General features: G+C 37.7%; 7 protein-coding genes across 46 annotated transcripts; 5 read left to right on the forward strand and 2 right to left on the reverse strand.

Annotated features, from left to right (window-relative positions):
• Positions 1 to 7,470: 7,470 nt before the first annotated feature.
• On the forward strand, positions 7,471 to 11,761 carry LOC122042460 (filament-like plant protein 3). Of its 7 annotated transcripts, none has more exons than XM_042602600.1 (6): positions 7,471 to 7,605; positions 7,697 to 7,852; positions 7,935 to 8,222; positions 8,796 to 8,994; positions 9,332 to 11,220; positions 11,372 to 11,761. In XM_042602600.1, exons 3-6 carry the CDS (start codon positions 8,115 to 8,117, stop codon positions 11,615 to 11,617), a joined length of 2,442 nt encoding a protein of 813 aa, XP_042458534.1. In that variant the 5' UTR covers positions 7,471 to 7,605; positions 7,697 to 7,852; positions 7,935 to 8,114; the 3' UTR covers positions 11,618 to 11,761. The 7 variants fall into 7 exon arrangements, with proteins under 7 accessions (XP_042458534.1, XP_042458532.1, XP_042458531.1 ...); XM_042602598.1 differs by having other exon boundaries at positions 7,940 to 8,222; XM_042602597.1 differs by having other exon boundaries at positions 7,697 to 8,222.
• Positions 11,762 to 18,134: 6,373 nt separating this feature from the next.
• LOC122042461 (magnesium transporter MRS2-F-like) lies at positions 18,135 to 23,429 on the forward strand. 2 transcript variants are annotated; one of them, XM_042602604.1, is made up of 7 exons: positions 18,135 to 18,281; positions 18,360 to 18,833; positions 19,187 to 19,447; positions 20,907 to 21,035; positions 21,286 to 21,428; positions 22,090 to 22,225; positions 22,894 to 23,429. In XM_042602604.1, the coding sequence occupies exons 2-7, from the start codon at positions 18,444 to 18,446 to the stop codon at positions 23,170 to 23,172; spliced, it is 1,338 nt and encodes a 445-aa protein (XP_042458538.1). In that variant the 5' UTR covers positions 18,135 to 18,281; positions 18,360 to 18,443; the 3' UTR covers positions 23,173 to 23,429. The 2 variants fall into 2 exon arrangements, with proteins under 2 accessions (XP_042458538.1, XP_042458539.1); XM_042602605.1 differs by lacking the exon at positions 18,135 to 18,281 and having other exon boundaries at positions 18,304 to 18,833; positions 22,857 to 22,941.
• A 2,227-nt stretch (positions 23,430 to 25,656) lies between these two features.
• Positions 25,657 to 58,082, reverse strand: LOC122042463 (exocyst complex component EXO70A1-like). 2 transcript variants are annotated; one of them, XM_042602606.1, is made up of 12 exons: positions 57,787 to 58,082; positions 57,551 to 57,646; positions 57,010 to 57,215; positions 43,887 to 44,129; positions 39,789 to 39,927; positions 39,495 to 39,707; positions 34,923 to 35,128; positions 28,075 to 28,275; positions 27,900 to 27,999; positions 27,349 to 27,461; positions 27,131 to 27,277; positions 25,657 to 26,039 (listed from the first exon to the last, which is right to left on the reverse strand). In XM_042602606.1, exons 1-12 carry the CDS (start codon positions 57,934 to 57,936, stop codon positions 25,907 to 25,909), a joined length of 1,947 nt encoding a protein of 648 aa, XP_042458540.1. In that variant the 5' UTR covers positions 57,937 to 58,082; the 3' UTR covers positions 25,657 to 25,906. The 2 variants fall into 2 exon arrangements, with proteins under 2 accessions (XP_042458540.1, XP_042458541.1); XM_042602607.1 differs by lacking the exons at positions 57,551 to 57,646; positions 57,787 to 58,082 and adding an exon at positions 44,483 to 44,618 and having other exon boundaries at positions 57,010 to 57,147.
• Positions 58,083 to 71,487: 13,405 nt separating this feature from the next.
• On the reverse strand, positions 71,488 to 88,981 carry LOC122042467. 2 transcript variants are annotated; one of them, XM_042602613.1, is made up of 2 exons: positions 88,074 to 88,981; positions 71,488 to 71,800 (listed from the first exon to the last, which is right to left on the reverse strand). In XM_042602613.1, the coding sequence occupies exon 1, from the start codon at positions 88,795 to 88,797 to the stop codon at positions 88,078 to 88,080; it is 720 nt and encodes a 239-aa protein (XP_042458547.1). In that variant the 5' UTR covers positions 88,798 to 88,981; the 3' UTR covers positions 71,488 to 71,800; positions 88,074 to 88,077. The 2 variants fall into 2 exon arrangements, with proteins under 2 accessions (XP_042458547.1, XP_042458548.1); XM_042602614.1 differs by lacking the exon at positions 71,488 to 71,800 and adding an exon at positions 71,863 to 71,880.
• On the forward strand, positions 77,411 to 99,555 carry LOC122042465. 31 transcript variants are annotated; one of them, XR_006129236.1, is made up of 13 exons: positions 77,411 to 77,952; positions 78,020 to 78,131; positions 78,877 to 79,180; positions 89,959 to 90,423; positions 90,539 to 90,672; positions 90,751 to 90,815; positions 90,938 to 91,162; positions 91,266 to 91,325; positions 91,537 to 91,666; positions 92,618 to 92,740; positions 92,831 to 92,888; positions 96,803 to 98,533; positions 98,622 to 99,555. XR_006129236.1 is itself a non-coding variant. In XM_042602611.1 (4 exons), the coding sequence occupies exons 3-4, from the start codon at positions 78,938 to 78,940 to the stop codon at positions 87,471 to 87,473; spliced, it is 879 nt and encodes a 292-aa protein (XP_042458545.1). In that variant the 5' UTR covers positions 77,411 to 77,943; positions 78,020 to 78,131; positions 78,877 to 78,937; the 3' UTR covers positions 87,474 to 88,080. The 31 variants fall into 31 exon arrangements, 2 of the variants coding, with proteins under 2 accessions (XP_042458545.1, XP_042458544.1); XR_006129230.1 differs by lacking the exon at positions 92,618 to 92,740 and having other exon boundaries at positions 77,412 to 77,952; positions 98,622 to 98,732; positions 98,838 to 99,555; XR_006129240.1 differs by lacking the exon at positions 92,618 to 92,740 and having other exon boundaries at positions 77,412 to 77,952; positions 96,803 to 97,486; positions 97,554 to 98,533.
• On the forward strand, positions 82,851 to 84,424 carry LOC122042464. The gene is made up of 3 exons (XM_042602609.1): positions 82,851 to 82,955; positions 83,034 to 83,240; positions 83,321 to 84,424. The coding sequence occupies exons 1-3, from the start codon at positions 82,931 to 82,933 to the stop codon at positions 84,274 to 84,276; spliced, it is 1,188 nt and encodes a 395-aa protein (XP_042458543.1). The 5' UTR covers positions 82,851 to 82,930; the 3' UTR covers positions 84,277 to 84,424.
• A 6,737-nt stretch (positions 99,556 to 106,292) lies between the features above and the next one.
• LOC122044047 (B3 domain-containing protein Os02g0683500-like) lies at positions 106,293 to 107,165 on the forward strand. Its single transcript, XM_042604593.1, has one exon. The coding sequence runs from the start codon at positions 106,293 to 106,295 to the stop codon at positions 107,163 to 107,165; it is 873 nt and encodes a 290-aa protein (XP_042460527.1).
• The last annotated feature ends 37,014 nt before the right edge of the window (positions 107,166 to 144,179 follow it).

Consider the following 144,179-nt stretch of genomic DNA (forward strand, 5'->3'; position numbering starts at 1 on the left):
ATTATCTTTGCTTTGAAGATTTGGCGACATCATCTTTATGGTATTACTTTTGAGATTCTTACTGATCATAAGAGTCTCAAATATATTTTCACACAGAAGGAACTCAATCTCCGACAGAGGAGATGGATGGAGTTCCTGAAGGATTATGATTGTACTATTGCTACCATCCGGGTAAAGCTAATGTGGTTGCGGATGCACTTAGCAGGAAGTCCAGAGGGACTTTAGCTTGTCACCGAGTTTTAGTCACGGACTTGATTAAGGGATTCTCCGAGTTGGGCCTTGAGGAGCAGGGACGGACAGAGCAGGGTATTCTTGTTACCATGGTTGCTCAGTCGTCGATCAGGATGAGGATTCGAGAGGCCCAGGCCGGAGATCAACATTTACAGTTCATTAGCAGCCAAATAGCTTCCGGACAGCAGACCGAGTTTACACGAGAAGACGAGGGTATTGTTTATTTTCGAGGCAGATTGTGTGTACCTTAATCTCACCCGGTCATGGAGGAGTTACTTCAGGAGGCTCATCGTTCTAGATTTGCTATCCACCCAGGTGGGATCCGTATGTATCGTGATTTGAGGCGTTCCTATTGGTGGAACGGTATGAAGAAAGACATCGCGGAGTTTGTAGCTAGATGTCTTGTCTGTCAGCAGGTGAAGGCTGAGCATCAGAGACCTGCTGGTTTACTTCAGAGGATCCCTATTCCAGAGTGGAAGTGGGAGCATATTACTATGGATTTTGTGGTAGGATTACCTAGGACTCGACGAGGTCATGATGCGATTTGGGTAATCGTTGACCGATTAATCAAATCCGCACACTTTTTAGCGATCCGGAAGACTGATTCTCTGGATCGATTAGCTGAGTTATACTGTCGAGAGATTATCAGATTGCATGGAGTTTCGCTGAGCATTATATCTGATAGAGACCCACGGTTCACTTCTCGATTCTGGCAGAGTCTGCAGCAGGCCTTGGGCACATAGCTTCGTTTCAGTACGACATTCCATCCGCAGACAGATGGGCAGTCAGAGCGGACTATTCAGACTTTGGAGGATTTGCTGAGGTCTTGTGTTATGGACTTCGGGGGCAGCTGGGAAGACCACCTGCCATTAGTGGAGTTCGCCTACAACAACAGCTATCATTCGGCTATCCAGATGGCACCGTTTGAGGCGTTGTATGGTAGACCTTGTCGGACACCCACCCTCTGGGAGGAGGTTGGGGAGGTCCAGCTACTAGGACCTCAGAGAGCTAAGCAGGATGCAGAGTTAGTTCGTACTATTAGGCGGAGGATGTCTGAGGCTCAGGATCGTCAGAAGAGCTATGCTGATCAGAGACGGAGACCCCTGGAGTTCTCTATTGGTGATCATGTATTTCTGAGAGTTTCACCCACGAAAGGGGTGAAGAGATTTGGTCTTCGAGGTAAGTTAGCTCCACGATATATTGGGTCATTCCAGATCTTGGAAAGGATTGGAGCAGTAGCTTACCGTCTGGCGCTACCACCATCTCTAGTTGGCATTCACGATGTATTCCATGTATCTATGCTGAGAAGATACGTATCCGATCTAGCACATGTTCTGTCAGATATATCTATTCCTATTCAGCCTAATGTTACTTACGAGGAGGTTCTAGTGCAGATTCTGGAACACAGAGTGCGTCAGCTGCGGAACAAGACTGTCCGGCTGGTTAAAGTCGGATGACAGCATCATTCTGACGAGGAGGCTACTTGGGAGTTGGAGGATACGATCTGAGCTCGATACCCTCATCTTTTTACTTGAGGTATGTGGGTTAGAGTTTCTTTCAGCATTTATACTGTTTGGTTATATCCTAGTGTTTGCTGTTAGTTATAGCGAAATTTGGGGACCAAATTTTTATTAGTAGGGGAGAATGTGAGATATCGGAAAATTTAATTATTAGGGTTATTTGAGAAATAGCCTTATAGAAATTTTTCCGAAGTTTTTAGAAATTTTCTGAGAATTTTTCGGAGTTCATATAGAGAGTTTTGAGGGGATCAATTACGGGTCCGGATAAAGCCTATTTGGGATACCCGTTTAAGTGAGGAAAAATTTTAAATATAAATACTTTTCTTTTTCTTATTCTTTCCCTAAACCTATCGCCGAACCCGAACTGGTCTCTTCCCCGACTCTTCTCTTCTTCCTCTGTTCTCTCTCTCTCTCGCGGACGACTCAGCGCCGAGATCAGGGGAGCTTATCGCCGGAGCTTGCCGGAGACCGAACCAGGAGGCTCGAATCATCCTGATCTACTCTTCTCAAGTCTTCGGCTGAGGAGTCTGCTCCGGTGGTGCCTGCGGTCGAACGGTGATTCCTTGGTGTCTAGGGCACGGTGAGAAGCCAGATTCACGTCGTCTCTCAATTAATTGACCTCTCTTTTACTCTCCTTGCGCCGCTCACAGTGCAATCCACCTCTTCAAGGCCGGATTTGGATCGAGAGACGCCACCGAGGAGCAATCTTGGAGGTAAGGTGTTGCTAGATTTGTGTTTTAGCTAAGTTAGGGCTCTTCTCTACATTTCTCCTCGCTCTCTCTGATCTGTGCCCTAAACCATCGTCGGAGAGGGATCTTGGCCGCCGGCTACAGATTTTTTGGCCGAGATCACCAACTGCTCACTGAGAGCAGAGCCAAGCATCCGATTCTATTCTGTGGTGTTGATTTCTTGATCGCCTGAGATGTTATTTTCATCCGATCAGTAGGAAGGATTGAATCCAGTGAGGATCTGAAGGTGATCTTGGTTTCCTGTAGTCTTCCTTCCGGTAGCAACCATCTATGGTTGAGGATCAATAGAGAGTGGATTGTCGATCTCTTCTCTTGATCCGATCAGTGAGGATCTGTGTATTGTGGGTGTACTTGGTCTAGCAATACTCCAACCAACAGCTCCCCTAGTTCCAGCAGATTACCTTGTATTCCAGTGGTTGAATTGAGGTACGTGTAGAGGTAGTTGATACTTGTTGTATTCGATTTGATTTAGTTGTTATGTGTAGGTATTTGATCTTGGTTGTAGATCATAGTATGATTTTGATTTCATGATCATATGTAGGTTTGACTAGAGGTTGTAATTAGTGGTCGATTGTGATTAGATTTGTTTGCTTAGATTAAACTAATGGAAGGATTAGGGTTAAGACAACTAACCCTAGCCAACTATTGGATTTAACCTAAGTTTGGATTTCTAATCTAATTGGTGATTAGGGATTAGGTAACTAATCCTAATTAACCATTAGATTTAATTATGTAGATTGAGGTTGTGTGATTAGGGTTTTGCCCTAATTTAGTTTTAGGGATTTTATTTAGCTATTCATTTGGATTTAGCTAAATAATATATATATATTGTTTGTTGACACAGGACTCTGATTCGAGACGGGCGTCTCGACCTTGGATTGCTTGATTGTACCTTCTATTTGAAGCGGGTACCCTTTGACTTATCTCTTGATATGTCTTATGATATGTGCAGTTTATATATACTTACTAGTGTTGGTAGTTAGTATTTCCTTAGTTTAATTTAGTTTAGTTGATACCTATCATGTTTCTACTGTTAGTTGTTTTACATTAGAACTGGATGTTTTATCTTTTGTCATGTGTATATGTGTTAATAGAGATAGAGGTATTTATTGTGTTTCCTTCTATACTGGATTAGTTGATAGATATGTTGGATATGTGATATTGGGTTCATGTTGTTTATTATCCTTGTTATATATGTGTTTATCTTTTTGGCACCTACACATATGGAGGATATGCTCAGGTATGACATACTGTAGCCGCATGCACCATATCGTATGATTGCATGCTAGGGGATTGACGACTCCATTATTGTTGAGCTCGTCGGCCGACTACATGGACCTCTACACACGTGATCACTACATGGGTAGTGGCACAGCACTCAGGGTGTGTATGGTAGGTTGCTCTGTCGAGGGCTCCGCTGGTACACTCATAGGTTAGTGTAACGTAGTATAGTAGCAGGACAGGGGTTCCTTCCCGTCATTGCGTACCGGGAGATGAGAGCGTTACGCTCCCTCACTATGGTTGAGGTTGGAGGATAGGTGTACTCCGATGCATCTCGTCCACTCGGTCACTCATCAGGGGTAGTGACGGCAGAGTGCACGGTGTCACAGCCCTACCCACTCGGTCTCACCATTGCGTGTAAGATGGTTGATTGGCGTCAGGGGTGACCATGTCATATTGCATCATATGCACAGATTGCATTTATTGTGATTGTTGCATATTGGATGGTGCACTTGGGTGACTGCATATAATTGACATGCATACAGGATACATGTGTATTTGCTCTGACTATCTTTATCTGTGTATGTCCACAGTCATTTGCCCAAGCCTCGCAGGTGAGTACAGTTTATTTCAGTATTACATTTCTTATTATTCTTGCAGTAGATTGTATTACATGCCTATTGTTGGTTACCGCAGTTTATTCAGTTATGCATACTTGTTTACTGTTAGGAGATTGTACTATATGTTGTACTGTTAGGATACTGTACCATAGGATTGTTGCTGGTAGCTATATGTGGCTGTACATATCTATTGGATTACCTGCTGAGTTCTTGGAACTCATCCTGCTGTTATTATTTTTCAGGTTGAGGCCATCGGGAGATATTCCAGTCGCTAGCCCCATTATCGCGAGGATTTTCGTTGTCGGATTATATTTTACTTTTGTATTTTATATACTTGTATTGTGGGTTTGTATTGTGGACATTGAACATTCGGGTTTGCTATTTTTGTTTTTCGCTGCGGATTTTCTCATTACTTCGTGGATTTGTTTTCTTCGTTGTAGTGGAGTAGGATATTTACATATATCTTCGAGGATTCTATATCTTTTCTTCCTTATTAAACTGCGTGAGTTGATTATATGTTGAACTGTGTGGATGTTGATATAAACTGCGTGGTTTGTTTCTTATTTGTATTGTATTGTTCCAGCCGTGTGTGGCCGAGGTATAAATATATGTATTCTGGATTCATATTGTCACCCGTATAGGGGAGATGTTGCTGAAATTTCTTCGGATAGGGACTACTTGGGGCGTGACAAGAGGGACCAAGTCATACAAGATAATAGTCACAGACAGGTTATGTCGGATCTTGACTTTCTAGTCACTTGGGTAGCAATGATGCCTTACTAGATGTCACTCATTGCTTATGTATCTAAATGTTGATTTGGATACATTGCCAACGTTACGAGAACGTATTGGGTCACACACAAAGAACAAGTAGATTTGGAGATATATTCATATGATGAATAATTGGATTAAGTCTAATCCGAATTGGACTTATTGAGTTAGACTCAATTGAATCTAATTATTGGATTAAGTCCAATTCAAACTAGACCAGAGAAAGTCAAATTCAAATTAATGAAATAGTGATTCATTGAATTTGAATTGTATGAGGATTAATTGAGTAAGACTCAATTGAATTAGACTTGAGTTAGACTCAAGTGAGACTTAATGGAGGCATTCATTTAATTTTGAATTCAATGAATTATTTCATTCAATTCAATTTTCGAAATTGATTTGAAAATGATGAGTTTTTAAATGTGGTCCTTAATGGAGAGTGAATGAGCATTAAGACTCATTAATGGAATTAATGATCATTAAGTATTTTCATTGGATGAAAATACTTAAGCCATTTTTCTTCTCATTTTTCATAACTTGTTCATCATCTCCTCACTCTCTTCTCCTCTTGGCCGAATCCTCTTTCTAAGGTTGCTAGCACAACCTTAGGTGGTAGGCATCTCCACTTAGTGAGTTTGTGAGACAAACGAACCCTTGTTCGTGTGGATACCATAGAGGCGCGAGTGTATGTTCGTGTTGAGATTCGAGCTATCGGGAGTCCGTGAGCATGCAACAAAGGTATACTCCATCATGTTTTAGATTTAACTTAGTATAAGTTTTTTGTTTCCCTTCACATGGATCTTCTGGATGAACTAGTATTTTCCGCTGCGCGTTTGCGTGTTTAGCGCATTTAGTTCCTTACAGTAGTCAGGTGGTACCCATTCGAACTTGGGGCATGGTAGTTATGGTGACCCACTCGGGCTCGGTACACAACAGTCGGTCATGGCCCACTCGAGGTCAGGACATGGCAGTTGGCTTGACCTACTTAGGCTTGGACATCGATAGTTGACCACAACCCAATCAAGCTTGGGCTTCGACGTTCTGCCATGACCTCAACCTACTCAGGATTGGGGCACGACAGTTAGTGGTGACCCACTTGGGCTCGGGTTGGATTGCACATGTGATTCTTTCAATCAATTATTGGGTGATAACAATCGATTGTTAAATTAATTTGAATGAACAAAACGCTCCCAAATCGATTGACCAATTCAACTGGTGGCTGGCAATCGAGTGATGTGTCTCAATAATCAATTGATGGTGGTCAAACAACATGAAAAGAGCCGTTGTAGGTGTGAACGATCGAATTACAGTAAAATAATTGATTAGTGAAGACTAGCAATCAATTGTTAGAGGGAAATCAGCCCGAACAATAACTTATAAGAGAGGTTTCTGAGATAAATCAAAGGTGTCAATTTTTGAATGTTTGAGTATAAAGTACTACTATATTTTTAGACCAACAAAAGTCAATTTCAAACAATAAGAAAGCACTCAAAGTAAAATTCATGTAAAGTAAGTAATTTACTTTCATTATATTTGTTTTTATCTCTTGTATTTGCTTGTATTATTTGTAAGAACAATTTGTAAGAGGTTTCTTCGTTTTCAAAAGGTAATTGAGAAGAAGGATAATAGTGGTAGTCATCATGACTAGGCAAGGGCAGAGCCACGTGTTAGTCTACCCAGGCTTTACCCCGGGGGCTCGACGTGCTTCCACAATTGCATATTGATGGACGACATGTTTCCACCCGTCATATCCAACATCCTTTCTTCCTTCAGCATGAGGCTCTGTACAAATATGCTCCTGATCGGTTAGCCCTGAGCCCAAGGAGAATATATTTGTTGATTCTATCATTAGGATTAGACCTTCGATATAGTCATCTTGGAAGGCGATGAGTCAAGTAAAACTAATAGTATTGTGCATATAACATCAAGTTTGATTAAATTTTTCATTGCGCATTCAAATGATGATCACGCAATATTATCAAAATAAATCCAAACTATTCGACCCCTAGCTCGCAAGGCCCTAACCATTTTAATTAAATTAATGTAATAATTTTTTATATAGCAGTAATTATGGGATTAAATATTATAAATATCATAATAGTACTGAAATAAAAATATTTTCAAGATAAAATATAAAAATAAGATGTCCTTTTAAATGATTAATAAAAAAAATATGTTTTAATGATTCTAATAAAAAGTGTTGTCCTTTTAATTTTTATTCTGTACTTTTTTAAAAGATTAATTAAGAGTAATTAATCTATGGTACTTTTGTTTATTCGTGTAAAAAGACACATGGCCGTAGTTCCTAGAGGCGAGCATGGCAGGACTTCGTAGATTCTAATTATTCAGGTAATTAGAGTCTTCTATACGACGACGACGACGACGGAGCGGAGGAGAAGAGGAGTGTGAATTACATTTTGTGGCCCATGAGAAAATGGACAAAAGCATCGATTTGATCCCATGTTTCTGGCTCTCCCATCTCCATCAGATCAGGTAGGAAAAAGACGCTCCTTTTCTCTCTTCTCTTTGCCTTTGCCCACCATGCTATTAATATATAGATCGAGATCGAAATCGAATCCTTCAGGAGTTGGAAATGTTGTCTTCAGAAATGGCTTCCACCTAGCACCCAAAAAGAAAAAAGAATGGCGGCCACCCATCTGCATGTTCATGGTTGACAACTCACAGAACTCTCACCCTGTCTTACTCTTTCAACGCCACTCCTTTTCCTTTTTTCTACATGGTATTCCTTCCATTTCTGTCTTTTGCTTCAATCTTATAAGCTAGGTTTTGCCAAGTTTTGATTTTGGATCCGTTTTGATAAGAGAAGAAGAAAAAAAGTTTTGATTTTGGGCATTCGAGTATCCTGTTTCGTCTTTGGGTGATACTTTGGGGGCTTCGATGCGGAGTTCTCCCAGAGGATTTTACGGTTCGGAAGGTGTTTAATCGATTGGAATCTCGGTGGCGTTGACATGCGATTCGAAGCGGAGGATTGAGATCACGAGATGGAGCGGCGGAGTTGGCTGTGGAGGCGGAAGTCGATCGACAAGTCGTCCCCCGGTGAGACCGAGAGCTCGTTGTCTGCATCTTCAGATAGGCACTCGGATGAACAGGTCTGGTTCTTTCGTTACCATATGCACTTTAGGAGTATTGTATAGGCATCAATGCCGCTCGGCAGCAGTACTTCCTTGACAATACATTACCTGCGGCAAAACCATGCGCGTTGGTTGTTCGTATTGTTGTTGCCTCACCTGCTATGTCATCTACTTCCATTTCTTCATGGTATGATCTGTTAGTAGTAGCATCCACCAGAAACCCAATTAGTTAAACAATGTCTTTTGGGTGTTCACTTCGTCCTGAAGACAAATATGTTCTTGCAAAATCGTTATAGTTTCATCGAAGTATATCTTTCTGGTTGAATGAAAGTTATATCAGAAGAATCAAAACATGTTTTTAAATTTAAAGGAGCAGGTCTAGGTTTGTTAAATGTGATTTGGATGACTGATAAAACTTTCTTTGATAAATGCATTTTTTTTTCACTGCTCTCTACATGACCTTCAAACATTAAAGTCGAAAGATATGTTTGTTCATCTTTTATATGCCAATATCAGATGTGTAATATGGCTCCTGCCTCTTGGTTATCTTCATTATGGCCTTGTCTAGATGACTTGCTCTGTATTGTTTAGCAGGAGGGGCTAAGAATTTCTTCAGTTAATTCTCCAAATAATGCTCATTCACCAGAGGTTTCATTGAAGGATGTTAATCATGAGGTCGATGAAACTATTCAGACTTTGAATGAGAAGCTATCAGCTGCTTTGCTGAACATCAATGCTAAAGAAGAGTTGGTGAAACAGCATGGAAGAATTGCAGAAGAAGCTGTTTTAGGTAAAACCCTACCTCATTGATACTCCTATTTACACAAAGGGAAATAGTTGGTGTTTTGACATAAGTAACAAATTCATATGTAATAGAAATTTCGAAGAAACAAGCACACTTATTATCTACACTTTTGTCCTATCTATGTACTATTGATCAAAAGTTGATTTCCAGCTTTGATATAGCTCATAAAGTTCTCAATTACGATCGAGCTGATGCTCAAAAATCTTTAGTTTACCTTGTGTTAACGATATGCATTTCAAACATGAATATAGTTTATATATCAAAGTATCGCTCTTATTCTTCCCTTGTAGCTTACATAATTCACTTTGACTTATGCTTTCAGGCTGGGAAAATGCAGAAAAGGAAGTGACATCCCTAAAACGGCAGCTCGAAGCTGCTTCAAAGAAGAGCTCGTCCCTTGAAGATAGAGTTGTTCATCTTGATGCTGCCCTTAAGGAATGCCTAAGTCAGCTCCGGCTTACAAGGGACGAGCAAGAGCAGAAAGTTCATGATGCTGTCATTCAGAAAACACATGAATGGGAGTCTGTAAAAATGGATCTTGAAATCAAACTAATTGAGCTTCAAGCTAAAGCTGAAATTTCTACTTCTTTAGACCGTGAACTTCACTTGAAAATTGAAAGCCTTGAGAGGGAAAAAATTCTCCTTGAAGAGGAGGTCACGACGCTTCAGAAGGATCTCCAAATGCAAACATTAGATTTGGAGCTTAGCGCTAGAACTGCAGAAACAGCTAGCAAACAACATTTAGACAGCATAAAGAAAGTAGCCAAGCTCGAAGTTGAATGCCGTAGATTACTAGCTGCTGCACGTAAATCCTCTTTGACTGATGAGCAAAAGCTCATTACTAACTCACACTATGCTGAGTCTGTCACCGATAGCCAATCAAATGCAGGTGAGTTATTGTTGAGCTTGGACAATGAGCAAAGTTGTTCAGATTCATGGACGTCAACCTTAATGGCAGAACTCAATATGTCGAAAAATGAAAAGGTTAGCATGAGAAATCTCACCACGTCTAATGAAATAGAACTAATGGATGATTTCCTTGAGATGGAAAAACTTGCTGGGTTGCCAGATTCTGACCGTAGAAATTCTTATATTGCTCATGCTGATTCTTTGGATACTACTGTTAATGCTGATGGCTCTTCAAGAAAAGAATATGTGACTATCTGTGCACATAAGCCTGAGTTGAAAGTGATGGTTGAGACAATGCCATGCGAGAAAGTTGCAACGCAAATGTCCTTAGATGAAATGAACTGGCTGAAGAATTCACGCGATCAGCTGGTCGCAGCTGAAGATAAATTGGCAGAGTTGCAAAGGTATGTCAATTTGGTTAATGGGGAAAAGTATGCCTTTGAGATGGAACTAGAAGCAGCAGAGGAAAAGAAAAATGAAATAGAAATGCAGCTTGCATCAGCACACAGCAAAAATGCTAATCTACACGAGAGAATAAGCATACTGGAAAGCAAATTTCAGGAAGAGCAACAATTGTCTGCTGCAATCAAAGCAAGGTGTGAACATACGGAGGCAATGGAAGCAAAATTGAAAAAGATGGAACTTGAGCTTGAGTCAGCATATTGTGAAATTGCAGAGTTGAAGGCGAAAGTTGGTTTGTTAGAAGGAAAAGTTGCAGAAGAGAAATCATTGTCCTCTGAGTTGGCATCTAGGTGTCAGAAAATGGAAGTATTGAAGGAAAAGAAAGAGGGAGTAGAAGGTCAGCTTGAGTCGGCAAATCTGGAACTTCACATTCTAAGGGAGAAAGTTGACTCATTGGAAATGAAACTCCAAGAAGAGAAGGTATTTTCAACAGAGATTTTAACTAAGTGCCAAGCTATGGTGGACATGGATGCCAAGAGAAAGGAACTGGAGTGTCAAGTTAGAGCAAAAGATTTGGAAGTTAGTGCATTACAAGTGAAAGCCAACACTCTGGAAGAGAAATTCAAGGAGGAAAGAGCACGGTCCTCAGAACTTGCAGCTAATATAGAGATGAAAGAATCAAAGAGAATAGAATCTGTCGTGCAACTTGAGTTGGCACAAGTGGAAGTTGGGTGCCTCCAGGAGAAGTTGCTGGCACTGGAGAAACAAATTGAAGAGAAGACAACATCTACAAAACTTGCGACAGAATACCACAACTTGGAGCATGAGATATCCAACAAGCTTAATGAAACTAAATTCCATTCGTTTGCAAGCTCAGAAAGGGTCCTGAATATTAGACAGGTGAGTTTGCATTATGCCACCAAAAGTCTCCTTGATATAACTTCTTTTGAAGTATGTTAGATCAAACGCATCCACCTACACTCTTCAGCAGTTTATGGGGTAAACCATTCCATCTATGGTTCTTTGTTAAGAATTTCTTGTTTGTGCACAGGTGGAAGAGAACACTGTGGCTGCCAGGAAGCTTGCAGAGTGCCAGAGGACAATAGCCTCTCTTGACCAGCAGTTGAAAACCTTGGCAAACTTTGATGTTTTCATGCTTCAATCAGTGAAGGCAGGGTCATATGGAGATCTACTAGATTTAGGAATGGAACCTGAATTTTATTATTCTCGCATTTCTCCTGAGAGCTTGGCGCTTTCTTCAGGTATGTCCAACAACAAAAAGATCATCACCCCATAGTCATCTTGATAATTTTTTTTTATATTCATTAGAAAAATAGAAAATAATCATACAGAAACCAGTGGAAATGTATATTATTGAGGGGGAAAGGGAAGTGTGTATGTGGAAAAGATGTAAGTCAATAATACAATTTGGTTGAAATTATTATCTGTCTTCACCATTTGAAAAATACATTCATTCGTTGATTTCAATCAACGTCCACAATATTTATTTTGTGCTTCATCACATGTGGCCCTATCATTTGTGGGGAGGACAACAAACCTTAAATACAAACATCCCTATATAATGAGGCCAACATTAGAATGCTAGCAACCTTAACTTGTTGTAGTTGTATTGAGCTTGTTTGAAACAACTCCCATCAACGTTTGAGTTGAATCTCATCAATGGAGATGGAAGAAGTTGATTTCCATTTATCTCTAATGCTCCCATTAAAGTCTAAGTTAGACCATTTTCAACTTGTGGGGCTCTCCTTAGTAAAATCCAAGGGTAAAAATGCCAATATATTTCCTCTTCCTTCGACTTACTTTCCAAGTAAATGAGAAAGAATAAAAAAAAAATCTTCCTTCTATGTATGATAGATTGCGAGATTACTCACAATAGTAAATTATGGAGCACTTTGTATAACTCTTAAATATGTATCCTCTATTTGAGCAAACCCTTGATCAATACTCGTCTTTTAATCAAGAAATACTTGGAATAGATATCCTCTAACCAAGTGAACCATTGAGATCTTCCTCACCTTATATGGTCTACTAAGGTCATCTCGAGTAAGAGCCTACAATTGCTAGATACTAACACACTTTTATCTAGAAGCAAACTTGGTTAACGTAACCTAAATTTGGTTGACAGAACTGTCAGGTTATCCTAGGAACTTCCTTTTGTTGACCAAACATCGTCTAATGTTGTTTTATAGTATTTCTCAATTTGTTCGACCCTCCAACCACTAAGAATTCAATCTTAGAAGCCTAGGATGAAGTCCTCTAGAGGCGGTGCGGTAGTTGAGATGTTGCTATATTAGGTCATAGGATTAAAACTTGATGCATCCGAGCATGCTTTCTCCCATGCCTTGGCCATTGCACTAATGGTTAGTAGTCATCTGTGATTTATCTCCTCTATATTAACCTAGGGACGGATTGGTGGGAGCACTGAGTACGAGCGAATTATCTTCTGTCACATTTGAAGCCTAGGATGAAGTTGTCTAGATAACAAAATCTACCTAGAAGCTAAATCCTATCAATATAATCAATCTATGCCAAAATTAACCTAAGATCAGTATCAATTAATAACACATGGGCATATAGTCTTCAAGTCAATTTTCAAGCTTAATCCATGGAGTCCATCATCCAAGCTTAATCATTCCCCAATATCTATTTGCATAATATTTTTTCCTACATACTTCGTGCATCTCATTAAATCCACATGTCTAACTTAAAATTGCATTGCATCAAAGTACTATGATTATACCTTAACAACAAGGGAGGAGCCAATGTTTAAAATAAAATTTTATTTTATTTTATGCTTGACAATTGGTTCAAGTTTGGAATAACAAAAGCTACTATTTATGCATAATAGGAATCAAGAAACTCAACCTAAGCTCCCCCCTTATCTCTACATCTTGTGAAATTTTATGTCATTTAGTTGAGCTACCTTTGAGATGATGACTTTGTTTTTTGATAGGGGAGATTTTAACTTAAATCACAGTAATGTCTCTCCTTTCATCATACTTTATTAAAAAAAAATCTAGACAAGAAATTAATGAATAAACATATAAGCATAATCAAAATTATAAGAAGGTAAGCATGGTCATTAAACAAGTAGGGATTGTTAAAGAAATGATTCTGTCCGATTGGACCAGGTTGTTTTGATATATTTGAAAAAGTTTAATTTAGGTTTTACTTACAGTTTTGATTCTTACATAGAGTTTGCAAAGATTTAGCATAGTGCATATGGAGCTCACAGTGCTTGTTAATTTGACAAGTTGAGTTGATTTGTGCTCAATATGGCTCAATGGTTTGGTATGAAGTGAACTTAACAACAAGAAAGATTAAACAACATGGAACAAGCATATGAAGCTTGGTGCATTTAATGGACTAGAGGGCCTGCGAGGGAAACTCTAGGATAAAAAATATTGAACTATTGCAAATTCAATGACTTAAATACCTAGTATGAGGTGAACTCGAAAGGCAGGGAGGATAGGATGATAGAACAAAACTCAAGGGGTTTGATTCATTTGATGAACTTAAGGCCTAACGAGGTAGACACTAGTGTGAGGAGGATCGACTAAGTTGAAATAAGAGCGTGAAAGATTATAAAAATGAAATATAATCTTGAAGATAGTGTTTTGTGGCAATAGTATCATCAAGGATGATGTGTTTAGTTAGAACATCCACGGTAGGGGATATTTAGAGGGGATATTTCTTCAAATATCCCTAATCTTAAATATCTCCCATTTGAAAGGGATATTGTGGAGGAGATTTGAAATCATCGGACATAAAGTTATGCTCGGTGATTTCTCTATTTGTTTTTTTTAAATAAAATAAAATATATTTAATGGTGGAATTTGGAATATTTGATAGTGAAATATTTAACAGATGAGTCTTATAAATATTTGATTGTGGAATTTTAGATATTTAAGGAATGAGATATTTAATTGATGATGTAGGTATGGAGATCATAAATATTTGGGAGAAATATTCAATCTTAAATGGAACTAAATTACAAAGTGACTTGATCTGAAGCCTTCGAATATAAACATAGGTCCCAAATCATAATTTATTGGGGGGTGTTTGGTTGATGGGTTTGAGAATGAGGAAATGAAATGATAGTAAAAGATAGTGCTTGGATTGTGAGTTTAGGAATGATAATTTGGGAATGATTTCTAGATTTATGGGAATCAACTAAACTCATATAAATAGGTGAGTTTCATTTTTATTCTCATTTTCATTTTACTTTACTATTAAACTCATACTCATAGTCATTCTCATCATTTAACCAAACACCACCTTAATTCAATCTTGAAACTTTACATGAAGGTGAGCTGAGTGGAAAAGGGACTAATGGCAAACTCTAATAGATTGAAAGTATGATCTAGTCAATTCGAGCAATTTAATTGACTTAGGAGTCAATTAAATGTTAGGATTGAATCAATAAAATATTTATATTTGAATACCAATTTGTTAGTAGGACTTTTCTATATGGGCAAATAAGTAATATTTCTCTCAAATATTTATGCTTCCCATCTTTGCATCATCAATCAAATATCTTATTTTTCAAATATTCCAAATCCTACAATTAAATATCCCACAAATCAAATATTTATATGACCCACCTATTAAATATCTTAGAGCATCCACAATAACACTAAATATTTCTTCCAAATATTTGTGGTCCCCACGTCCACATCATCAATCAAATATCCCAAATCTCACAATCAAATATCTCCTCAACCAAATATTTATGGGTCTCACCTACCAAATATCTTACTCTCAAATATCTCAAATTATATAATAAAATATCTCAACAAAGTAATCATTGCCCCTTGTGGGGTCCACTTGCATGCCACCTAAAATGAAATCATCAGCATAAAGTTATGCCCGGTGATTTCTATTCACCTCTCAAATACAAATGGGGGATATTTGGAGAAATATCTCCTCCAAATATCCCCATTGGAGATGCCCTTACTCTCAAATATCTCAAATCCCACCATTAAATATATATTTTTTTTATTTTTTTGTTAAAAACAAACAAAGAGAGAGAGAGAAATCATGGGCATAACTTTATGTCTGATGATTTCAAATTGCTCCATAATAACCTCTTTGAATAGGAGATATTTGAGATTGAGGATATTCGAAGAAATATCTCTGGTAAATATCTAGGGGAATGAAAATTTTGAGGTAAATTTAATCGACAAAAAATTGTTAATAAACTAAAAGGGTATCCTTTTATTTATTTATTTTCTAATAACTCGGGTATCTAAGTTTCACTCGACTAATGTTAAAGGTAGGTGATTTCTCTCGGTTCACCTCTCTAGGTTCACCTACCAAGTAAATTTGAATAAGGCTGTAAACTAGCCCCCACGGGCGGGATCAGCCGGTTATGACATGGATTCTTGCAACATGGGTCGAGAGGTCGAGGGTCTGCGGCAGCAAATGCGATAACATCAATATCTGTCCGTGCTAAACACCTGAGACCACCATGTCATAGCCGGGCCCGTATTCACCGTGATTTACTCCCTCTCATACTTGTGGGGCCGGGGTGAGGGGGCCGCTGGGTTGGCGGTTCCAACCTTTTGCAACATTGAATAAGGCTGTAAACTAGTTAAGCTTAGTCAAACTTTGTGGTATTCAAGATTATTTGATAAAGTAACCAAGTCAAGCCAAAAATCAACCAAGCCGTTGAAATAATTGTTCATGCCTGACTTAATTTTTTTATGAGCTTGAGTTTGATTCAAGTTTGACTTAAGTTTGATTCCTTTAAATGTTACTAAGCTCTCATTTCAAACTTATTTGATTGATTAAAACTTTTATATTTTAATCTTGTTTGATTGATTATTAAGTTTGATTGTTTAAAATTTTTACATTTTAATCTTATTTGATTGATTATTAAGTTTGATAATACAAACTCATTTGTTTATTTTGAAAGTTTTTTTTTTTATTGATGATACGGTTGGTAATGGAGGGGCCCAAGAGGAAAGGGTGAGAAGGGTCAAGGCCATATGGCGGTCAAAAGTCAAGAAAACGTGGCAGTCAATAGTCAAGCTGACTAGGCAGTCAAAAGGCTAGCATATGGAATAAGCAGAGGTCAGGCAAACTTGTTGTTCAAGCAGGCGAAACCGTTGGAAAACAAAGGAAGATGGCAGGCAGAACCGGGCAGAGGCAGGTCGGGATCGGCCAAGCTGGGCAGAGGCAGCTTGATCTACAGGCCTATGGTCGAGGGACAGGTCACAACTCAGAGGTCGGAAGTGTCAGAGCTGCGTAGAGACGGCTCGGTCTGCAGGCCTGCGATTCGAAGGCCCGTAAGCGCAAGTCACAAATCATAGATCGGAAGCGTCAGAGCTGTGCAAAGACAGCCCGATCTACAGGCTTACGGTCGAGGGCCAGCAAGTACTCATGGGTCAGGCGAGGCAGAGCTGGGTAGTGGCAGCCCGACTTACAGGCCTGCGATTCGAAGGTCCGAGAGTGCAAGTCACAACTCACAGGTCGGAAGCAGCAGAGCTGGTCGGAGTCAGCCCAACTGGCAGGTAACGCTTAGAGGCGGGATCTGGTCGAGGGTGCGAGGTAGATGCAGACCGCGATAAATAGGATGAGCCAAGCTGTGCAGGAGTTGAAGCATCACAATTGTCCGTCAAGGGTAATCATTACATACCAGGGAGATGTGCGAAGGCGGAGGTTTCTAAAGGAGAAGATGCTCTCATGACCAATAGCGGCCTGACAGGTGTCCTTCACTACAAGACAAAACCCATGTGTAAAGGCGGAGGTTCCTAAACAAGAAGATGCTTTCACAACCAATAGCAGTACGACAGGTGTCCATGACTACACGACAACGACAAAGCCCAGCGTCTAACGTTTTCTGACAAGGTTGCAGGTTCTAGAAGCGAGGCGGGTGCATAAAAGAGGAGGATTTCCTCGTACGCGGGTAAGCGCACTCTCGTCATTTTTTTTCCTTTGACAACTTTTCATTTTGGAGGTTCTCTCTGTTTTCTTCTGGGGAAAAAGAACCTGACTTGAGCGTCGGAGGGCCTGATCCGGGGACTTTTTCCCTGGGTTCTGGTCTCTAACGTGAGAGGGGGGATTGTCCTGCAGCAGCGTCAGCCACCCGTGGGAGTCGAATCACCTACGGCTTCTTCCGTCAACAACCAGGCCACCGCGACCAGCCTCCGTCCGACTCAGCTTTCGGACGGGATCAATTGACTATGTTGATAAGAGTTTTATTGATGAATATGATTCATAAATATTGTTTGTATAAGTTATTCACAGAATCACAGTCATCCCTTCGTGGTGGTGCGGTGATTGAAACATGGGGTGTTCCCACCGTTTGAGCATGTCCTCCCCTATGTCTTATCCACTTGTACCAATGGCTAGTAGCCCTAGTGATTTACCTCCTTCGGCTAAGATGACGATTTTACTTTTTGCTCCAACGAATATTGTTTATAAATGTTATGTACAAATATTAACGAATTGAATGTATGCGGATTCAAATTTGTTATTTAAATTTTATTTAGTTAATTAATTTTTATATTGAATGAATATAAATAAAATTTTAATTAATTAAATATCAAATTTATTTATGAACCTTAAGGTTATTTATAATTTTAAATTCAGTGCGTAACCTATAGAAATTGATCAATAGAATATTCATTCAATTATAAAAAAGTATCTTTTATAATTCAATAAAAAATTGCCATATTTTTCCTAAATATGAATTATAAAAGAGTGGAACCGAGCCTCCGTTAATCATCCACCTTCTCTCTTTGAGTTACTTCTTTGGTACGCAACTATGTGCCGGTCGTAGCAGCAAACCACTGCTACCCCACGCTTCGACCGTGCTATGGTCAGGAGGCTTTCTTGTGGGCCCCACTCAAATGAAAACCACTAGTTTTCGGGTATCTCTCGGTGAGACTTGTTTTGTTTCAGAACAATCTCCGATTTATTTTTCCCGCAAAAAGGTAAACGTGTCGTTCGATTTCCTTTTTGTTTTGTTTGTTTTTTTTTTTTAATTCTTTGGCTAAGAACGAAGCCCTCAGAGATCGGAGCCGCTCCACCACCTCGATAAATTCTAACCCTAGCACTCGACGGAAGCGGCAGCGGCAGCGGCGGCGGCGGCGGCGATGATGAGATCGCCGAAGCCTGCGCCGGATGAGGACATCCACCACCGCATAGCTGTTGGCACGGCGGGGCGTCGGAAGGGCACCGTTAACCGGGCGTGGTTGGTGGTGTCGGACTCCGGAAGGTCGTACCATGAGGAGGTCGGGAAATATTCCATTATGCGGCGGACGGGCCTACCTGGCCGCGATCTGCGCGTCCTCGATCCCCTCCTCTCTTACCCGTCCACCATCCTTGGCCGAGAACGCGCCATCGTCATCAATCTGGAGCACATTAAGGCCATCATAACCGCCACCGAGGTGCTCGTGCCCAACTCGAAGGATCCCATGGTTGCCCCTTTTGTCCAGGACCTGCAGTCCCGAGTCTTCAGTTCTTATGGCGCTCCTCAGCAGGAGGTGTTTGACTCTTCTTTTATATGTCAATCTGTTGATCCTACTCTTGACGTTTCTTGGAAGCAAAAATATAAATCTGTCTAGGATTTATACCTATGCTTGAATGATTCGATTCGGTTTTGTTGTAATTACTTTTCCGGTTACCTATTTGATTTTATTCTTCAATAATCGTTGGATTACCATATCGCTTAACTATGATTATTGATTTCTTTAGGTTCGTCTAGTGCATAAACTTCTCAAAGGTGGATTTTTAAACTTGCTAATTCTGAATTGTTAAGTACTTTTATTCTTGAGCTATATGTGGTTGGTCTTGGATTTATAAATCTGACCGTGATCATTGTTATCTTTATATATAGGCTGGTGAGGGTAGTGACATAGATGGGGACGCTATGGGTAAGGCATCACCATACTCTCCTTCGCTCCCTGCTAACGGTGTTGCATCCAGACATGGAGTTGATGCATCTAAACAAAATGGTTCTCCTGTTAGTGGTTTACCAGAAGGCAGCCCTGAGCTTGGGTTAGATGTACCAGTTGATGGGAGGATCAACGTGGTACCTTTTGAGTTCAGAGCTCTTGAAGTCTGTCTTGAGTCTGCTTGCAGGTGCCTTGAATCAGAGGTTTGATTCTTGCAATGCAATCTTATGATAATTTTTTCTGTCATATTTTTTTGTCTAGAGTTTTTTTTCTAAACGCACAAAATAACATTGTAGAAATGAAGTTCTTGGAGGTCTTCATGTGGTATTAAAACAATGGCAACTGTATTTATTTTTTTGGCAGTTTTTTCTTTTCAAGATTCTCCAAGAACTTCACTTTTTGGGATAAATTTTGTGATTTTTTATTGTTCACTTTTTATGCTTCAGAAAAAATCGATTCAATATTTGTTATTTTTCTTTAAGGTTTGTGGAACTCGCCAATATTAATAAGACATGAAAATGATAAGATACAAGCCAAAAACAACAGCAACATGGCATACCTTCTCTTATGCATTTCCGCTCCAAACATCTGAAGGGTGAATTTTTGGTTGTCACCATGGATTCAATTGAATTTAAAAGGAAGATGCTGGAGATAGTAGTTGCAATATGATTATGATAACTGCTAAATAGTATGCAAAAAGGAAGTAGATTCAGTTTTATTACCTATATTGGTATGTGCTTCATACTTGAGAAACTGTTTTGCATCGTACGTCACATGAGCCATGTACCATGTCAATTTCATTCATTATGCCTTTTTTCTTTTACTTTTCTCTTAATTTTTCCTATATTCTTTTCTTTGCTGATCCATGTTTTTTCTTGAGTAAATGGCTGCTTCCTGATGCATTTTATGTTTTCGTATATCTCATGTTGTTTAGCTAATATTTTCTCTCATGATGTAAACATGACTACTTCCCTACTCATATTATCCAGACTAGTGTCTAATTCATTTACATTTTTGTTATTTGCCTACTAGGCTACTACTTAAGCAGATTACTGGGTTAATTTTTCTCAGAATACCTTTTTTCTTTTTCTTTCCTCTTGATTTTTCCTATTATCTCCTGGTTGGCTGATACATGTCTTTCCTTGCAGTAAATGCCTGCATTCTGATTCTTTATGTTGTCTGTATCTCCTGTTAGTTTAGCTGATGTTCTTTCTCGTGGAATAAAGATGCCAGCTTCCTGACTTACATTTGCTGAATTATTTGCCTATTACTAAGATTGATTGTCTTTACTAACATGTTTGTGTTCTTATTTCTAGTTATCATTTTAGACATTCACCTTTCCCTTGTTTGGTCTGCTAAGGCTTGCCAAATTTTATTTCATAAGAAGCTATTCTTACTTTGTCTCTTCATGGAAAACATCTTGTTCAATTTCTTTTAATTATATCTTCAGTACAAGTGCATCATCTTAGATGATATAATTCATTGAAGTGTGTTGTCAATGTTCTGACTAGTCAGGCACTGGTTCTTGCAAGAATTTTCCCATAGGAAGTATATTTATACCTTTAATAGTGAGTTCAATTTAGATGTTATACTATTTTACTGTCATATTGATAGAATGTTTCAATTGTTCATCATACGGATGCTCTTTTGGCTTTTATTCAGACACTAACCTTGGAAAAAGAAGCTTATCCAGCCTTAGATGAACTGACTTCAAAAATTAGTACTCTTAATCTTGAGCGTGTCAGACAAATCAAGAGTCGCTTGGTGGCATTATCAGGGCGTGTGCAGAAGGTAATGTATAACTATATTACTTGAAGTTAATAAAGATACATGTTACATTCTTACTGCCAATATGCAGCAAATTTTGTTTTTTGAGATGTATAGTTCAATACTACTTTCTTGATGCTATCAATTTTACCACCTTTCCTATGGTTTTAGATGTTAAGCATGGATTCTTAGTTCTTTTGTTTTCTTCTGAAGCATTGAACATTTTTCATTCCTTTTGGATTTTAATTATGTTTACTATGTACTTTACATGCAGGTCAGAGACGAACTGGAACATTTACTTGACGATGACATGGACATGGCTGAGATGTATCTTACAGACAAACTTACTCATCAGCGAGCTGGTGAATCTTCCTCGAGGATTAACTTGGAGAATGATGCATCTGAGCAGGAAGATGGGTGAGTGATCGTTAGGTTTTTAGAAGACAGCAAATAGAATGGAAATTATAGAATAAACTATTTCAACATATCAAGACACTTTTCATAATTGATGAGTTCCTCAAAATACTAATTTCATTGCCCTTTTTTTTCTTCTGACATATATTGAATCCTTAGAAATTGCTGATATTATGCCGCACACTTTACACCGCACATCCTGTCAGCACCGCACAGCATTCTTCATATGTGTGTGTGTGTGTGTGTGACCATTTAAAATCAAATAATGGTGTTTTGAAACCAGTGTACAAAAGTATTGAGTTGTATTTTTTTTTGTATATTAAATTTTCTTCATTTCTGCATGAATTAAGTAATTGTGTCTGATGGATATATTCCATTTTATGGGTTCTAAACCTATTATCTTGTAGTAATTCATCTTTTGAACGTAGTTTGGTTTCTATTTAGCACTATCAGTTTTTATTTATATTGGATTACTAAGCAGTGCAGCTCAACAAATAACCAACTGCAAACTGCCTAAAATAGATGACTATGTTCAAATGTGTAGATTTGACTGGTCTTATAAGACTGCGGTACTATTGAATTTTAATTTATTTTATTTTTTAAAATTTCTTATGAAAACCATTTAAGATAATTAAGCGCTTTACATGAAATTTTGCATGTTAAGGGATGATGAATTGGGAGTTGAAACAGAAAGCAGTCAAGAAAGCTTAGGAGTCTTAAAGCCCAATATTGAGGAGCTGGAGATGCTTTTGGAGGCTTACTTTGTGCAGATTGATGGCACTCTTAACAAGCTCTCTCATGTATGTTTATGCATTTTCACTGCCAACTGTCAAGCTTTGCTATCTTTTATTTATTATCTATCACCAATATTAAAGCCGGAAACCTCTGAGCACATTTTTTTAAGAAATTGTTTATTACTTGAGAAAATTCATGATGCGCATGTAATCATGAACACAGACAGAATCGTTACTACTATCAAGGAAAATATCTGTAATCATAACTAAATGAGTCTAGTAATTTGGAATAGTTGGTCACTTTGGTGGAGTTTCTCTTTCCATCATTAGTCAAGGAAGCCAGTCAGCTTGTGGTTCTCTTTGCCTAAAACCTGAAGAATCCCACTAGCTACAACCCATACTAAGCTCAGTAGTTGTAATCTGACTCATCACCTTTTGGCTTACACTAAGCATAACCTTCATGGCCTAACTCAGCTGACCTTGCTTCATCCCCCAATTATGTGCCTCTATCCCCTACATTATTCCTCTTTTATCAATGTGGAACTAGATGAAGCTAATCATCTTGTGAGATGTTGCTTGCTATAAGACATGTTTAGAATTGGTTGTCTTTTTGCATAATCTCTATCTAAAGGTAGTTCTTTGTTTATTAGGCATGTTGATGGCAATTTTCTCATTTCTTTTCTTTTTCCTCCACAAGACTGACGTGCCTATTTATTCTCTTGGGATGCATGAAGTTGAGGGAGTATGTTGACGACACAGAGGACTACATCAACATTATGCTGGATGAGAAGCAAAATCAACTGCTGCAAATGGGAGTCATGCTGAGCACTGCCACTGTGGTGACCACTGCTGGTGTGGTTGTTGTAGGTCTATTTGGTATGAACATTGGCATTGACTTATACAGCGCTCCCTACCACAAATTCTGGGAAACAACCTGGGGCACTGTTGTCGGCTGTGTGATTCTCTATATTTTAGCGATTGCATTCGGTAAGAGGAGCGGGTTGCTTCAGTGACAGGCATTTCCCTGTAGATTCCTGTAAAATGAATGGAAGGAACCTATCAGTTTCATATTCGATCCGAACTCAACTCAGCTAACTGAGAGGGAGCTCTGTGAAAGTGCTTCCGAGTTCATTCCAATTTTACGGTACCTTATAACATCTATTCTTTTGGGTTGCCCTTGTAGCTTCTCTGGAGAATTTTAATAAATGTGTTGATAGTCTGCTTTAACTACTTATTTGTTATCAAATAAAAGACGGACTTGGGAATTCTATGGCATTGCTAAACTTTTTATCAATAAGAAAGGGTTATTTTTATCGTCGAGTTCTTTTATTTTTAAAGATACGATATTTAACTCTGTCGTATCACAGTATGTTTTTAGGACGTTGGTAAAAGACGATTGTGTTTGACCTTAGTGTTTTTATTAATTTATTTTAGGATCAATACAGAAGAGATGAGGTAAATTATATATGGTTATTAGTTTTTGGAATAGTGATTAGTGTATGAGAGATATTTATTTTGGTTATGTCGAAATTTGAATTCTAGATCTCAAGTTGACAGGATTTCATATATTAGTCATTAGACTGTCTTGAGGGGATTAGCATGTTTAATACATGGTAAAGGATGATTATGCTCATCCTTAGTTTTTTTATTAATTCGTTTCAAGATCAACATAGAGATAAATCATGAATAAGAATGATTATTAGTCGATGGAGTGATGTAAAGTGAGATATTTATTTCGGGACTAGTATGTTTAATACATGTTATTTGGATATAGCGGTGTGAAGTGTTCACGACACGGATTGATGGGATGGCGTGGGTTTTGAACTCTTTTCCCCATTTTCCATTTTATTTGCAAATAAAAGAAAGCATGTTTATGATACGTTCGAGAACAAAATTTCAAGAATTTAGGTGGCTTTTTTTAATAAGAAGTGAATGCTTTCTAATTGTTTGTATGTGTCCATGCGTGCTTTGTTTTTAAAAACATGAACTCTCATCTTTTTAGTACATGATAAAAATTATTTTTTTTTTTTAAAAAAAGGTATTTTCAAAGTTTAAAACTATATCATTTTGTTGGATTCATAAAAGTAAAAAACTGATCTGTTTAGAAAAATAAATAAATATCAATATGCTACTACTGTCTCAAAAACTTATCTACATCCTCACTTGAGTCTATGTTACCTTTCCAGATCTAAATATATCGTTTCTCAAGGAATTTGACCCTTCAATCTTATATTTTAACACAATCAATCGTGAACTTCCTACGAACACATCTATTGGTAATTGATAATGTTTCAAATATAAGTCCGAAGAGGGAACTTGATCATCGACATTATTAGCTTTAAATTACTAAACTTACTATATATAATACAAGGTAAATTGTTGACAAAATATTATGATTATCAGTAATCACAAGAGAGGATCCAACACATGGGTCCCTAGTCGAGGAGTATAAGTGTGCGCGATAGGAAGCTTATTCATGGCCTTCTATTACGATCTCTGTCAAGCTTGTGAAGCTCAAGTGGTACTTTGCCATGTTTGATGATTTCGTCTACTTAGTTTAGCAAAAATTTGACGGGGCATTCTGCCCTCCCAAGTGTGATGTTTAGCTTCTTAATTTGTTGATTATTTCCTAGACAACCTTTGTTTGTGGTCCTCATCCTTATGAACTCTCAACCCTCACTGACCTCCAAACAGATGAAAGAGGAGCTAATTGCTATCATCGAATCTAGGCTTCTTAAGGATTTTCACGGCCCAAATGGCCTTAGGCTGCCGTCTTCTGGTACCTGGCGTTGCCGCCCCTCCTCAAGTTGAGGCTGACGGTGATCATTCATGGCCGGAAGTCAAAGCTCTCCATGATCGGCACCAGTATCCCCTCCCTATCCCCAATTAGATATTAGAGATATAATAGATCGGATTTGAATCGGATTTTATATCGTCTGTCTTGGTATCCATCGGGAATCCGATTATGTAAAAACTCGGATTTTATAGGTATATATATAATTTAATTAGAGTATAAAAGTAATCCATCCCTATCCTCTTCCCTTCATATCGAATCCATCCCTATCCACAATCTTTCCCCTCCTGTACATTAATCTGGATCTCCTGAAACTTGTCCACCTCTAAAATGACACCACTTTGGATGTTATTTCATTTACACTCACAACACCAAAAATGATAAATTTATATTATTTTGAGCTTAGGCGTGTTCAAGGCAGCGTTCGTTTATAAAATATAAACATTCTATAAACATATGCGTAGGAGAGATTATTTTTAACTTTTTTTTGCCAAAACTTATAAGCTTTAATTGAATTTATATTTTTTTTTTCATAAATTGATGCTGTTAAAGTTTAAATATGTTCAATGCAACATTCTTGGCCTGAATTTAGGCGGTAAACGTCAGAAGTGTGTTGTTTTGGAGGGATGGTGTCCTTGCCGGATGATGAAAAAATAAATTTATATTTTTTTTCAAGTTAATAAATAAATTTATTAAACAGACATACACCAATAAACTTAATTCACAGCCGTCCAGTTCATTTACAGCTCTGCCCGTATAAAATGTACGTCTATAGAAACGAAAAAAGAGCCGACGCTGGTTTTAAGATCCGGGCCGCCGAATCTGTCAAATGAGACAGGCGGAGGCAACGTACAGGAGCTAAAAAAACTGAGCGTCACTTTTATGAAAGCAACATGTGCATCTACTCAGGAATTAATATGATCTGTTCAAAGAACTCGTAGTTTGTACAGAATTTATCGCCTGGTCTCTGTCGTTGCCTTTGCTGCTGCTGACTGCCCCTCGAACAATTCGCCCAACTTTGTCTCAAGATTTTCTGGACTATATTTGATGTATCTTGACGGATTCTTTCCATTCTCGAGCAGCGGCCTGACACAAGACATTGCTATTGTCAATGGAAATAATTGGAGAATAAATACAGAACATGGATATCAATTTATTGCAGTGCATAATCATCAATCATTTCAGCATGCATGCATGCAAGTGGAATTTCATCAGGCCATCTCCTGACCTAGATTTCTGAAGATGGATGCCCATCAATTGACACAGGTGACTATGGCCGAAGGACACCCAAGTCATGCCAACTAGCAATACTACAAGAATAGATAAAGGCCTCCAACAGGAAATTGGGAATAAAAATTGAATCATGAACGACCCGCAGACCGGAGAATCCATATCATGAATAATCGTTTCTTCTGACATAAAAGAGCAATAAATTTGCATAATGTCAGCCCCAAATTACAATTGTGCCTGGAAACTAGATACTGAAGCAACAAGGATATATCTAGAAGAGACTTCTTAGGGCTGTAAAAGGAACCCAGATATGGGGGCAGAGATCAGTGCTCGGTGCTCAGCTAGGGGTGTCCCATGCTCACAGCGCTCAGCTAGATAAGGGTGCCCATGTTCATACATAGGCAGGAATCTTGATTAATCTTGGTTTAAAGAAAAATGGAACAAGAAGATTGCTGGAGGTGGCTCAGTGAATAAAATTCATGTGCCAACATTATCTTGTGAAAGTGTTCAATAAAGAGAATATATATGAATGTAACATAAGTATTCAATTAAGAGCATATATATGAATGAAGCATGCCTACATACATGGGGTTCAATTTTAATCCAAGTATTTATTTGTAACTACAAATTGTCTTTGATAAGGATGTAGAAGTAATTAACCTATATTATATTAATACCATTAGGTTTACAAAACTTCATATGCAGTGCTAACCTAGTATATTTTCGGTTTTGGAAATCATCTCCTAATAAATACAAATACAGAAGTTTGTAATACCTCGAAAGGAAAAATATATATAAAAAAGAGATGATTACATTCTATACGTAGTCATGCCCATGTGAAGCTGAAAATTATGGGATTCAGAGGAATAAATGACAAGAAATCTGTTATTTCAAATGGATAAAGTGGAAGCATTATTATATATTGTTCTTTGTTGCTGAGAACATACCCAAACCGTTTTAAGAAAGATCGATATGCTGGTAAGAGAACCTCAGCGACTGCAAGCCTCAATGATTCACGCAACTCTTGATCAGGTACTGTCCACTCACATTGTCTCATGCATAGCTCCTCAAACTGCATGTTGAACGATTTGAACCTGGCAACAAGAAAGGCAATTGGCGTGTAACATCATTGATTTGTCACTTAAAAAGAAAATATAGAACCAACCTATCCTTCAGTATAGCTTTTGGAACCAAACCACTGCTACCACCACCTTCAATCCCTGGCACACCACTACCTCCCGACGAAGACAGACCTTGGGCTGAGAGGGTCTGCAATATCTGTGAAATTGCCCAAATTGGAAAAATCATACAGCAAGAAATGGATGAAAAACTATCTGATTATTAGTGTCAGTTTCTTTTTTCAAAAAATAAAGTAAATAAAAAAGATGCATATTATCAATTTAGAAGCATCAAGCCATGCATGGTTCCGCCTGTAATTGTAATGCAAACAATAGAATAGCAATTATCCAAAAGAATTGTTAGTCGAACTAATGCCAACCACCAAGATGCTGCTACGACACTATGATATTGTGATGCAAGGTAATACCGTCCAGTGTCAGGTATCGGAGCCTGATCGGAATGGTGTGGGATGCATAACACCAATCCAATGCTAACACCAAGAAGTGTGTGTGCGTGTTCCGGAAGGACTGAACAACCTCAGGACACCAAGCCTACCCCTCTTCAATGTTCAATATTATACAACTTATAAGAACAAACCTTTGACCAAGCAACCCTTCGATATTGATTTGCATTCTGTTGTACAATCCTACGATGTCTCTGGATCCAATCATCACCCAATAAGTCTTTTGCTTCTGACCTAATTAAAAAATAATAAAAAAAATCAGACAACCTGAATTATCATGCATCTCATAAAATCATAAAAAAAACATACCTCCGTGCAGATTTAACAATGTAATGGATGTTATTCATAAGAAATAAATACTGCAAAGCAGTATCTTTGTACATCTTGGATTTCACATCCAAATTCCTCTGAAGAGCTTGCATAATTCGCATAGTTATAGACGCCAGCTGAGAGCTTGCCCCATCTCCTGGTCCAAACTCCTGAAAAAGTTGCTTGAGTGTTGCCTGATAGCTGTACAAATGCAGTTAGAAGTTCAGACAGACAGAAGAAAGTGAGGAGGGAAAAACATAATGTCATGTATCCATGAATCAGGGATGCATACTAAAATGCATTTTAGAAAACAAATCCACCAATTTCAGAATTTGTTGTTGATCTATCCTCGTGAGTTGTATTTTTACCAATTCTGTGCATGAATTAGTTTAGTGCCTATGATGCAAGCCAGTCGGCAAGCAAGCAGGCCAACTATCTAACTTTTGCCTACATATATACCACATAAAAACTATATGGTTTCTATTTTTTGGTGACACAAGCAACAAAATTAAACCCATCCTAATAATGGTGTTATATGGATTTGAATACTTGACATCAAACAGAAAGCCCTTCACATCTAGCTTGCTTAACACTAGACCAAGAAAATATTGGTCTTAGATGCTTTCTTGTGTTAACATGAAATAACACTTCACTGTCTTGATCAAAATCTCTAATAACCACCTGAATAGTGCACTTGTTGTAGTTTCTGTTGGTGCAGGTTGCACTGATACTCAGATTTTGATATATGACAAATAGGTTAAAATTAGATGTATTGTTTGTCTAACATTTTACCAAGTGTGCAAGACTTGATAGGTCTAGGGGACCAAAACACTAGGCAGGAAGTCCAACTAGGTTGATAACCGGCAAGAAGTCCAGATTGGTTGAGATCTGGCAAGAGGAAGTCCAGTTGGGTTGACAACTGGCTAAAGTCCAGATTGGTTGGTCCTAGTAGGTCAAGGGACCTGACATCAAGGAAGTTTGTAAATGGTAAGTGAGGTAAATCACTGGAGGAGAGAGATACAATGAGGGCGAGTCCCGGTGGGACTATAGGCGCAACCCAACTTAGAGCTATTTGGGAAGTCTAAGCTGAGACCATGACTAGATCCTGGTCTTAGTAAGACAGGATCAAAGTCATAAATTGATCATATTCTTAATGTACTAACTTTATCTTATAGGATAAACATCTTACGGTTGCCAAGATTAACTCTTTTTTTATAGGAAAAAGAAAGACGAGAAAGAGTTGTCCAAGCGTCCGGATCCGGGCACTAGGACTCTGGGTGCTCGGACTTGATCCGAACGCTCGAACCAGTTTTGACGAGGAGCGCCCAGGCGGGTGCCTGGTCGGGCACTCGGGCGGTCCGGGCGCCCAGAGTTGCTCTAGGCGCTTGGACAAGAGAAAGTTTATCTTCGCGGTGTGGTGGAGCATAGTGATTGCCCGGTCCACGTCAACGGTCCAGGCGCTCGGAGGGGGTCCAGGCGCTCGAAGGGGGTCCAGGCGCCCGGAGGTGGATAAACTTCGAGAATGAAGTTTCGACGAGGGCTTGCCACATCAGCACAATCCAGGCGCCCAGGAGGGGCTCCAGACGCCCGAACGAGGCTATAAAAGGAGGCTTCGACCAGCAGCTTCAGAACATCAATTGCTACAACTTTTGTACACACCCGCTGCTCCGAAAAGGTCTCCGGGATACCTAAAAGCTGCACCAACAACATGCGCTAAAGTTTTCAAAGTTGTATTATTGGTATAATTTAATTCCTATAATTATACTTAAATTCTGTAATTGCTTCGTGATTATAGTGATAGTCCAATGAAAGTACTCAGCGAGTGCGAACCTTGGAGTAGGAGTCGTCGACGGCTCCAAACCAAGTAAAAACTACTGTGTTAGCATATTGAGTTTGTTTGTTTTCCGTTGCATATTCTCATAATCTTCTAAAAAGCGACGAACTGTAAGCTCCTCTTCAAACAAAGAAAAGACGGAATGCCATTATATGGAGTGTTTTCCCAAAATGCTTAGCCTCACAGCAGTTAATCCTAGAGGTTTCAAATAGGTTGGGACGGTAAACTACTACTTGGCGCAAGTCTAGATCACCCAAGACCTAGCTAGGCTGGCATACTCCTTAGCCCATTGTCTTTTCTATCTATGTTCCCCAAAATACCCATATTTTTTATTTAAAAAACAAACTAGAAGGGGCTTTTTAATCCTTTATTAAAATAATTAAAAAATACTTTCTTTTTTTTTTTAACTATCCTACCCAAAAATAATCTCCATCTCAAATATCCAAATCTCTAACTCCATTTCCTCATTTCCTGATTCATCATCTCTATACTCTTTCTCCTTATCCTATCTCATATTGTACTCTACATTACTCATCTCTTCCTTATCAATAATATTTTATTTTTCAGTCAGCGCTAAGTCAACTCCATTGATCAGGACATGGTTACATCACTTAGAATGTTATGATGAAGGATCATGGTGGGTGGAGCACTAAGGTTGCACCACAATTAATTGTCATGATCCTCATATCTCAAGTCTGTCATGGGCAATATACCCAAATCGTCAATCAGGAACAATTTCTTCTCACCTAATGAGAGTTAAACTGACAAGACGACAATGTCCTATCTAATGTGGCAAAAAAAGTTGATTCGCTTGCCCCCGATGCCCTCGCCAATCCGTCCCTAGGCCAACATGAAGGAGGTAAATCACGGGTGACTTCTAACCATTAGTGCAGTGACCAAGGCATGGGGGAAGGCATACTCGGACACGCCAAGTTTTGACCCATGACCTAATGTCACTACACCCCATGCCTTAACTACCGCACCGCCCCGAGGGGACACTGACAATGTCCTATCTAGAGAATATCCTATCTAGAGGGACTAGAAGGTGGCTCCATAAAGATAATATATCTCCTCAACTGATGATAGAGGACATGTTCTTTTAGGGCTGTCAATTATAGTTGAAGGTTACTACATCAAAAAAATAATAATAACAATTAGCCTCATTGACTATCCTTGGGGTGATCGGTCCGGTCCGGTCCGGTCCGGCCCCACGAAAGTTTCCCACCAGCCATCAGGGTAAATTGGGAAGTGCATGCGGCGGCCAGCTCAGAAGCCCAGCATCCTTTGGTTACGCCCCCCATTTGGAGGAAAAATTCCTGCAAATACGTCGTAGCTGAGATTCGAACCGCGGGTACCTGGGTGGCAACCTGGATGTCTTACCGCGACACCATGACCCCGGGGACAGAAGGTTACTACATCAGCTACTATACATCATGGTTTCAATATCAAATTCCATAAATCAATGAGATTTACAGTAGCAACAGCATTTTACCAGCACTCACCAGGTCGAGTATCAGCATATTCAGTATTTTGTTATTTTCAAGTTCTAAATCATGTAAAAATAAATTTTAAAATGGCAAATATGCAATCATATTTGCAAGGGATACTGATGCAATTTTCCAAACCTATTAATTAAAATAGCTTATAAAGATACAAAATATTGGTATTATATTCAAGGGAATATTAACCGATTCAAGGCTAATTAAAAGAAAATAATTATAACTTAGTAAAACAACAATAAATCATATAATTAAAAGCATAGTTTGAAATCTCATATCATATCGGGCGAAACAAACAAAAATTCAAAATGTATCATTCCAATAAATTACCAAACCTTAATACTATTCTGCATAGGCAATGTTAGTTATGTCATTGTGTCCATCATATTAAATGAGCATCATTTAAAGTCAACATCCAACCCTTGGCATGCTAAAAGCTAAATTTAAATGAATTTAAATAAAAATATTATTTTATAGCTTATGTGAAGACTCTAGATGAATTAACTGAAATGTTTCCCATAAAGATAGAATTAAATTAATGATCATCTCTAAGTCCTATCTTTTTACATTAATCATGAATGAACTCACTCGATACATCCAAGAGTTCCCTCGGATGGGTCTAGTGGCTAGCGCATGAGGTGTTGCTATCATGAGGTCTGGGGTTCGAATCTCGGCAAAGCCGAGATAAATGCCTCCCATATGTGCTAGTCACTATTCCAAAAGCTAGTAGCCGCCCGTGATTTACCTCCTCCGTGTTGGCCCTGGGACGAGTTGGCGGGGGCGTTGGAGGCGAGCGTATTCGCCTTTGCCATCATGTTGTTTGCATATAATATTATTTTGGTAGATGAGACATGTTAAGGAATCCTAGAAATAAGCTCTTGTAAAAAGCAGGGTAAGGCTATGTACAATGGATCCTTCCCCAGGTTCCCGCATGGCGGGAGCTTCGTGCGCCGAACTGCCCTTTTATAAGAAGGGGAGCCTTGGTGCAATGATATAGTTGTTGCTTTGTGATCAAAAGATCACGAGTTCGAATCCTGGAAGCAACCTCTTATAAAAAGAAGGTAAGGCTCGTACAAGGAATCCTTCCCCGAAACCCTGTATAACTGGAGCTTCGTGCACCGGGCTATTTTTTTTAGACACATTAAGGAATAAATGCTAAATTCAAATCTTGGCGGAAAACATTAGAAGTGAATTTTTTTACGAATTGTCCGTAATTGAGAGCTTTAAATATTTAAGGTCATTTTTGTAAAAGGATAGAGGAGTGGAGAGATATCTTACATAAAACACTACATAAAATAAGTAGGATGATTGAAATGGAGGAGAGGGCTAGGTATTCTTTGTGATCGTAAAAAATCTCTAAAACTTAAAAGAAAATTTTACAAAATGATAATTAGACCTGCTACATTATATAGAGTTGAATATTCAGACTCGAGTATATGAGTAAAAGATGAGAGTCGCATAGATGAGAATGTTTAGGTGGATGTGCAGACAAATGAGGATGGACAAGATAAAAAATGAGAACATTAAATAAAAAATAGTTGTACTTATTGTGAGATAATTTTAGGAGACACGTTTAAGATGATATGGATATGTACTCATCAATAAATACTCATGATGTGAAACTATGACAAATACCACATTAAACGAGGAAGAGAAAGACTAAAGAAAGCTTAGTTAGGAATGATAAAACAAGATAAAATTTATTTAAATTAGCTTATCTTCATACAAGAAAATGTCCAAATGTACCATTTCAAATAAAAACAAAGTTAGAACTAAGAACTTTTTATTTATCTCCTTTCTCTTTCCACCTCTAATTTTCCACTAGTACCATAGATCCAAATGTCGACACGATATGAAAAAAAGTACCCTTCCAACACTGCTTGAAATTTTGAATCTTGGTTATAAGTACGCTAATAAGTTATGATCTTTGATAAATATATTATTTTATCCACATCACTAGAAAGTATCTATTAATTTTCTCTCAAATTGATATTTCACCATGCTGATTAATAATAAAACAATAATATGTCAATTAAATCCAAGCAACCATAATTATTAGTAACCTCTATGGAAAGTTAATAGGTATTAGTATAAAGTTATAACATAATCAAGATTATATTTTTTTATTTAAAATAAAAATAATATAACTTATAATAACTAGTAGAAATAGAATTCTATTATCCTAGTCACGCCTATATTATCAGTATAAAATAAAATCATAAAATTAATTGATATTTAATCTTATCATTACTAATAATTTACCTTTATTTATATTTATCACTTAATTCCGTGATAACTATACTCAACCCTACAACACATAACATTTATTAATTGGACTGAGCCATATAAATTTGATTAACATTATATTAATTAATTCCAACCATTCAACTATAACTTCACCCGCTTCACTTTTGTGATGCTCCAAGTGAGCCCTCGCACTAGGACTCCTCTTATGCCTACAAAATGATGAATTACATTATCACCATCTTTTGTCGTTTTTCCTCGCAACTTAACACACATATCACGAATGCTTCTCTTCTTCCACTACGTAAACTTGTACCACATGGATCAACATCCTCCCTCCTCACAAACCGACACCACAATGTTTTGGCATTAAGTGATATCGGTCAACATGAGCAATACAACTATGAAATGCCTATGAAAACATCATGCCATGTTTTATCTGTAGGTGGAATGATAAATTCTGCCTCGACTGAAAATATACAAGATTTCAATCCTTAGGTGAAGAGGAGTGACTTACATATTAAAGACAAATTTAATTGGATACTCATAGGTCATCAATCTTAATGACCTTTAACACCAGTTAACCACTATGTAAGAATTTGTAAATAATAATCAACTAAGGATCACTGCAAAGCCATAAATCTACGTACTAGTAGACATCCATTTATTGTTCTCCAGTGGCATTTTATCACGTGATGTATCATGTATTCCTGCCTTTAACTTCCCAACTAATTATTTAGATTGTCACACAAGTGGTAATAAAACCTTGAATAGAATCAGAATGTCTGACAGTTTTAAACATGTACAATGTTAGTCATACAAAGATGATGATCTATAAGATTTATTTGGTTGATAGAAAATAAAGAATTCCAAAAAACAAGATAAAATGCTGACAAACAAAGAAAAACTGGTTACACGTGCAAACACATCCATACAAAATCAGATATCCAAATTAGAAAAGATGAGTTGTATAAGGATAGGTAAGATGTCTAAACTCTCTTTGGAATATATATAGAATTTGGATGCTCTTGATTAATAAACTTGCCACAAGCAGCACTTAAAGGTAAAATAACTAATCTGAAGAAATTGAAACATTCCTAATAGAAATATGCAGTAAGAACAATGAAAACTAAAAAAACACTTTAAAATGAAAAAAAATGACAGAAACGGACTGGCAATTATTAAATAGTGCCTAATTTTCAAAGAATCATATCTGCAAAAGCATAGTTAAGGAAACTTTTGATAGCTAAAGTAAAAAAGAAGAAACATACTCAAACAGAAACTTCACATAGTTGATGACATAGCTGGTCAATGGGTGGACAGTTCCATCAGCAATAAATGTTTTTGAAGCATCCTTTTCAACAGCTTCCTGAAAATCACCAAACGTCTCTTGTGCAGTTTGTGCTAAGTGCCTTGTCAAAGTAAATGCAGAATTCCGCATCCCAGAGCAAGCCTTCCCCTCAAATATTGATTCAATCTGATAAAAAAATGCACAAATATATTAGGTTCATAGTTGTATATTGTGTGAAGAATGACACAACAAAAATCCAGCCACTACATTACAGAAAAGAAAATGTGAGATTGATGTATAAGTAATGCAACTAATGTTAAGTCTCATTTGCCTAGGAGTTCAACTAATAATATGTTGGATCAGAGATCTTGACAAGGAATAAGAAAAATATTCTTGTAGGATAAGTATTGCAAAGAAAACTAAGTATTGCAACTAATGTTAAGTCTCATTTGACTAGGACTTCAACTAATTATATGTTGGAATCACAGATGTTGACAAGGAATAAGAAATATATTCTTGTAGGATAAGTATTGCAAAAAAAAAACTTAGTGCAGCTGATGTTAAGTCTCATTTGCCTAGGAGTTCAACCAATAGTGTTGAGTTTTGCAGAATGGAATTTGCGAAAGAAAAAGAAAGCAATTTTTTAAAGAATAAAGGAGTATTATTAAGACTGATAAATGAATAAATTAAGCAGGACTGTGAAGGAATAACAATTTTGTAAGAACTGATTTTCTGGGTTCCTTTTGTATTCAAATGCAGATGCAGGAACAGATATTCTGTGAGAATTTATCAGAAATAAAGTGTTTTAAGTGTTGCCCAATAATGTAAGACAAACTAACAACAATTTAAATATTAGAAAGCCTGTTGCAATGGTAAAATACAGACATGACTGTGTCCGCTTAATTAGCAATCAATTTGAAATTTAAACACCATTGTACATGTATTTTGCAACATACAAGAGGGTTGAGGTGAAAAGAATATCACAATATTTATTTCAATAAATGATCCGTCTATCAAGATTGGTGTTCTACTACAGCCACTAGTCAAGGCAAAAAATTAAGCCAATGCTTGCATCAACTTCCCTTACATTAGAATCTAATAAATATTAATTGAAGAAGGATAACTCAAATGACAAAAAAAAAGGATTCAATTAAATAGAAAATCCTGCTTAGTACGAGAATATGAAATATTTTGTAAGTAACAGGAAAGAAAACATTATGGTCATGTTGACTAAGGAACATATAATTGAAGAACAGTGGAACAAAGTCAAAGTAATAAAAATAAATAAATGAAGATCATAATTCAGGCTCAAGCCAACAACAAGGATGCTTATAAATTGTGAACAGAAATATATGAATATTCATGTAGCAATATAGTACAAGATTCAAAATCTTGAGCTGTGTCGAAATTCAATCTTTGACCGAACGATATGGCCAATATTGTGTCGATGTTTTAATGCATGGTGCCAGTAATGGATTGGAGTTGAAGAAGAAAACAGATTAGACATAGGAGTGAGACATTGTCTCTGTTGAACATGGTTTTACTGTTAGAGTGTATACTAAAAGCCTAGCTTTTGGTATAAACATTTATCTAGAAATAAGAATCACATTGGTCAAATGTCTACATTTATGATAAATGTAGTTGTTCAATTAATTTATATTGTAGATAACATGGTGTGTGGTGTCACACACAGAGGATCATGTTATCAGTATCTTATAAATTATAAACAGTAGCTCACGACCATAATGGAAAGGAACAAATCATTGGAAGGTCGTAGTGTAATTAGGTATCAGTTTATCTTGACTGTATAATTACACTAGTACACTCAGAGTGTATTGAGTAGGACCATTTGAGGTCATTTCTTTTATACTGACTTTATAAAGAAACAAAGACCTCGGTTATTATGGAAGTGTGTGCTCTTAATCCTAATATAATAACAAGCACATATATTTGATATTTATTTCTTTAATTTATCAATGGGTGAGATTTAGTTCGATAAATCAATAAGCCCGATAAGTTGGAAAATGGTATCACTTATAGTGTGTTGTTGATTATAAAAGGAAACTGTGTCCTAGAGATACTAGGTTGATAATGTCCTCAAGAGGAGCTCATAAGGATTGTCATGTTAAACCCTGCAAGTGGACTTAGTCCGACATGATAATAAGGTTGAGTGGTACTACTCTTGGACTAAGATATTAATTAAATGAGTTGTCAGTAACTCACTTAATTAGTGGACATTCGATATCTTAAACACAGGGAGACTAACACACTCATAATAAGAAGGAGCCCAAAAATGTAATTTGGTATTGGTGCGGTAGTTCAATAATAGTTCTCTAGTGGAATGAATTATTATTGATAAAATTAAGTTGTGTTCGAGGCACGGGATGCTTAATTTTATCGGAGACCAAAACCAATTCCTCCTCTCGGTCCCTATCGTAGCCTCTTATTTATAGAGTACTATACCCACCTTCATACCCATGAGAAAGGGGCCGGCCAAGCTAGCTTGTGGTTCAAGCCTTGGTTCATGGGTGGCCGGCCCTAGCTTGAACTCAAGCTTAGGTGGCCGGCCCCCATTAAATTAAAAATAATTTTAATTTTAATTTTTATTATGTGGAAGAAATAATTTATTAAAGAGAATTTAAATTAAATTATCTCTCTTGTAAAATTTACAAAAGATTAAAGAAAGAGATTAGATCTCTTTCCTTATTTGTAGATTGGTGAGATATTTTATTTTCTCTTTAAAAATTATTCACATGTTGTAAAATTAAAATTATAGAAATTTCTTTTATTAACCATGTAGAGATTTTTAAAGAGAAATTTTAATTTTAAAATTTCCGGAAACAAATTAGGAAGTTTTAATTGTTGATTGAAACTTGTCCAATTTGTTCTCCAATGATGTGGCCGGCCAATGTAGATTTAATTGGGAAATTTTATTTTATTTTTCTCAATTAAATCATGTCAAGGAAATTGAGGAAATTTTATTATAATTAAATTTCCTAATTTGCCTAGGCCAAGGAATATAAAAGAAGGGGTGAGGGTGCCTTCATGAAAGACAACCTCTACTATTTCTCTCCCTCTTTTGTTCCTTGGTGTGGCCGGCCATCCTCTCCCTCTCTTCCTCTTGTGGTGGCCGAACCTCTCTCTCTCCCTTGGAGTTCTTGTGGTGGCCGGATACTACTTGGAGAAGAAGAAGAAGAAGGAGAGAAAGCTAGCATCTCTTGGAGCTTGATTAGTATTTTGGTTTTTCTCCTTGGTGAAGTTTTCCTTTGTGGCCGAACCTTGCTTGGAGGAGAAGAAGGTGGTTGGTGTTTTCTCATCTTGGTAGATCGTCGCCCACACAACGTCCGAGGTTAGAAGAGGAATACGGTAGAAGATCAAGAGGTTTTTCTACAAGGTATAACTAGTAATTTTTATTTCCGCATCATGCTAGTTATTTATGGAAATAATACCAAATACAAGAGGCTTACGTTCTAGAATTTCGAATATGTTTTTCGATGTTGTGTTCTTTTGTTTTTTCTTTTCCTTGTGATTTGATTGTTCTTTTCGGTTAACCTAAAGTTATTTTAGGAAATTAAATATTAACTTTCTATAAAAGGTTTTGTCTAGTCGGTGGTGGTTGCTCTCATATCCAAGAAGGCCATGTGCCTCGCCACGTCAGTACTGGGAACCGATTATGGAAATTAATATTTAATGGAATTAATAACTTAAGGTGATTTGGGTCGAATGTGTTAAGTTCCGCAGGAGACCCAAGTCAAAACCTAAAAGAACGAATAGATTAAGTTTTGGATCAAACGTGTTAAGTTCCGCAGGCGATCCAAAATTTAATTTAAAAGAACACATGGTAGCTAGGAAAAGGTTCAGACCTTTGTACAGTGGAACCTCTAGGTTTTCCGAGTAGCAACCAACATTTACACCTTGTATCATACTGTGCGAAATGGACAAAATATATCATTCTGATAAATTATCAAAAATCAATACCACTTAGCACAGATAATATCTTCTTCCTTTATTTTATCTTCTTCCTCCTTCAACCTTCAATCTGTCACCGACATCATACATGGAGTGTCGACATGATACTAAAATAATATCTTTTCGGTCAAAGACCGAAACTACATCACAACTCGAGATTTCAAACCTTGGTGTTGAGTGGTATCGAGTTTTGATGATTTACCATAACAATACGTTTCTATCATTTCACCCGGTACAGTACCATATTTCAAACCATGTTGAATGTGTCATTTAGTTATGTAGAATATACATATGAATCACTAACTTGAGAACTATCAAGTAGTTTACTAGGAATCTTATCTTGTCTATGATAAAACTAAAAGACTAAAGAAAATAACTGAAATAAAAGAGTATAAGAAATACACAAGAAATTAAGAAGTATAAGGAACTAATGAAGAACTACTTACTCACCAATTAGCCATTGTTTATGAAAGAGCCATCAATATGGAAAAGCTAATTAAAGATTTCCAAAAATTTCCATACAAAATTTATCAAAGGATTGATATGAACTTCAATGTGAAAACAAAATTATACTTTATTATACCTCTGGTTGAAGTTCATGCATTACTTCATACATGTCTAGCAGCACAAAAAGTTTTTCTGGTGACCGTTTGCTTTTAGCAATTGCCTCTCCAAAGCTAACTAACACCATCATGCTGCTTGCAGTAATTTCTGAAAAACACTGGTTCTTAACAGAACCAACACCTTCAAAGATCTGATTGCATAATTCTTGTTCCCAAGCAAAAAGAAGTTTCACCTATTTTAAGCAGTTGTCAAACATTGGACAATTAAAAAAGGAAATCAAATCATTTAGATTACTTTCTTTAGAGATACTTACAGCAATTCTCATGTGGTGAATCCAATTCCCGATTTTTGTTTCAAGAGACTCCCATGGAAGTTTTTGCACCTCATCTCTACTGAGTTTATCAACTCCCAAGCTAGAAAGACTTTTCTCTAAAGTTGAAGAGCGGACTTCCCTATATGAAAAGAATATACTAAAATGAAGCATCAAGAACCATAAAGAGCAAAGAATATGAAAATGTTCATAGTGTAATGTTTATGCAACAAGTATCATATTCCAAGGTTAGTTTAGGGTTTATTAGAGAAATCAAAGAGATAATTGTGGGTCACCTGTAGGAATTAAGATTGAAGGGGAGTCTTGGCACAATGGTAAAGTTATTGTCATGTGACCTTGTGGTCACGAGTTCAAGTCGCGAAAATAACCTCTTGCAATGTAAGATAAGACTGCATATAATAGACCCAATGTGGTCCGATCCTTCCTCGGGACCCGTATTGGCAAGAGATTCGTGCACTAGGCTGCCCTTTTTTACTTGTAGGAATTAAGATTATCTAGGTGTGAACCAAAATGTTTCAATGCTAATAATCCAATTTAATGGGCGTTAAATTACAATTGGAGTAGCTACTTGAGAGTTGTATCAGTGGAGATTGGTTTGGGGTTAGAAATGGCCTCAATTCGAACTCATCAATTCAAACTCAAATTGATGAGTTCTTCTTAAAGCAAGCTAAACCACTTTGGTTTGTAGAGTTTATTAAGACCCTCCCCTCTCCCTCTCCCTCTCCCTCTTTTCTTCCACAAGAGCACCACACCACCACCGCCTTCTTCATTCACTCATAAGCCCCCCCACACAGTTTCCTCTCACAAATTTAGCTTGCGTGCCTCCTATCTCCTCTCCTTTTTGCATGGGCAACAACAACCTAGCCCCTATTCCTATTATTCTCTTAATTCACAGACAACATGAGTATTGTTACTTTTATGGCATGATCTCTGTTACACTAGCAGTAGCCTTCACATGTTGGTTATGTTGCTACTCTTCTCCAGCAGCCCTTGTGAGCAAGGATCTCCGTGCAAAATCAAGGAAGCCATTTTTTTTCCTTGTGCAACAACTTATTTGGTATATTATGTTGGTGAATCATTGCACATGTTAGTAGATTCGTCTTTATCTTTTCTTTGAATATTATGAAATCGTAAGAAGAGGCAATCAAAAGGTGAGGAAGGTGGGTTTTATAGGTTGTACTCAGGAGTGGAGAGCGAGATTTGAAATCCTGTTCCAAGTCAAGGTTTTAGTCCCTAGTAAGAACAAGATGTATCAGTCGTACTAAGTGTCAGTGGTGTGCCAAGTACCAACCCTAGGCAAAGGAGGAGCATGAAGCTTGGTGCCAACACCAATGGTTCTGCCAAGCATCAAATTTAGGAGGCAGAGGAGTGATTTTGTGCGGTATACTTCTTGGAATCCAAGACTGGAAGATGCTTTCTATCCTCACAGAAGAGACTCAGGGCACACAAAAGAGGATCATCACAAAGAATGAGAAATTAGAGACCTTCTCGCAATGAATGATGAACAATTAAGAGCTTATCGCGGAGAAGGATGAGCAATTTGGAGCTTCCCATTCTGAAGGACAAGAGATTCATAATCTTTCACAACAAAGGCACTAAATTCCACTAATAGCATGGATTTGTAGCTTTTTGTGTGTCGGTCAATGGTGGAACGAAATTTTTTACCATGTTGACTAGCATGAAACAAAATTTAAAGTTGATCAAATTAATTTGACAACAGAAGATCTGAAGATGTTTAGTGGGTATGTTTAAGTGATTGTTGTTGGCACCCTTGTGTTTCTTATGGTTGTCAAGTTGAGGACTACCTGATGGGAGAGATTGCTCAATACTCTTATAGTTGCATCTTGGAAGTTGAGTTGCGAGGTTGGAATAAGTTGAAGATAACTTGAGTGAGGATAGGATTGAGTTTGTAGTAATTCTTACAGAGAAAGCCAAGCTACCTTGTTCACTTGTTGCTTGTCTTACATGTGTTAGTTTTTTATTTAATGTTTTTCATTGGTTCATGCATTATATTAGTTGTTATACATGTGAGTTATTTATGCAGAACATATATGTTGTTTTACATGAAAATCTTGTGTTATATGTAAAAAAGGTGGATCCACCACCTCAGTAGCCCCTTTAGAGCCGACCCCATGGGTATAGAAGGAGGTAAATTCAGGTACATAGGCGGGAGATGCAAGGTGGGGTGAATTCCAAATCGTGAGTTCCTGCGAGATTTGACCCTGGCTGTTACACTAGAAATGTCACGCGCTCTACGCCCTGAGGGCATCTTGTGTTATATGTAGATATCATTGGATGTGGCTTTTATATGTAACAATGTAGGATAATCATTTTTGAAGTATAACATGATTTAGTTTTATCCTTATTAGTATTGATGCATATTGAGGATGACAAATTGTTAGAATGCTTACTTACATTACAACATGGTGAACATAAGACTGTAATATAGCATATACTAGTTAAATTACTTGTGAATAATGGATCACATGCTGAAATTTTGTGAATAAGATCTTCACTTTTAAGTGATGTGGTTTATAGTAGTTATATCAGTTTTCTCTCCTCAATCATATGTTGGCTACGTTGATGAGGATGAGCTTGAGCTCCCTTTGGTAGTCCCACACATGTAGCGCATGCAAATGGTGTCACTCTCTAACATGGTATGGTTGGAGTGCAAATCTATAGTTCAACCAATCTTGCTGGATTACAGTTCTAGCAGTTAACAGTAGTTAATACAGTACTTATTCATAATGTAAATGACAATCCATATATCTAATTTATTATTTTTCTTTTGTACCTTACCACTGTTCACTCACCCATATTGCTTTCCCTACTCAACTTCCTTGATGATTCCTCTTCTCTTGCCACATTAAGACGACAAGAAGAGGATGTTTTGAATCTCTTGTGGGTCGAGATCCATTTTTATTGTGAGGATTTCTTGGGTTCTTCTTATCATATTTTGCATAGGCAATCGAAGCTATATATTTGTTTTGATACTCATGTTTCACTTCTGTTTTTGATCATGTAAGAATTTGATATAAATATTTCTGTACAGATGAGTTTTTACTTAATAGATGTGATTTAGTGAATATGGTAGTTAATGTTAAATATGAATCACTTGTGAGGATGGGATCCTTGTGAACGATGACTCTTTCGTAGATAAAACATTTGACTTATTAGATGATATGGCCATGGCAATTATACCAATTTTTCTCACGATCATACATTGGCCATGTTGGCAAGATGAACTTAAGCTCCCTTTAGTAGTCACACCTACATGAGGCACACATGTGGTCCCACTCTCTAATGTTAAGCAAGGGAGTGCAAGGGGAATGCTCATGAGTGGGTGCCATCACTCTTTTTTAATTGCAAGTTTAGCAGTGTAATGACAAATTGCAAAGCATTACTTATTCATGACATAGTTTCCAGCACACATAGCTTATTGTTTTACAATTTCATTTTAATCTTTCTCCATTTCACTCATGTAGCTTGCCCTACTCAATTTGCCTACTTACTCCTTTCCTCTTTTCACTTTAAGGTAACAAGAAGAGATGGTTTAGATCTTTGGTGGGTTGAGGAATTTTTTTGGTCGGAGGATCACTCTAAGGACACTTGACATGGATTTGCGAGTTTTGGTATTCCTTCAGTTTTTTTTAATCTTATTTTGCTTATGTAATTGAAATAGTTTTGATATTAATGTTTCTCTTTATTTATGTTATTAATCTATAAGAACTTATTTGTATAAATTTGACTTTCATGGTGTGATTTAGTAATTATGGTTGTGAATATTAAAGTAGTGTTTTTGATTTATAGTCTTGTTATATGGTTATTTCGAGCTTAGCAGGCGTCGAAGAGATTCTTGTGTAGCCATCGTGACTTCCATGTCATGGCTACAACCTTTGAAACCCACTTGAGGCGTGACAAGAAATGTGTTATCTAGTGGATAAAAGATAGATATACGTTTATGCTGCATATAACAAAGGCCAAACAACTTTGGTAGTTACCCTCATTCTCATCGGAAAATGCTGTTGAATAAAAAAGCAAAGATGATGAAGAAATTAAAACTAAATACTTCAACTATACCTGTATATTTTAAGGCACTGTTGTTGATGCCCAGCTTGAACTAACTGTTGAGCTAACTTATGCAGAAGAGGTAAAATCTTTGGAGGAATAAGTTTAGGAGGTGTCAACACAGAAGCCTCAGAGCTTTTGACTTGGTTTTCAGAATGATTGCTACCACTTTCACTCTGCAGATCAAATGATCCTGACAATGGCTGTGATAGCTCCGGAAGAGATCCAAAAAGACTGTCAGGAGGGACTGGCTTACTGAAATTAAAGAGAAAAAGAGCATTACAAAGGGAGTCAAAAAGCATGAAGCACCTTTTAGATACCATGAAGCATATTTAATAACATACAAAGTTACAAACATGCTGACCACTTAGTCTCCACATAAGCAAGCCATATCAAAAGACTAAAATATGCTATCGAAACAACAACAAAAGATAGACAATGAAAGATGGCACCTCAGCATTTTTTGCAATATAAAAACTATTCCTATAGTTCGGAGGAGAAAAATAGCACTCTTGTTCTGACTAAATGTAACTAATAACTTGAAATAGACATAATTACAAGACCATGTAGAGCTAACCAAAGAAATTATAAAAAGTGGCATGTCGCACTTTGACTTACACGGGGAAGATGTAGCTGATAGCTTTAGTGTTGCAGGGGGTGGAGTGTTTCTGGTCATCTGGAGTCGTTGATAAACTCTACTCAGTGTCATGCTTTTATTTGGACATCCAAGCATCCTCCCATGTCCTGATGCAAACCAAAAGAGGAAGGAGGCTACGGGCTCAAAGACCTCAAGACATAGAACAAAACACTTTTATCTTAAGTATTATAGCACAGTCAAGATAACCAAGACTCCTTATGGATCAAGTGGATTCATCACACATACTTGGGTTGTGAAGACTTGTGGATGTGGCAAGAAAAGCAAGAGGAATCTCCTCTGATCAAGAAATTACTACACATCAGAGATGAGATATTGAGGGCTGAGAGTTCAGCAGAGTCGACATCAACCCAATTTTTAGGTTGCTATGTAGAGGAAGGGAAAGGGGTGACCAGGGCATATGATTACTTCAGGACGACAAGTAGCAGGAAGCCTTGGGCTAGTACGATATGGAAACCATAAGCATAACCATGTCATGCTTTCTGTGTGGCTATTGTTCCATGGGTGACTGCCTATGTGGGATCGGTTACCATTTGTTTTGGACAAAACCAACACATTTTGTGAGGGAGCAGAGGAGACATAGGAGCATCTATCCTTCCAATGTCCTATTACGAGATTGTTATGGAGAAGGATCAAAGACTAGCCGGATATGAGGCAGAAGATAAGCACAAGTAGACGGATGTTCAGGGTCTACAAGAGGTGATATCATGGTGCACAAATTTAGACAAAGGCAAGGCATCTAGCCACAACATGTATGGTGCATCATACATGGCTATCCAAGAATCAGAACCTTTTTGAGAGGGTGTGATTTGATGTAGAGGGTACCTATAGACAGATACACAGACGTGTATATCTTGATACTTCATCAGATGTGACTGGAGTCCAAGGACAGTTGTATACATTTTTTGGGAAGCTAATATACACATTTACATATCAAAAAAGAAGAAATTATGAAAATAATGGAAAAGGGGTAGTTTTTTCACATATCTGTTAAATAGATATTAGAGGTTTATGTGAAGTGGTTGATAACCCTTGACAAGCATGGATGAGTTTGGTTTTGATTACTTGGTACAGGTGCATGTGTGTGTCCGTTGGAGAAGTTTAGGTGAAGTGGTAGATACCCATAAAAGGTATGAGAAACATTTGAATTTGAAAACTTGGGTTTGGGTGTGATACCTTATGGTGCTCACCTCGTCAGCACCCTTGTAATTTTTTTTTTTTTTAATTTCTTTAACTTTAATACTATAATCCAAATCCTAAACCCTAAATTATAAACCCTAAGCTCTAAAAAAATAAAGAAAAAAAATCCTTGGTGCTCACAAGGTAAGTGTGTGTGTGTGTGTGTAAATATATATATCCCTGCACACCCTTAGGTGAGCGACTGTGGACGACATCCAACGAGGGCGATCTGACGCAACTAAAATTCATTTTTTAAATACATGCAACAATCTAGTGCTAGCTTAATTACACCAGCCACCGCTGTGGACGTGGTGTTAGTCTTTAAGACCAACACTAAGGTTGGTGTTGACTTTAAAGACTAGCACCACCTGGTGCTGGTACTAGTTTTTAAAGACCAGCACCAAGGTGATGCTGGTACTAGTTTTTAAAGACCAGCGCCAAGGTGGTGCTGGTACTAGTTTTTAAAGAACAACACCATCTTGTTGCTGGTTTTTAAAAAACAACACCACCTTGAGGTCAGTCGACCCCACCTAGTGGGATAATAAGACTTGGTTGTTATTGTTGTAGCACCACCTTGGTGTTGTTTTTACAAAACATCTTGGTGCTGAATTTTAAAAACCAGCAATGATGCATAGAGAGAGAAAGCACCAAAGTGTTTCTTAAAAACCAACACCAGGTTAAAAACCCAACACCAAGGTAGTGCACCCTTGGTGCCCGTCTTTAAAAACCAGCACCACAACTGTGGCAGATATATTTAGGTTGTGGTGTAAAAACCAGCACCACATTGATTGTTGCATGAGGAGAGAAGAGAGAATTTTATTTTAATTTATGAGGAAAGAGAGAAAAGTCGTTACATGCAAATGAGAGAGGGATTAAAAAAATTGGGTTTTGGCTGTGTCAGGTGCCCACGTCGGATGTCACCCACACTCGCTCACATAAGGGTGTGCAAAATTGAACTAGCATCATGGTTCAATTGTGCCTTGCTCACAGCGAGTTCCACTGTCTGGTCGTGCCTCCCAGCACGACTGTGCCTCTTCCTAGAGCAGAATTCCAAATCTTCAACGATTCACGACACAGCCATGCCTCCTAGGCAGGGCCGCTGTATGGAGATCTTATAAAAGGAGAACAAGATCCCCTTTTTAAGGGGGAGAGGGTTTTCCCTTAAAGGAACCCACAAGGTCCATATTCGAGGCAGATTTTAACAATCCATCCACCATCCGAGGTAGATTTCATCAATCCATCCATCATCAAAGCAAGGATTTCATCCGTAGATATCGACAACATCTCGCTAAGCTTTCTCTTCTCCTTTCTTCCAGATTTGAGTTATAGATTGCTTCCTTCTATGTCTTGTGGTTGTATTTCCTTTGCTATAGAGTAGATTTTCCGGATTCTAGGATATAGTGAATAATTATGACGTGATGTTGATGTATGAACTATGAATTTGTTCATTTCCTTGTTCTATGATATGCTTATGTCTGTTCTTGTTTGATTGAATGTGTGTGGTGTGAATGATTACATGTATGTAATGTTTAATTAAATGGATGTGAATGATTGGTTACCATGTAAGGGAGACGCTTTAGATTATATGACCGGAGGCCTTAGTGACGGAGGGCATCCTTTTAACTAAATTTTCTAGAGTATCGCCTTGAAATGGGAGCCAATTCTCTATAAAGGATTAGATAATTAGAATTTAATGGATTTTTCCTAATTTAATATTAGAAAGTGACTTGTGTAATCTAGACTATATGACGGGGGTCCCTCATGTGACAGGGGTATCCCTTTAATCGGACTTTCTATATTACCTCTTTACTTAATAGCATTGAAATTCAATGGGGCAAACACTTCGATGTAACCTTCACGGGTCCGTACCGGTAATTTGGTTAGAATCCCTATAAGAGCGTAAACATAGAGGTAAGGAGATGAACAATACATAGAACATCAACTAGCATCATAATAAAATCGAAATCCTAGAATCGTTTTCCCAAACCAATTCCTCCCTCTTCAATCATTTGCTCTCACCGGTCTCTCTCTTGTTCATGTGATTTTAAACAACTTCGATCGTCTAGATAACTTGCTTTGCAAACTTGACTAGTGCTCAATCAACAATCCCTATGGATTCAATATTTTATTACTTGACGGCATAACCGTGCACTTGCGGTAGCACAACAATGAAGTCACAGTTCAAGTGAATTCATTTTTAAAAAATGACATGTTTATCAAAATTAATCCCACTTGAATAAACTTAAATTACCCGACCCCATAAGCATCCATCCTTCATTGTGTTAAATATTTATCTCATATGGTTTTTTGTTATAGGATGAGATGTGCTTATTTTTTATGTGTTTACTGATCAATTGTCACTTATTTAATTAATTTATTTTGACTATATATAAACTTTACACACGAAAATGATAATACATGCAACATTAACATATTTGATGATGTCTCGTACAACTAATTGATCATTATTGTAGATATATTGGAATTTCTCATGTATATTATAGGCAATGATGCATGTTAAATTCATGCCTTCATGGTGTTTAAAATTCTAAACCGACAAATAATATACGAAAAGCATTGAGATAATGTATCTAAAAATCCATAAAAAGAAAATTTACACTCAATAAAGTATTTATTGATATATATAAAGGCTTTCTTATTCTTCTCTATTTAGTTCTAATATTATTTATGCCCATTAAAGGGGAGCCTTGGCGCAATGGTAAAGTTGTTGTTTTGTGACCAAAAGGTCACGAGTTCGAATTCTAGAAACAGCCTCTTGCAAAAAGCAGGGTAAGACTGCGTACAATGGATCCTTTCTCGGACTCCGCATAGCAGGAGCTTCGTGCACCGGGTTGTCCTTTTTTTTTATTATTATTATTTATGGCCATTGTCTACCGCTTCAATCTACCTTTTAAAACCTTCACTAGGAGCCAATCAATTTTATCAAGGGGTACTCATCCTTGAGAAGTTAAAATCCTGTATAAAGTGGCCATAAAACATATATAGTATATGATGTTATTGCATATATAATTATAACATTATTAGAGTTTGACTTTCATAACTTTAGATACATTTTACTTAACCTGCATATGTAATTTAGCAATTCTAGATATCTAATTTATCATTGTTTTACATATTAGATATTGAAATCATGATCTGCTAAAGTGGGGTTAAGTTCCCCTAGATAATAATAATAAGAGAGTTGTTGGTAAAATAATAAGTATAGCACCAAGCGAATATAGCTGTGGATAGTGAAAATTTTGTAGATGACCCCACCCGGGTAGGTTTAAAATTTCGAATAATGTCAGAGTTTCAATTTTTGATCGAAACAATATGATTATAATACCTATCATGTCGTGTCGATATTTCTTCAATATTTTTTAAAATATAAAATATCTTTGTAATATTTTAAAAACTAAATTTACGCTAACGTTTCGATCTTGGAACGGAACGATACGATTTTGATATTGTATCATGTCGATATGGTTTCAGTATTTTTAAAATATAAAATATATTAACTAAAAATAAAAAATTAAATCAAATATTTAAAAATAAAAAAAATTATAGATTTTTTAAAAAGAAATATATATTAAATTAATGGGATAGATCCACGGTTTAATTAAGCCTATTTAAAGTATCCCTATTATAGGTAAGAATTGATTAAAATTATTAATATAAGTTATTTAATTAAAGCACTAAGTTTAGCCTTCTCGCTGGCAGCCCTTACACCGTGATCCTTCTTGTTATGCGTTGCCAGCGATTGCGGGGCTCGCGCGACACATTGCGGCAGCCGTGGCGGTCATGGGGCCTACGCGACGTGTTCGCTATGGCCGCAGTGATAGCGGGGCCTACGCAACGCCTTCGCAGGGTTCATAGGGTTCACACAACACCTCGCGGCATCCACAGGGTTTGTGCAGCATTCCGCGACGTCCGCGGGGTTCGCATGATGCTCCGTGGGGTTCGCGCGACGTTCCGCGACATTTATGGAGTTTTGTTGATGCCTCCGCGACCGCCCAAGGCCTTGCGGCATGCCCAACACAAGAGGCGTGTCGATGCCAATATTGGTCGACAAGTGGAATGAAATGTTTTACCCGTACTGACCGGCATAGCACGAGATTTTAAACCGTGATCTTTATTAACATTTGATTGAAATAGGTGATTACTATTAATTATAATTGAAATGTTGAATTTTTTATATTATCTCATGAAATGCTTAGTGCTTATTGAATCTTTTGCATCAACTATTTAATTAAAAAAAAGGTAGTCGATGCATGAAGGTCCCAGGGAAAGATTGAACCACATTGGATCTATTATACACAGTCTCACCTTATATTTTGCAAAAAGCTATTTCTATGACTCAAACTTGTGACCTCAAGGTCACATAGCAACAACTTTACACTTGGACCCAGACTCCCCCCTTCTTGTATCAATTATTCAATGATGTATAAATTTGAAATTTATATTTTTATTATTATTACACAAACAGAGACAACAAGTCTAAGAACTTGTATTCATAATAGTGATGAAGATTGATCTCCAAATTTTATTGCAGAGGCATCAAGTATGAAAGATTACATTTATAATGGTCATGAAGATTAATCTTTGGTCTTGACATCTTCTGATATATTTTGATAATTGTAAGCATTGATTATGTTATATTTATTTGAAAACTTTAAATTATTCATGGATTAATATACTTTTTGTATTTTGAGAATATGTAAAAGTGTTACCTGAATTTTCTATTGTATAATAAAAGGATAAAGGGATGATGATTTTGATTTCTTAATATAATGTATATATGTAGAGTAATGATACGTAGAGGGAAAAACTCAGGGATAGATATATAAATTCATGTCCCATCATTTTCACTTTTGTGGGCCCATCATTTTGTGTCTATCCTTGTGTGTATATATATGTGTGTGTGTGTGATAATTTTTGGACGAATGAGTCCCTATAATTTTCTAAAGGTTTGAACAATTTAGATAAAAGAAAATAAACACATTTCACTCTTTTATAAAAATGATATAATCCTAGCTTGAATTAAAATTTATACAAATAATTAAGGTAAATTTAGTAAAATATATATAACATGGGGCATTACTAATATAAAGAGTAATGTATTTAAAATGATATTTTAATAAAAGAAATTAAAATAATAAGAAATAAATAGTTTAATTGTTGACTTAATTAAATAAATTGTTGTGTCAAACCTGGATTGTTTATTCAAACAAAAGCTAAGAGGGCACACAAAGGAGGAGGAGAAGCTCGACATGATATCTTCAAGCTTTAGTTTTTGTATAGCATGTTATCATTATCTCTCAATCTTTATTTACATCACAAGAGTTAGAACATACCCAAAAAAAAAAAATTAGAAACCAAATTTTATCTTATTTTAAAAAAACTACATTTTAGATTAATTATAATGTTTTATAAAATAATTAATTAAGTTAAACTAAATTAATATTTTAAAAAATAGGATTGAGTAAAAGTCAATTTAGAGTTAGGTGGAGTCCACCAAGTGGATATGACAATTACGATCAAGTATAAACTATATTTAATTTTGGATTCATTTTAGTCCACTTAAAATTAAACCAAATTTGTATATAAAATAATTTGATTTAATCATATTTAATAAGAATAGAGTATATTTAAAAAAGTTAGAAATTATATTATATTTAATTCTCTTTTTTGATATCTCCTGACAATTTGTCTCCTCTACTACACCCACTTTATTCTCTTTTTCAACAATGTATTTTTTTACTCTCTTATTCTATGTGTTTACCCTCATGGATTCATTTTAGTCAATTTAAAATTTAAAATTGAACCACATTTATATATAAAATAATTTTATTTAATTGTATGTAATTAGAATATAGTATATTTTATAAGGTTAGAAATTATATTATATTTAATTCTCTTTTTTTTTTATCTCCCAATAATTTTTCTCCTCCGTCACGTCCCCTCCATTCTCTATTGCAACAAGGTTTTTTTTTTCCTCCCTTATTCTCTGGGTTTATCCTCATAGATGGATATAGGAGGGAAATAAATCACAGATGGAAAAAAAAATCTAAATGGAAAAAAAAAAAGATGGAAATAAGAGGAAAGAAAAGAAATAAAAAGAGGGGAAATACTAGGGAGGCGCAGCCAGTTACAACGTTATGGCTAGGCTAGGAAATTGCATGGTTATGACTTGGCCCAGCCATCGGGAGCTTACGGCCAGACTTGATAGTCGTAGTGTGGTAGAAAGCTCTGCGTCAACGCCCACATAAAGGCAACCTCGCTGCTGTTAGGTTGTCACAACATCATACAATGACCACATCTTGTTGCAAACTCTCTATAAGGCAACAGCCGCCTCACAACTAGGTGAGGCCGTCGTGGGCCCATCGCGACCTCGCAGAGGCCTCACAGCCAAGCAAGATTGCTACATCCTCACGACTAGATGAGGCCGCCATGAGTGGCTTCGCAGCCATGCCTAACTACTATAAAAGTCCTCGCGGCCAAGCAAGACCATTGCAAAGTGTGGAATCATTGGAGTTTTAACAAGAGGAAGGAATATGGTTCTTAGCCTGGTGTAGGTGCTAAAGTGCTTGGTTTTGATCAGTAAATTTTGTCTATGCCAATCAGCATAGCTCGGTACCTTAATCCCTGACCCTATCCACTCGGGTATCCTTAATTAGAAATGAATGGAAATTTGTACCAATTTTTCCCATAAAAGCTTTCAAGGCTTAATTCATCACCTGTGTGAAAATGTTTAGAGTGTTTGAAGGGCATTGTTAGTCACTCATACAATCCGTATTGTCTTAAAAAAAATCTTCAAGTCATCACTAATCTTGATCTAAATCTAAGATACACACTGCAAGTTTTAGAGACTCATCAAGCACTTACCATCAAATCAAGGATGTCGTTAAATCTAAGTATGTGAAATCTATAATTAAAAAGTGATAGTAGATGGCACAACTATCAACACATTTTTTAAAAGGGTTATTCTAAAACAGGGGTATATAAGGATTTATACTAACCCCAATAAATCTTTTTGTAAAAGTCTTCAAGTTACCTATTTATTTCAATATGTCCCAAGATGCTCTAAGAGTTCATGGGATAATGTGAGAGATTAGGCAACTTTGACTACGGATCAAATCTATAGCATGTTAGATCGTATACACAAGTGGAAGTTCATACTATAACTCCTTTAAGAAGATCATAATCTTAAGAGGATAGCCTTTTAATGAGGCACTGATGTCAACCATGAGGTCCTAGGGCAGTAAGGTTACTATGACTTGTGAATCCTTCCCTTCTTTCCCAAATTGGTTATATATGAGAAAGGGAAAATGTTAACTCAAAGATTGGGTTAGCTTGGATGCAAGCTTGGGATTTAGTTCAATTTTTAATTGGGAGCTAGGTACTACTGAACATTTTATTCGTTATGCATGACAAAATAAGTGTTTCCTCTCTGGAAATGAGTAACAGAGAAATCGTGAAGGTAAGGTTGGTCGAGTATGGCATAAGCAACACTAATGGGAAAACTATCGCACAATATAATCTATGGCTCATCTCTCAAAAAGAGCCAAACACGTATGTTACCCTTACATTTAGTTTTATCCATGCCACCTTGTACGAATTTGGTGTGATTTGAGTGTGACCTAAATCCTTGAGAAAGCCTATGTGGAAGGTATATTCATGTGGCTCGTACTATTAATAGCAATTTTGTAGGACTTATTTCCACACTTCACATAGGTATAGAAGGTGCTTATGTATTTCTACATATCATTCCTATAGTCTTTCCCTCACCTCCCTGATGCTCTTGATGCACCTCTTCACCATTCCCTGAGATTCCAAAGTATGTCACTTTAAGTTAAAGAGAATTTATAAAGACATTTTGATGCTACATGATCTTTAATTTATAAATTTATATACCAAAATTAGAGTTCTTAGGTCTCTTAGTGCTTGTGTCTTAGCTTTTGTTCGTCGGATGTCAGTTCCATGGCAACTCAAGTTAGTTAATTTTTCTGATTGTGGTAACACCCATTAAAAAGGTGTGCTATCGGTAGAGGGGCTTCATAGTCAAGAAGTTAAAGATTAGGAATTATTCAATTGTCTACAATTTTAAGGTCGACTCCTTAGTTAAGGTTGAGGAAAGCAATTTGTCATTCTATTTTTTTGTATACTGAATGGATTATAAAGTTATTCAATTTGATATTAAAAATAAAGAAAATGTCTTATGTACTTTAGTCCCCCCCCCCCTAATAAAAACAAAGGGAGTGTACAATATTGTGTGAATTATAGAGGCATTAAGCTAATAAGTTATATTATAAACTTTTAGAAAAGAGTGATAAAAAAAGATTAAGAAAGGAGTTCAAGGTTATCGAAAATCAATTTGGATTAAAGGTCGACGATAGAAGTTATGCATCTCCATATACAACTTATTCAAAAATATTGGAAAAAAAAATATTTACATATGGTATTCATTGACTAAGAAAAAACTAAGGTGTTAGCATAGCGTATATCAAAATAATTAAAAAATCTATATATATATATGAGGATGCAATAGCGAGAGTGAAAATTCCTTAATGGATAATTGAAGCGTTTCCTATAAAGGTTACATCAAAGATCAACATATCTTTTTACACTAGTCATGAATGAATTCACTAGACACATCCAAGACATATTACCACAATGCATGTTGTTTACGAATGATATTGTTTTAATAAACAAAACAATGAAAGATTTAGTACAAAGTTAGAATCTTAACAAGAAACACTAGAATTAAAAGGTTTTAGCTTTAGTAGATTAAACACATAATATGTTGAATTTAAGCTTAGTAGTATTAGATATAGAAAGACGGTTCTTAAGATAGGAGATGACGAGTTACTTATAATTGAAAGCTTTAAGTATTTAGAATAGTTTTAGCAAAAGGATGGAGAAGTTGATAGAGATGTTTTACATAAGACACAAGCAGTATGGTTGAAATGGAGGAGGGTGTGTGTTCTTTGTGATTGTAAGGTCTATAGCTTAAAGGAAAATTTTACAAAATGACTATTAGCCTTACTATATTATACGGAGTTGAATTTTGGGTTATGAAGTAAGCACACGAGCAAAATATGAAAGTAGCAAAGATGAAGATGTTAAAGTAGATGTGTGATTATATAAGTGGGCAAATAAGAAATAAGAACATTAGAGAGAAATTAAAGTTATTCCTATGGAAGAAAAATTCCGAAAAATGCATTTAAAATGGTGAGGACATGTACTTAGGCATCTAATAAATATCTCAGATAGACGATGTGAGACCATAATAAAAATGCACATTAATAAAGGAAGAAGGAGACTAAAGAAGACTTTATTCAGAATGATAAAATAAAATAAAATTTATTTAAATATAGATGAGGATATAATAGAGGATTGAACCCAATAGAATAGGAGGATCCATATATAGTGCAACCCCCATTTAGTACAATAAAGGTTTGATTATTGTTGTTGTTAATAAAGTGGATAAGGATTTATATAGTCTAGTTTGGGATTGCGATACGTGCAATTCCTTAAACTTACTTTGGTAAATTGATCCAATACATCAAACTTACTTTGGTAATTTAATTACGCATAGAGATAATTGTTTTAAATTGATCAATTGGAACATAATTATCCATTAATTTTTGTTTTATACCTAACTTGTGATGAGCTAAGCCACTATTATGGCATAATAGTCTTTAATATTTTGACAATACTTTTTTTTTTTTTGGCAAAACCTATGACTTTGATTTTTGCAAATCACACTTACAGACTTACTCAATTTAGGTTATAGTGTACCACTTGAACTACCCTTCTAGCTTAGCAATCTAATTGAGGAATATGTTTAGATCTAGCCAACCATCGAAGCTAGGGGCTTCAAGCTTGACCAATCGAATAATGTTAGATTCATGTCTAGGCATAAATCAAGTATAAGTGATAGAAAAGAGGAATTCTTCCCCACTACAATAATGATCATGATATGGGTAGAATAATGAACATGATACATATTATATTTTGAAGAAGTTGTATGATCTATTAGCTCAGGATCCTTTAACTTTGTCAAATTACATTTGCAATTTATTTCTTAATCCATTTTCTATCATCCATGATCAAAGGGTCCTAAGTTCATCTTCTAGTAACTCACCTAATATCTACGTATCTAATAGTGGGATTTTTCGTCAATACCAATGTGGAGGTTTGACAAGTAATGGAGATTATAAAATTAAATAGTTTACTAAATTAAAGAAATTAGTAAAAAAGTGAGCAAACAAGAATAATGGTCCTTTATAAATGAACAAGAATTGATGATATGTGAGAAAATGATAAACATTGTGATTAACTAAATCAATTAAATTAAAATAAAAAGTATTTCCAATAAGAGAATGAGGTAGCTAGAAGATGCAAGTCTCCACTGCAAAGTTTGCACCACATAATCCTCGAACAATCCAATCTTTCCAATTGCAGCATCTGCTGAGTAGACGATGTAGATTAGGAATAAGATTCAAAGTTTTGAATTCCAATTAAGTTTCTTGATAATAATTTTAGTTGTTTGCTCTTAATTTGCCACTTAGGACAATGCTAACTTTTATTGTCAACAAAACTTACATCTGATATTAGATTTTTAATGCCAAAGTTTGCTCTCTTGGGATGCAGAAACATTATGCTTCATGCCAAGGTTATCTCAGAAATGGGGCATGAAAGTTGTCTTGTGAAGAAGCATGGCCCATATGCAATAGATAGTAAAAATCCAAGGCATTACATTGCAAGTTTGCAACACCTCATTGCACAAACAATGGCATAAGCAAACTGTGAATCTCATCTGTGTTGCTGAGGGACCATAAAAGGATTACAACAAACAGTGGAAGTTGTTGGCAAATCAAGGTGGAGAAAGGAAACAAAACCCTCATCATATCACTCCCTGATGCTACGATAAATTAGGTTGCTCTATTGTTACTAAATGATTTTCAAGCCATCAAACTAGTTTCTTTTCTTGTGCAAGGGGTATAGTTATCTACACTGGCATGCTTTGTTAAAGATGCATACAGACTCTCTTTTGAGTTTTTATAGATCAACTAATTCAATCATTTTAAATCATAAATAGGCAATAGAAAGAGCAATTGTCAAACAACATATCAAAAAAGTGCGCTGACAAAAAAAACACATGGGAAATGTGAAATGAGATAGATTTGTAGGTGGATCAAGTGTAATTAACTCAATATCCATCCAAACAAACTAAAACAAAATGAAAGTATGATGTGTGTAAACAAGCCTATGTTTAGTTATGATGTGGAAACAAACCTATGAGTAGTTAGGAGAGAACGAAACTCATCCTCGAGTCTTGTTATAGCCTTCAAAAGAGTATTGTTTGCTTGGCTAACCACACCATCATTGCTCCTTAAGCTTTTATTTGAGCTAAAAAACTGTGAGATGCCTCTAAGCTGTTCGATTGCTGTGAGATAACTTTTAAGATCATCGTGTGGTCCCCTTGACAATTTGAGCTCTGCCTACTCATTGAGAAGAGCACCACATTTAACATGAATGATCAGAATGTGTACAAGGGCAAACTAATCTAGTCAGATTTGCACAAAAAATTTCAACTTTCTTTTAGATGGCAAAATCTTTATTCAGTTTGCCAGGGAATAATCAAAGAAGCGAATAAGCACTTCCCAAATCGAAAACAATGGACTTAAGCAATGAACGTATTACCAACCAGTCCCCCCAGCCCCACACCACATTCATAACGAGAAAGAAGACGATTTTAAAAGTGGAAACTCGAAGTTGGTAGAGAAAACAGGAAATGCATTTCTAAAACAAAAAAGGTGAAGAAAACATGGGCAACCTCTCGCGTGCGTTCGAAGTATTCCAGTATAACGTCAGCTGACTTGAGGGTCTTGTCGATGTTCCCGTGCGCCATACGAATAGCAAAGGTGCGCACCTGCACCACAGCCAACAGCAGACAAAGTGAGCTTTCAATAAACCCCAGCCGGAATCAGCGATGACACAAAGATCCACATCCACGACTCTACCAACACCTGTGAGATCCAATCCACGGATAAGGAGGACAAGGACGAGTACCTGGGCGGGGCGCATGGCAGCTTCGAGTGCGGAGAGGCGGTGGTCGAAGGAGCCGAGGATGGAAACCATGCGGTCGGTGTTGGCGCGGCTCTCGTGGAGAGAGTCGCGGAGAAAGGACACCCGCTCCCTTAGGGTGTCGCTCGCCCCCATGGGCGATGGTTGGTAGGGCGGAGGAATCAATCGCCGGCCTGCGGCCTCCTCCTTCCTTATTCCGGTAGATCTCTCGTCCTTGCCGCCCCCTCCTCCTCCTAGTTGCCGACTCGATCCGAGGACGAAGAGTGAAAGCGACTAGCAGTCTTAGGCTATGTTTACTCAAGAGTGTGGATGAGGAAAGGAAAGGAATTAACTATGAAAAGTTATCTTTGGAGGAAGAGAAAAGAAATGGTGAAGAAATCTTTTCCTTTGCACACTTGTTTATCTTGATAGAGGAAGGTGAATACTTATGATGTAATTTTGTAAATAAAAAAGGGTGCATGCATCATTTTTTTGGGTACATAGTGTAATTTTATGAGTTAAAAAGGCTACATGCGTCATTTTTTTTTTGTATATGGTGTAATTTTGTGAATGCAAAAGGGGTACATGCGTCATTTTTTTTTCCATCCGCTGCTTTCCGTCCGATTTTGAGGTGATCGATTTTGGCTCAAAAATTATCCGCGGATGGATTACGTTACTTTTCCTTTGGAAAATTTTAATGAAGTAAACGACGGAAACTTTTTCACTGTGAAAACTTTTTCTTAATTTTACTTTCCACTCTCCCAAGTAAACATAGCCTTAGTCGAGGACTCGGGAGGGATCGAGAGATTCATGGGCAAGGAACGGGGGTCGGGGGTTCGTTACGGCTCCAGGTTGGAAGGGCGGAGGAGAAGCAATAACGCCAGTTGGCGTGGGTCCCACCCGAACAGGGAGGATGCGGGGTGCTCGAACTGCGTAACGGGCGCTCGTGTCGCACTCGTCGCGGTGAGGAAGGAATAGTCAAAGAGCCGAATTGGTCGAGCCGTCAACGCGATGGTTCACCAACAAATTCTTGTTTCAGCTTGCGTACTAGATAAAAATTTAGTTTCGGTTTAAAATTATATATATACACACATAAACGGTTTAGTGTGGCAAAGATGCGCGGGAGGTTGAACGCATGAAGGAGGAAATATTAACTCGTAGAAAATGAAAACGCGTCAAAAACGTCACACCTCCTTCCTCTCTCGAAAAATCTAGTCGCGAGAGAAGCTCTCCACGATCCACCCGCTACACCTCCCACTCTCACCTACGAACATCTTCTCTTCGCTGCACCTCCCTCTCTCGCCTAGGAACGCTTTCGCCACGAGAGATCTATGTCGCACCGAGCTTTCTCAAGCCGCGACCTCCCTCTCTCGCCTCAGTTCCTCACCGCGCCTTAGTTACTCGTTGTGCCTCCCTCTCTCACCTACAAATGCCTTCGCTGCGAGAGATCTGTGTCGCGCCAAGCTTTCTTAAGCCGTGACTTCCCTCTCTCTCTCGCCTCGGTTCCTCGCCGCCGCCTCAGTTCCGTGTTGTGCCTCCCTCTCTCACCTACGAACGCCTTCACCGCGAGAGATCAGATCTATGTTGCGCCGAGCTTTCTCAAGCCGCAACCTCGCTCTCTCGCCTACATTGTGCCTCCTTACACGCCTGTGTGCACTGAAGCACCTGGATCGAAGCTAGAGGCCTAAATTAAATTCAAGCACTTGAATTCGATCCGTAGTTTTTTATTATTATTATTTTTTAACTCCAGGTTAAGCCAACTAAATTTTATGTTTAGTATTTAGAAATTGAGTTATAATATTTAGAACCGTCAATTTGGATTGAGTTTGTTGGGATTAGTCCACCCCGCCAAGCCAATGAAGTGGGTTAGGTTGAAATTTTATCAACTCAAGCTCGTAACGAGTCGACCCACCTAGGCTCGCGACCCGCGCGGGTCAGCCAATGTTGGGCTTGGGTTGACGCGTAAGTTGAGAAACACATGTTGGTAGAGGTGGATAAGACACAATATGATTTAAGATATGAAAATTTTTCTAGTTGACTATTGACTTTATTGATCAGGTCATAGAATCTTTTTCAACTTGAAGCATTGAAATTTGCTCCTACTAGTTAACAGCTATCAACTCTTCCATTGCCCACAATCCATCTATTTCACCCTTTGACGCTTTGATCTTTCTAATTGTCTCTCGCAAACTATCAATCTCTTCTTCAAGCAATATTTCCTGTGAATTTATCTTAAGCTGTAATTTTTCATTCTCCTTTTAAAAAATATAGATTCGTTACATTAACGGCACCCTAGTGCCGGTTCCACGAATATAGATGGAAGTACATGCAGGTACACAGGCGTCAGGCGCATGGTGAGGTAAACCCTAGGTTGTCAGTTCTTGAGAATCGACCCCTGACTATTACATCAATAATGTCATGCGCCCACCATCTATGCTACACCCTGAGAGCTTCATTCCTCTTTTAAAGGTTGCATAACAAACTGTAGAAGCTTGCCGAAAATATAAAAGTTTTTTTTAAAAAAATTATAGGTCCGCGGATTGGCCCACCACACCTGCAACTCGCCTTCGATTGAGTTGGGTTGGAGATTTCCCAACCTGCCAAGTTGACGGGTCGACCCACCCCGCCCTATCCCGTCAAAAGATTGGCCCGCCACGGGTCGACCTTTTGACCGCTCTAATAATATTCAAATTAAAAAAAAAAACTAACATTAAAAAATTTAGATATTCACGAAATATATATTTAGGTGTCTAATAATATTTTTTTTATTTTTCTTAGTTCTGTATTTACCTCAGGATTTAACGGTTATAATATTAAAGCTAAAAAAAATTAACACAAAATTTGTTAGATATTCACATAGTATATTATATATATTTTGAATTTAATATTTAAGAAAATATTATTTTAAAAAAACAAATAATGTGCTCATGGGTTAAATAAAAAAAATTAAAACAGTGAAAGATAACACTCGAGGCGTTTGGATTAAATTTGATCACGATTCAAAATTGATGATTCGACAGTTTGAAATTGTCGGTTTGACGATTCATGGGGTGTCAACTCTTAATTTTAACCATCCAAGATGATTACTATTCACGATTCGAAACTGCCGATTCATAGTTGGTGCACGGTTCACCACTGTCTCAGATTATTATATTAAAATTTAAAATCATAAGTTTATATAAAAAAAACTTGTACACCTATTTGAGTTACTTACATACCTCGGAATCAAAATCTACATAATTTTCTTATTTTTTTTATTCTTTTATGGTATTGTTATTCACTTTCATTTTTAGTTTTCATAGTATTTATTTGTTTGGTATCAAATTTATAAAGAAAACTATTAGTTAGATATTAATAAACTAACTGACATATTATAACAATAATAATTATAGCTCAGATGGTTAAGTTGTTAGACTTCATATAGGAGATATGAGTTTGGACTAGCGGTTGCCCGTTAAAAATGGGTTTGAACCATAATCGGGTCGGATCTATCTAGTCTGGATCAATTCTAAACACTTCGAGCACTTGCCACACATAGTAGTAGATCATAAGTCGTGCACGATATCACCACTATATATATATATATATATATATATAGGGTTAATAACTTTAAACCCCCTTGTATTTTATAGCATATTGCATTTTGCCCCCCTTTATTTGAAAAATTACACTTAACCCCCCTTTGACATAAGTAAAAAAGAGAAAAAAAATAAATGATCAAAATAAACTTAACCTAAACCAGACTTTTAGAAGAAAATGGAAATAAAAATAATCCCGTAAAATCGTTGAAAGCTTAACTTTAACTCAACCTGATTTTTATATAGGCCCAAAATTTCACTTATTCCTAGAAAAAATATCCTCACAAAATTCATACATGCACCAGCATAAATAGCAGAAAAATAGCAACTCTGAAAGGGATAATCAGTTAAAAACTCATTACACCAAATAAAAAAGAGTAAGAATTCTAAATTGATGAATCAAAATTAAATAAAGATAGAATAAAGTTTATCATTAAAAATCAAAATAAAGACCCTTTGATGATTTATAAAAAAAAATTACCCTTTTAATTTTTGGCCAAAAGTAAATTTTTATTTCAAAACAGCACCTTTTTGAAACGAAAAATATTTTTAGCTGCTTTGAAATGAAAATTTACTTTTGGAAAAAAATTAAAAGGGTGATTTTTTTATAAATCATCAAAGGTCCTTTATTTTTATTTTTAATGATAAACTTTATTCTATCTTTATTTAATTTTGATTCATCAATTTAGAATTCTGGCTCTTTTTGTTTGATGGAATGAGTTTTTGATTGATTATTTTTTTCAGAGTTGCTATTTTTCTGTTATTTATACTAGTACATGTGTGAAATTTGTGAGAATATTTTTTCTAGGAACAAGTGAGATTTTATACCTATATATAAATCAGGTTGAGTTAATGTTAAGTTTTCAACGATTTTAAGATATTATTTTTATTTTTCATTTTCTTTTAAAAGTTTGATTTAGGTTAGGGGTATTTTGGTCCCTTATCTTTTTTTTTTTCTCTTTTTTACTTATGTCAAAGGGGGATTAAATGTAATTTTTTAAATAAAGGGGGGTAAATTACAAGCTGCTGTAAAATAAAGGAGATTTAAAATTATTAATCCATATATTATATATATCGAGAAAGATTTTTCCGGAAAGAGTTAAAATTTTTTTTTTAAAAAAAACAACCTTTCATTGATGGTCCGTGCTGCCCATAAAATTCGTGTATATACAAGGACGTATCCAGAGGGGGGGCGGCATCGACGGTCGCCCTCCTTGCCGATAATAGAACCCCTAGTAATATGGGGTTCCACCAGTGGAGATAAAAAATACTGTCCCTTGTTCCATGTAAAATTCGTCCCTCCATATTTTAATTCCTGGATCCGTCACTGTGTATCTTACTATTTTATTAAAAATCTCCCCCCTTTACTAACTAACTTTGGTGAAGCCTAAAATGTATTTACGTTAGTGCCCTTTTTTCTATTTACACTAAAAATAATTCCAAGGTTTATTAGTAATTCCACAAGCGAAACAATCAGTGCTCTAGAGTTCGAGATTCAGTTACAGCGTATTATTATGAATTTTTCTCATCATTAATTTTCTCTGGTTGTTTTATATTAAAAAATATAATTCTCTTTAGTCCCATATCTTAAAATTGACAACACTATTATCAAAGAAGGTTCTATAAATATTTTAGGCAGACGATATTAAAAAATATACTTTTCTTAGTTTTTTTTACTAAGACAAGTATAATTAATTATTGGTTTATAAGGGTGACACTAGAAAATCCAAATAATTTGGATTGTCAAAAACCCAAATATTTTATATATTATTATATTACACATGCAACGCGTGTGCACGATCACACTAGTATATATAAATAATTGGGTGTGTTAGTCGAAGTGACTTATTGTTATTATTTAATTTTATAGTTCCTAATTTATTTTAATATTAAGCTATGGTAGTTTTTATCATCAATCCCCAATTTAAAAATAATAATAACTGCTTTTTTTTAAATGATTTAAATTTATCTTTTAATTAACAATTTAAAATTGGTCAAACCTAATAATTTCGGTTTGAATTTTTAAACTGAACTTTTCTTTGATAAATTGAACCATATCCCCCACCACTCTCATACCTAATGTTATTTTATTTGGACGAAAAAAAAAATTTATTTAACAAATCATTAGAAAATTTAAAATAGAATATAAAATTCTTTCTCTCTCTACCCATGCTACTACGAAATTAGAGGAAGGAAAACTTAATAGAATCGAGTTTTAGTCATAATTAGTCGTCTCAAACTCAAGCAAAAAACTACAAAAATCCATAAAATATGTTGAGAAGGCTCTGACAATGCGGTGCATTAGGCAACAACTTAAAGATCCTTTTGACGTCTGAGTTTTCTTTTTAAAAAGCTAAAAATTAAATTTTACATACTTATCACTAATCAGACATTTAAAATATAACTAATTGAGTTAATTGTAGCAAAGAGGAAAGGTGAGATTAATGAAGGATAAAAGGGTGCAACATACTTGCACTGCTGTTCATTAACCACCTACTTTTCTCCAATCATGGGGAAGGCACATTCAGCTCAAACTCACACGATGCACGTGCTCGAATTGAGATAATCCGCAGCCTAGCAATTGAAAGCTTTTCCCCGTCCATCATTATGCACTCTCTCTAGTACGCCGGTCAAGATGACTTGGTCGGCAATGTAAGGTTTGAATTCTAGTTTCAAATTCTAGATGTGCAATTGCACTATCAGACATCCATAACAAACCTCTCGCATTCGGTTATTTTTGGGGGTTTCCCAAAAACTAAAAAATATATCAAAAAGAAAAAACTCCCGAAACCTGGACACTACACCCACCAAACTTCAAACGCACGCACGTTGACGTGGTAGGACTCACCGCCTATCGACGTCGACTCTTCCAACCCGATGTGGAGCCCAGCGCCAGCTGAGAGCCAGGTCTTCTTCGATGGAACCTCGACCCGAGGATTATACCGCCCACAAGGCCACAACGCCTCTATTTCTATTTTCTGTTCTTTTTTCTTTCTTTCTTTTTTTGGTTGAAGAAACAATGTGAATGAATGGGAAGGGAGGAATAAGGAGGAAGACGGAGGTGGCCTTGCCGCTTATCCTTCCACCTGTGCGGAAGCTTCGAGCTCCTTCTTTAAAGGCCGCTGGATGGGCCCCACCATCGACCGGAATCCGACGGTGACCGCGTCGTGCACGCACCAGTGGAACCCCGGCAGCCTCCCCTCCGCCTTCGCCACCTCGCAATCCTCGCACGTCGACGCAATACACGGAGACCGAGGAACCGCGAAAGGGGCTAGCGGCCCGTCGGCCACGGCCGACAGAAAGAACTTATCCCTCTGCCGCTGGAGGTTCCGCAGCTGCACCTCGTACTCCCACCGCCCAATCCCAGCGACCGCTTCCGGTACGAGCAGACCCGAAGCTGGATCGATGAAGCCCGATCTCGCAGGGTTGCGCCTCAGGATCTTTAGCTCCGGCAACGCCACCTCCTCCCCCGCGCCGGGGCCCTTCCTTCTGGACCGTCCCCGACGTTCCCGTCGCGACCGGCGCAGAGAGGCGAGGATGAAGCAGTCCCTCTCGCAGACGATGGAGGCGAAGTCGGAAGTCTCGTCGATCGGCACCTTGCGGCGGACATCCGGCGAGACCCGGGCCTTCTTCCGACGGACCAGGGACAACGAGATCTGCTGGGCGGAGACGCCGATCCTCTGGCTAACGATGGCCTGGAACTTCTTGAACCCTAGCGAGGAGTACAGCGGGACGGATCCTACGTCAATCTCGCGATCTCCGTCGAAGAATACGACGGGGAAATAGACGGCGGAAGCCAGCAGATCCACCGCCATATCACCGGCGAGGAGGTCGGCGATTGGCGAGGTACGCAGGAGGGGGAGCAGGGTAGGGAAGACGCATCGGAATGGAGGAGAGCAGATAGGGTTTTGGGGCAACGAATAGGAATTTATAAGGCGGTTGTGACGCGGTAGGGACGTAGGGCAGAATGGTAATTCCATTGACGTGGTGGGGGCTAATTCCTGAAGGAGAGAGAATAATTTAGGATCGGGTTTGCTTGGGCGATAAGTCACGTAACTCTTGACACTTTTTATAGATAATAAATAAAGGAGTTTAAACACAGACGATATTAATTTGCATTTATGTACATTGATCAACATAAAATTAATTATCTCTTAACTAGGGGTATAATCCAATCGGGTAAATGTTTAAATTTGATTCATTTTTAATCGAATCGAGTTCAAATTTTGTTTATTAAATATATTCATAATTTATAAATTTATTTGGATTTTTATCCCGCCTAAACAAATTTAATAAATATAAATTATAAATTTAATATTTATTAAAAATTAAATTATATATTTAAAAATTATAATATTCTTATTAAAATTTATAATTTTATTATAATAAATAAATTTAATATATTTATCTGTATAAATCTATAAATTCAATATCAAAATTATTATTTTTTATTTAAAAGTTGATTCATAAGTTTAACGAACATTATTCACGAACTAACGAGTTGAATATTATGAAACTTGAGTTTGATTTGTTTATCTTAATGAACCTCATTAAATGAACTCAAACAAATTTTTATCAAATCAAATTTTGAATAATTTATAAGTAACTTGATTTATTTACACCCCTACTTTTAACCGTGCATTTGATTTGTAGAATAATATTTCATTTCATTAAATCTATAATAAAATTTTAAAATTAACTATTGAATCGTGCTATTTAGAAATTCATAATAAGCTTATCATGCCATTTGAATTAAGTCAAATTGTTATTAATTATAAATTTGCCAATCATCTGTTGTCCTCTTATTTAATTATGGCATTAACTTTTATGTACACCAAATCTTCTAAAATCCTCTTTGCATTTAATGTACTTGATAAACAGTAAATCTAGGGGGCTTTTAGTATGAACATGAGAATGAGAATCGGAATGACAATCATTATATTGTAGAATGAGAATGGGTATGAACATGGATATCACTCTTAAAAGCAATATTTGGTTAGTTGCATACTTTCTATCGGAATAAATTAATATTTCCTTTTTTACCTTTAAAGGAAAATAAGAGAAAAAAATTAGATGTGAGAGAAAGATGAATGTGAGAGAAAAATATGATGAAAAAGAATGATGAGAGGGAAAGTATGATGAGAGAGAAAATGTGATGAGAAAGAATGAAGAAAGAGAAAGTGTGATGAAAGAAAAATGAGAAAAGAGAGTGTGATAAAAGAGAGCATGATGAGAGATAAAATATGATGTGAGAGAAATTATGATGGGAGAGGATAAAAAGATAGAAAATGTAATGAGAAAAAATGAGGGGAGAGAGAGTGTGTGATGAGAGAGATTGAGGAGAGAGAAAGTGTGATGAGAAAAAAGATATCAGTGAGTGTGATGGGAGAGATGATGAGAGAGAAAGTATGATGAGAGAGAAAGTGTGTTGAGGAAAAAAAAAGAGAGAGTGTAACAAGAGAGATTGAGGAGAGAGAAAGTGTGATGAGAGCGAAAGTGTGATGAGAAAAAAAAAGAGAAAAAAAAGTGTGATGGGAGAGATTGAGGAGAGATAAAGTATGATGAGAGAGAAAGTATGATGAAAAAAAGAAGGAAGAGAGTGTGATGGAAGAGATTAAGGAGAGAGAAAGTGTAATGAGAAAAAAGAGGAAAGGGAGTGTGATAGGAGAGAGAAAGTGTATGATAAAATGATGAGAGAGAAGATATGATGAGAGAGAACAATGAGAGAGAAGTGATATGAAGAAAAAATAAATAAATAAATTTTGATATTTGATATTAAGGGAGAAAATTTTAGTTTTAGATCAAGGGTATTTTTAGAATAAGAGAATATTTTGATTGATGAAAATAAGGTAATGACTCATTAAAGGGGAGGTACATGGGAATGAGTTATTACCCAATTTCAAGGATTCATTCCCTTATTCCTATTCTCATTCCTATAATCCAAACATTAACAATGGTAATCAATGATTCTCATTCTCATTCCCCACTCCTATTCCCCTAAACCAAACACCCCTAGAAGCCAGCGAGAAAATGAATTTTAAAGGTTTAATTAATACATGTCATTTTAAAATATAATTAATTATATAATTTTTAAAAATTAAATATAAAATATATGAAAAATGATATAATTGAATCATAAAATATAATATAATATTATTTAGACATCTTTAATAATGATCCTAAAATTTAAAAAAAAAATCTATTTTAACTAGCTAGCTATCTAGCACCGTCCTTAATATATTAGTTAATGTTGAAAGTTTATGAAAAAATTTATTAACATAAGTAAACTATAAGCTATATTCGGCAATAAACCTTTTTATATGTCTTGTCGGTTACATTGGAATAAGTATTTTCATATGGTTTAATGAATAAATTTATCTAAATGGTGGTTCAAAGTTATCTTTTAAAAAATTCGTTTATCCTTTTAAAAGTGTATTAAAAAAACTTATGTTACAAGTAAATTTATATATTATTTAAAATAGAATATAACATTTTGTCAAACTAGTAAAGTTCATATATAAATATTAATCATAACCCCGGATGATGAGTACTGATCATCTTCAATATTAATCAATCCGAAAATCATCATTCCAGATTAATCAATCAGAAGAACGACGTATCATATATATATATATATATATACCCAGAGTCCTAATTTTCATAAGGCCAGAGAAGCAATCGCCTCATGGCCCAGCCCAATGAAGGGCTCATTTTTTTTAATTATACCAAAAACAAAATGAGAGGCATGGACCCTAAATGACTACTAAACCTATTCTCATGGCTTTGAGACGCGCACCGATGCACGACTCTTCTTTGAATGCAATTTCTTCTCTAGTGTTGCTCTTCTTTGCACGTGATTTCTTCTCCAGCTTTCTTTTCTACCGATGCATGGATTCACTAAACAAGAGATAATCCTAATCTTTTTCTTCGTCTTGCAACACGCGACACCAATTGTATCCTAATCGTGCAACAACGATCGTTTGTGCGACCTAATCACGTCGATTCTCGCAGTGGCTATCTCACGCAACACGGGCTGGTGATTGTTGGCCTTTGCTCGTGTGACCTAATTGCACGACGCAGTGGCTGTCGCACGCTACCCCGGTCGTTTGTGCGAACGACAACCTAATTGCATGGTGGTTATTGTTTGTCGCCTTGATACTACCTACAGTCACCGTATTGGTCTCAGTGTTACAGGATACAACAAATGTATAGATTGAGAAAGAAATAGTCTGACAATTGGATTATTCAGATTTTATAAATATTTTTACCTCTAAAATAGCTAGACAACTAGTGTTTATAACAATATATTATTTTTGATTTATTTATATATTTAGTATATATATTATTTGTAAATTGAACTTTATCATTATTTATCGTAGTAAAAGGGTCACTTTTTAGTATGCGCTTCAGGCCCGTCGAATACAAGTACGACTCTGATATAACCTCATCTCTCCTTTCTCCATATTTAACCACCATGCCTTTCTCATCCTTTTAATTCATCTCCATAGTCCTCATCCCCTTTCTCCTCCTTAAAACCTATCAACATCTCATCCTTTTAACTCATCTCCATAGTTCTCATCACCTTTCTCCTCCTTAAAACCTATCAACATCTCATGTATATCTCAATTATGACAGAAAGCGAATATATTCATCCTCAGCGCTCCTTATATGTCTTAATGATCGATGTGAAGGAGGCCCTCCATGACTTGATGCGATGGTAAAAGATATAATATATTTCCCACTCAAGACGCACTTACAATAATTTAACTACTGGTGAAACTGACGCGCTATATCAGAAAACGTCTTCTTGAAAATTTACTTAGTAGAAGGAATATGAGATCAAATAGTCTACCCAAGATTAATCGTGGTTGAACAAATGTGGCCAAATGAAAGTGCCCAATAAGTTATTTCCCATTTATAGATCCATCTTAGTTTAAAATTTGACTGATGACAAAACAAATTAAATATAGGATTAAAAGACCATAAAAGTTACTTATTCAAGCAAAACTCAGAAGCAAGTCACTACATTCAATGACTCAGACATGCTCAATATTATTTTGCATCTATTTAGGATATTTGTTGATGACAATTTTTTTAAAAAAATAAAAGTAAAAATATTGGTGCAATATTTTCTAGGTCAAGGTTGACTGAGCTTAAATTGGTTCAAGTTCGAGTCTTGATGTTTGAGTTTCGATGTTTAACAATATATGGAGATTGCAGGTGTAATTGTTTATGTGGGGAGATTGTTGGTACAATTCCCTTTTGGTCAAGGTTGACCAGTTTAGATGTGAAGGAGAGTCAAGTAGGTCAAGATTGACTGGATACTTGACTGGAAAATCCTGGTAAGTGAAGCCAGATGAAAGTCTTAACTGGGAGGTTAGACAGAGTATGGAAAGTCCTGGTGAGTGAAGCCAGGTGAAAGACCTAGTGAGTGAAGCTAGGCAGTATGGAAAGTCCCGGTGAGTGAAGTCGGACAATTGGAAAGTCCTAGTGAGTGAAACTAGACAGAAAGAAAATCCTGGTGAGTGAAACCAGGTAAAAATCCTGGTGAGTGAAGCCAGGCAGATGAGAAGTCCTAGTGAGTGAAGCTAGGCAGAAGAGAAGTCCTAGTGAGTGAAGCCAAGCATGGGAAATCCAGGTGGATCAAGGTTGATCGGACACCTGGTGGAGATAAGTCCAAGTGGTTCAAGGATGACCAGATACTTGGCACGAGGAGAAAAGTCTAAGTGAGTCAAAAAGGATTGACCGGACACTTGGTGAGGGCATCCTAGCAGGTCGAGGGTAACCGGATGCTAGGCATGATGAACCAATAGATCATGGTTAATCGGATGTTGGTTTAGGGGAATTTGGACTTGGTTTTGGGCAAAAACCATGAGCTGGATCGATCAACCAATCAATTGGCTCATGCCCAATCGATCGGCTGATCAATTGGGTGAGTCCCCACGACAAGCCTCCTCCCAATCGATCAGCTGATCGATTGGGAGAAGCTCGCAATTACACAGAACAACTCTGGATCGATCGGCTGATCGATTCAGAGCCTCCAATCGATCGGGTGATCGATTGGGAGTTGCGATTTCGCGCGATAAGCCTTGGATCGATCAGTCGATCGATCCAGGCGATTTCCAAGAGCACAGAGACGCTCTGGATCGATCGATCGATTCAAAGCCTCCCCAATCGATTGGGAGCAATCCAATCGATTGAGTTTCGACCGGCGCTGGATAAAGACGTTGGCGTGCGATTTCGTCGGAAGAACTCTCGGCTTTCTTCTCTAGCGACACCAGCGATTCCACAGCTTCTCCACAGAGTTCTCACCGCCAGTTCTTGAAGATTTTTGGAGGCTTGTGCTGGTGCACGTCCAAGTCAAGAGGTGAGGAAGAAGTTAGGGTTAGGGTTTCTTGTGCAAACTTGTAAGATCTTATTGTATTTTGTTCCCCTTTCCTTTCTTCTTATACTGAGAGCTTGTAAGGCTTCTCCGCCTTCGGTAGTTACAGAAAAGGAGTATTTACATAATGGAGGGTGTGTGAGCGTGTGGATCCTTGGACTAGTCACCTCTTCTTGAGGTGGATACCAAGTAAATCCCTAGAGTTAGCGTTGTTGTGTTGTGTCTTGTATTTTCCGCTGCTATCATCTTGAAGAAACAAACAACGACGAGCACAAGATCGTGTCGAGCTATTCACCTCCCCCCTCTAGCTACATTTTCGGTCCCAACAAAAAACACGAAGGGTAAGCCAACGTGCAGTAAGCCAATAGCTGACATAAATCTAACTTATAATGAATAATCCAACAAAGTAAATAATAATAAAGAATTTTTTGATCATATTAAAAACCAACGCAAAATCAGTAGTTGCTAAGTGCAGAGCTAATAATAACTGAACAAGCAAAATTAAAAGACTATCAAACGTTTAATACCACTATCAAAATGTGTAACCTTATCATTTTGTCCACATCTAAGGCTTTGTGATTAAAAGCTACAAATCAAGACAACAGTAAGTTCAGTTAGCTTTTGCCCACCCTCCCTAGAGGAGAAAGCAGGTGTTCATAGAGAATATAATGGGTACTAAGAATCTCATACTAGGAATCACGTGCATCAACAAATCAGCTATTTATTGAGTTTGATCCAAACTTGGAAGCATATATATCTAAGCAATGTACAATTTAGTGGCATGATGATTTTATGCAGTCATTTGACGCAGGGCATTGTAGAGAAATTAGTAAATACCAACCCCTAGCGTACGTTTAAATATAACATCCAATCAGGGGTGTTAGGCAGTAGAACTACAGAAGCTCCAAAATGAAGGCAACAAGTATGAAGTTTACATGAGAAAAAAATGTATTGAAGGAATTTCTTACACTCAAATCGATCATGAATCAAGTTTAAACCGCCAAGGAAGCTTGCACAACTTACCAAGGTTGATTAAATAAGGTTCTTCTTGAATCTGCGTCTGTTCAGGGGGGAAAAAAAAGAATGATTCTCCCAACGTCAGGAATTTAGAAGATTCCAACATCAATCAAATTCTAGGCACTACAGGGAATTGAAGAAATAGCAAGTGCTAAAGATTTGAGTTACCAAGTTTAATAGTGTCATATTGTAACAAATGATACAAAATTAATTGTATTTACTTTGGAAAAACTCAATACCGTAAAATTAGTCAAACATTACAAACTAGTCAGACTTCATGAAAAGTCCATCTATTGGATAAATGTGTTTATATTTATGTTAATTTCATGCTATCACACAATTAGTCATGTCAAATTCATACACTGTCTGTCCACTACTGTTTCGAGTAACATGATATTTGAGTTGAATCGTGCCAGCAGCTTGTTGAAGAATTTACTTCCTAGTGATTCTTCTCGAAATGAAATATTTACCATATCACACCACTAAGGAATGAACTTCCATTCAAGAACATAATGTTCTATTAGTATTTTATGTGAATCACTATTTATATTAGAGCTAAGCTGAAATAAGAAACTGAGAAGTTAAATGACGGTCTGGCAAATGTCAATTAAAAGAGAAGAAAAGGTATCTTATGAGGGCCACCAATATAAGGCATCAGACATTACATACTAATTGGGGACTAGCAATTTCAAGCTGAGGTAGAAATGAAGGTAATTAATTGGCAATGATCCTGATGGGATGCTCTACTTGTGTTTGCATCCCTTCATTTTCTTGTTTAACTTGGATTTCAGCTCAATATTCCATTTTTTTTTTTAAAAAAAACTACCAACAGAAACTGCTGAACAAAATGACAAATCTATTTAAAATCCAATCAAATATCTGCCTTATCAAGTGATGAATGAAGAACTGTCAACAATGGGTATAAACATCAACAATTCTTATACCTACTTGGGTCCTGAAACAAATAAACGGAACAAGATGCAAGCTCAGATGGAGATACACGGCAACAAATGATTCCCAGGCAAATTTTGGTTTATAGGTCTTCAGATTGCTTACCTCTTGATGTTGACGTTATCAATACCGTTAACTTGAGGACGTTCAGGATTATCAAAATTTCTTTAATATTGGGATTATGTCTTTTGTAGAGCAAAACAAGGAACATTTTCATTAAGAAAATGGAGGTAACTGTCGTTACAAAATCGTGACAAAGTTGTTGGTTAAAAAAATGAGGCCTCACATGATGAATATGATATTATAAATAAACTATGGACTTTCTTACGTGGTAAGAATCTTCAGAACAATAGTGCAGCATTGAGTGAGATTGTGCGCTCATTCTATAACTCAGTGCTCAAGTCCTTAAGTTAATGTGAAAATTGATTTGGAGAATACCTTTCACAGGGTTTCCTAAACCCTAAACCTCATTAATGTCTGTGTTGTATTTGTATTGCAATCTTGTTAGCCAAAAGATTAGCATTGGTAAGTATCTGATGTGTTTTCTATACAAATATGGTGATATAGTACAGTTTAAGGATTACTAGTGCTTTGAGGTGCAAGGACGAAGCTTATCCTTTTTGAGTACCAAGGCTTATATTTCTCCTTTGAAGATTTTTGCTGCAATTCAGAACTTACTTGTTAATAGGGTTTCTATAAAGAAAATAGTTACAACAACAACAACAACAACAACAACAATCAAGCTTTATCCACTAGATGGGGTCGGCTATACGGATCCTTTTATGCTATTAAGCTCTATCTCCTACTATATCATCATTTATACTTAAATAAATTTTATTTTGTTTTATTGTTACTAACCAAGTCTTTTTTGGTCTTCCTCTTTCTCATTTGATATGTGTGTTTGTTATAGTTTTACATCGTTTAACTGGAGCATTTATTGATCGTCTAAGTACATGCTCGTACCATCTTAAATGTGTCTCTCGGAGTTTTCCCTCAATAGATGCAATTCTGACTTGCTTTCTGTAATGCTCTCATTTCTTATTATGTTCATTCTCGTATGTCCACACATCACCTTAACATCCTCATCTATGCAACTTCCATCTTCTGCTCAGTGCTCGAGTCATAACCCAACATTTAGCTCCATATAACATAGCATGTCTAACTATGGTTTTGTAGAATTTTCTTTTAAGTTTTAGAGGTAATTTACGGTCATATAAAACACTTGACGCTCTCCTCCATTTTAACCATCCTACTTGCATTCTATATAAGACATCTCTCTTAATTCCTCCATCATCTTGCAAAAATGATCCTAAATATCTAAAGCTCTCGGTTTCAGGCAATTCGTCATCTCCTATCTTAACAATTGTCTCATTATATCTAATATTGCTAAACTTAAATTTCATATATTCTGTCTTTATTCTACTAACCCTAAAACCTTTCCCAAACAACATGCACCACGGCACTATGTCTTGAATGTGTGCAGTGAGTTCATCCATAATTAGTATAAAAAGATAAGAACTTAGAACCGATCCTTAATGTAACCCTATCTTTATTGGAAATGATTCAGTTACTCCGCCTAAAGTATTTACTCTAGTCGTTATATCCTCGTACATATATTTAATTAGTTCAATATATGTTACGCTAACACCTCTCTTTTCTAGAATTCTCCATATAATTTCTCTTGGAACTTTATTATAAGTTTTTTCTAAATCAATGAATACCATGTGTAGATCTTATTTTTGTTCCCGATATTTTTCAATTAACTTCTATAAAGAAAACAGTTGGAGAAAATTTATCCCAAGCTTAATGCCTATGCATGCACTAACATCAGGGTGGTTAATGATGTTGCACTAATAAGTGAAAAAAAAATCGCATTAATGTTCTCCTCATTTGGGAAGAATAACATGGTTAGGATTTTTAATCCTATTTAAAATTATTGAAAATTGCAAAGTTGATTAAAAAAAAATCTTTACAGTTTGTTATATTTTTAGAACAAAGGTTGGAGAATTTTTAAAAATTTAGTATTTTAGAAAAGTCAATAGCTTTTTATTAAGATAACTGAATCGTTTTCTTATTAGGATAACTGAATCATTGTTTATAAAGAAGAAAGATTTTTATTGAGATTTTTGTGAATCTAATAAAAGGGATTAGGATTCCATAGATTAGGACAACTATTAATTAATAAAAAAAAAACCAATTCAATTCTCTGCGAGATCAAAAAAAAAATTATGGATCAATTTGGTGTTGCATAAGACCCCTTAAGTACTTGTTGGATATTATCATAGCATAGTTCAAGACATAGATCTTTATATCTTAGTAAAAGCACACCATTAAACTATTGAAGGATATGGGAATTGGCATGCAAGCAAGCTAACATGTTTAGAAAAATGTATATGAAAGTAGTTAGTCGAGTGATCTACCTATCTCACACACATCCAAACATTACTTATGTTATACATGGTGTGAGCTAGTTCATGCATAATTTGAAGAAACTGCATTTGCTTGTAGCCTACAAGATATTGCATTACCAAAAAGGAATTATGGAAAAAGGAATCTTGTTCAAGAAACGTAACAAGATTACACTTGAAGAGTATACTGATGTTGACTATGTGGGTTCAGGAACAAAGAGGAGAACTACCTCTGGGTATTGCACCTTTCTTGAAGGGAACTTAGTTGCATGCAAGAGCAAAAAGAAATTTGGTGGCAGAGTAAAGTGCAGAATCTGAATTCTATGCCATTGAACATGGGGTATGTGAATAACTATGGTTAAAAATTATCTTGGAAGATTTAAAAATTAAATAGAACGGTCCTATTTGCCTCTACTATGGTAATAAGTCAAGAATGAAGATAGCATATAATCTAATGCAACATGACAAAACAAGACATCTTAAAGTTAATAGAAACTTCATTAAGGAAAAACAAGATAATGTTCCCATGGCCTCATTTGCACTCCTTATGTACTTGCAAGGTCCCAAAAGTGAATAACCATTCACCATTTTAGACACTAATTACCAAGCTAGGAATTAAAATGACTATTCACAAGCTTGAGAGGGAGTATCAAAAATTATAATCCATTAGAGGATTAATTTGTGACTATCTTAGAAATTATTAGGGTTGTAAACAAGTTAAGCCGAGCCAAGCTTTGTGTTGTTCAACCTTGTTAGATAAGGTAAACGAGCCAAGCTGAGTTGAGCCTAAAATAATCCAAGCCATTAAAATAGGTGTTTAAGCTTGGCTTGGTTTCTTTTTTATAAACTTGAGCTTGGTTCATTTAGATATTATTGAACTTTCAATTTGAGTTTGTTTGATCGTTTGAAACTTTTACATCTTTAAGCTTTGTTTGGTTGGTTAGTGAGCGTGATATTACAAGATTGTTTGTTTGTTTCAAAAGCTTGTTTATTTACAAGTTTGATAAGAGCATTATTAATAAATATGGTTCACAAACTTTGTTTGTAAACATTGTTCATAAACTTTAATCACGAACATTTCACAATCTTTTATTTGATCATGAATATTAACGATCTAGGAAAAAACTCCTCCCATCCCCTAGTCACTTGACAGTCGGCTATAAGCTGGCCCCGTGATTTATCTCCCTTCACATAACATGGGGATGGGGACGTCTGGGGTAAGCGTAATCACCTTTTGCTACAATGAATATTAACGATCTAAACACATATAAGTTAAAGCTTATTCATTTAGTTTAATAAATTATTCAAATTTATTCATTTAATTGACCTTCTATATATCGAACGAAGATAAACAAGCTCTTACCAAGCCAACCACTTAGTTTGCTCATTAACATTTGATTCATTTACATACCTAGAAATTATTGATATTTGGTTCATCATTCATAAGAATCTCCGATTCTCCTTCATTATAAAATTTCCTTAATTGGTTTTCTTTTTCCTCTTCCCTTTTTCTCCTTTTCCTAAAAGTTGTATACTAATTATACATACAGTCTTGTGATGTATTAGAGAAATACTAAAATTTCTTCTCTCAACTCTGTAAGTTTTTTTTAAAGAGATGAATTTAAAGGTCAAGAGTTAATGTATGTGGAAATGAATAAAATATAAATTCATACCAAAATTACTTCCATTTACTTAGATTCATATTGACTCCTATTATGGAGCACTTCTACCCAGCAATTATCAGGCATCGTTTTGAGTTGGGAGTAAGACAAGTAAAAGTATCTTAAATTCATAAGATAGCAAAAGTAAGATTTTATAATAATCTCATGTTAAAATGATATAATTTTTTCATAACCTAAAGAGTAGGAAGATAATTGAAAAATAAAAATGTTCTAAGCATTCTCTATTTTAAGATTTCAAGTGCTAACCAACACATTAGTGAGCCTGTGAAACATTTAATTCCAAATGCCAACCAACATGTTAAATCGATTGAGATGACAAAAGCTACAAGATGACTGCAAAGACAAATTCTGTGAGGTGTCTAGAAACTCGCACAACAATTAAACTCTTATTGTAAGATGCCGTAACAAAATAATAATAGTATAATAAGGTTTAATTGATGAATAATCTTAACGAAATTTTTAGGACTTTTCTAGGAATTTTTCGGAGCTCGTATGACATGTTTTAAGGGGATGGATCTATTTAGCTTGGAGAAAGCCTGTTTGGAATATCCCTTAAGTAGGAGTTGATTGAATTAAATAAGTTAAATGTTATAATTATTTAACCATAGGTATATAATAAAACCAAGGTTTTATTTCCCTCATCCTCACCCAATTCCCCGAATCCTCCCGATCTCCTTGCCAACATCGCCGCCCACACTGCATTGCCCTGGTCTTCTCGATGTCGAGCCCCCTTCTTCCCGATTCCTCTCCTCCAGCGTGTCTCCGCTGACCTCCATGGCCGATCGCTGGACGTGGCCTTCTTCCCCGCTGTAGATCCGGCCTGAACTCGATGTCAAGCCCTTGCTCGTGTCCTACTTCTCTTCTTCCCTGATCCGATCTGAGCACCACTTACCCTTTTTTGGTCAGCGCCACTCAGATTCGTCCGGTCGTCGTCTGGTCCGCCACAGTCCTCTCTGATTCGTTGCTCGCCTTTATGTGCCGCCTTGCCGACTCCCCCTTCCCATCATCATTGATGTAGATCCGTTGCCTCCCCTTCGTGTCGACTCGATGTTGCTGCCGTCTCCAGTCGACCATTGTTGACCACTCGGAACCATCATCTATTTCATCGCCAGCAGCTCCTCCCTATTCTGACCATCCACGATGAGGTCTCACAGGTTCGCCTATATTCCCTGTTGCAAGTTTTCTATCTCCATTGAAACTGAAGTGAGTCATCCATAGCAGCTTGTCGCCGGAATCTCGCTGTGAGCAGATAGTCGACCTCTCCTGCTCGCTATCGTCGTTGTTGTGTACCACTACTAAGGATCCATCGTTGGAGAGGCAATGGCCGAATAGGGTAAGCCCTAATCTTGATTTCCAGGATTGTATAAACCTAATTGCTTCTATAAGTGGAATAAGATCTAGATTAATCTTTAGATGTGGTTGATTGTTGGTCATTGTGTTGGGTTAATATAGATGTGTATCAGATTTCTTTTAAGGTTGTAATCTGTGTAGTTTGGTTAATAAGTGATTAGTTGTTTTAAGTTATGGATTTAATGATGGATTAATTGAGACAGATGAATTTTGCAGGACTAATTCATGATGTTTAGTAGATGATATATTGGATGGATGAATGAAATGTAGATTATGATTGGAAAGATTAAGAGATTTATGGATGAGAGTAAATGAAGTTTGATTAGGGTTTTCCCTAATTAGTTGGGATCTTTGGATTTAGCTAGTTGTTTATATGATTAGCTAAACTGTACCATATATATATGATTTGCAGGACGTTGATTCGAGGCAGGTGCCTCGACGTGGCATTGGGTTATCACGATCGACAGATAAAGGCGGGCACCTTTGACTTATCTCTTTTGATATTGTCATTCTGATATACGTAATAGGTTATAGCTAGTAGTAATGGTTATGTTTATATTTGCTTGGTATGCCACTACTTGATACCTGTAATATGCCCATATTGTTATCTGTTATGCATTTATGTTTATACCTCTTGATTCTTACCATGTGTATTTATGTTCATAGAAGCATGGTTTTAAATACCGAACCGTTCCGCCCGAAACTCACGGCTTTTACCGTTCCGACAGGGGACCGGCACCGGCACGCGACCGAGACAGCACGAGGGCGTGAAGTTCGGATCGTCATCGCATGCGTCTTCGCGTGCGTCTGGTTGCGGCACAGTGGGCGACAAAAGGAATCGATTGGATTCCTTCTGTCGATCACGAGATCACGGAAAAAACTTATATAAACGACGAAAACTTACCTGGAAGCATCAGCGACGGAGATTGGGTCGAGGCGGCGAGGCAGCGAGGCAGCGAGGCGGCGAGGAGGCGAGGCGACGAGGAGGCGACGCGGCTAGGCAGTGAGGCGGCGATCACATATCTTCGGCAGGTAACAAAGTAAATTGTCAATTTATATGTAGAGAAGCTCTGAATCGCGAGCAGAGCAGAGGAGGAGGAGGAGGAGGAGGATGGCGGCGGAATCGCGATGATCGCGACTTCGCGGAGGAGAAATAGGGTTTCGTTTAATAAAAATTTTAATATAACGGTTTTAATTAAAACCGTTATATTAAAATAAAAGATTTATTTATATGTTATAATTATTATAACAATGTTATAATAGTGTTATAAAGGAATAGAGTTTCGTTTATAACTTATAACTGTTATAATTATTATAACAGTGTTATATTAAATTTCTAAAAAAAATTATATATATATATATATATATATATATATATATATATATAATTTCTAATTTCTATTTTCTAATTAATTATGATATAAACGATAATTATATATATAAATTAATATTAATTAAATAAATTGTCAATTAACTAATATAATTATAAGATATAAATTTATTTTATTAATAATAAAAGTATTTAGATTTTAAATTCATATTTGTAATTGATTAAAAATCAAAATAAATTATATACATATGTAATAAATTATTTAAAATATAAATTATATACATATAATTTCTAATTAATTATTATATAAATTATAATTAACTAATATAATTATGACATATAAATTCATATTATTATTATTATTTATTATTAAAACTATAAAAAATAAAAAAAATTAATTAAAAACTTTGAATTTATAATTTATTAAAAAAAATTAAATATTAAATTAATTTTATAAATAAAATAGTTTAAAATTTTAAAATAATTTAAAAATCTATAAATAGTTTAAAATTTTTATAAATGATTAAAAATTAAAATAAATTTGAATCTTTTAAATAAATTTAATTTTTCTGTAATATAAATTATAGTATTTAAATAATTTAATTATTTAATATAAAACTTATATAAAATCTATAAATAGTTTAAAAATTTTATAAATGATTAAAAATTAAAATAAATTTGAATCTGTTAAATAATTTAATTTTTCTGTAATATAAATTATAGTATTTAAATCATTTAATTATTTAATATAAAACTTATATAGAATATTTATAAACAGAATTATATAAAGTAGATTATAACTTAAATAGATGACCAATTTCCTTGTTGGAGTTTTAAAAAATTAACTTAATTTTAGTTATTTTTCAGTATCGAAGTTTATATCCTTTTTATTAATTTTTAATTTTCTAATTAATTCCTTAATATTATCTTAAGTAGATTAACTTAAATTAATCAAATATTAATAATTTAATCATTAATGATCTAAAATTTATTTAGGCCTCACTTGCATTTTATTTTTACTTATTTTATACATATTTTTAGTTTTTTTTTTTTGTTAATTTTTCATATTTTTTTATTAAACTGTAATGTATTTTTTCTAAATAAATGATCATGAATTAGTATATTTTTATAAATAAATAAATAATTAAGTGAACTAATAATTAATTTATATAATTATATCTAAATTAATATTTTAAAATTATTTTTTAAAAATACAAATAAAATCTATCAAAAAATCTATTAAAATTTATCTATTAATTATTTAATATCTACATAATTTATTACCTGTATACTTAAATAATTTAATTTGTGATATCCTAGAAAATTTTATGAGGAAAATAAATTGATTATGAATTGAATAAGTAATTTAAAATTTTTATTTATTAACTAATTTATAGTAAATTTTATCTATTAATTATTCTCTATATATATCAAAATTAATTATTTCATGTTTACTTAAATAATTTAATTTGTGATATATTAAAAAAAAATTTATAAGAAAAATTGTTAAACTGTTTATTAATTGATTAAATAATTTAAATTATTTATTTATTAATCATATTTTTAAAAATATATAATTTTAGATGTTTTGAATAAATTTAGTTTTAAAATAATATATAAAAAGTAATTTTTATTATATATGGTACAAAATATATAAACACTATATAGATATATATTATATAAATTAATTGATAATTAATTAAATTGATAAATAATAATATAATTATCATATTTATTAATTAAAATTTTAATTTTATTAATTTTTATAGTTATGAATATTTACATTTTTATCACGCATAGGTAATGACACCAAAACAACAATCTTATGATCCAGCTTGGAGACATGCACGTCGATTAGAAAATCGATTTCATTGGCAATGTCTGCATTGCGATATGATTGGACGCGGTGGTGGGATCACACGCCTAAAACAACATCTTGCTGGTGGATATCCAGATGTCTCTAGATGCCCAAAAGTGCCTCAAGAAATTCGTCGTGCAATGAAAGATGAACTTGATGGCAAAAAAGAATTAAAGCATAAACAACAACAACAACGTGAAATGCTTGATAGGCGAAGCTCTCAAGCACCAGTCTATGATGAATTTGAAGGTCATGGTGAAGATCCAAATGATGAAGAATTTTTAGCAGCTCTTAGTGCCTCTCGAACTCAATATGAATATGAGCGACATATGCAACATAGTAGTATTGGTGCTAGTGGAAGTGGCTCAGCTGGTGCTAGTGGAAGTGGCTCAACTACTGCAGCAACATTGGGGAGGAGTGAAAGTGTTCGTGTTACTTCAACACAAGGTGGTATCGGTCGTTTCTTTCCTTCTATGGGACGAAGGCGTGCAGTTGATATTGCTGATATTGATCCACTAGCATTCCCGGACCAAGCTAGCAAACAGACTAGGATTGATGATGCTTATACAAGGGAGAAGAAGAAATCAATAGGTCAAAGTATTGCTAAATTTTTTCATTTTAATCGAATTCCTCCCAATGCAGCAAATAACACATACTAACGCAGCATGATATCCAACATTCAAAAATCTGGACCTGGTATTCAACCTCCGACTGCATATAAAATTGCTGGTCCGTATTTAGATGAACAAGTGGAGGAAATCAAAACTTGGATCCTATCATGTAAGAAGCAATGGAGCTTATATGGGGTTACATTAATGTGTGATGGTTGGACAGGACCTACACGGATGAGCATTATTAATTTTCTGCTATACTGCAATCGAAAGGTGATTTTTCATAAATCTGTTGATGCAACTGCAGATTATCATGATGCATCTTATATATATCATTTGATGGATAACGTAGTTCAAGAGATAGGTGCAGAACATATAGTGCAGGTAATTACAGACAATGGTGCCAACTTCAAGAGGGCTGGAGAATTACTGGAGCAAAAATATCAAACGCTATTTTGGACACCATGCGCCGCACACTGTGTTGATTTGATGATGGCAGATATTGGTAAACTTGATATAGTAAAGAAGGTAGTGAAAAAAGGTCAATCGTTAACAAAATTCCTTTATAATCATCATTGGGTTCACGGATTAATGAGGAAATTTATTAATGGGGAGATTCTACGACCAGGAGCAACTAGGTTTGCAACTCACTTTCTCCTATTAAAATCATTATTTCGGAAAAAGTCGGATTGAAAGCCATGTTCACTCAAGATTGGGAAACCTCTCGATACTCTAGTTCTACTCAAGGAAGGAGGTACAAAATTATTATATCTGCTAGATTTTGGGACTATATTTCAGATATTCTTATAGCAGTGGAACCCTTGTGCGTTGTTTTACGAAAAGTTGATATGGACAAGAAGCCACAAATGGGCAACGTCTACCGTCTAATTCATTAAGCAAAAGAGGAAATTAAGAGACGTCTACAATCTCCAACCAAGTATCAATATTATATTGATATAATCACTACAAGGTGGGACAACCAAATGGGAAAACATATTCATTTAGCAGGTGCGTATTTTTTATGATAAAGAATTAAGAATTTTTAATATTACTATTAATAATTATATATATGCTTAATTATTTTAGGTTATTATCTCAATCCGGCATATCAATATCGTTATAATCTTGCCACAAATGAAGATCTATTAGTAGCCCTCAGAAATGTAATATCAAGACTCCAAAAAAATAGAGAATTAGCTACTGAGGCTATTAATGAAAGTCGATTATTTCGAGAAGCATATGGTTCTTTTAGCGATTCTTTTGCAGTGTCATGCAGATATAAAATGGATGCAGGTAAATATAGAAAAAATTATTACTAATTTTTGTCAATAAATATAAATACTATTTTAATTTTATTCTTATTTATCTTACAGCTGAGTGGTGGTTACAATATGGAGGATCAGCCCCAAATTTAAAAAAGATTGCAGTACAAATTCTCTCACAGACAACGTCTTCAAGTGGTTGCGAAAGAAATTGGTCAACTTTCTCCCTCATTCATACAAAAGTACGCAATCGTCTTTCTTATCGTCGCTTGGAGAAGATGGTCTACATTCATTATAATATGCGTCTTCAACTAAGAGCGATTACAGAAGAACAAGAACTGGAAAAACAAGAATCTAGTGATGTAGACCCATTTGATATTGGATTTGTCCAAACTGAGGATGATCCAATGATGGATTGGTGGAGTGCCGTGGAGGCTGAGAATCCCTTACTTGATGAAACTGGAGATCCACCACGACCATCTCAATTTCTTACTCAAGAGATTGAAAAAATACAAGCTAGAGGAGATGTCAGCGAAGAATATAATGATGAGGCTTTTGACCAAGAATTTCGATTTTCTGGATCACGACCAAGACGTTCTCAATCATCTCAACCTCAAAGTCAACCAAAGTCCGCAGATAAAGATAAAGGTAAAACTCCTACAATTTTTACTCAAGGGAAAAGAAAAGTCAAAACTCCTGCTTTTAAAGAAAGTGGCCCATTGAGAATTAGTGAAAATCCACTCAATGCAATTGATGAGCAAGAGCATGATGATAGTGATGAAACATCATCACCTTCTGACACTATAGTCCGACGAGAAGTTCGAAATGATGATAGTGATGTCAATAGCAGTGCAAGTACTAATGGAAGCGATGACAGTGGTGATGCATCTGGTGGTTGTGGCACTTATGTTCCTCCTACTTCGGCACCGGAGCCTTGGACATGTGAAAAAGATTACACACATGCAACCCAAGATAAAGATTATAGAGGTAGAATTATTAAAACTCAGTATCAACGTCGATCTAAGGGTGACAAACAAAAGAAAGCTCATAATTATCATGATATGTGAGAGAGTTTAGCTGAGATTGATTCTGATCGAAGTTCATCATACTCTCAGCCTTCTTATTATAGTTCTGATGCATCATATGGTGATCCATCATATCAGAGCTTAGGGACGTATGCTTATCCTTATCCTGTATCTGTGCCAGTTCCAATTCCAATGGTGTCAGTTCAAATTCAACTTTCAATGGTCAATCGAGACATGCTGATGTACATGTGGAGAAATCAATATCAATATTGCATGGCATGGGATGATTATTTAATCTGGGCATTGGAAAACTATGGAGTTGATTTAACCAGAATGTTGCAAGAACCAATGCTTCAATCTGATTCACGTCATTCCTTTTGGTATTAGTAAGGTATTATGATGTATCAATTTTAATTTGAGTTGTTCATATATCAATTTTCTTAAAAGAAAAATATATTTATTTGTTTTGCCTTACATTTATATTTAAAATTAAAAACTACCGAAACTGTATCGGCACGGCACGATACGATACCGAAACTGTATCGTTCCGGTCTGGGACCGAAACTCCGGCACGGCTCGAAATTTTAAACCATGCATAGAAGTAGTGGCATACAGTGCATTACCGGGTATAGGCCTAGCTACTAGATATACATGGCATGTGTACCTAGTTTTATTATCTGACATGTGTGCCTAGTTTTATTATCTGGCATGTGTATCTAGATTTATTTTACCTAGCATGTATACCTAGATTCTTGTTATGGACTCGATTTTCTTTTTGGTATATATTATATGGAGGTTGATATTTTCAGGAGTTACATGCTTTAGTGTCATGCACTATTTTGCATGCTTGCATGCTGAGCGATTGTTGGCTCCTTTATAGTTGAGCACATCGCTAATTACATGATCTGCACACACAATCACTCATGGGTTAGTGGTACATTAGGCAGGGTGTGTGCAGCTTGCTTTGTCAGGGCTCCGCTCGTCCGCTCATGGGTAGTGTGACTGTAGCATGGTAGCGGGCAGGGATCCCTCCTCTTAATTATGACATAAGGAGATGAGAGCTTAGTCTCCCCCACTATGTTTGGGATAGGAGGATAGGTGTACTCCGACAACATCCTGTCCACTCGGTCACTCAGGAGTAGTGATGGCAGAGTGCACAGTTGTCATAGCCCTACCCATTCGACTTCACCATTGCGTGTGAGGTGGATGATTGGCATCAGGGATGACCATATTATTTGCATCATATGCATGGATTGCATTTATTGCTTGTGATTGCTGCATTTTGGATGTTGCATTTTGGTGGTTGCATATAGGGGTGTCAAAAATGAACCCGACCCGACGACCCAACCCGAGTCGACCCGAAAAAAATCAGGTTTGGGTTGGGCATTTTCGGGTTCGGGTCGGGTTCGGGTTGGAGGGTTGGAGAGCAAAAAAATTTCGGGTTGGGTCGGGTCGGGTTCGGGTTGACCCGAGTTGACCCGGGTTAGCTTAAATATAGGGTTTTGTGGGTTTTTTGGGGGTTAAATCAAATTTTATTTTAAAAATTTAGATGTTTTTATGTATATTAATATCATGTTTGTATGATAATGATGGAATATTGAGATAAAAGTGAAGAATTATAGGAAAAATAGCCCAAAAAAGTCGTTTTGAATCGGATTTTCGGGTTATATGGGTTGGGTTCGGGTTGATCGGGTTGGTCGGGTTGAGGTGTTTTGGGTTGAACTCGGGTTCGGGTCGGGTTCGGGTTGGGTTAAAAAAAAAAAAAAAACTCAACCCTACCCAACCCGACCCGACCCACCCGAATTGACACCCCTAGTTGCATATGATTGACATGTATACAGGAAACATTATGTATTTGGTCTGACGACCCTGCACAGGTTGGTATGGTTCACACCCTTATGTTCGAATAGGAGGTCCTGGTGAGTATAGTTTTCTTCTGTTGTTCAGTTTTGCATTACCTGTTATTGTTCAGAAGACTGTACTGCATGATTATTATTGATAGTTATATCTTATTATGCATGTATGTAGGGGTGTCAATTCGGGTGGGTCGGGTCGGGTTGGGTCGGGTTGAGTTTTTTTTTTTTTTTTTAACCCAACCCGAACCCGACCCGAACCCGAGTTCAACCCAAAACACCTCAACCCGAACCTGAACCCGACCAACCCGATCAACCCGAACCCAACCCATATAACCCGAAAATCCGATTCAAAACGACTTTTTTGGGCTATTTTTCCTATAATTCTTCACTTTTATCTCAATATTCCATCATTATCATACAAACATGATATTAATATACATAAAAACATCTAAATTTTTAAAATAAAATTTGATTTAACCCCCAAAAAACCCACAAAACCCTATATTTAAGCTAACCCGGGTCAACTCGGGTCAACCCGAACCCGACCCGACCCAACCCGAAATTTTTTTGCTCTCCAACCCTCCAACCCGAACCCGACCCGAACCCGAAAATGCCCAACCCAAACCTGATTTTTTTCGGGTCGACTCGGGTTGGGTCGTCGGGTCGAGTTCATTTTTGACACCCCTACATGTATGATCGATACCCGCTAAGTTCTTGAACTCACTCGTTGATTTATTCTTATTTCAGGTTAAAGCCGCCTGGAGATCATGTCCGCCAGTCCCATGTCGCATCGAGCGACTTCTTCTATTCTTGCTTCTGTTCGCTTTATTAGTTTTGGACTTATTTATGTATATGTATCTTTGTATGGAATTTAGCTTTGTGTTCTCTTGTATTTGGTTTGATGTTATCGTGTCAAGCCGGGCCAACTCGCAGTTAGTTGTTTTGTTCGTTTCATGTTCGCTATTTTGTGATTTCCGCTGTGTAATGTTACAGCCGTGTAGGCTATTTATTAACTGGTTGTGTTTACTTCCAACCGTGTGGGCTGCTTATAAACTACGTGGTTGTGTTTATATCCAGCCGTGTGGGCTGATGTTACTTGTGAGTAGCCGTGTGGCAATGTATTTATGTTTCAGATTGTCACCGGTACAGGGGAGATGCTGCTGGATTTTCATCTGGCAGGGACTCCTCTGGGACGTGACAGTTATGCTTAGCAAAGACAATAATGACCACAACAACGACAATACCCCAAACAACACTAGAGTCTTAGCGTGCAAAGCTTTTGTGAGGACCACAACGATTGTGACAATCTCAATGCTAGGCTTCAGCAATGACAGTGAGAGTTGTGATGAAGGCAAAGATTTGGCACAATGCTCCCTTGAGTGAAGTGACCACATTGTGAGCTACGGTTTGAGTTTTATATCTTATCTTCTTCCTTCACCTCCTCCAAATCTTCCTCTTCTCCTCCATAATTGATTCCTCGTCCTCCTTGTAGGTGCCTTTGGCACCATATGTCAGGCATTGACACATCGGACATGGCACCGGGACATCTCAAAGACCAAAATCCTAACTTGGTAAGATTTCAAACCTCGCTTTCTTCCTTTCGTCTTATCTAAACTTCCTCTCCATCTATCTTTCCTATTTCTATATTTCCAAATAAACTTCCTCTCCATCTATCTTTCCTATTTCAATATTTCCAAATAAACATGGTCTTATAGTAAAGCGGAAGTAAGTCATCCCCATAATCCAACAGGTTTCAGCAATGGTTCAGCTGGTTAGGATTAATGCCAACTGAACTTGGAAATCGAAACTAATATTTGTATTGAAATTCAAAAACATCCACATAATACTGATGAAAATAGGGAAGGAAAAAAGTATTGGACAAAATATTACGGATTCCATGCAATTCAATTCCAGAACTAATTGATGCAATAATTCCGTCTTCAATAAGAAGGCAATCAAAAAAATTCAGCAACGAGTGCTTACCGTATCAATCAAGAAAGCCCGTCTGCCTAAAAACAGCATCACGGACGCGCCGCAGATCTCTTCCTTTGAGCGTTCTCCCAGCTCCTTCCAGGACCGAAAAGGTTGTCTTGGGCGACCCCCTTCCACTGCTCCTGGCGACGATCTCATGAGGCGGCATCATTTCGTTATCGTCCCCGTCTCCATCATCAACTACCCCACTTTCCTCCATCTCGAATCGTCTCATCCTCCGGGGGACAACCGGCACATTGACCGGAAGCGAGTGCGCTTGGTGCGCCCTCCCGCTCGGCGTCGAGAGCGAGTACTCGGGCTTCGGCTTCGGAACCGAGGGGATCATCCGCGCGGAGGCCGCGGAAGCGGGCGATGGCGAATTGGAAGCGGAGGAGGACGCGGAAGAAATCGAGGGTTTCCTCTGTATGAGATGCGGACCAGCGGCGATGACCGGGGAGGAGGAGCCGCTCGCGTCGTCCTCCGGAAGGGCAGCAAGGATTCCGAACCCGCGGTCGGGAGGGCGGGGGAGAGCGAAACGAGAGGAAAGGTGTTCGCTCAGCGAGGCAGGCGGAGGAGGCGGCGCCGGCTCCTGCCCGTCTGCGATGGAGGTCCACAAGACGTCGGATTCGTGGAGCTCGACGGCGGCGCCCGCGGATTCGCCGGAGGGCGGCGAGGGCGACAAGATGCCGAGGAAGCGGTTGGAGCCGGGGGATCGGTGGCGGCGGAGGCTCTCCATGGAATGATCGGTGCTCGAACAATCGCCGTAGTGATCACCTCGAAGCCTGAAGAGATTCTCAGTCAACCTGTTCCCATTTGCCACAGCGAGAATAAATTAAAGGAAGTTGCAGATTTTCGTCGTCAGAGAGAAGTCGCTGCATCGGTTGTATCATTTTCCCAAGTAAACCAATTTGGACTCGCAACAACGCCGCTGAGATTCCAAAGTCCACACGCTGTCTAGGCCCATCAAGCAAAGACAGCAGTTTGAGACGTGGAATTTGGAAGCAGCTGCAACTGCCAGCCACTAGGCTTTTGCTGTAACGGATTATACCTATTTTTTAAGCCATTGATCAAGGCGCGTTTAGAATTCTCAAAAACCTACCAAACTTTATCCTGAGTGATATTGTTGGAGAATATTAATTTTTAAAAAATATATTATTGTGATATTTATTTAAAAATTTATACAGTACTAAAATAGTTTTATTTCTAACATCAAATATTACAGTGATGACTGTCTTCAAAATTTAGTACTATATATTACCTAATGGTCTAACGGATATTTTTCTCTGATCATTTAGATAAATCAGGAAATACATATAGTGGTTAATTTAGAAATTCAACATCTTTTTATTGTATCTCCTATTTAGAAGAAAAATTCTTACAAATATATTATAATTGGGGATCGAACTGTTGAATGACAACCTGAATATTCTATCATGACATCATAATTTCGGGACACTACATATTACCACAATGACCTATTGACAGGACCGATAAAATGAATATTTTTTTAAAAATCTAAAAGTTAAATACACTGTTTTTGAAAATTCCCTTTTTAAATTGCCGTTTTTAGTTAATTTTTGCAGTTCACTGAAACACTTTCTTAATTTTCGTTTCGTTTTAATAAAAAAACCACTCTTGTTTTAGTTGTTGTGTTAATTTGTGAATTTTAAAACAAGCATAAAAAACAAAAAGGCAAAAATGAAGACAAGCTGAAGCCTTTCCAAACAATGCTGTTGAGATTGAGTATAAAATAATTATATAACAATTTAAGTTTATTTTACAAACAATGCAGTTTACTTTTAAGTTTTATTTTCTAATAAAAAAAGGTTTTCAGAAAATTATTAATTTTTATAATTTGAACCCTGCAAACTGTTTTCCACCTCTTTCCTTTCTTCAGCGACTCCAGCTCCGACTCCTCGACTCTTCTGCTCCCCCTCCGACGGCTACTTGAGAGAGAGAGAGAGAGAGAGAGAGAGAGAGTCAAAGAGCAACAATGTTACGAGGGGAAGAACCCTAGCAAGAGGCTCAAGCAGAAGGCATCGCCCATGGCCGGGGCTGACCCTGGAAACCTAGCAGGAAGATGAAGAAGCTCGTTTGGGAGCGGGCCCTGGAATATCACTCTGACTAGGACGACGAAGTCGACGAGGACGTTCTGGAGGAGCCTTCGAGCGACGCGGAGCAGGATAAGGAAGAACAGAAGGACGGTTTGGGTGTCGGGGATAACGGGAGCGACAGTTACGAAGTCGACGATGAGGAGGACGGGGATGGAGTGAAGCATGGCATCTCCCGGTTTGTCGAGGGTTGAGGGATTTGGATCGCTGTTTCTAAGATTATAAAGAGGCGCCTCTGGGATGATTCCCTTGTAAGTGTTGTTAATGGTGCTTGAATGCGAATATCTGGAAGATTGTTATTTTCTTAGATCTAGCTTTCATCGTCTTATGGCCCAATATTTTCAGCTCATAAGAAACTTGTTGCAGAAAATCTTGCATAAGAGGATACAGCTACTTAAGAAAGGGGAGACGAGAAGGAGAAAAAAAAGATGGTTAGTGTGATTAATTACCAGACTTGTCATACAATTGCCTCCCCGTTCTGTTGCTTTCATTACGGATTGGTAGGTGCAGTATTTATGTGCTTTCACATTTTTCATTCTGCATATGCAACCAGGCAGCTCATAAGAAACTTGTTGCAGAAAATCTTGCATAAGAGGATACAGCTACTTAAGAAAGGGGAGACGAGAAGGAGAAAAAAAAGATGGTTAGTGTGATTAATTACCAGACTTGTCATACAATTGCCTCCCCGTTCTGTTGCTTTCATTACGGATTGGTAGGTGCAGTATTTATGTGCTTTCACATTTTTCATTCTGCATATGCAACCAGGCAGCCGAGAAGGGGCACACTAAAGTGGAGAATTTTTTGAATGCAAACGAGGAGTTTCTTAAAGGAAGTAATCTCTGGCTTCCAAAGGATGTGACCTAACATCTTTGCAAATTATGTCATTCTAGCCATTTACTGTGCTACAGTACGTTCCCCTCGAACCAAAAAGTCTTCATCTTGCATGTGTGATTCTTTGCTGGATTATCAGTTGTGAAGTTATTTAATGCAGTAAGAGAGTAGCCGTTCTAACTTACTCAGTTTTGAATTTTTTTTTTCTTTAAATGATGTGGGATTATTATTCTTGACAATAAGATTTAAATTTCCAATTCAGGTCAGTAAAGCACAGAGTTGCTAGAATGGCTTGAGTCCTTTGAGCTCCATAGGTGCTAAAGTATGGAATGATTTCTGTATATGCAATTTGTTGTCCTTTGTTCTGTATTTAGTTATCTAATTTTTAAAGAACATTTGAATCTCTATATTACTCTTCAAAAATTGAACTATGCAGCAGAAATCATTTTCACAACAATCATTTTAGTAGATTCTTGTAATATGTATCCTTGATTTAAATGTAGAAGCAATAAGAGTGGGTATTATGTTCACAGGTTGATCATTTTTTTGGTACTACAAGGTGAAGATACTTCCATGTCTGGTCTATAATCTCATCCTGTGTTAGACAGCATGGCCAAATGTACCTTTTTGTTAAATTACCAAAATCGATTACTCACTGACATGGTAAATCTCTCCTATCCTATTTGTGTCAATGATAGTTTAAAATTAGAGATTTTGAAGAAAACTTTCAAAAATTCAAAATCAACTTAAGAGTTACTTTTAATGCAAACTGTTTTTTCCACTCCTTTTTTCTAGAAGAAAAACTGAAAAATAAAAGATTTTGGATTTCGAGATAGGGTATTACATGGGCGCTTTGTTTTCCAAATGCTAATAGTCAAGTTCAAATTGATGTTTTAGCCTTATCACCTAACGACTATAGTTGTGTTGGACATACTTTAAGTAGACATTTGGCACTCCCATCAATCACATGTGAAATTTTTAGAAATAGCCACATCAAACGCTTTGATTAATCCACATTCATGATATATACTTGCATTTTGTATTTGAGTCCCAGGAACATATGTTTTAGCATATTCTTCTTTGTTTCAAAAATCTTATGTCACCAACTTTCTTGCTTTGTTTACTAAAATTGTTTTTAGTTATCTTTTTATACTATGTGGATTTACCAAATGCTAATATTTTTAGCAGTTTGTCTTCAGTTATTTTTCTATACTATGTGGATTTACCAAATGCTAATATATTTAGCAATTTGTCTTATATCTTAGCAATAGAACCAATTCTTTCAATTTGTGCATCATGGACTTTATGCCTCTCCTTGTGTTTTTAGTTCATGTACATGCACTTTTGATCCATAAAGAGGTAATTTTTCACTTAAGATTAATAATGGATGACTGCTTAAAGTGAATTATGGAATATGATCCCTGTGGTATTGTCTGAAATCCTGATGCCCAAATCCAGGAATAGGAAGCAACGGTTTTAACTTTTAAGAGAATTAAAATTTCCATTGTTTTGGACTAAGAGATGCAGATATCATGTATATTGTTAATTTTGATTAATTTGTTGACATCTATAAGTATATTTATTTGGTATATTATTGCATGTGCACAATGACAGGACACTTACATACATATTACTTCATCTTGCCCTGATATTTCTCATACTATCACTTGTCTGCTGGAGTGTCTAAAAGTGTTATTCATTCATCAGACTTTGAAGTCCTCATGTATAACGTTACATGTATGAAAGGCTATTACACATAAGCCCTTACACTATGATATGTTTGTCTGAGAATGCTGCAATCACTTCTGTATTTTGTGATCTCAACAGTTTTGGCAAAAAGAAGAAAACAAGCATTTTTTCGGAGCTACAAAAGCCAACAACCTAGGTATGTTAAATCTTAGTTACTTCGTACATGCAATGTACTTGTTACTACTTTTCATTTTCCTTTTACCAAGCTATTGTAATATATAGAATTTGCTGTACGAGCCATTTTCTATGGATATATTCACATGGGTAATGTCAATTCTTCCTATTTACAATCTGCTTATTTATATTTCACTCTTTTTTCACTATCATACAAATCTCATTTGGATTATATTTATCTCAAGTTTCTAAAACAGCATTCAGGAAAGATTTGTTCATACACATGATCAATATGCATAATTGTGTGCATATGCACTCATTATAAGTGTTTTGGTAAAATATTATTTACATTCATATTGGTTGATCATTTATAGTTACCACCCATAATTATAGCAAAAGGTGATTATGCTCACCCTAGGCGTCCCTCATAGCCCGTCCCCAGGTTATGTGAAGGGAGGTAAATCACGGGATTAACTTATAACCGACCGTTAAGTTGGCTAGTGTGTGCCCACAGGGAATTGATCCTTTGCCCATTATAGCAAGTCTACCACCCTCTAGCCAATTGGGCATCTCGTGGGGACAATAGTTACCACCCATAATGATTATATTCTAGCTTGATAAGAAACTTGATTGGAAATTAAGACAACATCTAACTGTACAAACATATTCATATGCTGCATATATAATATGGTGAATCATTACATATGCTAGTGTTTTAAAAACTAGCCTATGCAGCCACATTGCCTTTTTCAACAAGGGATTGCATTATGTTTCTTTAGGTGATTTGCCTAGGTGGCTAACTAGGTACTTATGCATGCTAGGTGGGTGCTTGTTTAGGATATCTATGTAGTGAGAAGGAGGAAAAATTGGTTTGGTCCACTTAATAGATAGGAATTTAATTAGGGCTTTGGTGATGATTTTTCTCCACCAAAGAAGATTTTTTTTAATGATGTGAAATACTGAATAAGAGTTTGATGAACAGCATTTGTAAGTGTTACATATTTGTTTTGGAAGGAATAAACATTTTATATTCGTGTAACTAACATATATACTTATTCTATATTGTAATAGTAACTCCATGTTTTCTATGAGGGAGAGAAATGACTAGGGAGAGAAGTGAGGTAGATAAAAGAAATTCAATTGGGAAAGGATAGGAAAATGTTTCCCTTTTTTGGGTTTCTTGGGGGAGTTGTTAAGGGGAGGAGAGAGTAGGGAAGGTTAAAAATTTCTTGATTTGACAAAACATAATAAACATAAATAATAGATGGATTTTTGAAAAATAATTTTGATTTTTTTTTTGACAAGATTTACTTGACATTTGTGTTGAAGTAGAGGTTTTACCTAATTTGGGCAAAAAAATGACTCACGTGGAATAAATTCCCAACTCTTTCTTGAGATGAAATCGAGGGAAAAGGCACTTGAGGAATTTTTCCCCTAATTGTATTTCTTTGTGGTTTTTCCATTAGGAAATATGTGTTTAGTTTTCTAGGTGTATAATATTAATATACTTTGTCAGGTTTACGTTAATCAATTTTATTAATATAAATATTTAAATAATTTTTTAATAATGGGTCCCCTTGCATTCTGCACGTACCATATTAAGTGTGTCAATTGCTTGCCTCTGAAAAATGTGTTTTAGAGCTTTGGCATATAGATATGGGTCTACATAAGTGGGGTGGTTGCCACAACAGATGAAACTTCACTAGCGCAGCAAAGACAATGGTAGTTACAATTGTGCCAAAAAATTTTTTGTCCCTTTGAGGCTAGATCAAACCAAAAAGACAAGTCAAATATACTTTTAAATTAAATACATATCTTCTTGGAAGTTATGTAAGAGATTTTGTCTGACCTCTACTTCGTCCATGTGACTTGTGGTTCTCGTCGTAATGCAATATGTGCTAACATTTGGTGAAGAGATAGAGTAGAAATTAATGTCCCCGGGAGGAGTTGATGGCGATGGAGAGAAAGGAGAGTCGCTAGGTTTGTCATCTCATGACACCTCTCTTAGAAATTTGATCAAAGGTCTCTTTTTTTAATCGTATATATATAAGTTGACTTCCAACTATCTTTTAATCTGGATTGTCAATTCAAATTCAATCAAGTAAAAGGCTAATAAATTAGGAATCAATTCCTAGTTTGCCTCAACTATCTTATAATTTGAAAAATAATTGATTTTATAAGACTTTAAACCTTTTAAAATTTTTACAATTCTTATTAAATATTTTTAAAAATTATTTTTTCTCTAAACTAATTTTCACAATTCTTAAAAAATTAATTTGAGCCTATTAGAATTTTGAATTAAAATTCGATTAATCTTAATTAATTTTAATTTACTCTCTTATTTAATCGTACAAATTAATGCTAATTAAGTGTCAAATTTAATTAAATAAATAAATTTTTATTTATTCCAATTAAATTCTCTACTAAAATTAGTTAAAGTAACTAACACTTAATTATCTAAAAGTTATGAACATAATTAACTCTTAATTCTTCAATTTTCTCTCTCAAGTTACATGTTTTTTTTTGTCGATAGGTTGAGCCTTGTGCATAGATTGTAGACTCCTAGAGATAATGGTAGTATACATAAATGATCAAACATTTAAAAGGGTCACCAATTGAATTGTTTGTATGATATATTCTCCTGTTTAACATGAGTGATAAGTTTTATACCAATCACTCACATTCCTAAGGCTAGCAACATATCTAACCATAAGTGTACATATAACACTTTTAAGGGTTCAATATACAACTGTGTTAAAATAAGTTGACATTCTTATCACATGCTAATTTTACATTTAAGGACTTTTTGCACCCACCTTGAATAAGCAAATTAAAATATTAGCAACATTTCAAATGATATTTCATTGTGAGACATGTCTAGTTGGTTGGTCTCAAATATTTCACATTCATAGTTGTCTACATTCTATCTATTGGCGTGATATGACAGTCTATCTTATAATAGAAATATAGCATGTATTGATTGTATCCCCAAATCAATGTCTCTAAGTTGCTATGACTGGGACATCTGATTCTAGCACTTTGTATGCCTTAGAATTGTCTCACATCTCAATCAATTTGTTATTAAAAAATGATCCTATTTGGATTTTATTACAAATATTTATTAATAAGATAATTTTACTAAAGAAACAATTGCTTCATTTTGTTTCTAAAGCACTATCACTATGGTACTTATAATTAAATTTGAAAATTTTAGTAAGCCACCTTATTCCCCAATGTTGTCTTTGAGTCTGTAGTTTTTATTTTTTTTTTATTTTTGAATGGAAATTGGAACCGCCAGAGATAATTGCATCTTAATTTGTTGGAGTGTAAATAGCATCAACTTTGAGTAAATCAGTTAATATTTAGTATTTCATTGCATGGATTCTTATACTAAAACCTTAACTACTCTCGGATCTCCTATGAATTTCATAATTGCATATGGTACATATGATCCACAGCCAATATAAAATGATATATTTTTATTCTCCCATTCATTAGTGTTTCTTTTTCATGATTTACCTCAATTCCATCACTTCTTCACCCAGAGCTTCAGTTTTCAAAGATGAAATAATAAGGGAGATTGAAACATCACTTGGGTGTTCCCACAGTTTTAATCAATCTGTTTTATGGAATCCAATTAAACCAACATAAGATGATTCGATAAAAATGTTTATGCATTTTTTAGAAATGGGATGGGGGAGGGTAATTATATCCTAATATTTCAATTTTGTACAACTGTGAAGTCAACTACAGGAAAAGTCTGACAAATGTGCATTAATATTTTTATGAATTTCTGATTGCTGCTTGAGCCATCTAATTCTGATCAGGAGTTCAAAGTAATATTTTATTGGTATTTGTTAAATTCCTCAACCAATTCATATGAACTAGATATAATTTGATAAAATTAATACCTAATTTTTTTTATATATAATCTAGGCGTTTGGGCTTCGCCCGTCTAATCTTGGAGGTAGATAGCCTTCCCCTTGGTTCTCCTACCGAAAATCTGGAGTACAACTTATGCACATTTAGAAATCTTAAGGTAGATGATTATTTTGTCAGTGACATGCATGAATTTATTGTCCTGGTTTTTGCAAGTGGTATAGGAGTTTCTTCTATTAAACATAGATTTTAGAGAGTATCATGAAGAATCTTCACATCAAGGATAATTAATCCATTTGTTTATGGGTCTATTACATACACATGTATTTGTAGGTACCCAGTTTGTTCACCTAGTAATAGTAATGTTAGTATTTAGAACAATCGTGTGGATATTCTGAAAAGCATAAAACGCTAGTGCTACTTTGGTTTTTTAACTCAATACATCGTTTTTTACTTTTAAATATTTGGTCATTTGATTTCATTACAGTCAAATAAGAAAAATATTGTTCTTTGTGCTAAATAAATATTATGGTTGAAGCAGTTACTTTATCACATTGATGATGTTATGCTAAGTTGGATTCCATCCAAATGTTACTTGGACACTATTAAACAACTCTATGATTGTTCTATTTGATTACTTACCTTCTCAGATCAGATCAGATCAACAAGTTTCAGCAACAAAACCTTCCTCCTGTAGCTGATCCTCTATCATCCCCATTTATAATTGCAAACTACTGTCATGTAATTTCACTTATCTAGTCAAATCAAATTGCAACTTTGAGTTAATTCTAAATCTCCTTTTGTTCAGGTCTAGATTGATCCTTCTCTTCCTAACTTTGTTCTTGAACAAGGCTAGCAACTTTTGATGGTAGCTTCCTGCTCCTTGATCATGGTTATCTCAACATATCACATGGTTAGACTTGTAGCTGTGCCCAGAAAAAGAGAAAAATCAGTGCACCAAGTCTGAGAAATGCAGTTCCCCACACTAGGTGCATGCTAAAATGGTTCTCAAAGATATTTCTTTTGGGAATGTTGCTAGGAGCAATGACCCTCTACCAGGGAGCAAGGTAATATGCTAGGTCTGATTGTCCAAACCTGAAATGAAATGCTTTTGCAATATAGGCTAGCAAATATGCTCCGAAATCTTTGCATAAATGCCATTAGAAGGTTTTTCTTTGTTAAAATAATAACAAAATAATTTATTTGATAAAATTGCAACTTAACCTTTAACTATGTAAAGTATTTTTGAATTAGATTATTTATTGATATTTTGTCTAATATTTTGATAGATTTTATTTAATATTTTGAAATGAAATAAATAATTTTAGATAAGTTGGTAGAGATTTTAAGAAAGATATATGCCATATCAAAATTTGCAACGGTAAATAATTTCACTAATTTGAAAGGGATAAGTGTGCGTTTGCTCCTTTTGAATGATTTGGTAAGATGAATAGTTGGTATTTGTAAATCATCTATTATGCTGGAGTGACATCAAGATTTTCTATAATTGGCAAAAGGTGGAACCGCCACCCTAGCGGCCCCCTGGCCCCGGCCCCATAAGATTCCAGAGGGAGTAAATCACGGTTAATGTTGGGCAGGATAGATTTTCTATAATTAATCTTTGAGGAGGTGGTTCTCTCTCGACTAAGCTATTTTACCATGAACTAGAGTAATAATTGAATGCTTCTGCAGCTTTGTGGTTATAAGAAAAAGAATCTGGATGGTCTCCACTTTGGGACAGTCAGATGCTTAGAACTTCATAATTTGACAGATTGGGATAAAACAGCAGTAAGATAAAGACGAATGAATACCCTCAGGATTCTTTTTCTTCTTCATGCCACTGCTAAGATTGGTCGTTTTTCTTTTCTGCCCACAGGAACTTGTGGCTGAAGAGAAGGTTTTGTCCGACAGTTCCTCAGATGGAGAATAGTTGCTGCAAGAATATTATTGGATTATCGGATGAGTACGGCTAGAAATTGCCATCATGGTAAATAATGGCAATGTTTCCTCAGGAAACATCATGCCCCATCGTGCTCTGCTAAACCTCTAAATTTATGCACGTGAGGGTTTTAAAAGAGAATAAAATCTGCAGGGAGTGGAAGAAGTTTTTTTTCCCCTCTGGAAATATAGGCTAACAGTATTCATGAAGAAGCAAGTTAATAGTCAGAAGTGTCCTCGAGTGAGCGTTGAAAAGAAGCAATAAATGCCGTGAAGCTGCCTTTGGACGCGTCTTCCGTTGTATCCGCACTGTATCCAGTAACGACTCTGATCCGTGAAGATTTTGTTGCGAACAAAATGCCTCTAAAATCTCTTAATTTGCAAATGGCTTATGAAAGACATGTGAAGAGCCATGGATGTAAATAATTAACACCAGCTGGGTGATCATCTGACAGGATAAACTAATCCCCACTCCTCCCTCCTTTTGATATGTTCCAATGGACCAACGCACGTCAGGCGGCTGACGTCGCCCTGTGTCTCCCCAATGCAGATTTGGTTAATTTAAGCAGGTTTCATCATCAAACCAGAGAAGTTCAAGATTCAAGGAAATAAAAATACATTATCCGCCCCAATACTGAATGCGGCAAGACTTTGATTTGTTCCACAAGGGTTGCATCTGGTCCCTCCCAATGAGGATTATTGTAATGTAACAGGACACGAAAAAACTAAAAGAATAAGATTGTGAAGAGATGGATTGATGTACCTCATTCGGGGTTGCAAGTTCCCGTGGAAGGTATAAACAATGTATGTCATAATTGGCTGTTGGGCGATTGATATCATTGTATATAATACGAAAGGTATAAATTTCAGCATCAAAGCTTGCAATGGCGACAGCTGAACGACAAGTGTCCTCAGGCATACATGCTCTCTACGGGTGTTCTCAGTCATCCAATGCTCCTCCAGTCAGATTTAATGTGTTGAACTGGTTTGAGCCACTTAACTAGCTATGTTCATTTGAGGTGATTACAGTTTAGATAAGGTGGGTAGCTATCGTTGGAAATGGATGAGTTTGATCCGAAGTGTTTGATTTATCTTTCTTAGGGGAGGAGAGACTAAGTGTGTGTTATTTCTGTTATTTCTTATTTTCCTATATTTTTCCTATAATAATTTGGGTAGGTCATTTGGCTGAATCTAGATAAGCAGTCAATATCAAAGTTTTATCAAAAATTATTTAAAATACTCTTGCACTATTTTAGTAGAGTGGGCGTGCCTCTGGCTGGAGCTTTGGTGCAGCGGTTAGTTATTCTAGTGGTTAATTAGATATTTAAAGTTTGAATTCTAGTTATGATGTATTGTAAGATATTTTCTTTCAATAGGATGATAAACTTAAGGATATCGGATTGACAATCATGACTACTTCTTGATTTATTTAGCGGGTTGTATGTGAGATCGAATCAGTTATTTCAGGATTAATCAAATTGTAAGAGTTGGATACTTGAGGTATATATTAAAATAAATAATAGAGTGGGCGTTGGTAAAAATTGATGATCTAATAGAAATGTCAGATTTCTTCTTATACATCATACACAACTCTTATTTGGCAATTCACATGGTGGTTTTAAGGTGGTAGATTATTCTTCTTATAAATACTCATCATTGACTTAATTTCTATGGGACCGATGATCGTAATCATTCATGTCTCTTTGACTTTTGATTTTACTTATGACTAGATAACTTTTTATTTTAAAGTTTCCACTATATTCTATCCTTCCTCTTCTTATTTGCAAAATATTCTATTATCATCACCATGAGTCTATTAATTTCACTTTAATAAACCCTCTTTCTTTTTCATGATTAATTCCTCTAGTTCTTCCAATTCTCCATGAATCTAATGAATCTAATAGAGGTTCTTATCCTCCTCTATAAGATAAGAGTCGGAAGGAGCTTATCTTAAACTTCCATCATGACCTAGGCCAAGTTAGTGAAACTTTGTATGCGATATCATATACATGCTTCTTCTCATTTCAATGTCGTAACTTGAGATGACTAAACTTATTGCCTCCAATTTTCATTTAACCTTTTTTTTGAGGTTGGGCTCATCTTCTCCTTCCTATTTTCATCTTCCACTCCTTAGTAAGTAAGATCTTTTTGTGAGATAGTTCTCTCTTAATTTAAACCCATAGAGTAGATATAGAGTGGATTGAGAACTTTTTTTTTTATATATACCAAGGCTATTGGATAATCACTTAGAGCAAGTGCTACATCAAATTTCCATGGGAGGCATGGAAGTGTCGCAAGAGCTCCATCTCCAATAAAAGAAGTGGAAGAGATGGTTTTCCTTATTATAGGTGTCGATTGATCAGAACTGACAAGTGATCATTTGACAATATAAATTTTCATAATATTTTTCTTAATCTTTCTTAGGAGGATACTGAGAAGTTGAGTGCCTCTAGACTTGAATCTATATGGTTAGATTATGTATATTTATTTCTTTATAGTTTTTAGGGTAATTTGATCTTTTTCTTTTTTATATTTAGAGTTTAAGGTTTCTTAACTGTATACGACCTTATACTTTGTATTTCTAATTATCAATTTTTGATTCAATAATATGACTTGTTTTTTCTTTTTCTTAATTTCTACATGGTATCAGAGCTAAGTTCTCTTTCTCTGGCTTAATTTTTTTTGCCGTCCCCTATTATTGCTTTCTGTTGCTGCTGTCGTCTCCTACTACTGTTGCCGATTTCGGTGCCGACACCTTGTCCTGTTGATTTCGGCACCGACGACTTGTCCTGTCGATTTTGATGCCGACGCTCTTTTCTGTCGATTTTGGTGTTGACGTCCTATGCTGTTGATTTCGACGTCGACGTTCTTTTCTGTTGATTTCTGTGCCGACGTCTCGTGTTACCGATTTTGGCATTGACATCCTTTTCTACTGATTGCGACACCGATGCCCAATGTTGTCGATTTCTACGTTTGACATCTTTTTCTATCTCGAATTCTCTGTGTGACCACAGGTCATCCTGACACCAGTTTTTACAGATCGTATAGATGTGTATTCTTAAAGTTTGATTATTCTGAGCATTATTCATTTTGTCATTATGCCTGATCGTGCAGATGCTTCATGGATATTTGATCCATATATGTTGAAGCAGTTTTAACAGTTCCTTGTTTTACAACCCTCTGCCATGTCAACTTCCTCTCATATAGGTTTGTCATCGTCTGGTATTTCAGGTATATCTTCATCCTTATAGATTTTGGACTCTAGTGCCTCCCATCATATGTCATCTAATTTATCATCTTTTGTTTCTTTTTCTTCCTGTTCATCTATATCTATTGTGACAGCTGATGGTACTTCCATGTCATTAGTAGGTGCCGGTTTAATTGTTACATCTTGTTTATCTCTTACTGATGTTTATTATATTCCAAGTCTTACTTTAAATCTTGTTTCTGTTAGTCAATTATGTGAGTCTGGATACCTAGTCTCTTTTTCTTCATCCAATTGTTATGTTCAAGACCTGTAATCTCAGAGGCAGATTGGGACAGGTCATAGGCAAGGAGGACTCTATGTTTTAAATCAACTCAAAGTACCAGAAGTTGTAGTTTCAAATGTGGATTTATCATTTTTTCATCTGAATCGTTCATCTTCTGATTTTTATTTATGACACTCTTGTTTAGGTAATGTTTCAGCATCTTGTTTGTAGTTTTTAGCTTCTATTGGAGTATTAAGACCTTTAAAAAGTTTTGATATTTTTTATTGTAGTGGTTGTAAACTGGCCAAATTTTCAGCCTTATCATTTTCTAAAAGTTTTTTTTTTCTTCTGCTCCATTTGATCTTATCCATTCTGATGTGTGGGGACCCTCTCCTATTCTTACAAAAGGGGAGGGGGTCAAGATATTATGTTTTGTTTATTAATAATTGCACTTGTTACACTTGTTTATCTTATGAAACACAGGTCTGATTATCTCACCATTTTCAACAATTTCAGAGGTCTTGTGAAAACTTAACACTCTAGTGTCATAAAGTGTTTTCATTGTGATTTAATTTGGAGGGGGGGGGGGGGTGAATACACTTCGAATCATCTTTCACAATTATTTGCTTTTGATGGTACTATTCATCAAACCTCTTGTACAGATACTCCTGAACAGAATGGTGTGGCTGAGCAAAAACATAGACATTTTGTTAAAATAGTTCATTCATTTTTATTGTCTGATAGTGTTCCTAGTACCTTTTGAGGGGAAGCAATCCTTACCGCTTCTCACGTAATTAATAAAATTCTAACCTCACACAATTTAGGCTTGTCACATTTTGAAAAATTGTATGGGCATGCTCCTCTCTATTTCTCTTTGCGTGTTTTTGGTTGTACTTGTTTTGTCCTTCGTCCACATGTCGAGCGTAATAAATTAGCCTCTCGGTCTGCTCTTTGTGTCCTTTTAGGTTATGGGGTTACTAAAAAAGGACATCGTTGCTTTGATTCCGTTAGTCAAAAATTGTATGTCTCTCGTCATGTTGTGTTTCTTGAGCATATTCTATTTTTTTCTATTCCAGCTAGTTTGCATAATATGACAAAGTCAGATCTACTTTGTATTGATTCTTTCAATACTGACACTTAGGAAGTTTCACTCACAGCTCCTACTGGTAGCTCAACTGAATCTGATATTTTGGTTTATGAAATATCCGCTCCATATGCTCCTCCTTTTGCCACTACCTAATCATCTCCTAAGGTTGCATATGATCTTTCTCTCCACCGTCGTCAATCCACTCGTGTTCGTAAGTCTACTAAACTGCCAGATTTTGCTTACTCTTGTTATTCTCATTCTTTTGCTTCATTTGTTGCATCTATTCATTGTCTTTCTTAGTCTGTATCCTATAGAAAAGTTGTTTGTAACCTACTTTAGTAGAGTGTTATGACTGATGAATTAACTGCTTTGCATCATACTCATACATGGGATTTGGTTTCGTTACCATCAGGAAAACACACTATTGGTTTTCGTTGGGTATATAAGATCAAAACTAAATTTGATGGATCTATTGAGCGATACAAAGCTCGTCTAGTTGGTAACCGTTATTCTCAGGAGTATGACATGGATTATGATGAAACATTTGCTCCTATTGTAAAAATGATGACTTTTGTACTCTGATTGTTGTTGCTTCTGTTCGTCGATGAAGAGTATCTCAGATGGATGTTAAGAATGTATTTCTAAATGGTGATCTTCATGGAGAAGTTTATATGTCACCTCCTCTTGGTATTTCACACCAACCCGATGAAGTTTGCATGTTTCGTAAAACGCTTTATGGTCTCAAATAAGCACCTCGTGCTTGATTTGAGAAGTTATCTACAGTGATTACTTCGTTTGATTTTCATCTTAGTAATCATGATTCAACATTGTTTGATAGATGTATGAGTGTAGATTGTATTCTTTTATTATTATATGTTGATGACATGATTATTACTGATGATGATTCTAATAGAATTGCTTCCCTAAAGTCTGAGTTGGCTCATCGTCTTTCTATGAAAGACTTGGGTATATTACACTACTTTCTGGGCATTGAGGTTGCTTATTTCCTGAAAGGTTATCTTTTATCTCAGTCAAAGTATATCTGATTTGTTTGAGCGTGCTTGTCTTACTGATAATAGAGTCGTTGATACTCCTATTAAGACCAATGCTCGATATTTTCCATCTGATGACTCACCTTTATTTGATCATAGTTTGTACATAACTATTGTTGGAAGCTTGGTTTATCTCATTGTGACTCGTCCAGATATTGTGTATGCTGTTCATGTGGTTAGTCAATTTGTTGCTGCACCAACTACAATTCATTAGGCTACTGTTCTTCGTATTCTCAGGTATCTTTGGGGCACTCAATTTCAAAGTTTTTTATTTCCTTCTACTTTATCTCTTGAATCACGTGCAGATTAGGCTGGTGATCCTAAGGATCGTAAATCTACCACTGACTTTTGCATTTTTCTTGGTGATTCCCTCATTTCTTGGAAGAGTAAGAAGCAAGATGTTATTTCTAGATTTTCCACCGAAGTTGAATATCGTGTCATGACCTCAACTACTTATAAGATAGTTTGGTTGTGTTGGTTACTTACGGATATAGTTATCTCTCTTCATCAACCTACTTGGTTATATTATTATAATCAACGTGCTATTCAAATTACTTGCAATTCAATTTTTCTTTTGTTTCTTGAAAGCTACAGATTACTGATATGTTTACCAAGTCACATTCTGCTTCACGCTTTCGTTTCTTATCTGACAAACTCTCAATGCTTTTAGCTGTCGCATCGTGAGTTTGAGGGGATGTTAGATTATATATATTTATTTATTTATACCTTTTAGAGTAATTTGATTTTTTTTTATATATTTAGAATTTAGGATTTCTTAACTGAACTATATAAGACCTTATATTCTGTATTTCTAATTATTAATTTTAGATTCAATAATATGATTATTTTTTCTTTTTCTTAATTTCTACATATACTGCTACTTTTTTTTTTTTATAGATCTCACAAATCTATAGATCTTGAGGGTGCCAATTTTTAAGAGTTTATAAGTTCTACTTTCATTCAACGTCCCACTAAGTCTTTTTATGTCCTTTATTATTATTATTTTGCATTTCTATAGATATGCACACCAACTTTGCTCCAAGACAACTTTGAGGAGGTCCCTCCTCAATTATTTATTCGATCGATAATGTAACTAAAGCATAAGGACAATCATGTAGTGAGTTTGAACTTGGCAAAACCGCTTTACTGGTTCACAACCCTAATCCAAATGAGCAAAATGATACAAAACCCTTTCTTAAAAAAGACAATTTGTGCCAAATTAACTACTTGTTGATAATTTTTTTTTTAAAAAAAACTCGATGCTCAGTCAACTTTACCAACCCTAACCCCAATGAGTAAAATGACAAAAAATTTCTTTTTAAAAAAAAAGGCAAAGTGAGATTGTGAAACTTTGAAGATCCAAATATTAATGTTTTTTGTTTTCCATGGTTGCAATCTACCCTAAAAATTTCTAAATAGTTGTTCGAAAGGGGCCGGGGGCACTGCCACTAGTCCGATGAAAGTCAAATCACGCATTCTCAGACCTAATCACGCTGGGCCTCCTCTCCCACTGAGCTTTCTACATGTGCTCATGCATCACGGAACAGTTGCATCCAAAACAAGGAATCGGGATTCCATGGCAGCAGTAGTGGCAGTGGAATCAATTATATACAGCAAGCACAGTGAAGAAGAAGAAGAAGAATTAGGCTCAGGTTCCTTCTTCTTCTTCTTTCTTCCTTCTTCTCTCTCTCTTTCATCACAGGCCATCTTCCACTAGATGGTCCCCCATGGCCATCGATGAAAGAGACAACACAAGATGCCCTTTACAGCTCTACTGTTGCTATCCATCTTTGTTTACAGTTTACTGCCCGAGCTTGGATTTTAAGAAGCTAGCTGAGTGGCCACCCAATTTGCAGTTTTTCTTTCTTTCCTTTTTTTTTTTTTTTTTATCCGGATCAGGTCAATGGAAACCCTCGCCTCTTCCTCCTGGTACGTAGCTGCCGAAGCCAGCTCCTGGCTCTTGATCTCTTTGATTTCTTGATTTGTCGGGGGGGAAGGAGATGGAGTCGGGGCATGGAAGATCTGACGGGTTTTCCATCACGACGAAGCAGGGAGAAGTGTGGAGGAGGCAGCGGGCCCCTTGCGAGCGGAAGGGAGGTGCAGCAGCGGGTTGTTGTTGGGGCGTGGAGATAGAGCGGATGTTCGATAAGGTCGTGACGCCGAGCGACGTGGGGAAGCTCAACCGGCTGGTGATCCCCAAGCAGCACGCCGAGAAATACTTCCCGCTGGGGGCCGGCGCCGATCGGAGCGGGGTGCTGCTCGCCTTCGAGGACTGCTCCGGCGAGTTCTGGCGCTTCAGGTACTGCTACTGGAGCAGCAGCCAGAGCTACGTGATGACCAAGGGGTGGAGCCGCTTCGTGAAGGAGAAGGGCTTGGGCACCGGGGACACCGTCTGCTTCGGCCGCGGCGTCGGGGAGTCCGGCCGCGACCGGCTTTTTATAGACTGGAAGAGGAGGCCGGATAGCCGCCCTCTCCGTGGCCTCGTCTCCTTGGGCCAATTCTTCATGCCGCATCAGCCGCCTCCGCCGCCGCCGCCCGCCGTAGTACTGTACAATGTGGTCGCGCCCACCGCCAACGTGCCGCAGGTAGTTTTCTTTCCATCTCCCGCCAACGTGCTGCGGCCGGTCCAGGTGCAACCTGGCAGCATCTTCGGAGGCGCGGAACCGGCTCACGATCGCCCACCCGGCGACGGCGGCCGGCAGGCGAGGGACGAGAAGGGCGTATGGCTTTTTGGGGTAAACCTCCTCGCCAGCGGCCGAAGGGACGTCGCCGGAGGCTCTAGCGACTTCACATCGTCACTGGAATCCTCGGAGGCCGCCGCTCTCAGGCCCCACGGCGTCGAATCCTCAGAGGGCTCGTCGTCTTCGTTGTGATCGTCGCCTTGTGGATCAACTGAAACTGGAAAAAACAAACCAAAAAAAAAATCAAAATCTCGGAGAGGTTCTTTAATTCTCTCTCTCTCTCTCTCTCTCTCTCTTAAACAAAATTCAGCACACTTTGCATTTTGATGATGTTGTGGAAGAATATTAGAACAAAAGCTCAATTACTTCTACTTAACTATGCTGAAAGACTCCATGAGATCAATACATACATGCATGCATAAGAAGAAAAGCTATGTGGGGGTGTTTCTTACTCGCTCTCTCCTTTTCCTATCTATCTTTCTCAACTTCCAACCAATGTTAGTTGTTCTAAAGAGCATGTAATCAGGTTTTCTCAGCTTTATCTTGCAGCAGAAAAGAAAATCATAGCAAGGCATATATGCAGTCGATTTGGATGGCAGAGAGACTAGCTAGAGCATTAATATATAAAGGTTAGTTTTAATCACTATGCATGGCCATCCATCTAGCTATTTCATGCACTTGTGATCGGTTTATCCCATCAACAACATATATGTTTATCACTAGCTTGTTCATGTCTTACAAGTGTCATTTAGTACTGGCAGTCGATCAGGGAGAACTTAATTTGCCTAGCTAGAGATGAATTGAATTTTTAATAATCTTCAAGTACATGCTTGCTGTGTTTGTTAATTGGTGCGTGTGGCATAGCTGATCACCAGCTCCTTTGAACAGCAGTACCTGTAAGCAGACTTGTTATCAACAGAACTGGCGATTTGACTTGCACTTGTTGCATTAATTCTTGGTCGGCACACACGCTACTATACGACACTTGTTTTAAGAAAGTGACATTAGGGCGGTAAATTAATCAAACAGATTGAAGTTTTACGGTATTCAAATGATTTGTTCAAGTTTGACTTGATTGCTTTTTTATGAGTTTGAGTTTGGTTCAAGTTTAACTTGTGTTTGATTCGTTTAGATGATATCGAGCTCTCAATTCAAGTTTGTTTGAAACTTTTATATTTTAAACTTATTTGGTTGGTTATCGAATTTGATAATACAAATTTATTTATTTAGCAAGCACTAAGCAATTGTTTATGAATGTTCGATTCATTTATTTATAGGCACCTTATCTTCTAGTAAAATATTGATTGTGGATTAGAATGAGTGTTGCAGCCTACTTAGTGAAGCAATTTGTGTGCAAACTTATGGATCACATAAAATTGTGTAACGAGTAGTGTAACAAAGAAAACCTACAAGGTGATCAGCAGCATTTCATGAATATACACTTGTGTTCTTGAAAGTAAGTTTTGTTGTAAGCAATAGTGTTCATTTTAATTAATCAGTTCATGGTATTGAAATAGTAAGAATAGTAGTTGTATTTAGTCTAAGAGACTTTATATTTAGCTTGATTGTGATCTCCTTTGATGTGATGATAATACCCTCTCCTTGTGGTCATACAATTTATTTATTTATTTATTTTTGTCTCTATACATTCTTCTTTTACTTGATTCTTTAAATGTATTTTCTCTGTACATCTTTTAATTCTCACTCCACTATATAGATGATCTTAATGAAAAATTTTCAATATTTGTCTCACCTATTTGTATAAATCCATATTTTGATCATGTGTTTCTCTTCTTTATTTCTAATTTCTTTTATTCATGTAGTGCTCATGCTCAACATGCCACCACTAATTTACTGATTCCTTTTATCCTGTAGTCACTTTTAGACTCTATTCATGAGACTCTATTCATGAGAACATACTCACAAACTCTGAGACTCTAATAGATTTTCCTTCTAAAATAGATAATTAAATTTCTAGTCACATTATGGCCATTTTAGAAAAATGGATTAATCTCCTTTTTATATCCTCTTTTATTATCTCTCAATCTCTTTATTTCACTTTTCTTCAAAAATTATCATTTCATCATCTCAAAAGCAAAGAAATTAAGATCCTACGGAGAGTTAAGGGAGAAGATGCATGAACAGTTGCCAATTTCATTTTATGAAGAAGATATTTCTCTGGAAGAGCATGCATCATCAAGGTTATTTGTTAATTCACTACTTTTCTTTAATTACCATTTAATAATAGATAATGTTTTCACTAATTCATCATCTTCTTCTCTCTTTCTTTGTCTGAAAATTAAATATTCTGATCGCTTGCTCCGTGATGCAAATCAACTTCATCAGGAGGGAGAAGTAAACACACCATTCAATAATCTCTGGGAGTTCAGTTTTCATGTATGCTTCCAATTAGGTATGTTTTTTTTTTCTCTTGTCATCAAACAAATATAAATCAATAACTTAATGGATAAATTCACATTACTTGAAAATATATAAGTTTGTTAATCAATAAAGAAAACAACACATATATAATGAATCAAATGATATACAGACTATTTTTTGTAAACATCTCAGTAAACAAAGTTCCACTGAGAACATCATGTTCCAATTGTAGTCAGAGCTACTTTTCTTCCATCGATCAGTTGGATCTGAAATAATGAAGATTAAATAGTCAGTAATTGCACTGAGAGAATGAATGCAAGAACATGCAGTTTGACTGGAGAATTAGCTAGCTAGCTAGCTGCTTCTCCAATTAATGCAGTGTCCCGTGATGATTAATGAAGAACTCTCTGTCACCCGAATACCAACTCGGCCAAGATGATTAAGCTGGGGTTTTGAGTGGGCGTAGGGAACTGACCAACTGCAGAGGAGAGGAGAGGAGAGGAGAGGGCAGACAAGTGGCCTGGTTTCAAGCTGTTAGCTGCAGCATGCCCACAGCAAATGGTACGTACAAATATATATACAATCTGTTCTAATCTTAGCTAGTTAGCTAGAGAGCATGCCAGTGCGTGCTAGCTGCAGTGGTCCTGTTGCTACTGCAGCAGCAGCAGTGCTGATAGGTGAAGATTTTAAGTAGAGTACAATACACATCTCAATGGCATTCTTGTGATGGCAATGGCGATGGCAATGGTAATGGCGATATGGCTGGGCACGGCACGCATCTCAAGACTGTGCTCGAGTTAATGAGAGTTGAGACCACCGGCAGTATGTACGTAGCTCCTCATGTCCCATTGTGGTGGCCACTATACTGGTCCATGGCAAAACTAAACAAGGACGTACATCTTTAATTATTAGAATAATTAAAAGATTGAGAACTAGTGCATGCACCTCAATCCTCCAAATTTTGACCCCTGCCCTCACCTATGGTACATCATGGGCAACAATTATCCGTCTGCTCATTGCTACACCAAAATCTACTTATGATCATCCATCTTAAGTTTAATTTGACCTCATTATGATTATCCTCAGAGCTACAGTATAGTGGAATGATATTAAATTATTATTTACATATTTGTGGTTCAATTTTTAGTTATGATATATTTGTAGAAATTTTTTTCTCCAAATAGAGTGTGCAATTATAGGATATTGGGCTTCTGAGCCGCTCGCTATTAGCATTTCCTTATTTACTTTAGCGGCCGGTCACAAAAACTTACGTGAGACCGGACTGATCGCACCAGGTTCGGTGTTATCTAGTTCATCATTTCATGAGGTACATTTATCCTTGCTCCATTAGTTCTTGAGATCAATTCTCAGTAGATACAAAATTTTTAATAATTGAGTGTATGATCTTCTCCATGCAAAGTATCACTATGCTAGCTAGGGTAAAATACCTCCATGATTTACTTGCTTATATCTAACCGGGAGATCGATGATACTGGATCGTCTGAAATGAGTGTTATCATATTTTGCTCTAATAAGATACACTTATTTGATTCACAAAGTACCATGGTTCTAAACACAACTTAGTTTACCATGAATTTTTGACTATGGAGGTCGGCTAGTAGGTGAATTGCCTTAAGCATTCAAAATTTACTTGGTGACGAAACTAAGAAGGAAGACCGCTCACTTTCAAAATTAATCGGGTCCATAAAGGTTTGGATAAAAGGGTACGTTTATCCATCTCAATGCTCTGTCAAACTCTAATAATTATCAACATTTAGTTTAACCTCAACATTAATGTTCATGAGTACAATTATATATCAGTCCCTTCGGATGAGTCTAGTGGCTAACACATAAGATGTTGTCATCATGAGATCTAGGGTTCGAATTTCGACAAAGTCGAGGTAAATGCTTCCCTTATGTGCTAGTCACTATTCCAAAGGCTAGTAGTCACCTGTGATTTACCTTCTCCGTGTTGATCCTAGGATGGATTGACGGGGATGCCAGGGGCGAACGTGTTCGTCTTTTGCCACCATGAGTACAACTATATATCGCTCTCACGGACGTAACTAAATTGGTACTTGAGTAATATATTTCTACTATAAAAGCAAGGGTCAATTCTCTTGAGGTTAATTCTCAGCCGGATTAAATGATCTTCCCACCTAGGAGGTCGCTCGTACAACTATATATCTGTCTCATTGCTACACCATGAGTACAACTATATATCTGTTGTCCCATCGGGATGATATAGTGGTTGCATATGAGGTATTATCATCATGAGATCTGGAGTTCGAATCTCGACAAAGTCGAGGTAAATGTCTTCCTTATATGCTAGTCATTATTTAAAGGTTAATAGTCACCCATGATTTACCTCCTCTGTGTTAACCTTGAGACGGATCTATCTCGTTGCTACACCAAAGCTACTTTGATCACCAACCCTATGTTTGACCTCACCAATGATCATGGGGGTACAATTTCCGTCTCATAGCTGCACCGAAGTCAAATTACCAACCTCAAGTTTTATCGCACCCATCATCTGGACGTATGATTCGATATCATATCACCAAGATCAATATGGTTCAGTGTTTCAGATTTAGTACTAGATAGATAGCTGATCAGGAGAAAGACCCTACGTTTATTTCTAGAATTAATCGGGCGAAGTCCGAACATCTAAATTATTAAAAATTTAAAAAAAATGAAAAAACTCATAGTCTTATTGTGCATTAAATATATCAACATTAAAATTGATCTCACCAATGATCTTAGGGTATGACTGTGTTCCTTATTCTAGTTAATTAACTTTTTAATTTGTCCTAACAAAGATGGTAATAACAGATTATAGTAGGAGCCTACTTGTTTAGTTTTGAGTGAAATAGGGATAACTAGACTCTATGGAAATTCATTTTTTTGAAATATAAGATGAAAATATTTTATTTTAGAAATATAAAAATATTCCATATATAGTAGTCTCTCCGGCGTGCTCAATTTCATAGACGGGCTTTGGTCATCGCGTGTTAGGGAGTGGCGAGATGTGACGCTTGACGCCGATAGAAGTAGAATGTATAGAAAAATTAAAGACCGGGGATGTTTTTATAAATTACGTTTGAGAAAGAGGAATATAAATTGATATAAAATTATTATAGCACCTTTCTATATTTTTTAAATTATATATATAAATTATAATTAATAAAAATTTTACGCATGAAAATTTTAAACATAAATTTTGTTATTATATTTTTATTTTTGTTAATGGATTATAAAACATAATAAATTATATTAATTAAATAAAATAATTTTTTTCCACAACCTTTATCATCAAATAATTAGTATTAATATACAATGACTTAGCTTATCAATGATGATCCGGCGGTAAAAAGCCGGAACCCCACAAGGAGTCAACGCTGAGGGGAGGTCAAAGGGTCCAGTGGCTCACCCGAAAGGGGCGAGCCGACCGGACTCGGAAAAAAGGGAAATCTGATAGTAAAAAGACACCCTGGTAGGGACCAGGGTTCCGACGCTCAAATGAAGCAGTGCACAATGACCGAGCGGAAGGAAGCACCCCCCGGACGGCGCAAAGAATCAGGGCCGTCCGGACGACTTTCACCGCGTCCGGACTTTCACCGCCCGCCCGGTGGGCCGGGCTCCCCAAACAGGTGGTGGGTAAAAGATGGGAACATTTTCTGACAGCCGTCAAGTCGTATGGCTATGCCATACGACTAGCCTGACAACGGGGGTCCTGCCGTCCCATCAAAGAACATTCTCTCACTGTAGCAGTATGGGATCAGGTAAGCTCTCTGACAAGTGCATACCGTGGTATGGGTTGCTGACACGTACGCATCTCGATGGGCGTGCATCAATTCTTTCTCCGTCCTATATAAAGAGGCTATTACTTCGCCAAAGGTACGCATGATACAGATTTGGCAGCCACTTTCTCCATAGCCTACCTGACTTGAGCGTCGGAGGACCGTCGCCGGGAACCCCTCCCGGCCCGGTTTGTTGCAGGTTCGCCGGAGCACTCGAAGATCCAGCAGAGAGCGCCACGTGCCCAGCGTCCGCTGACTCTTGGTTCGGACAGGATCAAATTGGCGCCGTCTGTGGGAACGCTCCTGCATCCGAGCAGAGACAATGGACGAGGCTGGACGACAGCACACGGTGACGCTTTCAAGGGAGGAACTCGACGCTCTGGTCGAGATAAGGGCCGCCAAACTCGTGGAGCAAAAACAAAAAGCATCCGTCGAGCGGGCGGAGCAGCAAGCAACATCGGCGTCAGGTGGCCGAGCGGAAGCACCTCCAGCCACCGTCGCATTCCATCGGGCCTTATTTCGCACCCCTGGAGCCACGCCGGCCCGAAGAGATATAGGATCTTCCTCAGATGAAATGCCAAGGCGGGATGACAGGAAGGGGAAAGCTCCCCGAGCGGACTCCTCCCCCGAGCAGATCAATCGCCAATTCTCGGAGGCTATACTACGGGACCCTCTGCCCAAGCACTACGTGCCTCCGACAATCGGCGAGTACAATGGAACAACGGACCCGGATGATCATCTGGGTAAGTTTGATAACACAACCACGCTCCATCAATACACCGATGGAGTGAAGTGCCGAGTCTTTCTTACCACTCTCTCGGGATCTGCTCAACGGTGGTTCCGGAGGTTGCCGGACGGATCCATCACGAGCTTCAAGGAATTCCGAACGGCCTTCCTCCACCACTTCGCCAGTAGTCGGCGTTATCAAAAGACAAGTGTCAGCTTGTTCGCCATCAAGCAAGAGCCGAGAGAATCGCTTCGAGCTTACATTCAGCGGTTCAACCAAGTGGCGATGGACATCCCAACGGCCACCTCGGAGACGATGATGAACGCCTTCACGCAAGGCCTAGCGGATGGAGACTTCTTCCGGTCGCTCATCCGAAAGCCGCCCCGAGATTATGATCACATGCTACATCGAGCCAACGAATATATAAATGTGGAAGAAGCGCAAGCCGCTCGGAAAAAGGAAGCTCCTGCCGAGCGGGCACATACTCACGCCGAGCGGAAACAGCAAGCCACTCAGCAGCCGCCCAGAGGACCGAGGGCCGATGCAATCCGACCCCCCCATGCCAGATCTCACGTACAAGAGGTGGCTGCCGCTCGGCCCAAGCCAAAGAGGAGGTGGACCCCTATGTTCTGCACCTTCCACCAGACGGATACACACAACACGAGGGATTGCCGAAGCATTCCCTTGTTGTCCAATCCCGTTCCCAGGAAAGCCGAACGACGGTCTCCTCCCATCGACAGGAGACATAGGACTCATGAAGCTGACCGGACCCACATCGAGAGGCGACATCAGCAGACACCCGATCGGCACCGATCTCCGAGGCAGGAGAATCGCCGGGCGTCCAGAGAACGGTCTGCTCAGGAGGAGGAAAACCGGAACAATACTTCCCGGGGCGAGATCAACGTTATTGCCGGCGGACCGACCGGAGGAGACTCCAATCGAGCCAGAAAGGCGGGCGTCCGACAGCTGCAGATCCACGCGGTCGGCTGTAGTCAAGAACGGGCAAGTGGACCGGAAATCACTTTCGGACCCGGGGACTTAGAAGGAGTAGAAGTGCCCCACGACGACGCGCTGCTCGTTAAAGCGGTAATAGCAAATTACACCATTCACCGCATATTTGTTGACACAGGGAGCTCGGTCAACATCATATTCAAGAAGGCGTTCGACCAGCTGCAAATTGATCGAGCCGAGCTGCTGCCCATGACGACCCCGCTCTACGGGTTTACGGGCAACGAAGTTCAGCCGGTCGGACAAATCCGGCTGGCCACCTCGCTGGGAGAAGAGCCGCTCAGGAGGACCAGGACAATCAACTTCGTGGTGGTCGACTCTCCATCATCCTACAACGTCATTTTGGGACGACCGGCGAATTCCGAGCGGTTGTCTCAACCTTCCACCAAAAGATAAAGTTCCCAGTGGAAGACAAAGTAGGAGAAGTGCGGGGAGATCAGCTAGCAGCTCGGCGCTGCTATATAGAGATGATCCGAGCGGAGGCCTGTTCCGCCCGGAAGGCACCCCGAATCGAGGTACACGCCATAACTGAGAAACCTCCTGCTTTAATTTATGATGAAAAGGAGGAAGTCCAGATCCATCCAACCCGATCGGAGGCCACGACTTTTATCGCCTCGATCGGGAAAGAGCGAAGGAGAAGCGATCCAGGCCTCCAACGAAATTATGATGTCTTCGTCTGAGTTACCCGGAATTTCGTCGAGCCTGGCGCAGCATGAATTGCATGTCCGACCGGACGCCTACGTGAAGGTAGAAAAGGGATTTCAACGAGCGTAATACTATTATCCCGGCGATAGAAAAACTTCAAGGCCACATACGGGTCGAGGTTCCCAAGTGGCCGGCCAACGTAGTCTTGGTCTCCAAGCCGGGCGGCAAGTGGAGGGTCCGCATCGACTTTCGAGACTTAAACAAAGCATGCTCCAAGGATTTTTATCCTCTGCCTAGATCAGCTGGTGGACTCTACGGCCATGCGAATTAATTTGCATGCTTGACGCCTACCAAGGATATCATCAAGTCCCGCTCATGGGAAGATCAAGAAAAGTAAGCTTCGTAACGGCCGACGGCACATATTGCTACAATGTGATGCCGTCGGATTGAAGAATCATGGTTGATGACAAAGGTGTTCCAAAGGAAGATCGGTCGAAACATAGAAGTATATGTTGATGATATTTTGATAAAATCCCACCGAACCACTGATCTCTATGCAGATATAGAGGAGACCTACCAAATTCTAAGGAAATATGGAATCAAGCTCAATCTAAGCAAGTGCCAGTTCAGATCAAGGAGTGGGCGCTTCCTCAGGTACATCGTGACTGAGCGGGGGATCAAATTAAACCCAAGCATAGTGAAGGTGCTTCACGACATGCCCCCTCCATGTAACCTGAAGGAAGCTCAGTGACTGACTGGACAGATTGTGGCCTTGTCAAGATTCATATCTAAGTCGTTCGATTGGAGCCACCCTTTCTTCAAGGTTCTACACCGAGCTACGAAATTTCAATGGAACGCCAAATGCGACAAGGCGCTGGAGGAGTTCAAGAGTTATTTAACATCTTTACCTGTACTAGCAAAGCCCATTACAGGTGAGCTGCTCTAGCCTCTAGATGTACTTGTCATCCACAGAGTGAGCGATCGGCTCAACGTTGGTGTGACAGAATGACGCTTAACAATAGTCAGTGTACTTTTTGAGCCACATATTGAAAGATGTTGAATGCTGCTACACCTGTCTCAAGAAGCTGGCATACGATCTAGTCCTCACCGCTCGGAGGTTACACCCATACTTTTTATCACATCCAATAATTGTGCTAACTAAAATCACCCTAGGAAGAGTCCTCCTCAACCCTGAAGCATCTAGTCGGCTAATCAAGTGGACCATGGATCTGAGATAGTTCAACAAACAATACTAGCCCATATCGACGATCAAGGCGCAAGTGTTAGCCAATTTTGTGATTGAAGTATAGAACGCCGAGTTTGAGGTAAGTTGGAGGATCTATGTGGATGGATCGTCTACTTGGCAGGGCAGTGGGGTGGGCATACTTTTGATATCACCGCGCGAAGATTAAATGCAATTGTCCTTCGGCTGAATTACAGGGCTTCAAACAATTAGGTAGAGTACGAGCGTTGATTTTCGGTCTGCAGGCAGCCTGGCACGTGGGGGCCACAAAGGTCCTTATATCCACTCGGACTCTCAACTGACAAAGCAGCAGCCCGCTCAAACTTCACGGCCGAGGTTTTGAAAACTCAAAGCCGCTTTCCGAGAGGTGTTATTCAAGATTCCCGACCGGAGAACCAGAGGCCGATGAGTTAGCCAAACTCGCGAGCTCAATAACGCCGGCCGCCGTTCACCAATTGAAAAAACGCGCTGGTGGCGCATGTCGACCGGATGCAAGGCCTCGCGTTTCAATGACTGGAGGACACCTATTATAGAATTCCTCCGCTCGCACCACACCATCGATGAATATGCAGCCCGGCTCCTCGGAAGGAGCCGGTCGGTTTACACTAATCGGAGATCAACTTTACAAGAAAGCTTTCTCGCGCCTTTTTGAAATGTGTAAGCTCGGAGGACTCACCACATCCTCCGGAAGTACATCAAGGATCGTCGGAGGTCATCCGACGCTCGCCAAGAAGATTCTCTTGGCGGATACTTTGGCCAACTTTACAAACAGATGCCGCTCGGACAAGATCTACATGCCTGCCGGAAGTATCACAACTTCTCCCACCGACCTACAGAGGAGATGAAGGCATCAACCATCTCATGTCCGCTCGATCAATGGGAATGGATATTGTGGGTCCATTTCCGATGGCGACAGAGGAAAGTTTTACTAGTGGCAGTAGACTATTTCTCCAAGTGGGTGGAGGCCGAGCCGTTGGCAAAGATCACTGAACAAATGGTTAAAAAATTCATCTGGCAACACATCATTTGTCGGTTCGGCATCCCTCGCCGACTAGTGTCCGACAACGGACGGCAGTTCATAGGGAAGATGTTAGAGGATTGGTGCAAAAGCTACGGCATTGAGCAACATTTCACGTCCGTGGCCTATCCTCAGAGCAACGGTCAAGCTGAAGTCGCCAAAATTCTTCGTATTTTACGCGCTCGGCTCGACCATATGGGAGGAAGTTGGCCGGATGAAGTGCCGAGCGTCTTGTGGGCCATCCGAACGACGCCAAAAGAAGGGACAGGAGTCACACCGTTCCATTTGGTATATGGCGGTGAGGCTGTCATTCCGGTCGAAGTCGGCATTGAGTCAGCCCGGATCCAGAGCTATGGTGATGGCAATGCCGAACGAAGAAACATGGAGCTGGACTTGGTAGAAGAGGAGAGGGCAAAGGCGTCCGTTCGGCTGATGGCATACCGTCAGCGGATGAGGCAAAACTACAACCGGCGCGTCATTCCCAGATCGTTCCAGGTCGGCGATCTTGTCTGGAAGAAAGTGAAGCCGGTCGGCGATGTCGGCAAGCTTGAAGCTCCATGGGCAGGTCCCTTCAAAGTCATCGAAAAGCTCCGCTCGGGCGCGTATTATTTGGAAGACGAGGACGGTAGGCAGCTAGATAGACCGTGGAGCGCGAACCACCTCCAACCTTATCGGTCGGGGTGAAAGGTGTATCACTGTAAATCACCCTGTGTACTTCATTTTTCGACTAAATACTTGAAATGCAGAGATGAAAAGTCAAAAGAGCGAATATAAGGCATTATCATCGTGACCCGAAGGCCCCCGAGCCGATCGGCCGGGAGGTTTATGTCCGAACCGGGAGCTCGAACTCGAAGACCCCGAGCTGTTCAGCCGGGCTGCATACTAGTGTGGCAGGAAGGAAACCAAAACCCTGCGCTGATCAGGATGATAGAGGGAGATTATTGCCTGGAGCGAAGGCCTGAGCCGTTCGGCTAGGTACATTTTAGCCGAGACTACCTCGGATGATTATATACAAGCCAAGCGCTCGACGACGAAGGCCGCGCCGTTCGGCCGGGTGTGCAGTCTCACTGGACGCGCCGACGAGCTCCGTCGTTAAAAATCGAGAGCCGCGCCGACCGGCTATAAAAACCGCGCCGTCGAGCTCCGACGATAAATATCGAGAGACGAGCCGGCGTTTTTAAATCCGGAGGACGCCGACGAGCTCCGTCGTTAAAATCGAGAGCCGCGCGGCTATAAAAACCGCGCCGCCGAGCTCCGACGATAAATATCGAGAGACGAGCCGTCTTTATAAATAATCCGAGCGGACGACGGTCGAGCTTCAAAATCAAGAGCCGCACCGACCGGCTATAAAAACCGCCGCGAGCTCAGACGATAAATATCGAGAGACGAGCCGCGTCTTTAAATAATCCGAGCGGACGCCGACGAGCTCCGTCGTTAAAATCAAGAGCCGCGCCGATAAAAACCGCGCCGCCGAGCTCCGACGATAAATATCGAGAGACGAGCCGGCGTTTAAAAATCCGCGCGGACGAGCCCCGTCGTTAAAAATCGAGAGCCGCGCCGACCGGCTATAAAAACCGCGCCGTCGAGCTCCGACGATAAATATCGAGAGACGAGCCGGCGTCTTTAAATAATCCGAGCGGACGCGCCGACGAGCTCCGTCGTTAAAAATCGAGAGCCGCTCCATATTGTAAAACCGCCGAGCTCCGACGATAAATATCGAGACGAGCCGGCGTCTTTAAATAATCCGGCGACGACGAGCTCCGTCGTTAAAATCGAGCCGCGCCGACCGGCTATAAAACCGCGCCGAGCTCCGACGATAAATATCGAGACGAGCCGTCTTTAAATAATCCGGCGACGCACGAACTCCGTCGTTAAAATCGAGGCCGCGGCTATAAAACCGCCGAGCTCCGACGATAAATATCGAGAGACGAGCCGGCGTCTTTAAATAATCCGAGCGGACGCGCCGACGAGCTCCGTCGTTAAAAATCGAGAGCCGCGCCGACCGGCTATAAAAACCGCGCCGTCGAGCTCCGCGTCTATAAACGCCTGAGCTGGAAGTCTTGTGAAAATCCAGCGAAAACCCCTTTGGAGACGAGGATTTCTAGCTAAAATAGAAGCTAAAATAGAGAGGAACAGAAGATTATCTAATATGCAAGTCAAAAAAGTCATTACATAAGCCGGGCCGAACGGCGGGAATTCAAAAAAGCTTACAAAAACGCTCTTCACACATCAAAATCAAAAAGAGCGTCGGGAATGGCATCCATCACGCTCGCTAAGTCCTCGGGGGGGATGGTCAGCTCGGCAGACAGGTGACCTTTGGTCTTCAAGTAGCCCACCGCCGCCTTGATTGCCTCCTCGAACGTGAGGGATATCTTGTCGGTAAACTTCTCTCCGAAGCCTTCTGAGCGGAGGAACGCCTTCCTCACTTCCTCCGAGCGGGCCGACTCTCCCTCTTGATATTCCTTGAGCGCGGCATGGGCAGCGTCGCTAGCGGCTTGGAGATCCTTCAAGTCTCCATCGAATCTTTGGAGATCAGCCGAGCGGTTCTCTTTTTCGGTGGCCAGCAGAGCATCCAGGTCCTTAATGCGTTGCTCCAGCCCCCGGATCTGCACCTTCATGTGGTCCATATCATTGATGGCCTGTTGCTTCCGAGTGGTCGCCGTCTGGATCTCCTTGTCTCGTTGTTTAATCATTGTTTCAAGCCGAACGACCTTGCTCGCCAGATCAGCAGCTCGTTTCCGCTCAGCTTCTAGTGATTTTTTGGCCTTCTCCCTGCCTGGCGTCCCCAGCTGTTTTTTGTTTCTTCAGTTCCTCCTCCAGCTCGGCCAATCGATCGCTAATGGCGATCTGCTCCACCCAGTTCTGCTAGCAAACACGAGCAGGTTAAAAACTTCAAATAGGAGAGAAAAGAAGGGAAGGGGCCATACCCCGGTAGCTGATTGAAGATTGCTGTCGCCGAGCTGCCCGGGAGTCAATTTGGCTATACGACTCCGAGCATCTATCCAAGCTTGTGCGAGAGGACCCGTCAGGGTGATCATCTGCTCGGGAAATACCGGCCGATCGGCGGCAGCCATGTACGCCTCCGAAGGGAGGCGCAGGACGGTTTTAAGTAGATTCTGGCCGCTCGGCCCGCTCTGAGATGGCCCACCAGCAGAAGAGGAGGGTAGCTCGCCTAAACGCTTGAGACGCCGCCGAGTCCTCGAAGGGCTGGACGACGGAACTTCCGAACTGGCCCTCGGAGAATCCTGAGGGGTAGGGGTACTCTCGAGGGAAACTGTCCCAGACTGCACCGGTGCATCCGTGCCCCGCTCGGGTTGTGGCTCATCAAGTGTAGAGGCGGTGGATTCGGTCGGCGACGTTTCCGAGTGCGTAGCGGCGCATCATCGGCCGAACGGTCCTCCCCAGTACTAGTTATCAACTCGGGCGTCGCCAAACATCTCCATCTCGTCCCTCACCTTCTTCGCCACCGGTGGTTTCGCCCTGGCTGGCTTGGGGCCAGCGCAAGAGAGGCTTGAGCTCTTTGGTTTTCGTGTGAACGCTGAAGGTAACCGACAGGAGAGGGATGGAGGCAGCGAAGAACAGAAATAGGGAGGCGCACAAGGCGGATCGGCTGGTGCGAAGACAAGCCGAATATATGCATTACTCCTGGGAGAAGCATCTTGTCAATGTGATAGCGCTGACCGACTAGCCGTTCGGCTGCATGGAGATAGTCTGCGTCACCTCTAAACTTGCCGAGTTCCGGTTGCGCAGGCATAGCTGTCTGCCACTTAGTGCGGAAAGTAGGCCGCTCGGGAAAACGAATATAGAAAAAATGCTCCTTCCAGTGTTTGTTGGAGCTCGGCATATTATCGAAAAGGATGAAGCCTATCCTAGATTGGAAAACAAAGGTACCCCACTCGGCTTGCTTGGGATAGTAGAAGTAGTGGAAGATTTTCGGGTTTAAGGGAATGCCGTTCAGTTTGAACAAAACTATCACTCCGCTCAGCAATCTAATAGAATTGGGAACTACTTGGCCGAGCGGAATGCGGAAATAGTTGCAAACTTCTAAGAAAAACTTGTGAGGAGGAAAACGTAGGCCGGCCAGGAATTGATCACGGAAGAAGACAACAGTGCCGGACGGAGGATCGTTAGGCCGATCGGAAGGCGTGGCTAACACTATTTCGTGGTCGGTCGGTAGGTCATATGCTCGAATAAGGCGCATGGCGTCTTCCTCGTCGAACCGACTTTCCATGTTCGAGTACCAAAGACCCGAAGCACCGCCGGTTGACTGCGAGGTACTGGTCATGATCGAAAGGCCAGAATGCGGGATAGAAGAGGATGGTTCAAGCAAAGGAAGAAAACCGACTGACGAGGATGATTAACAGAAAGAAGAACGCGTCTCGAGCGAGAAAAAGGATCTTACAAGCGAGGGAGATGATCGGAAGTTGCCGTGTGATCGTCGGGAAGTCTGAGCACAAGGTCGCCGGCGAAAGGAGGAGCGACAGGAATCTGGAAATGAAGAAGATGAAAGGCGGCGGAAACGGAGTCAAGGGCTTTATATCACCGCCCGGAAGCGATCTCCACCGTCCGATCCAGGTCGTCGATATCGAGGTTGTCATCTGATCGTCCGTTTCAAACGGCGGCTGTCCCATCGGAAGTGACGCAACCGCCATACTCTGACAAATGCACGATCGCCACGTGTCAGCCGGTTACTAGCCGCATTTAATGAACTCCCCTTACCGTGCGCAGAGCACGTGATGGGAGGTGTGGAAGAACAACGGACGTCGATTCCAAGAAAATACAAGGCATGGACAAAATATCGCCGAACGGACAGATATCGCCGCATGGATGAGCAGCCGTATGTCGCGCCGAGCGGCCTAATGCAATAATCATTGTTCGGCAGATCGGCAGTCCAGTCAGTCGGACCTTGCCTCCTTCGACTAGACTCGAGAGGAAGGCAAGTGATCCGGCGGTAAAAAGCCGGAACCCCACAAGGAGTCAACGCTGAGGGGAGGTCAAAGGGTCCAGTGGCTCACCCGAAAGGGGCGAGCCGACCGGACTCGGAAAAAAGGGAAATCTGATAGTAAAAAGACACCCTGGTAGGGACCAGGGTTCCGACGCTCAAATGAAGCAGTGCACAATGACCGAGCGGAAGGAAGCACCCCCCGGACGGCGCAAAGAATCAGGGCCGTCCGGACGACTTTCACCGCGTCCGGACTTTCACCGCCCGCCCGGTGGGCCGGGCTCCCCAGACAGGTGGTGGGTAAAAGATGGGAACATTTTCTGACAGCCGTCAAGTCGTATGGCTATGCCATACGACTAGCCTGACAACGGGGGTCCTGCCGTCCCATCAAAGAACATTCTCTCACTGTAGCAGTATGGGATCAGGTAAGCTCTCTGACAAGTGCATACCGTGGTATGGGTTGCTGACACGTACGCATCTCGATGGGCGTGCATCAATTCTTTCTCCGTCCTATATAAAGAGGCTATTACTTCGCCAAAGGTACGCATGATACAGATTTGGCAGCCACTTTCTCCATAGCCTACCTGACTTGAGCGTCGGAGGACCGTCGCCGGGAACCCCTCCCGGCCCGGTTTGTTGCAGGTTCGCCGGAGCACTCGAAGATCCAGCAGAGAGCGCCACGTGCCCAGCGTCCGCTGACTCTTGGTTCGGACAGGATCAAATGAAATATGAAGTGTAATTAATTTTATATGAAAAGATACAAGGATGAAATAAAAAGATAAAATTTAAAAAATATAAAACTACAAAGTGGTGTAATTTTTTGAAATGAAATAAATATAAAATTAAAGGATTAAGTTATAATTTTATATTAATGTTGTTCAAATGATAAAATGAAACAATTATGAGGGTTAAAATGAAATTCAGATAGCCAAAAACAATTAAAGATTTTCAAGGGAAAAATTATAGTTTGGTTTAAAAACATTAGGGATGAAATGGAAAATTATAATATTTTAGTGGATATAAAATATGAAAAATTTAAGGTAAGTATCAATTTGAAAACTAAGTTAAAAGTTCAGAAGAACAATTAATATTTTGATTGTAGAATCATAAAGAATTGACTAGTTGAAGGGGAGAGAGGATGAGGGTAGAAAATAAGAAAAGGAAAAACTTAACTATATTATTGAATTTAAAATTTATAGTTAGAAATATAGAATTTAAATTCTTATATAGTTAAGTTAAGAAATCCTAAATCTTAAATAGAAAAAAAAATTATATTAATTTAAAAGTTATAAACAAATAAACATATATAATCTAATATCTCCCTCAAACTCACAATACTATAACTAGAAATATTAAGAAACGAAAGCGTGAAACGGAATATACCTTGATAAATATATCGGCAATCTGAAGATTTGAAGGAATAAAAGGTAATGTAATGGTGCCAATCTAATGATGATGATGAGTAGTGTCACAATCAATTTCAATATGTTTCATCTGTTAATGAAAAACTGAATTACGTGTAATTCACAAAAATTGATGTTAGGACGACCCATAGTTACATGAACAATTTGAGGCAGAAAAGGATGTCAGCGCCGAAATCGATAGCACAGGGCGTTGGTGCCAAAATCAGCAGATAAAAAATGCCGGCGTCGAAATCAGCAACACAGGGCGTCAACGTCGAAATCTACAGAAAAGGATGTCGGCGTCGAAATCGACAGCAACAGTAGGAGTTAGCAGCGGCAACAGAATGTACTAACAGATGTCGTTATTGAAAAATTAGGTCAAAGAAGAAGAACCGTTCTGATACCATATAAAAATAAGAAAAGTAAAGCCATATTATTAAGTTAAGAAACCCCTAAATCCTAAATAGAAAAAGAAAAAAGATCAAATTATCTTAAAAATTATGAACCAATAAATATATATAATCTAACAATGAGTATAAATGGTTTACAAAAATCTAACGAATATAAATTCGAATCAAACAATTAGATTCAAGTGCACATGCGCGATATGTAATCAAGGTGTATAAAATGTAATGGAAACTATAAATAGTAAAACAATAATAATAATAATAATAATAATAATAATAATAATAATTTTAACATGGTCCTGACACATTTCTTATTCCATGATTGTGTCATATTTGATCTGATTTTTCAAAGAAAATACTATAAAATTGATCAAGCAAAAGTGCTTTTACAAGTCTAGTGAATCTAGAATTCTAGATTACCTATATACAAAATTCACTCTTAATTGATCTTAAAGAATTACAACTTGTAGATCAATGCTATATAGAATCTATTCGATTCACTATAGATGATTACGACTTCTAGATTAACTTTAGAGGATTACAACCTCTAAAGAACCTTTGAGATCTTACAATCTCTTTCCTTTGCAAGTAATAACATAAAAGAAAATCACAAAGTTAAAAGGTTTGGAATACATAAAAGTCCTTAGAAAAAAAATTTGATATGCACGTAGAAAGGTAAGGTAAGAGTGATTTCTATGCTATTTACATTTGAAACGATAAAAGATCCTTCTTACATTTTTAATTTAAGAGTTATTTCTTGTTGTCAATATAGCAAACATTTATTTTATACAACCTATTTATTTTGTATTCTTATTTTCTTTCCATAATTAGTGTGTATGAGAGAAATCAATCATGATTAATTTGTATGACTTTAAATATAGTGGAATCAACATTCATATATATATATATATATATATATATATATATCCCTGTAAATCAATCTTTAATTGTTGTGTATTTATCTATTTATTCAAGTAAATAAGAGACAAAAAACATCAAGCTATTTAATCAAAATTCTATCAAGAAAAGTTATCATGGTATCAGAACCCTAATCTTAAGAGTTTTGGAATTTCTGTTTATTTTTCTTATCATTGAAGTTTTATAGGTCACTACAAATTGCAAGCTTAGTTTGGTTATGCTAGTATTTTAGTTGAGATTGAGGCTACTCGATATTTGAGAAGGAGAGAAAGCTCAATATATTTGATAATTTTTTTGAGCCATAAATTGTGTTGATTTTGAATTTCTTGTTTGTTAAAATGGTTGGTAACAACTTTGAATTTTATGTTAAAAATTATTCAATATGAGAATTTCAATTTCGATTATATGTTACTGGAAAAGAGTTGTGGAGACATATTGATGACATTGATATAACCCCTATAGATGCTACTCAATTAGTCCAATGAAAAATTAAAGATGTCAAGGGATGTCTTAGATTATTAGGTCATGTGATACTTAAATTATGCTTAACTTATGCCCCTATAAGACTGCTCAAATAATATATAGTAATATTTTTTTTAAAAAAAACTTTACAATCAAACAAATTCATCTAGACGATTTCAATTAAAATACGAGATTATAAATTATACACAGGGGAGCACATCTATTCATGAACATTATTCTAATTTTTAAAATTTATGGGCTAAATTTTCTGATATAGTTTGTATTAATGTGTCTAAAGATTCTATAGCTTATATATTAGTTGTGCATGAGATTAACAAGCATGATCAATTTTTTTTTATAAAACTTCGATTATATTTTGAAAATGTACTTTTTAATTTGATGAACCATTATGCTCCTCCTATCTTGGATGTATGCTTCAGTGAATTACTCTATGAAAATAATATTTTCTTACACAAACAACTCTTGAAAAAAAGAAATGACTGCAACACACATGACATTTTCAGCTCAAGCAAAAGGCAAGGGCAGAGATATGAGTAAGACTTAATATTTTAGTCAGCGTAAGATTACCGTAAGCTAGATATTTTAGTCAGCAAAAGGCAAGGGCACAGCTCATCCATCCACTGTGAGCTGGGTCAATCATCCCAAGATTAGTCAGCGTAAGCTAGATATTTGGTGTCAACTAAAAAAAAGAAGAATATATTGAAATTGCTAATGGAAATAATTTACCGATTACTGTTATTTGTGATATAACTTCAATTTCTAATAATGTTTTTGTGGCAATGTTAGGAAACCATAATAGAGGAAATCTAGTTCAACACAATATCAATCATCGGGCAAACTCAGATGTGAAGGTGTGTGACGATGAGGAGGACGTTTATGATGAGGATCGGAGGTTTCCCTTATGCATCATAGAGTAGTAGTGGAGGAGGATTGCAGGTGTTGGGAGACAAGTATGAGAACTAAATTTATTGAGTTTCATGGCAACATAGAACTAGAGGAGTTTCTGGGCTGGTAAGCCTCAATAGAGGAAATTCTAGATTTTAAAGAGGTGTTAAAAGGCAAGTATGTGCCTTTAGTTGCAGTGACAACAATTGAAATTGTCTCAAAATAGATTGGGTAAGAGAAAAATTATCAATTGGGAGAAGATAAAGAAGCACATGAAGACAACTTTTGTGTTGTACAATTTTCAGTGATTAATGTATAAAAGTTGTAGAACTTGAAGCAATGCACTCAATCAGTGGATGATTATACCACTTATTTTTTTTCAGGTAATTGCTAGGAACGAAATTCAAGAAACTAAAGACCAGTTGGTAGCACGGTATATTGGAGGTTTGAACTATCAAATTCAGGATATTGTGAATATGTTTGACCTCATTTCTATATTTGTTGCACACCAAAGAGCGTTGTTGGTGGGAAAATAGCATGACGTAATAGTGGTTTTTTTTCCTATAAATACTGTGATTGGAGGGCCTAGTGGTGTGATTGCTGGGATTAGTAAGGATGTCTATCAATTTAATATAGGAAGGGGTAACAATGATGGTATCAGGTGTTTCTTCTATGCAGAGATTGAGCATAGACAATTAGAGTGAAAGAAGACTTCAAGAAAGAAAACACTATTTGTTAAGAATGATGATTGTGAAGAAGGCGTAGTTGAATTCATAGGAGACTCAGCGTATGATAAGGATGTCATAAACCAAGTGCTATTGGAAGGAAATATTGGGAAGCTATTAGTAGTTCAGTGTTCTTGTTTGACGCAAAAATCAGTAGTGGATGATGATTGGTTGTGGAGTAATATGTTTCAATCGACATGTATCATCCTTGGCAAGGTATGTCATTTTGTGATCGATGCTGAAAGTTGTGAAAATATTGTGTCAACTAAAGCCATGGAAAAATTAAATATGCAGATTGCAAATCATCCTAAGGCTTACAAATTGGTGTTGCTTAAGAAGGGTGGTGAGGTATCAATGTTTAAGAGGGCTCTCGTTTCATTTTCTATTAGTTTGAAATATAAAGATATGATTTGGTGTGATATAGTAGCTATGGATGCTTATCACCTATTGTTAGACAAACCTTGGTAGTATGATAGAACTGTGCATCATGATGGACAAGACAATACTTATAGTTTTATTTTTGAGGGAGCTAAAATTATGCTACTACCTTGCAGACAGGTAGTGGAACAACCTAAACCTGCAGGTTAAGTTTCAACTTTATTATCTATAGCTCAATTTGACTAGGACAAGCATACTACAGACCAAAAGCACTGCCACTTGGAGCTTGATGTTGAAGATTTTGTGTGGGGCAGTTTTAATTAAGGATTATTTTACCATTGAGGAGTACACCAAATTGTTAGCCAAAAGAGATCGATCCTGTCGAGATTGTTGAGAAGATAAATTCCAATGTCCATCATTTGAAGATACCTAGCCATATTTGCACTGCTGATGTTTTTAATATGAAGCATTTAATCCTTTTCCAAGATGAGTCTTTTGATGATGATGTGGCCAACAATTCGTGGATAAATTTTCTCTATTCTGGGGAGAATGATATAGAAAAACAGAGCACGCTTATAGATGTCATAGCTTTTGATTCAAGTGAATCACGGGATGTACAATATATCAAATTGAAGCTCATTTAGAGGCATATAGTTGGTTAAAGCTTTTTCGGAGATCCAAAAGAATTTTTAGTCTTCTTTTGCTATCTTTTTCCAAGTTAGAGTTTGAGGGCATTTTATCTTTTGTGTATTTAGTGTTTGAGTCGATTAACATTTGTTTAGTTAGGTTTTTTAGCAATAAGATTTTGGCTGTCTTTTTCCCAAAACTTTGAGTTATGAATCAACAGATTTTTAGAAGATTGTTTTTGATATTCGTGTTCGAATTAACGAAATCAATAGTTTCAGCTACATCAAAAGCTTATTAGGTGTAAGTGAGTGCACTCGATAAAATTTCATTCTAACGACTCTAGAATGCTATAAGGTGAGGTTCGTTGCTCTAGGTAATCAATAAGAGTATGGTGTTAACTATAAGGAGACATATTCTCTCGTGGCTAAAATGACTATTGTGTGAATAATCTTTACCTTTTTAAAAGAGAAGGTGACCAACTCGGCTTCATAGAAGTTTTCCACCGATCATCAAGGTAAATCTAGAAGTGTAAGTGGTAGTTTACACAATGACCCGACAATCCTAATGGTTCAAATACGGGAGGTGAATTTCTTGTGCTCCTTGGGTTTTGAACCCTCAGTGCATGGGAAACCCCAATGTGTGCTAACCACTACACCATAGCCTAGGGGTCTGAATATCCTTACCATTATTGCTTCTCAAGATTGATCAATTTATCAAATAGATATAAAAAAAATATATTTCTTCATGGTGATCTCTAAGAAGCTATCAACATGACACTTCCTCCTATTTTGTTTTCCTCTTCCACTTCAAAAGTGTGTAAGTTAAGACACTCATTATGTGGTTTAAAATAAGCTCTCCGTGCCTAGTTTGAGAAGTTTCATTCTGTTGGTGCGGGAAGCATCAGACGATCGAACCTGAGTTTTGATTATGTCAAAGTGTCCAAAGTTAAGTTATCTTGTAATCTAACAAGATTGATTGAGCTTGCAGGAAAGTCCTAAGTTGCCTTAGGCAAAAGTCCTAGTGGATTCTAGGCAGGTGGAAAACCTTAGGGGGAGGTAACCATAGGTCCTAAGGGGTGGTAACCCTAGGTGATGAAAAGTCCTAGCTGCGGTTAGGCAGGTGGAAAATACTAGGGGGAGGTAACCCTAGGTCTTAGGGGTGGTAACCCTAGGTTATGAAAAACCCTAGGGAGAGTAACTCTAGATCATAGGGGGTGGTAACCCTAGGTGAAAAGTCCATTTGGTCTGGAGGACCAGTCTGACAATAGATAACTTCTCCTGAGAGGAGTAGATAAGGACGCGTTCCCCGGTGAGGAAACAGTAGGTATCGGTCCAACCTAGGGGTTTTGGAGGAAATCCAAAGTTAGAACCGGACAGTCTGAAGGCTGTCAAAAGTTGTTTTACTTAATTAATTGTTATTTGTCTAACTCTATTTTGCAGGAGACTAACACTTTGCTGCAAGGTTAGATTCGACCTTTATTGGTTGACCGAATGTCTGGATCAGTTGACCGAACCCCAGTACAGTAAGATCAGATTTTTCAGAGATCAGACCGAGTTCGATCGAGGGATTGATCGACCGAAACTCAAGATCGGTCGATCAAACAGAGGATAAGTAGTGACGTGGTCGAGCCAAGTTGATCGGACGAGATGAGCTGGGGATCGGTTGGCCGAATGGCGGGATAGGTCGACCGAATGAAGAAACTCTATCCAAGCAGCAAAATCGAGATTGGAAGGTTGACCGACTCAAGTGAGATCGGTCGAACGAACCTGGGGATCAGTCGACCGATCAAGGTCGAGTCAAGACTTGATCCCGAGATCAAGGGATTTGGATCAAGTTTGAGGAGGCTATAAAAAGGGGTCTCGGCCAGCACTTCAAGACACCTGAAAATCAGACTACTTATGCTCCTGTGTGCTGCGACGAAACGCTTCAACAACGTTCAACTACTACACCGACAATTGACGTTCCTTTCCAATATCTTTGTATTATCGGTAACTTAGTTTTAATATTACAATTGTAATTGATCTTGTAAAGATTTCTCGAGCTTATAGTGATTGTCCATCAAAAGCACTTTCACGTGCGGGCCTTGAAGTAGGAGTCACTACAGGCTCCGAACCATGTAACTCTTGGTGTTTGAGATTGTGCTCTTTAATTTGTCTCTTTACTTTTCGCTGCATTTCTTACTCTGTGTTTTCCGAAATAAACGTGAAAGCCACGCGTGCTATTCACCCCCTCTAGCACATCTTTGATCCTACAATTGGTATCAAAGCTAGATCACTCTGATTTGGTGAAACCACCAATCGAGCAGGGGGGTTATTCTTTTGAAAAACAAAATTATATACCATTTTTTTAAAAAAGATTCTTACGCGTTTCATTTTTTCCCTCCAAATTTATTTTTTAAAAAATTCATTTTCATCTTTTTACTATCAGTCAGTATTAGCAAAATATCACAGTTACCAAAATTTGTAATAATATTTTTGTTAATATATTATTATTATTATTATTTTTTGAAATTAGTGAATTGTTAATTTTATTTTTCTCTCTCACTACTAACCATGACCAAATCTTGAGATATTTGGTTCTTTTTTCTTTTTGTGTACAAGATTTTCTTCTACAATGGCCACACCAAGAAGGCTACAGCACTGCACGCCCGCCTCTATTCTCCGGAGAAGATTTCGGCTACTGGAAGAGCCGAATGGAGTACTATCTGAAGATTGAGGTAGAGATGTGGATAATCATCCAAACCGGCCTTGCGCTTCCACTCGACGACGCTGGCAAACTAGTATCATGCGAAAATTGGGACACGAGTCTAATGAAGAAAATCGAGACTGAAGCAAGGCGACTAGAGCCTTACAATGCGCCTTGACAAAAGAAGAGCTAAACCGAATCGACCCCTTCAACAACACAAAGGAGTTATGGAATAAACTAATCGAGCTGCATAAGGACACTCCCAACACGAAGGTAAGCAAATGAGATTTAATACTAAATAAATTATATAAAATAAAAATGCAGGAAGGTGAGTTAGCGAGCCAGTTACATGCTCGCATACAAGATCTTCTGAACGGACTCCATGTGATCGGACAAAAAGTGGAGAACCGCGATGTCATAAGGTACACACTGAACGCTTTTTCGAGGAATACCTTATGGGCATCAATGGTAGATGTTTACAAGGTATCTGAGGGCCTTTCCTCAATTAGACTAGATGAACTCTTTTCAAAATTTGAACTTCATGAACAGACTAATGCGTGCTCGGCCGAGCAAGGTATTGCTTTGATTGTAGGTACAAGTAGAACGAGGGAACCAAAAATCAAGCGCCGAACTGAACCCGAATCCGAAGATGAATCAGATCTCGAAGATTAAATCACCATCGAACTAGTCAAACTAGTTCGAAAAGCTCTCAAAAAGAAGAAGGTGACTCAATCGAACTTGAAGACCAAGTCTGGAGTTATTTGCTACGGCTGCAACCAAAAGGGACACTACAAGCCTGACTGTCCAAACCAGAAGCAAGGAAAAGGGAAAGCAGTAAAGGTAACGTGGTTCGAGTCATCGGAAGAGTTGGATGAAGTATAACACAAGCAAAAAAGCTTCCTCGCTCTACCGGTACAAGCGTACGTTGCCGAAACTGACTCCGAGTCTGAAACTAAGATCAAATCGAAAACTGAATCTGAGAGAAGCAATGGATCCGTATCCGTTTCTGAAGGGTCAAACAATATTGTAAGTTACCTAATTGCTGATACTTAGATAGATGACTTACAAAATTTAGTTACATATTTATTAAGAAATCTTGCCAAATCCAACGTCCGGGTCAAGTCACTCTAAAAGGAGGTAACAACCGTTAAGGAAGTGACTAACTCGAGCTCTTTGACTGAGCAAGTTTTGGAAGAGAATTTCAATTTAAAAACTTAGGTCAAAGAACTCAAGAACTCATTGGAACAATTTACTTTGGGTTCCAAGAACCTTGACCTAATTCTTGGAAAATAAAGAGTCATATACAATCAATCTGGACTTGGATATAAGGCTAAATATAAGTTTAGATCTTATCTATCACTTGTTAATCGAACACATAGAAGAACAGTCCAAGCATGGGTCCCAAAGTCTAATCTGACTAATCAAGTTGGACTTGGTCAATATTGGATCCTCAAGAATCAAATTCATTACCTTGATAGACCTTATCAAGGCTATGATCTATGGGGAGCCGACAAAAAGATCGTCTTTATCATAACATAGAATTATCTGATGTTTGCTTTACTATTTTTTATTATATATACTTAGATTAGGATAGATAAAGACTTAGGCTTGATCCACACTTGACTAGTTAGACTTAGTATTTTCAGAAAGAAAATTAAATATTTAATTCCTTTAAAAGACTTTGTCTAGAAGTGGTGGATGATCCCATGCTCAAGAACGCCTAGTGCATCGCCACAGCCTGAAAGCCAATTATTGAAATAAATATTTAATTAACTGACTGTTAAACCTTAGTCTAACTCAAATATTGATCAATCCTTATATTGGAATTTAAATTGAAGATTAAATTAACCATCTAACAAAACTATTAAGGTTTCCTGATTTAAAATGTAGAAAAGGATGGGATGCACCTAGGTTTAAATATAAAGTAATTAACCAAACCTAAATTAGTTAAACCCAATTAAGTTAACTAAAAATTAATTCAATTAAACTAAGTCATTTTAATTAATAATTAATTTTAAAATCTAATTAATCATAATTAATTTAAAAAACATAATTAATTTCAAAATCTTAATTAATTTCACAAGTATAATTAATTTTTAAAACATAATTAATTTTAAAATATTAATTATTTTCAAATTATAATTAAATTATAATTATTTTTAAATAATAATTAAATTCAAAAAGTTAATTAGTTTCAAATTATAATTATTTTTAAAAGTATAATTAATTTAAATTAATTCTAAAATTCTTAATCAAAGTAAATTATTTTCAAATGATTTAATTTTTAAAATCTTAATTATAATTATTTTTAAATATTGTTTAAAAAATTTTAAATTTAATTACTCAAACGTGTATGTTTTTACATTCAAACTTAATTATTCTGAAACTTAAATTTAAAATACTTTTATCTTCAACATTTTAAAATCTTCAAATTCAAACTTATATTTTAAAATCTCAAATTCAGTATTTAAAAACAAAAATCTAAATTTAACTTAAATTATTTTTAAAATATACTTTTATATCATAAATATTTTTCAAATTTAAAAATAAAATCAACTTAACTTAACTTCGTCTCACACACACTCATAAGCTGAACATGCTTGACAACGTAGAATGAGTGAGATGAAAAATTAGGAAAATAAATAATAACTTTTATGTTTATTTTACATGCTTGGACTCTAGGACCCTCAAACATTTTTGGCATTAATTAAGGGGGAGTGAAAGGAAGGTTAAGACATTAATTTTTATTTATTTATTTGGTTAAACATTGATTTTAAAAGTTAAACTTTTAAAAAATTTAAAATACTTTTGAAAGAGGAATTTTAATTTTTTAAACTATTTTTGAAAAGAAAAATAAATTATTTTTGAAAAGACAGAAACTAAGTTTTGGGTAAAGTATTTTTAAGTATTTTTCAAAGAAATCATTTACTTAGCTAAGTATTTTTATCAAAATATTTTTAAAGCTAAGTTTTTATCAAAATATTCTTAAAGCTAAGTGTTTATCAAAAAATTTTTAAAGCTAAGTTTTTATCAAAATATTCTTAAAGCTAAGTGTTTATCAAAATATTTTTAAAGCTAAAGTATTTTTATCAAAAGCTTTTTAAGCTAAGTACTTAACTAAGTTTTTATCAACTTCCTTTTTAAAACTAAGTACTTAACTTAGTTTTTATCAAATTTTTTGAACTAAGCTTTAATTAAAATCTGTTTAAGCCGTGTACTTTTAACTAAGCCTTTTTCAAAACCTCTATAAAGCTAAGTATTAAAGCTAAGTTTATATCAACTTCTTTTGAAAGCTAAGTCCTTGACAACACAATTATTTTCAAAGCTGAAATTTAGACATTTTTTTTTTTTTGGAAAAAGCTAAGACTGTTTCAAAATTTAAGATTAGCTAAGTTTTTTTTTTCAGCTAAGTAATTTTCAAAACTTAAATTCAGCTAAGTCTTTGTTGAAAAAAAGGTAAAACCTTTGTTTCACACAACCTTATCTCTTTTTTGATATATGTCAAAGGGGGAGAAAAAAGTTAAGAGTTAAACATAATTTTTATGAAAGGGGGAGCATAAGGGAGTTTTTTTTACAAATTATTATATTTATGCTCATTCTTAAATTCCTTTATTTATTGTTATATTTTACTTAACTTTGAACCGTGTTGTCATAATCAAAAAGGGGGAGATTGTTGGTGCGGAAAGCATCAGACGATTGAACATGAGTTTTGATTATGTCAAAGGGTCCAAAGTTAAGTTGTCTTTTGATCTAACAAGATTGATTGAGTTTGTAGGAAAGTCCTAAGTTGTCTTAGGCAAAAGTCCTAGTGGATTCTAGGCAGATGGAAAACCCTAGAGGGAGGTAACTCTAGGTCCCAGGGGGCGGTAATCCTAGGTGATGGAAAGTCCTAGATACGGTTAGGTAGGTGGAAAACCCTAAGGAGAGGTAACCCTAGGTCCTAGGGGGTGGTAACCCTAGGTCCTAGGGGTGGTAACCCTAGGTTCTGGAAAATCCAAGGGGGAGGTAACTCTAGGTTCTAGGGGGTAGTAATCCTTGGTTATGGAAAACCCTAGGGGGAGGTAATCCTAGGTCTTACGGGGTGGTAACCCTAGGCGGAAGGTCCAGTCAGTCTGGAGGACCGGTCTGACAACAGGTAACTTCTCCTGAGAGAAGTGAGGGCGCGTTCCCCAGTGAGGGAACAGTAGGCGTCTGTTCGACCTAGGATTTTTGGAGGATATCCGAAATCAAAACCAGATAATTCAAAGGCTGCCAAAAGTTATTTTACTTAATTAATTGTTATTTGTCTAACTCTATTTTGTAGGAGACTAACACTTTATTGCAGGGTTAGATTCGACCTTTATCAGTCAATCGGACATCTGGATTTGTCGACCGAAACCCAGTACAGTAGGATCCAATTTTTAGAGATCAGACCTAGTTCGACCGAGGGATATGTCGACCGAACCTCAGGATTGGTCGATCGAACCGAGGATACGCGGTGACATGGTCGAGCCGAGTTGATCGGACCAGATGAGCCGGGGATTGATCGATCGAACGACGGGATCGATTGACCGAACGAAGAAACTCTATTCGAACAGTAGAACTGGGATTGGAAGGTTGGCCAATTCAGGTGGGATCAGTCGACCGAACCTGAGGATCGGTCGACCGATCTGGGTCGAGTCAAGACTTGATCCCAAGATCAGGGGATCTGGATCAAGTTTGAGGAGGCTATAAAAAGGGGTCTCGGCCAACAATTCAAGGCACCCGAAAATCAGACTACTTGCGCTCCTGTGTGCTGCGACGAAACGCTTCAACAATGCTACACTGCTATGCTGACAATTGACGTTCTTTCCAACATCTTTGTATTGTTGGTAACTTAGTTTTAATATTGCAATTGTAATTGATCTTGTAAAGATTTCTCGAGCTTATAGTGATTATCCATCGAAAATACTCTCACGTGCAGGCCTTAGAGTAGGAGTAGGAGTCGTCACAGGCTCCGAACCAAGTAACTCTTGGTGTTTGTGATTGTGCTCTTTGTCTGTTTCCTTACCGCTGCATTTCTTACTCTGTGTTTTCCGAAACAAAAGTGAAAGCCACAGCATTATTCCCCAATAATTTTTCCAATATCTTTTAAATATGGTCTAGCATAATTAAGTAATCCTAAGAATGATCTAAGAGTCTTAATATCTTCCATTTTATCTGGAAAATTTAAGATTTTGCTAGTGATATGGGCTTGAAGTGTAATTTTTCCCTGTCCAATAAGGCTTCCTAAAAATTCAATGTAAGGGACTGCAAGTTTCATTTTTCGACGAGAAACTATTAATCTATGTTTTTCAAATAGATTAAAAATCATATGTAAGTGTGCATAATGTTCTTGTTTGGTTTTAGAGAACACTAAAACATCATCTATATAAACACAAGTAAAATCTATCACTGGTCTAAACATATTATCCATTTTTCTTTGAAAGATTTGAGGAGCTACTTTCAAACCGAAAGGCATAACTAGCCATTCAAAATGCCCTTCACGACAAGAAAAAACTGTCCAGGGAATAGAGTCAGGATGCATCTTAACTTGCCAAAATTCTGATTTCATATCAAATTTAGAATACCATTTTGATTTTTGTATTTTATTAATTAGTTGCTCCTTATCAGGTATTTTATATCCATCTTCATGACAGTTATCATTAAGTCTTTTATAATTAAATACCATTCTAGACTGTCCTCGTTTTTGTTCAGCTCCTTTATTTACAATAAAAGCAGAACTCCTATGTCTAGAATCTGACTGTTGTAAAGCCAGGAGTTGAGTAATATGCATTTTACATTCTTCTGTTTCCCAGTTGGAGTATTTTAGGTCTTGTGATTTAATAATTAAATCTGGATTAATAATATTAAGTTTACAATAGACTTTATCTTTTTCCCAGTATTTAGTAGGATTTTCTCCTATAATTTCAAGTTTTTCTAATCTAGAAATAACGTCATCTAACGTGGATTGTTTACTTAGTAAGGTATATAAATAAGAAGGTTTGAAATAGTCTTGATAGTAAGTTTCGGGCTCAGAATCATCTGTGTCTGAGGCATCAGGGCTCCAAGAGCCAAGTATATCTAGTTTTCCTATAAGGAAAGAGTTACTTTAGGTATTTTGGGTGTACATGGGCAAGGGGAAGAAGAGGAGGTAGGATTGCAAGATTCGGCTGGAGGGGCACCAGTCAAAATGATCCTTCTTTATTGCTTCATAAAACTTCCACTTGAATTGTCCTTCTTGTTGGGATCTAGCACGCCCAAAGACGCAGAAACACAGCGGAAAAGTTCTAGATCCTCTTCCAGCAGATCCATGCGAACGGAAGAAACATTTTCTGAAAACTATACTAAGCTACATGATAGGATTATACCTTTGTTGCGTGCCCTTCGCAATCCCGACAGCAACCTTTTTCTCTGGATCCAGATCTCAGCGCGTTCAAGCGTCCGCACCTCTATGGTATCCACACGAACATATCCTTCGTTCGTCGCACGAACGAAGCTTTCAGAGAAGAACCATCTTCTTGTGCCAGCAAGAAGTATGATTCGGCCAAACATCAAGAATCGACCATGGAAGGAGGAGGAAGAAGATGGAATCTCAAGAGACACCTTTTTCTCATCTAATTCATCTCTCTAAAAATAAATGACAAAAACCTATTTATATTCATCCCATGAATACCAAGGGTATTTTGTCTCTTTGTATTCCTCTTAATGGGTTGAATTTATTATATTGGATTAACCATTAATCCAATAACCCAATAAGTCTAACCCATTGAGTCTAACCCATTAATCCAATGTGTTTAATTCGGATTGGACTCAATCCAATGAGTGAGTTCATTTAAGTCTAACTCAATTAGTAACCAAAAGGCCTAATCATCTCATGATTGGCTCTTAGGACTAATTACTAACAATCTCCCACTAGCACTAGTGTCAATCACCACTAAGATGACACTAACACTTTGGATTTACCCATTATTCTTAATATCCTTAGTATTTTAGTCAAACTAAAATACCCATCTCCAAACCAATATGTTCTTTGTGTGTGACCCTATAGACTCTCGTAACGTTGGCAATGTATCCAAATCAACATTTACGATACATAAACAATGAGTGGCATCTAGCAATGCATCATTGCTATCCAAGTGCCGAGAAAGTCGAGATCCGACCTAACCTGTCTGTGGCTATTATCTTATATGACTCAGTCCCTCTATCCGATATCTAGATTGATAAATGAGACATATACCGTATCATCCTCTTATCAATCTTTATGTTTCTTGATCTCCAAGTAGACACACTTATCAAATAAGCTCAATATATCATATTAACTCATTTATACATGACCATGCGTTCTTGTATCCTACTAATCAAGGGGCCCACAGATATCGCTTCCGTCATATGGAAGGGATAGATCCCATCTACATCACTCACATCCCTCCGCATAATTCATTGCATACCCAGTGATCGACTTTATAGTCCACCCTGTTACGGGTGACGTTTGACGATACCAAAGTATACAACTCCTTATGTAGGGAACCGTAGTAACTTCAGGTCTAAGGACTATTCATACCAATAGTCACATGAGAATGTTTATGACACTCATACCACGATACATGAAATATTCTCATGGCGGGTCATTCAGTATATATTCTCTAATATATACCCATGTGTTAACCTGATATCTCATATCCATGACTTGTGAGATCAAGTCATCCGTTGACCTACATGCTAGTCTCAACGCATTAATATTGCCTTTGTATATTAATGCTCGACTAGGAATAATTAAGAGTAGTATTCTCTACAATATCTCATTATCAATTCAACCAATTGATATACTGTAGATAAGAACCTACTACCCAAGGACATTATTATATTTATTCATTCAGCACTGAACTGAAGTAGATATAATAACCATAACCTTTGCCTTCTAATGAAATAATGAAATATGATACAAAATGTCCTAAGTCAATCAACTCTTGATTGCCTCTTAGAGCTTACACTAACAATCTCCTTATGTCACTAGTGTCAATCACTAAGATATCTAATATCTATTGACCTAGTGTGACCATCATGCTTTCTTGGTGCCAAAGCCTTGGCCAAAGGATTCGTAATGTTAGCATTGTTTGATTCTCTGCATATCCTCATATCCTATATATCGATGATCCCTCAAATGAGATGGAATCGTTGTAGTATCCAATACCTAAGACCACCATTTATGTAAAATGCATACCCTAACTACGATCTAGAATCGTCCTTGTCAATTTGAAAGCTTGCACCACTGTAACCCTTTACAGCAACAGCTGTAACCCTTTACAGCAAGCTCTTCATTGCCTCCAAAGATCAAAAAATAATCTTGAGTCCTTCTCAAGTACTTAAGAATATTCTTGACTGCTATCACCTGGATCTGACTGGTATCTACTCGTCATGCTTAACGAATACGAGACATCTGGGCGAGTACAAAACATAGTGTACATGATCGACCTTATAGCAAATACATAAGAGATCTGATTCATGCGGTCCCTTTCTACCTTAGAAGAAGGACATTGAATTTTCGAAAGACTCACACCATGTGACATAGGCAGGAATCCCTTCTTGGAATTCTCCATGGCAAAACGTTTAAGCACCTTGTCAATGTACGTACTCTGGCTTAGGCCAAGCAATTTTTTAGATCTATTTCTATAGATCTTAAGGCCTAAAATATAGGATGTTTCACCTAAGTCTTTCATTGAAAAATAATTTCCAAGTCAAGTCTTCACTGACTGAAGAGTAGGGATATCATTTCCAATGAGAAGTATGTCATCTACATACAATATAAGAAAGATGGTTGTACTCCCACTAACCTTCTTGTAGACACAAGATTCATCTTCATTCTTAATGAAACCAAACATTTTGATTGCATCATCGAATCGAAGATTCCATCTTCTAGAAGCTTGCTTCAATCCATAAATGGATCTTTGCAACTTACAAACCTTTTCAGCATGCTCTGGATCTACAAAACCCTCAGGTTGTGTCATGTATGTTGGTGCAATCTTAGGTCAAGGTTGACCTGGTTGACCAGACTCGAGTTGACTTGACTCGAGTTGTGTTTTGATGTTTGACGAGTTATGTTTGACGATGTTTGACGAGAATAGAAGTTCTATTCTTGATATGGGACAAGAATAGATGTTTGGGAGATTATTGGTGCAACCGTAGGTCAAGGTTGACCTGGTTGACCTGATTCGGGAAAGAGTCCAAGTATGGAGACTTGGCAATGGAAAAGTCCAAGTGTGGAGACTTGGCACTGGAAAAGTCCAAGCAGGGAGCTTGGCACGGGAAAAGTCCAAGTATGGAGACTTGGCACTGGAAAAGTCCAAGCAGGGAGCTTGGCACTGGAAAAGTTCAAGTATGGAGACTTGGCACTGGAAAAGTCCAAGTATGGAGACTTGGCACTGGAAAAGTCCAAGTATGGAGACTTGGCACGGAAAAGTCCTAACTGGGATGTTAGGCAGGTGGAAAGTCCTGGTGAGTGAAGCTAGGCAGTGGGAAAGTCCTAACTGGGATGTTAGGCAGTTGGAAAGTCCTGGTGAGTGAAGCCAGGCAGTGAGAAAGTCCTAACTGGGATGTTAGGCAGTGTGGAAGTCCTGGTGAGTGAAGCCAGGCAAGGAAAAATCCAGATGGATCAAGGATGATCGGACATCTGGTGTTGAGAATGTCAAGTAGGTCAAGAGAGTGACCGGATACTTGACACGAAGAGAAAAGTCCAAGTGGGTCAAAGGGATTGACCGGACACTTGGTGGAGAGTCTTAACAGGTCAAGGGAGTGACCGGATGCTAAGCATGATGTACCAACAGGTCAAGGTTGACCGGATGTTGGTTTGGGAGACTTGGGACTTGGTTTGGGCAAAACCCAAGCTCTGGATCGGTCTGCAGACTGATCCAGTGATACGTTTGTATATCTGATCGGTCTGGTGACCGATCAGATAACAAACAGAAGGCAAAGCACAGTTCTGTGAGCTTACTGATCGGTCTGGGGACCGATCAGCATGAAGCCTGATCGGTCTCCACGACCGATCCAGCTGTGGCCTGATCGGTCCACGGACCGATCAGGAAACGAACAGAAAGTTGGGCAACTTTCGTAGCAATCGATCGGTCTAGGGACCGATCAGCCCAGGGCCTGATCGGTCCCCGGACCGATCGAAGGGTCTGGACCGATCAGGTGGATCGACGTTCGACCGTTGAGTCACAACGGGTCGCTCCGTCTTCTCCGCTGGCTTCTGTCTTTGCTGTGCAGGTTCACAGGTTATAAAAGGAGATCAAGGCTTTGGTGCTAAAGCTTCTTCTCCTTCTTCCTGTCCCTAAGTGCTGCTGTGCTTGAGCTTTGTTGAGCTCCTCCAAAGCTTCGCGTGAGCTTCCGGCTGGGTTCCTGCTGTTGTAGGCGTCACTTGAAGTTGCTGCTTCATCCAGCCGACCAGAAGGCAAGCTAGGGTTATTACATTCTTGTATTGTACTTAGTTTCTTGCTGTATTCTAGTACTCCTGTTTATCTTGCTGTTGCAAGACATTGTGGCGAGGTTTCTCCACCCAGAAGGAGTTTGATTTAGCCGGTTTTCCCGGGGACTCATCCACCGATGGATTGATAGGCTTCGTCCACCTTACGGACACGCCGAGGAGTAGGAGTATCATCTCCGAACCTCGTTACATCCTTGTGTTGAGGTTTGATTTTTCTCCTGTTTTCTTTCTGCATTTAGTTTCCGCTGCGCTAACCCTAGTTTGTAGAAAGAAACGCGAGCAATTGGGGTCGACTATTCACACCCCCCTCTCTAGCCGTACAAAGGATCCTAACAAGTGGTATCAGAGCAAGGTTTGCTCTTCATCGGATTAACACCCGGGGAGCACGAGCTAGAGGATGGATCTACTCGGAGAAGATGTCACCATTCCACCCTTCTACGAATGCGGTGACTTCGCGTATTGGAAGGTAAGGATGAAGTACTTTCTTATGACTAACATAATGAATTGGTTTTATGTACAAGAAGGTTTTACTCCTCCGGTGGATAAGGAAGGAAAACCTCTTGAGAAGAAGGAGTGGACCAGAGAACAAATTCACAAATCCGAAATCAACGAAGAGGTAACGAGAATAATTGAATTCTCATTGCCTACTAACATCTTGTGTAAGATAGGTTACAACAATGTCAAGGAATTATGGGATAACTTGGCCAAGTACCATGAGGAGAGCTCCACTTCAAATCATGAAGAGGAGACAAGTGAGTCATCAAGTAGCTCACATCATGGAGGAGAGGAATTAGAAGTTGAGGGTTACTCAACATCTAAGGACGAAGAGGAGGAGAGTTCCTCTTCAAGTTCGGAGCAAGAAGAAGAAGCTTCTACCTCCGAAAGGGATGAAGAAGAGAGCTCGCATCCACCCTCAACCCTAGGTAACTCAAGCAATTTAAGTTCAATTAAATTACACATCATGTGCTTTGAGTGTAGGGAACATGGACATTACAAGAGTAAGTGTCCGAAGAGGGTAAGAAAGACTCCACTGGCGCCAAAGGTCAAGGAAGCCGGAGTCCCGAAACGCAAGGGCAAGGAGCACATCGTGTGCTTCCAATGCAAGCAAAGGGGACACTATAGGAGCCATTGTCCGAGGGGGAGGCAACCTCACAAGGGCAAGAGACCGGGCACATCGATAGGGGGAGCTAAGGCAAACCCTAAGGTAACCTCTAAGGTTCATTTTTGCAATTCTAATAAAATGCATGCTAGGAATTTTATTGCACTTGTCGATAATAACAAGCATGATAACCTTAGAAATCAATACATGTGCTTAGGAGCTAAACATGTGAGTCTAGATAAGGATAATTCTAGAAAGGCTAACCCTAGGATTAACGCTTCTAAAGTTAGGGAAAACCTAGGTAGAAATCCCAAGAAGACTAGACACATGCCTAGGAATATCTCAAGAGAAAATGACAAATTAACACTTGAGGTATTAGAGAGGGAAAATCAAGTCTTGAGGTCAAGACTTGATAATTTAGAAAAGGCTCTTAAAAACATGGAGAAGTCATCTCTAGGGTTTAAGAGTCAAAAACTCAAGTCCAAGGACAAGAAAGGTTTGGGTCACAAACCTAAGTCCCAAGTGGTCAAGCCCACTTATCATAGTGTTCCATTCGATTATGGAACAAAACCTAGGGCTAGGAAGACCATCACCAAGGTCACAAGGGGAGTCACCCCTAGAGTTGATCTTGATGAGTCCCAAATGACCAAGGCTTCAAAACCTAAGAGGGTCATTAGGAGGGTTGCTAGGGAAGTCATCCCTAGTGAATATTTAGTGAACCCAATGAGCTCACATAGATATTGGGTTCCTAGGAGCATCTTCTCTACCCCATAAATGGGTTAGAGAGTGTCAACTCCAATAAGAAGGGTAGTTAACCCAACTTTGAGGAAATTGACACTCAAGGAGCATTTTCAAGGTTTTGTGAACCTTTGAAAATGAAATGGAATATTCATTTACTCCTTGGAAGAGTAAAATGTGCCATTATGGAAAAGAATGATTTTAATTGGCACAATTTGGGAAAAACTAGAGAACTCTCGAGGAAAAATAAAACATGCCAAGTTTTGAGGATAAATTTGATCTTTAAGTGGCATGAATTAATCTAGAGTTCAAGAAGTGTCAAAATTAGGATTTTGGCATTTTAGGGCAATCAAGGGTTAAATTTTAGGTTAGCAAAGTGGTTAAGAATACTTAGATAGGTAATCTAGGTATATTTATTTATGCTAAATCTTGTCATAATTGATTGCCCTCACATGTCATGACATCATGTTTAGTTTTATTATCATTTGAAATGCCATGATAATGCTTAGGCTAGTTTATATGTCATGCTTTCTTTAAGTTTTCAAGCTTTATGCCATGACATCATGACATTGGCACATGTTTTTACTTATGATATCATTATATGCCATGTCATCAT

The sequence above is a fragment of the Zingiber officinale genome, chromosome 2A, assembly GCF_018446385.1.
Source record: "Zingiber officinale cultivar Zhangliang chromosome 2A, Zo_v1.1, whole genome shotgun sequence".
NCBI classification, from domain to species: Eukaryota; Viridiplantae; Streptophyta; class Magnoliopsida; order Zingiberales; family Zingiberaceae; genus Zingiber; species Zingiber officinale.

Coding starts and splice junctions, on each gene's coding strand:
- LOC122042460 (XM_042602597.1), top strand. CDS start 8,115: ATGGAGCGGCGGAGTTGGCTGTGGAGGCGGAAGTCGATCGACAAGTCG. Junction 8,223..8,795: donor ATAGGCACTCGGATGAACAG/GTCTGGTTCTTT, acceptor TGTATTGTTTAG/CAGGAGGGGCTAAGAATTTC. Junction 11,221..11,371: donor GGGTCCTGAATATTAGACAG/GTGAGTTTGCAT, acceptor GTTTGTGCACAG/GTGGAAGAGAACACTGTGGC.
- LOC122042461 (XM_042602604.1), top strand. CDS start 18,444: ATGATGAGATCGCCGAAGCCTGCGCCGGATGAGGACATCCACCACCGC. Junction 18,834..19,186: donor ATGGCGCTCCTCAGCAGGAG/GTGTTTGACTCT, acceptor CTTTATATATAG/GCTGGTGAGGGTAGTGACAT. Junction 22,226..22,893: donor CTCTTAACAAGCTCTCTCAT/GTATGTTTATGC, acceptor GGATGCATGAAG/TTGAGGGAGTATGTTGACGA.
- LOC122042463 (XM_042602606.1), bottom strand. CDS start 57,936: ATGGGGGCGAGCGACACCCTAAGGGAGCGGGTGTCCTTTCTCCGCGAC. Junction 28,000..28,074: donor ATTGTTAAATCTGCACGGAG/GTATGTTTTTTT, acceptor TTTTTTAATTAG/GTCAGAAGCAAAAGACTTAT. Junction 27,462..27,899: donor GAAGGGTTGCTTGGTCAAAG/GTTTGTTCTTAT, acceptor GCAATTTCACAG/ATATTGCAGACCCTCTCAGC.
- LOC122042465 (XM_042602611.1), top strand. CDS start 78,938: ATGCGTCTTCGCGTGCGTCTGGTTGCGGCACAGTGGGCGACAAAAGGA. Junction 79,181..86,837: donor CGATCACATATCTTCGGCAG/GTAACAAAGTAA, acceptor TTCTTATTTCAG/GTTAAAGCCGCCTGGAGATC.
- LOC122042464 (XM_042602609.1), top strand. CDS start 82,931: ATGGGAAAACATATTCATTTAGCAG. Junction 82,956..83,033: donor AAAACATATTCATTTAGCAG/GTGCGTATTTTT, acceptor TAATTATTTTAG/GTTATTATCTCAATCCGGCA. Junction 83,241..83,320: donor CAGATATAAAATGGATGCAG/GTAAATATAGAA, acceptor TTTATCTTACAG/CTGAGTGGTGGTTACAATAT.
- LOC122042467 (XM_042602613.1), bottom strand. CDS start 88,797: ATGGAGAGCCTCCGCCGCCACCGATCCCCCGGCTCCAACCGCTTCCTC.
- LOC122044047 (XM_042604593.1), top strand. CDS start 106,293: ATGGAGTCGGGGCATGGAAGATCTGACGGGTTTTCCATCACGACGAAG.